This window comes from Mustela erminea, chromosome 4 (assembly GCF_009829155.1).
Source record: "Mustela erminea isolate mMusErm1 chromosome 4, mMusErm1.Pri, whole genome shotgun sequence".
Classification (NCBI taxonomy): Eukaryota; Metazoa; Chordata; class Mammalia; order Carnivora; family Mustelidae; genus Mustela; species Mustela erminea.
In genome coordinates, this window is record NC_045617.1 from 148,359,191 (window position 1) to 148,492,833 (window position 133,643).

A 133,643-nucleotide genomic window follows, 5' to 3' on the forward strand; every position below is an offset into this window, starting at 1 on the left:
TCATCCACCAAATTCATGTTTTCCTTCCAGAGAATAGCATTATCTCTGGTGATTAGCTGTCCAGCAGTGGTGGAGGATGGAGAGGGGAACCAGGACGGGACACATTTCCCAGTATCCCTTGCATCTTGGAGGGGGGTTGGTCCACAGACTGATTCTCTGCAATAGAATATGGGTGGAAGTGAGGTGTGTCACCTCTGGGCCAAAGCCTTTAGGAAATGGTCACATTCTCTTCTTTCTGGCCCCATGTGGAGGACTCTGCTGTGAGAGATGGGAGTCCCAGATAAGGGGTCACACCGGCAAAACCTACCTGCCAACCAGAAGCAAATGACAATGAAGTGAGCAAGACATCGATTACTGTTGAATTAAGGCCCTGACATTTTGGAATATCATTGTTACAGTACCTAGCAATAGTCTAAGCAATATATATGCCGTGTTCTGGAATATGGAGACATAGCAACCGGTCTTCAGGGAGGCAATGTTTGCAAACATTTCCTCACTTTCCCCAGCTCAGGAACCCGTCTTGATGCAAATGACATCAGAGGAATTTGGTGACGTGCGCCTTGTCATGTGCCTGGGCACATGACCTTATCAACAAGTCTAGGACTTTGGCATGTCTGTCAGGCAGTATCTGGGCGGGTGGGGGGAAATGCGCCTTCCGCAGCCCTTGCCTGAAGTTTAACATCCAGTTTGGAAATGCAGGCTGCTGCTGCGCATCAAATTAACGTGGATCTTCCAGGCAAGAATGGAGTGTTTCATTCTCATTTTGGTAGCCTGTGGATTTGAAAGATCACATTTCCCAGCGAGTAAGAGAGCAGGAAGCACTCAGAGAAAGGGCTCATTTGCATCTTTGTGGGGGCCCCATGACATGGGGAGAGACAGTATTCCCTGTTAGCTATGCAGTTGGCTTTAGCAAATGTGTCTATTATCCGAGCCTGCCTACCAGACAGGCCAGATTTTTACATTCCGAGCTAACTGGCGCTTCCTCACTCCTCTGTCATGCCATGCCCACTCCTATTTTACTGTGTCTCTGAACTCAGCCCCATCCCTGTCCTCAGTCCTTCACAGTTTTATGGCTTTTGTGCCTGTCATTCTTTGAGGGATCTCTGGAGCCCTCGGGTCCTCAAGAACGTCTGGTTTCTTCTTGCAGGAGCACTTCTCCCAGCAGGTGCTGGGAAAGGACAGAAGGGAGCCCTCCTGCTTCCAGAAGCCCTCTTGGAGGCAGTCTTGATTCTCATTGGGCGTGGCCAGGTGCCTTGGGCCCCACTGCCAGTAATGTCAGGAATGGCCAGGTATTTAGGAGCTGTGGATCCCCAGATAAAAATAATCCACTGATCATTCAGAGTGGACAGCAGAAAGGTATTCCTACACATATTTCGAGTGCTGTATTGGTGCCTGGAGAATTTCATAACTGCATTCTTCTGCTTGATGGGTGAGCTGAGTATCCAGGGGAAATGCACTGATGTCTGCCACTTATTTTAAAAGGCATGAAACAAAAAATAAGGATTGAAGTACATCAGAGAGAGAGAATAGGGGGCTGAATGGAAGGCTAGATTATGTACTAAGTAGCGGTCCAGAGCCCTTCTGAGTGTACTCTGACCTCTCAGCCCCTGGCCTCCGGGGCTTCTGCTCATGTCTCCGTGGGACCTGGGGCAGATGCAGAGTTCAGGCTCCAAATCCACGTCAGAAGTCTCCTGGCTGGTCACTAGGAACTCCTTCCCCCACCTTCCAGCTGTTTGTGTGATGCCTTTGAGAAAGACACAGGTTTTCTTCCAGGAAGAATTCCTCCTGACCCTGTAGTATCAGGTAAAGAACTTTCTCGTTCTGCTCCGTGGGGTCTGAGGGTTTACTTGTGTTCCCAGTAGCTTCGGTGGCCCTCTGTGTGCACACTGCTGTAGGCCCCGGGACGCTGACCTGTAGGCAGCGGAGGTTCTCCAGCCGAAGGCCCCCAGGCACACACCCGCGGCCGAGCAGGTGGTCTTTATGACCTGTTGCAGCAAGGGGAGCGTGGGCCAGGTGGGAGCTGCAGGGTGTCTCCAGAAAAGGGTGTCATAGAGGTCGTGGCATAGAGCCTGGGCTTGTGTCAGGGAATTTGGGGGAGGGCTTATGGAAGCAGGGCTTTGCTCTGGACTGGGAGCTCCCAGGGAGGTGGGGGAGGTGTTATTTATCCAGCTGTTTAATAGGTCTGATGGAGGAGGAAGACTGTGTGCAGGGAGGCAAAGGCTGTAACGGGTGAAGGTTCAACAGTCTGCCGAAGCCTCGCTCCTGGCGGGATGTTTGGTCCCCGCGGTGGCGAGGATGGCATTCATGTTTTCCTCCACATTCATACACAGCTGTTGAGTGACCTTGTGTCATCTCCATCCATCGTATTGACAGAATGCTCTGGTCTGATGTTGCTGTCCCGTGAAATCACTTGTGTTCAACAAAACACTGAGACCAGGTTGATTGGCAGCTGTTGAGGGCCGCATTCCTCCTCGGGCACCCTCTTGCCTGTGGCTTCTGGCTCCGCATGGTCCATGGGGAGCCATAGCAGATGCTGGAAGAGGGAGAGAGGAGAGAGAGAAGTCGGGGTACTTATGCCCCCAGGCTCTCTCCCTCCTGGGCCACCTGTGGCTGGCTACACATTCCCCTTCAGAGGTCGCACGCAATGCCTCTTCAGAGAGCCTCTACATGCCTTGGTTCTTCTAGGTCTTCAGAAGAGCCTCCTCTTCTCCTCCTCGCCTGGGGGGTGGTTGGTGCCAGCTGCACCATTCCTGGCCCTACAGTATAGTTCTCGCCCACATTTTGTAAACAGCTCCTTGGGAGACCCTTCTTGTGTTATCCAAGGTGAGTGTGCTGTCTCATGCCTGTTGAGAGTCTCCCCGAAACAGGAGGCTCCCCAGAACACAGGCTCATTATTCCTTCCACAGTTCTAGGCTCTGATAGCACTTTGTTTTGTTTGTTTTTTGAAGATTTTATTTATTTGTCAGACGGAGATCACAAGTAGGCAGAGAGAGAAGGGAAGCAGACTCCCCACTGAGCAGAGAGCCCTATGCGGGGCCCAATCCCAGAACCCTGGGATCATGACCTGAGCCAAAGACAGAGGCTTTAACCCACTGAGCCACCCAAGAGCCCCTCTGATAGCACTTTGTATTGAAGTTGAGCATTATGAAGATGGCAGCATCCTTCTGGAGCACATGACCACTGGCTTTAGTCCCCAGCCCCAATCCCGATGGAGGAGTGCCAAGGGATAGAGCCCGCCAGCTAAGGCAGCACCTTTGGGGGCAAATAGAGCAGGTCTGTGTGCATTACAGCAGCTGTGAGCCTGAAAAGGGCTCTGGGGCAGGCAGGTCTTGTGTCATTCCAGTTCCCTCCTGAGCCAGATAAAGACAGCCCAGCCTGTGTCTGCATAAGAAGAGGGGCCCCTAGACAGCCTCCCGTCCAGTGTGCTGAGCCAGGCTCCGTAATGGAGGGTGTAGGTTCATCCGCTGTTGACTTAGTTGACTCAGGTCCTCGCAGTGAGTGTGAGGCACAGAGCAGTCATCCCAAGCCGCCTCGCTCCAGACAAGCTGGTTTCCCCCACAAAGCTGTTTGGGCCAGAATCTCTGCTAGGCAATGAGAATTGGTCAATATTAGACCCTTAAGAAAGACAAATGGTAAAAATGGGGGGAAAATACGGACAACTCATATCTTAGAGAAAAAGCTAATCTCCGTAAAATAGAAAACAACCCAGGAGAAGGAGCAAAGGACATCAATTATTCGTTCACAGGAAATAACATATGAAAGTTTCTGTAAAGTTTTTCCAGCGTGATAAACACTACACCAGGCAAAGTGGGTGCAAAGCAAGATTTATTAAAAATGCTCTCCGGCGAAGTTTCAGGGCTCAGGAGAAGGCGAGCCAGGAAAGTTGCGCCGGGAGGAGGTGGGCACCCTCGGGCGAGGTTCCGCGACTCTGGAAAGCGGAGTGGCAGAAGTCGCGCCCAAGGCAGGGAGGAGGGGGCTTTTAAGGGGTCTCGAGGGGAGCTCAGGGGTCTTTTGGCAAGTTTCCCTTATTCGGATATCTCGCCTGCTCGTTGGGGTCCTATTGGTCCACTGGAGCCCGGGGCAGGGGTCTCAGATTCCTGCTTGGGCCTTTGTTCTCCTGTCCGAGCTCAGGTCCTGTGGCGGGAACTTTCACCATCTTAAGTAGCCCTTTCTGCCAACCCAACATTCCGACCTTTTGCTTAATATAATGGTGTCAGGGCCTTTGACTCAGTTCTGGCTACTTCCTGCTGGTGGGGGGCGTCGTCACAGGGGTAGTCGGAAGTGGGCAGGTGAGAGTAGGGCTGAAGGAGGAGTTGATTGACAGACACTGGGGCAAGTTCTTGTAGGCGACCTTGCAAGTACCGGAAAAGACAGGGAGCAACTGAGACTAGAAGGAGGATTACGCATACAGGTCCCGCCAGAGGGAGCAGCCAGCTTCCCCAGGTGTAGGGGTCCAGGCTCCAGGAGGGTGTGTCTCACCGCTGTGCTTAGATCCGATCCCTGAGTTCTTTAATCTTGGAAGTAACTATACCTGATTGGTTAACAAAGTAACAACATTCTTCATTTAAGAATAGGCAGGTCCCCCCTTTTTCGGCAGTCAGAAGGTCTAAGGCCCGTCGGTTCTGTAGAGCTAAGGCTGCCAGGCTGGTGACTTGGCGTCTGTAGGGCTGTGAGGGAGTCAGCAACCCGATCCGATCCGTGCCATCATCATTCAGGGCTTGGAAGAGTTTGTAATAAAAGTCTGTGGAAGTCCCTATCCCCGCTGTTCTGGTTGCCATCCCTGTGGCTACTCCTGCCCCTGTTATGAATGGGAGGAAGGCAGCCCTTCCTCCACGGTGTTGGGGGAATAGGATGGATAGCAGCTGGGATTCAGAGTAGATGGTGGTAGAGGGAGATAGTAGAATGAATATACAGCCTAGGGAGTCGTTAGTGGTCAGGCAGCAATAGGTTCCCTGAGGACATGAGAGAAATATTCCCGAGGGAGTTCAGTACGGGAGGGAGGAGTTAGGATGTTGGCAGCTGCGGTGGTAAGCGGGGGAGGACACATTAATAATTGGTATGTTTTCCCCAATGGGGCCGATATGGACCGTATTATTTGTGGCCGTGAAGTTGGGGAGGGCCAGTCAATAGGGAGGGGTATCCCTACAATGTAGAGTGAGATAAGGTGGTTAGGATAAAAGAGGCAGGGAAATGGCTGGAAGGCTATGATTTGTAAGAAAGGGCCGGCCGTGTAGTAATTCGAATGGGCGTAGCCCGGAGTCTGGTGAGAGCCAGGGGCAGAAGTGTGGGCCAGGAAAGACAGGTCTCTAGGGTAAGTTTGGTGAGTTGGGCTTTGAGCAGCCCGTTGGCCTTTTCTACCTTCCCCGATGACTGTGGGTGGTATGGGATGTGAAGTTTCCAGGTTACATTGAGGCTCTCAGCAACCTATTGGGTTACACTGGAGATGAAGGTGGGTCCGTTGTCTGACTGGAGGGTCCGGGGCAATCCGAACCTCGGGATGATGTGCTTGATGAGTATTGTAGCCACCACGTCTGCTGTTTCTTGGGCCGTGGGGTATGCCTCGATCCAGCCTGTGAATGTATCAACCAAGGTTAATAGGTAGCGAAAGGTTTTATGGCGAGGCATGTGAGTGAAGTCCAGTTGCCAGTCTTGCCCCGGCTGATGGCCTCGGAGCTGATGGTTAGGCCCCGGTCTGCGGATTCCTCCTTGTGAATTCACAGTGGGACAGGTTTTGCAAGCCCTGTGGACAACTTCGATTACCTTAGATAAGGAAGGATAGAAAAATGGCTGAAGAAATTGGTGGAGAGCCTTTGGGCCAATATGGAGGGATCCCGGATTTCAGTAATTAAGGTGTGCGCCAGATTGCCTGGCAGGGCAATCCTGTCCTGGATGTAGATCCACCCCTTATCTCCAATCTTTCCTCCCCATGCCTGGAGGGCTTGTGTTTCCTCTGTAGAGTAGGAAGGCTGGTGAGGTGTGACTGGAAATCCCTTGGCCCCTAGGAAGTTAAGCAGGGTGGGGGTGTCGTCCTGGGAGACCGAGAGGGAGGGGCTCCTCCTCCAATATGTGGAGGAGGTCATCCACATATTGTAGTAGAATACTGGCCATAAGGACGCATTGCTGTTAAGTCTGTAGTCAAGGCCTGGCCGAAAATGTGGGGCTGTCCCTGAACCCCTGGTGTAGGACAGTCCAAGTTAGTTGTCCAGAAGCGTGCGTGTCGGGATCCTCCCAGGTGAAGGCAAAAAGAAAATAGGAATCAGGGTGCAAGGGGACGGTGAAAAGGCGTCCTTTACGTCCAGTACTGTAAAGTGAGAGGTGTTTGGGGGAACGTGAGACAATAGGGTGTAGGGGTTAGGAACGACTGGGTGGAGGGGGACCACGGCCTCATCGATAAGCCCCTGAGGGCTTGCGTACTGGGAGGATAGGGGTGTTACAGGGGGAACTGATGGGGATCAGGAGTCCCTGACGTTTAAGCCTTTCTATGATAGGCTTTAGGCCCCGGCGGTGGGCTAAGGAAATAGGGAACTGAGCTCGAGAGGGAAACTTGGGAGTTATCCTTAAGCTGTACTTTAACCGGGGTAAGGTAGGAAGGTAGGAAGGTAGGAGGAAGCGATGATGGGCTCTGAGATGTCCCACACCTGAGGATCTACAGCAGGTAGGTCATCTGGAGCGGGGGTCGAGGGAGTGGAGAGGTGCAGGATGAGGCGGGTTGAGGTGGAGGGAGGGGAGGAAGGGGAGAGACAGATAGTTGCCCTCAGTTTCTGGAGACTGTCCCTCCCCAGTAGAGGGGCCGGGCAGGAAGGAATCACTAGGAACGAGTGGGAGAAGGGGAACCCATCCAGGCTACAGGTAAGGGGAAGGGTCACCCTAGGATTGGAGGAGGTCCCATCGATCCCCATAACAGTAATTGGTGAGGTACGAGGAAGTCCCGAGTAGGAAGGCAGAACTTCCTGGGGGCCAAGGGATTTCGAGTCACCCCTCACCAGCCTTCCTACTCTACAGAGGAAACACAAGCTCTCCAGGCATGGGGAGGAAAGATTGGAGATAAGGGGTGGATCTCCGTTCAGGACAGGATTGCCCTGCCAGGCAATCTGGCGCACACCTTAATTACTGACATCCGGGATCCCTCCCTATTGACCCAAAGGCTCTTCACCAATTTCATCAGCCATTGTTCTATCATCCTTCCTTATCTAAGGTAATCGAAGTTGTCCACAGGGCTTGCAAAACCTGTTCACTGTGAATTCACAAGGAGGAATCCGCAGACCCGGGCCTAACCATCTGCCCCCGGGTCCAGCAGAAAGGAAAAGGATTTACCCGCTACCTGGAGCGTAACCCTGGGCTCGGCCTGGGTGAGAGGGGTGGCCAAGTCTGGACTTCGTCAGTCCTCCTCCAATCCAAGCAGTTGAAAGGCCGGACTTACTGTCTCGGGGGGTCCCCCACGTTGAGGTACCGAAGATACCCCGAAGTTAGGGCAGTCGGATTTCCAGTGGCCCATTAAATGGCATTGAGGGCAAGGCCGAGTTGGTGGCTTCGGATTGGGGCACTGGCAAGCCCAATGTCCCTCAGCCCTGCATTTGAAACAAGCCCCCCTGGGGGCGTGCAATTGGTTGTCCCTCTCTCCTGGCTCCCAGAGCCAGCCGGCCGCAGGGCTGCTACCAAGGCTTGGGTCTGCAACTGAACCTTTTGTTGGAGTCTGGCTTGTCGTTTAAGCTCAGCCGCCTCCTCACGGGAATTAAAGACCTTAAATGCCATTTTCACCAAGTCAGAAATGGGGGTCTGAGGGCCCTCCTCACCCTTTTTTAACTTTCTCCGTATATCCAGTGCCGATTGAGAGATAAAATGAGTAGCCAGTACCGTGGCCCCCACAGGGGAGGCGGGGTCCAAGCGAGTATACTGGGTTAAAGCTTCGGTCAGTCAGTTAAGAAACATGGCGGGGGTTTTTGTCAGGGGCCTGGACAATCTCCCTAATCTTGTCGTAATTAATGGCCTTATTAGAGGCTGCCCGCATGCCGGCTGTGAGACATTGGACCATGCAGTCGCGGCGCCAGTGGCCATCTTGGCCATCCTGATAATCCCAACCTGGTTCTACAGCTGGGACCGCCCGGGCTCCAACTGGCATGGCAGCATCAGTGAGCTGGACCTGATCCTCGTGCTCTGGGGCAGCAGCCTGGATGCGTTCCCTCTCCTCTGTGGTGAGGGTGGTGGTCTGGACCACATGTAAATCATGCCAGGTGAGGTCATAGGGCCAGATACTGCAATTCTTTGATATAGTTATCAGGATTGGCTGAAAAGGAGCCCAAACGTTTCTCAATTTGGGAAAGGTCTTGTAGAGAGAAGGTCACATGAACTTGAACTACTCCCTCAACTCCAGCAACCTCCCTTAGGGGCCAGACTAAATCAGGGGAGGGTTTTCGAGCCCTAGTATGGGTGGAGCCACACAGACACATTCACACAGTTGGGCACTTTTCAGATTCAAACAGATTGGACAGCCTCCCCCGCTTTGGGTATCCCTGGCTAATGGGAGGTGATCAGTCTCCCCTTCCATTCTTTATGAAAGGATCTAGCTCAAACAGTAGCCCTGGGGCTGTTACAGTAGAATTCAGTGAAGCACAAAAGATGTTTACCAACAGATTCCAAAAGCGTAAACCTAGTTCCAGAGACCAGCGCTCTAGTATTTTATGCCATTAGGTTAACAGTTACCAAAGACTTTGAAAGCTACCTTAAGAATTACCCATTAAAACTCTGAGACACACAGTAACCATCAGTTCTAGTCATCTCTTTGCTAGCAGATTTTAACAAATAACAAGAGTCTATTTGACCTTCAGTAAACTTTGATTGGAGTTTCCCGTTTACTGCGGATAACTGTCAGGAGTTCATAACTTTGTCAGGAGTTCAGATAGGAGTGGGGAGGGAGGGGGGAGGGGTAGACGAGGGGGCCGGTTCAGAAATCCTGAACTTAAGGGACCTTGGGGTAAGGGATCGCGGTAAGGAGGAGGAGGAACCAGGGGCCCTCTCGTCGGTGGATGGGTGAAGCTCTCTGGGGGTTCAGAGAGGGGAGACAGGCAGGAGAGGTCTGGGTCTTTGGGAGCAGTGAGTGGCAGGGTAGGGGGAGGGGAGCGGGCCAAGATGACCCGTGAGGTGGAGCAGTGAGAGCAGAGGGAGGGGCGAGAGCGCAGAGTCCAGAAAGCCTGGACATAAGGGGACCTCGACCCATTTGCCCTGGCGTTTGCAGAAATTGCCTAGGTCCATGAGAATCTGATAGTCAAATGTGTCTTTTGGAGGCCACTGGGACCGATTGTATAATTGGTATTGTGGCCAAGCAACAGTACAGTAACGTCGTTTTTGCAGGTCCTGGTCCAGTTCCAGGGGTTTAAGATTGGTCAACAGACCTAAAACACCCCCGGGATGTTTTAGGGTCGAATTTGGATTGGGAGGTCCCGACGATTCGTTGCTGGGCAACCCGAGGGCTGGAGGAAGGCGGCCCCTCGTAGAGGTTAGGACGTCTCCCAGCCTCCCAGCCTCTCGGAGTCATGGAGGTCACCTGGTGACCGGTGGGGTCCGCCCTGACGCGGCCGTGATTAGGGCAGGGCTTTCCGGAAGGAGGCGCGGAATCAGGGGAAACTCACCAAGAGTGGGAGAGGGAGAAGCAGGCTCCCCACTGAGCCTAAGGAGCCTGATGTGGGGCTTGATCCCAAGACCCCGGGGTCATGGCCAGAGGCAAAGGGAAATGCTTAACCAACTGAGACACCCAGGTGCCCCGAAACCCAAGTTCAGAATGAAAGGGGGAAAAAAGTCAACTAAGTGAAAAGTGGCAGAAAGGGTATGTTAGCTAGTTGGTCACTGTCTAGTCACCTGGGCCCAATTGACCCACCCCATATGCTCAGAACCCTCCTGGCAGGGGTGGGGAGCCCGGGCCACTTAACCCACAGTCCCCGCCCCCCTTTGGGTGAGGGTTGCCCCTAGGGGTGGCATCTCTGCCCTGCTCTTCCAGGTTGGGCTGCATTGACGCACAGGAGCAAGCGTCCTCAGTGTTAGAGAAAGCTCTCGGATGGAGAACAACAGCAGGCACCTGGGAACTTGTTACCTAACAGGAAACTGCCTGCCCGACATGGACCTAGGGGACATGGGGTTATACATCAATAGCGTTCTTTACAAGGCCCTGCCTCGGAGAATGTAGGGAACGCCGGGTAACATCTGTCGCCCCCCGCCCCCGCCAGCCCCATCCACATAGCAGCTGTGACTTCTGTCTTCCAGTACATGTCCACGTACTATGGCCCTGCTGCCCATGGCCGATGTACAGAGATGGGATCTCGTCCCGACACCCCACCCAGGCCGGGCCAGAGGGAGTGACGAAGTTCTAGAACATAGGTGAGGGTCAGTGGGGTGAGGTCCGGAGCCGATGACCAAGAAAGAATTCTTGAGACATCTTCTGTGCAAAATAGTGGTTTATTAAAGCCTGGGGACAGGACCGTGGGCCAAAAGAGTTGCTGCCCTGGGGTGGTGAGGGGTGGCAGGTTACATAGGATAGGGTAGGCAGAGGTAAGGAAAAGGGAGATTTCGATAGAACTTGCATATGCTAAAGAGGACCTACAAGATACCTTGAGCCTTTGCCATTGTCAAGGTCATTTTTCCCCTCTACCAAAGTATAAACATTAAGATAGCTGGGGGATTCCTAAAGAATGTCACATGTGTCCCCACCAGGAGTGGGGGTGGGGGAAGCCTGCAGGGGGGTGTCAGCTTTTGCTTTGTCCTCAGCCTCCCTCATCAGGAGGACTGAATGGCCCAGCGCTGCGCCACCTGTCACACGTGTAGCAGGAACGCATGGGAAGTTCTGGAGGGCAGTTCTCATCCACGGTGTGGTCCCGAGAAGGAAGGGTAGGTGGTGTCTGGATGGACAACGTTGGGCGGGGGGCCTCCCCCTTAGCTTTCTCACTCAGGCATCGAACAACAGCTGAGTGCAGAGCAAGGGCGGGGCCCTGTAAGGGAGAGAGGACTTGGGCCAAGTGTCTGCTCCCAGGGAACACGAACTCCAGTCCCTGCGAAGATGTGCACTCGTGCTGTTGGGGTTGTAGAATATTGATGAGGTTCAGTGGGGTGAGGTCCCACTGAGCCCACGACCAAGAAAATTCTTGAGATGTCTCTGGTGCAAAATGGTGGTTTATTAAAGCGCCTGTGGTCAGAAGGGCCTGCTGCCAGGGGTTGTGAGATGAGGCTCATTGTGTACAAGGGGGTTGGAGGAGGTAAGGAAAAAGGGAGGTTTCTGAAAGAACTTTTATATGCTAAAGAAGTCTCTCTGGATACCGGAGGCCTTGCTGTTGTCAAGGTTGTTGACCCCTCGAGTGAGGCATTAGCATTTAGATAGTTGGGAATTTGGGGGAACAGTATACTTGGCCTCTGGCCTGCAAGTTACAAAGACCTTAATTGTATTTACATTTCCTTCTGGAAGCTCTTGCTCAGGCATTTGCAAGTAAGCAGAGGGAGACTTGCAGAGGACGGTGATCTCTACAAGTTAACTATTTGTTTTTCCTTTAGGGCAGCCAGGAGTACCTGAGGATGTCACACACACCCATAGAGGGGGGGTTGCGGGGTGTCAGCTTCTGCTTTGTCCCCAGCTTGCCTTCTCTAACTTCATCAATGCCACATACACAGCAATAACAGGACAGGATGGAGTAGCAGGCAGAACCGGGAGTCGGAGGAGTCCCAGAACACTGCCGCCTGGGAACGTGTGGAGCTATTATCGGAGGAGGGGGGACAGGAAGGCTAGGCTGGGCCTCCAGACGCTGAAATGGAGAGCAATGGGGGAGTGAGGGGGTGCGGGAGAATGGGTGTCAGGACTTTGGGCCCTGGTGATGAAGTTCTAGAACCTAGGGGAGGTTCGGTGGGCTGAGATCCGGAGCCGATGACCAAGAAAGAATTCTTGAGACATCTTTGGTGCAAAAAAGGTGGTTTATTAGAGCACGGGGACAGGACCCTTGGGCAGGCAGAGATGCAGCTGCCCAGGGCCTGTGAGGAGTGGCTGGTTATATACACAGGAGTTGGGTAGGTGAGGACAAAGGGGTGTTCAGAAGGGCTATTGGGGTAAAGAAGACTATCGGGATATAGAAGGCCTGGTTACTATCAAGCCAAGGCCACTTTCCCTCTAATGAGGCATTAACATAAAGACAATTGGGAGTCTCCTGGTGGAATGTTACATTCTTGCTATCAAGAGTCCTTGTTAGTGAGATTTAGGTTTAGAAGAAATTTAACTTTATTTACTTTTCTTTTTACCTCGGCCTCCTTCGGTTTTTTTATGGAGGGGAGGGTGACGTTAGGGCTTGAGGAACTGAGTTATGTGTCTTTGGAAATTGGGCTATTGATAAGGTAACTTCTTTGTTGTAAATCTCAAGGACATTTGCAAACCAAGGGAGACTCCTGCCTTACAGGAGTCTGATCTCTGCAAGATAACCATTTGTTCTTTTAGGGCAGTCAGGGGTGCCTGAGGAATGTCACACATATTACCAAGGGGAGTGGGTGGAGAGGGGGTGCAAGGCGCCAGCCCCTGCTCTGTCCTCAGCCAGCCTCCTGCTCCCTCATTACTGGGATATAAGGCCAGTGCAGTTCTGAAGTGAATCAGGGATTTGGAAGCCTCTGGAGGAAGCATGTAGGCACTTGGGGAAATACTAAGGAGTGTGTGTTGGAAGATTGTTCTAGAAGAAAGCTATACAGTAGTTGGATTGGGTTCTGGGAGGGGAGCACTGTGTGGCTGTGGGGTGTTGGCTCAACCAGACCATCCACAGACAGACCATGAAGCCCAATGGAAAAAGCCTTTCCTAGGTGCCATCTTCCAGCCCCCACTGGAATGGGGCTCTCACTCTTCAATACCTCTCAGTGGTTTTTGAATGAATAACAGGACATCCATAATGGCTACTGCAGCTCCCCTACCCCTCCTGCATTCCCTCCCTCTCTCTCCAGCGTCCCCACTAGCATCCGCACAAACCCAGCAACTGGAACGCATTCCTTGGGCCTTGGAAGGGGGTCCGCTTCTGTTTCCCTCATCACCTCCCCATCTCTAACCACTACATGCTCATCAGTCTACACACAAGAGGCCGCTCCTGGGGGTTTTCCTGCTTCTGAAAATTAGAAAAAAGACTTTTAAACATTCAGATAATCCCAAAAAGCTACACGCAGCTGTGTGATTTTTTTTTTTTTTTTTTTTTTTGGTGGAAAATGGTGGTTTATTAAGCTGTGTGATTTTAAACTTAGTGTGTATTCTGCCTAGTGACTGGTGAGAAAGCAGGCTCAGGGATACCATTGGCTGGTTGACACGGAGCTGGCCAGCCCTGGGCTCTAGACCATTCAATGACGTTTAGGGACTCTGTGGTCACAGTGGACCCAGTCCCAGGTCTGGTGTCCGCACACAGAGAGACTAAGGGGTGTCGAAGAAAAGGGTTTCTCTCTCAGGCAAGTTTGGTTTCCCCATTGTGATTATGAGATTAGAGAGAAGAAGGACAATAGGAAAATCTTCATTTGAAAGTCGGAGGAGATAAAACGCAGAGAATTAAAGAAGGTAGGAAAGGGAGGGTGGGGTGGCAGGTGGGGAGTGAGTGAAGGTTGGGGGTCCCGGGAGTGGGGCAGCCTCGTCTGTCTGCCCCTGTGCTTGCTCTGCGGGATTGCAGGGGAAGTTGGGGGTGGGGGGGGGACGAGGAAGGGTATGGGATGATATCAAGTGACACCTGAAGAAACTCAACTCTGCTTAGAGAAGTGAGCTGGAGAAGGCCGAAAACTGCCTCCTGGATCCTCACCTTGTGGCTTATCTGTGGAATGTATAAGGAGTCAGTCTACAGGGAGAGGAAGGGCGCTGCCAGACACAGAAGTTGGGGCGCTGAGGATCCCAGTGCGAGTCACAGGAAAGTTTGACTTCCGTCAGAGCTGGTGCCACATTTCTCCTCATCTGCACCCCCAGGCCTTGCGTCGCTGCTTCTCCAGGGAGCCCAGTCTTTGGATGGAGGCGGCCGCTGCTTTGCGCTTCTCCGTGCCCCGCTCCCTTCTGTCCTTCATGTTGGTCAGCTGCTTGGGCCTGCTCTCAGGTAGGGGCTCCTGCCTCGAGCTCCCGCCAGCTCTTCAGAGGGGTGAGAGGGCACTCCAGTCTACAGAGAGGAAGAGGGAAGAAGGTCTGGGGTTGGGGTCTGGCAGCTCGCATTCTGCACGTGCTCCCCGGATGTCGACCAGCACTGTCAGATAGCAATCCAGGGAGAGCCACAAAGGCAGGCTGCACGTACAATTTTAGGTTTTCCAGTAGCTGCCTTTAGAACAGCAGGAAAAAACAGATGAAATAGATTTTGATCATGCATTTTGTTTAACCCCAAATAACCAGAATATTGTTATTTAAACTTTTAATGTAAAATATGAACAGTGAGCTATTTGACCTTTTTTACTCTAACATTTCCAAATTGTGTGTATTTCACACTTAACAGCACATTCCAGCAGGCGCTGGCCTGTGGCTGCCTTAACGGACAGCTTGAGTGTTAGGGAAAATCGAAGCACAGGGTCTGCAGGAGGTGCTCTATGGACTCTGTGGTTATAGTGGACCCGGTCTCAGGTCCACGGCTTTCCATATGTGAAGCATATGCGTGCTCCAATAAATACAAGCCTCACTGGGTACCCCCACCAGGCATCTGTGGCTGCCAGCCAACCTCAGCGGCCTGCCCCCAGAATCCTCTGGTGTGGCCTTAGGAAGATTACTTTTGTCCCCTGGAATATCCGCTTCCTTTCCTGCCTTAGATCTTTGATAACTGTGTCTTCTGATTCTGCTCCTTTGTTGAACAGCCCCGTTTACTGTCGTGGGGCCAGCTGACCCTGTCCTGGCCATGGTGGGAGAAGACACCATGTTCCGCTGCCACCTGTCCCCCGAGAAGGACGCAGAGCACATGGAAGTGCGCTGGTTCCGTGCTCAGTTCTCCCCGGCAGTGCTTGTGTATAAGGGTGGACAGGAGAGGACCGAGGAGCAGATGGAGGAGTACCGGGGAAGAACCACCTTGGTGAGTGACCACATCAACACAGGGAGTGTGGTGCTTGTCATACACAACGTCACAGCCCACGACAATGGCATCTACCACTGTTACTTCCAAGAAGGCAGATCCTACGACGAGGCCATCCTGCGCCTGATGGTGGCAGGTGCGTATTTTCATTTTGTTGGTTGCTTTTTCAGGGGGACCCTTAGGGGAGGTTTCTCTCCTAACTTCAGGCCCTATTGCAGCCCAGCAGGTTTTAAACAGGGAAGGTGGTGGGAAGCCTGGGTGGCTCAGTGGGTTAAGCATCTGCCTTCGGCTTAGGTCATGATTCCAGAGTACTGGCTCCTTGCTCAGCTGGGAGCCTGCTTCTCTTTCTCCCTCTGCCTGCTGTTCCCCCTGCTTGTGCTTGCTCTCTCTCTGTCAAATAAATAAAATCTTAAAAAACGAAACAAAACAAGAACAGGTAAGGTGGCTTCCTCCTCCCAAGGACCAAATGAATGGGTTTGCCCTGCTACACTGTGGGCATCAGTTCCTGAGAAGCACACACAGCATTCCACTGTGGCCTTGAGCCAGAGAGAGTGTTTAACTCCTACAGATAATTTTTTTTTTTTAAGATTTTATTTATTTGATAGAAAAGCAGGGGGAGCAGTAGAGGGAAGGAAGCAGGTTTCCCACTAAGCAGGGAGCCCAATGGAAGGCTCCATCCCAGGACCCTGGGATCATGACTCCAGCTGAAGGCAGACTCTTAACCGACTGAGCCACTCAGGCGCCCCGCTCTTCCTTTTTAATAGATACTATAAATTTGTTTTCTAAATTTCTTTTAAAGTATTTTTTTTTAATTTATTTGACACAGAGAGAGTACAAGGAGGCAGAGCAGCTGGCAAAGGGAGAGGGAGAAGCCTTGTATGGCATTGACCAAAGCAAGTCACATGGTGGTCCTCCCAGTACAGGAGAGGGGAAATATGATCCCCACCTCATTGCCCGGGGAAATGACAATTTTTTTATTTTTTATTTTATTTATTTATTTTTAAAAAAGATTTTATTTATTTATTTGACAGAGATCACATGTAGGCAGAGAGGTAGGCAGAGAGAGAGGGGGAAGCAGACTCCCCGCTGAGCAGAGAGCCCAACTTGGGGCTGGATCCCAGGACCCCGGGATCATGACCTTCTACAAAAAAAAAAAGAAAAATTCAGAGTGGGAAAATTTCTTTTTGCACTCCCTCACATCACAGACCTTCGATAAGTCTTTCAGAAAATACTTAACAGACCGCTTCTATGTTTAAGTCACTGTTCCAAGTAACAGGTCAAAACATTGAAGGAAAGACACGGAGGTTCCTGTCCTCATGGTGCCCATGTTCTAGAGTGCAGAGAGCCAATTAATACGATATTTAAGAAAAAAAAATACAGAATATTAAACTATCCTAGCTGGTGATGAGCACTGTAGAGAAAATAAAGCAGAGAAGGGTTGAGACTGCAAAGTGGGGGTTGGGAGAGTAGCTTCCCTAACGGGATGGCAGGGGAGCACAACAGTGTGAGTGAATTGCACCCCTCGGGGGCTCAGAAGACCCCTTATGAAGTCCCAGCACAGCACCCTGAAGCTGGGTTTGGAGAGGGGACCATAGACTTTCTCATCGAACTCTGACTGTCAGAGTGAGAAGAGCCACTGCATGGGGACAAGATAGGGACATCCTTCATCTTGATAGTAATTTTGCCGTTTTTGACCTTTCCCCAAATGCCAGTGTAGTGAGAGTGACTGACATGTCCAGATGATTTCTTTAAAGCATGCTATAGTATCAAGCCCGTTAGCCCCACAGGAAAACGAGAATTTGATCAGAGGACTTGGGCAAGGCTTCAGAATAGAAGTGACATATAAACCAGGATTTCTAAGAGTTTATTAATAATGGTTTTAAGGTATGACCTCACTCTTGGGGCCAGTGTATTATACTTTAAAAGAAATGTTTGAAGGCTGGAAGAGCTTTAAAATACACCTAAGTAAATCACTGGCATTTCAGTCAATCTGACCAATGGAAGTAAGGCTTAGAGGACAGGGTGGCCTTGCCAGGGGGTCTCAACTCGTAGATAGTAGGAGACGCCATCTTTGTCACCTAGAAGGGCATATGTGATTAATAGAAAATATTGAAATATTGTGGCAAGGAGGGTTTCTCAGCCCTGGTGTCCTGAGTCTTCGTAGCAGCACTGCCCGGCTCACCACGATGGGTATGTCTGCGGCAGGAACCCTCTGTTCTTTCCCTGTAAACATGACCTTGGCCTGACCTGCTCCAGTCTGAACTGAGTTGTGGAACTGCTTATTGTTTTTGTTGGTTGGTTGGTTGGTTCACTGGCTGGGTGATTTTGTCTTTAAGTCTATTGTTTCAAACTTGCCTTGACTGAACCCCGTGGAACCCCATTTTACTTTTAGAATTTCCTTCCAACTTGCCGAATTCTTTTGAGTCTTAATCACAGTTCAGAGTTTCTGCACCAGCCTTTCATTGTGCAGTTGTTTTTTTGTTGTTGTTGTTTATTTCTTTTTGGCAAAAATCAGATGGAGCAGGTAGTACTGAGACTTACATGATTGCTTTAATGTTGTCTTTTGTTTTCATTTTGTCTTTTAATTTTTTGGATTGCCTTACCAAAGGAATTACTTAAAAGAAGTTTGGATGTGAGGCTTCTGTGGCTCATTGGGTTAAGAGTCTGCCCTTGACTCAGGTCATGATCCCAGTGGCCTGGGATGGAGTCCCACTCCAGGTCCCTGCTCAACTGGAAGTCTGCTTCTCCTTCTGCCCTTCTCCCCGCACTTATGCTTGCTCTGTCTCTCTCAAATAAATATATAAAATATTTTTTAAAAGATTTTTAAATTTATTCGAGAGAGTGGGGGTAGGAGCAAAGGGAGGGGGCAAGCAGATTCCGTGCTTACTGCAGAGGCCCACATGGCTCGATCTCAGGACCCTGACATCATGACCTCAGCCAAAACCAAGAGTTGGATGTTTCACTGGCTGTGCCACTCAGGCGCCCCAATAAATAAAATCTTAAAAAAAAAAAAGATTGGATGAGATAGTGTTGTCCAACAATAAACAGGAATTATATTTTGCTGAGCTGTTCTTTTTTTTTTTTTTTAAAGATTTTTATTTATTAATTTGACAGACAGAGATCACAAGTAGGCAGAGAAGCAGGCAGAGAGAGAGGGAAAAGCAGGCTCCCTGCTGAACAGAGAGCCCGATGCGGGGCTCGATCCCAGGACCCTGGGATCATGACCTGAGCCGAAGGCAGAGGCTTTAACCCACTGAGCCACCCAGGCACCCCTTGCTGAGCTGTTCTAAGATAAAATCTAATTTAATTTCATTAAGAACTTTGGATAATCTCTAGACCCCTGGCTGAAGAGGCAGAAGTCTCCTAGGTCTTGAACCACTAATCTATTTTTATTAGAGATTTTTTTTCTTTTTAAGATTTTATTTATGTATTTATGTGACAGAGAGACACAGCTAGATAGAGAACACAGCGAGGGGAGTGGAAGAGGGAGATGCAGGCCTCTCGATCCCAGGACCCTGGCTGGGATCATGACCTGAGCTGAAGGCAGACCCTTAACAACTGAGCCACCCAAGCGTGCCTTTTAAAGACAAGAATAAGTTGGGAAGAGTCTGGACTCGGGATTTTTTGTGATGTTCTGCTGCCATTGAGGAGGTGATATTGTAATCCTGAGGATCCCAGGAGCACCCAGATCTTTCTAATTGGTAGATGTTGTGGAGAGATTCAAGGACATCCCCTGGCTAATTGAGCCCCTGGGAGGTACATGTCTCTGAACTGGGGTAGGGGTTGGTTCTGCATTCTAGTTCTTTCCATTCTCTCAAAAACCAACTACTCCTGATGACCTGTGGTTCACATGCAGCCTTAAACTGGGAGAGAAGGGACTGTGTCTTGAGGTCAAAAAGTTTCCCAAGATTCTGCTGGCCTGGCAGGCTTCTGTCCTTATCAGATTATTCCCAAGCTTGGGAGACAGGCACTGTGGAGAAATCCTCCCAGGACGGAGAGTGAAATCCTCAACCTGCTTGTTTCAGGTTGAGTGGACACACTCACCCACAAGTGAGACAAGCAGACCCTCTAACTGAATGAATCAATCGGCAGTCACTTGGTGGGAGACAGATGGGTGTGTGCCTCTGTGATGGGGTCACGGGTGGCACACGAAGCCAAGTGCATTGTCCGCCTGCTCTCCGAGAGCTCACGATTTATTGGCATATTGGTCTCCTGATGTCCAGCACCACAACCTTCTTCCTTCTTTTCCTCCCTCCCTCCATCCCCCCCCCCTTCACAGAAGGGGGACCATGGGAATGCAGGGAATACACCCAACCAGTTCTCTGGCCACTGGCCCCTTGCTGCCTTCCCCGTCCTTGGCTCTCCCCGTGGAGAGCTGATCTAAGACACTTAGGCTGAGACACCATTGCCTCGTTAGCTGCTTCCTGGTCTCTGTCCCCAGGCCTGGGCTCTAAGCCGCTCATTGAAATGAAGGGCCAGGAGGATGGAGGCGTGCGGCTGGAGTGCACGTCCAGAGGATGGTACCCGGAGCCGCATGTGGTATGGAGGGACCCTCACGGTGCGATCATGCCGGTGCTGGAGGAGGCTTACACGGTGGACACAGAAGGCCTCTTCATGGTCACCACAGCCGTGGTCATCAGGGACTGCTCGGTGAGGAACGCGTCCTGCTCTGTGGTCAGCACCCTGCTTGGCCAGGAGAAGGAAACCATCATTTTCATCCCAGGTTGGTTCCCTGCCCTCTGGAGGCTTACCACGCCGAGGCAGGGTCTTCAGACAGACCGGAGCCTGGAACAGGGAGGGAGCGATGAAGCAAGGGGCCCTGAACCCCACGGTCTCTCCTCCTGGCTTTTCTCAAGGAGAAAGTCAAAGTCTTCTCTGAGAGTTGTTTCTCTGTCCTGGTCCTTATCCTGCAGCATTTTTTTTTTAATTTATTTATTTAAGTAATCTCTGCACCCAGCATGGGACTTGAACTCATAATACCCTGAGATCAAGAGTCCCTCACTGTCCTGACTGAGCAAGCCAGGTGCCCCCTGCAGCCATTTTTAAGCATTTAGAACAATCATAAACGGAGAGCGGTACAGGCAAGGGAGCCCTACACTCAGCGAGGGGGGGATTTTCTATCTACAGACATGCAGGGATTCATCCAACACTGTCCTGACTGAGCAAGCCAGGTGCCCCCTGCAGCCATTTTTAAGCATTTAGAACAATCATAAACGGAGAGTGGTACAGGCAAGGGAGCCCTACACTCAGCGAGGGGGGGATTTTCTATCTACAGACATGCAGGGATTCATCCAACAAATACTTAACAAAGTATCACCTGTGTTCAAGGCACTGTTCTCAAGACCGAAAATAAATCAGTGAACAGAATACATAAAGATCCCTACCATCATGGGGCTAACATTCTAGGGTGGCAGAGAGCTATAACTGAAATAATTTAACTGTAGATTATATCAGATGGAGATAAGTACTGGAGAAAAATTTAACTGGGAGGACGGGGAGTGCTAGGGTATAGGGGAGTTGTTATTATAAAGAGGATGGTCAAGGAAGTCTTCACTTGAAAAGATGGCAGTTGGGCAAGTAAGGAAGGAGCTGTGCAGATACTTGAGTTGCTTGCTTCTCTGCAACCAGGGAGCAGGAACAGCACATGCAAAGGGCCTGAGGCAGGAGCATGTCTGGCAGCTTTAAGGAACTCTAAGGGGCTGGTGTGGTGTGTGGTCAGGCAGGAAGAGTTGGGTGAGTCTGTGGGACACAGGGTTTTGAGCAGAGAAGTAGCAGAATCTCACTCAGCCTGCTGGGCTGACAGACTGCAGAGGGTATGGACAGAGGCAGGCGTTGGGGAATTGCAAGCTTTCAGGCAAAAAGGAGTGGCGGTTCGTGCAGGGTGGTGGCTGTGGTGATTCAGTGGTTGCCGTGTTCACCCTGGTCCTTCCCATGGTGACTCCAGGGGTCCCTGCTTTTTTGGCTCCTGGGCCCCCAGCCCTGGCAACTGCTATGGGATGAGTCAGTGCAGAGTCAGGGTCTCTGTCCTGGGTTTTGGAGAGAGGAGCCAATGGAGCAGGGACCCCAGGGAGCACTTCCCATGGGCATCGTGAGGGACTCTGTCATCGGGGGTCTCCTTTCTCTCACTAAATGGGACTCTTCTGGTTCCCTTTTCAGAATCCTTTGCTCCCAGCATGTTTCCCTGGACGGCGGGCCTCGCTGTCCTCCTGCCTTCTCTGCTTCTCTTCATCACCGGGAGCGTCTGTCTCATCAGGAAACTCCACAGGGGAAAAGAGGTTGAAAAAGAAGAGAAAGAAATTGCATGTAAGGAACTGGAGACAGACCAGATGGAAAAAGAGAAAGAACGTCAAATAAGAGGTAAAAGAATAGGAGGATAGGTCGCTGTCCCACAGGGCCATGGTTCTAGCAGCTAGAAGCCTGGGGACAGGGAGGAAATGACCAGAGGCTGCAGCAAGGGGCTCGGACCCGTGGCATCCAGGGACCACCCCCCTCCCCCAACTTCTGCCTGCTTGCTCCCATTCTGCGGACTCAGCACCACGCTGCCGAACAGACACAAACCTAATAAGTTCCCATAACAACCAGCCACCAGCGCATGGATTGTTTCTGGAATCTCCAGAAGCAGTGGCAGGGGGTGGGGGCGGGGGTGTTCATGAAGGGCCCACCCTCCCTCGTTTAACACAAACTCAGATTCTCTGATTTCTTCTGTGGAAGACATGAAGTGGTTTCTGTTTCTTTGTCAGAGCAACTTGAAGAAGAACTACGTAAGTGTACCATTTCCTGAAGTAGTCCGTGCAGGTTTGCGCTCTGCTCGGTTAGCCAGCAACTCCTGAAGCTCGTCTGTCTGTCTGTCCCATTGCAGGATGGAGAAGAACCTTGCTACATGCCGGTGAGCACCCTGGACATGCCCTCAAGCCTCTCCCCGCTGGCCCTCAGGCCTCTCCCCAGCCAGCAGGACCTATTAGAGGAAGTGGGCAGGGGGCTCCAGGTGGTGGAGGGGCTGGGATGCAATCACTAGCCACACCCCTGCAGCACTGGGTCCCAGCTCTGCTATCAGGGAACCCAGGCGATCTTAGCATAATTTCATCTATTACCAGAGCCTCATCCTAATGAGCACTTTGCATCTTATGAGTTCTCCCCTTCTGCTCAAAAGCACCCAGGCATCCAGGCTTTACCAGTTACCGTCGTACTCCAACCTTTCCTCTTTAGGTGAATTTCAAAACTCCCAGTCAGACATCTCAACAACGTGGGGAGAGGAGAAAATCACGTTCACATGACAGCAGTGTAGACCAGCTGAGTAGCAGGGAGGTGGTAGTATGTGGGTGATCTGCAGGGCTCGGAAGCCTTTCCTACATCCAGAGAGGTCAGACCCTTGCAGAAGCAGGTTGTGGAGATGTGACCTTCCCTTTTTCCCTTGGGAAGGGGATGCCCTTGGGAGTCATCTCCGTCAGTAGTCAGCTGGTGAAACTGGCGGAATCCGGAGACCCAGTGAAAGGAACTTTGACTACCCAGGAATCTGCAGGGGAAATTGGCATTAATTGCTTCACTGGGAGAGGGGGCCGGGTGGGCCTCTTGGTTGGTTTAAGCCAAATTGGAATGTTCCTGACTAAAGAGAGTCCCAGAGACCATATGTCTTGAATAGAAAAGGGGGCAGAGTGGAGAATGTTGAGAGAAAGCGGGAGCCATGAATTTTGGTTCCTTTGCTAAACTTATCACGTTTTTAGAGCCCAGATGATCCCCTACCTGAGGCCAGGCTCCTGTCAGACGGGGTGGAAGTGCAGTCTCAGGGGTTCTGTGAGCCAGCTGCCTGGGAGTTGTGATCAAGGGGCCTTCGTGGAAAAGGCCGCCACACAGGGGTCTCCCACCACCTTTCTGGGACCTCCCTGGGGTCCAGGAATAGCACTATCCCCCAAGACCCCAGGCCTAAACCAGAGACTTCTTCTGCAGCCGATGTGGTCCTGGATCCGGACACCGCTCATCCTGAGCTCTTCCTGACAGAGGACCGGAGAAGCGTGAGACGAGGCCCCTCCAGGCAGAGTGTCCCCAACAACCCGGAGAGATTCGACTGCCGGCCTTGTGTGCTGGGCCTGGAGAGCTTCTCCTCAGGAAGGCATTACTGGGAGGTGGAGGTTGAAAACGTGATGGTGTGGGCTGTGGGGGTTTGCAGAGACAGTGTTGAGAGGAAAGGGGAGGCCCTACTGGTCCCCCAGAATGGCTTCTGGACCCTGGAGATGTTTGGAAACCAGTACCGGGCCCTTTCTTCCCCTGAGAAGATTCTCCCCCTGAGAGAGCGTCTTCGCCGGGTGGGCATCTTTCTGGACTATGAAGCCGGAGATATCTCCTTCTATAACATGAGGGACAGATCACACATCTACACATGTCCCCGTTCACCCTTTTCTGGGCCCCTAAGGCCCTTCTTCAGGCTGGGGTCTGATGACAGCCCGCTCTTCATCTGCCCAGCCTTCACGGGGGCACGGGGGGTCCTGGTGCCAGAGGGCGGCTTGATTCTCCACAGGATGGGGACCCATCGTCGCAGCCACCATGAAGAGTTTCCTGGCCTCAGAGCCAAGTAGAGAAGCCTTGGGCTGTCTCTGCTACCAGAGCACAGCACCCTGGAAGGAGATGGACCTGGACCCATGGAAGAACTGAGGGGAGGGAAGCCACAGCTGGAGGTCAGGGACTGGGGAAGCAGCCGGGGAGGTGAGAGCCACCGAAGGGTACGAGTGCTGCGAGCCTCACCCTCACAGCCGAGGGGCTCAGGAGCTGATGGTCCATTTCCAGCCCTCCACTGAGCTTTCCAGACTACACAGCAAAGCTCTCCCAACCTAGAACTGAGCTGAAGGATGAAGACACATCTTGGCCTGGCTCAGGTGTCCCATCGGTAAACTGGGAGTCAGTACTCTGTTCTGAGTATGGCCTGAGGTTTAAGGTCCCTACTGAGCAGGTGAGTACTGAACCAGGTAGATCCCCAGGTTCAGGTTCAAGGGGAAAAGCAGCACTTTCCAAATTTTTGACCTCAGGCTTCCTTTAGACATTAAAAATTATTGAGGGGGGCGCCCTGGTAGCTGAGTCGGTTGAGTGTCCTACTCTTGGTTTTGGCTCAGGTCTTGATCTCAGGGTAGTGAAATTGAGCCTTTCATCCAGCTCCGTGCTCAGAACAGAATCTGCCTGAGATTCCCTCTCCTTCTCCCTCTGCCCCTCCTCCTATTCCTCGCTGCCTCTCTTGCTAAATAAATAAAATCTTAAAAAACAAATAGATAAAAATTATTGAGGACCCTAAAGAGCTTTTGCTCATTTGGGTTTTATCTGCCCGTATTTATGGCATTGCAGATGGAAACTGAGACATGTTAAAATGTATTTATGACACATATTAAATAGAAATAGTAAACCTATTATAAGTTAATATAAAAATATGTTTTATGAAAATTGTTTCTGAGGCAAAAGAAATTGTATTGAGAAGTGTAGCATTCTTTAAGTTTTCTACAAATCTAATATCTGGCTTTTACTAGAAGATGGGCTGGACCCTCACATGCGTGTCTGCACTGAATGTTGGGGTATCACAAGCTGGGTCATCTCTAGAAACTTCACTGTACACTAGTGAAAGAATGAGAGCAAGAACAAATAATGTCATTATTATGTAAATAGTATTAACCTTGCAGACTCCTTGAAAGTATATCAGGGACCGCCACCTAACCCCCAGCCCAAATCTGCAAATCATAGGTTGAGAACCAGGATAGAGAATCCTGGAACAGAGTCAGGAGTCGGGTATCTAAAGTGATGTAAGTTTAAATGGTAGTAATCCAGTTGTAAAAAGTAGGCTGAAACAAAGAATATTTAAAAACTTAAGGCAGTGACACATGGCCACCTTCTGGAAAGCACGGGGCACTGAACTAGCTGACTTGGTAAGATGGACGACTGGGTTATCAACGTGAATGTGTTTTTATTTTTGGTTCTCTTGTTACAGTATTGTTTGAAAAGGTTTAACCAGGGCACCTGGGTGGCTCAGAGGGTTAAGCCTCTGCCTTCGGCTCAGGTCATGATCTCAGGGTCCTGGGATCAAGTCCCACATCGGGTTCTCTGCTCAGCGGGGAGCCTGCTTCCTCCTCTCTCTCTCTCTGCCTGCCTCTCTACCTGCTTGTGATCTCTGTCTGTCAAATAAATAAATAAAATCTTTAAAAAAAAAAAAAAAGTTTAACCAAAAACACAGGTCTGCAAGGCCAGTCGGAGAACCAGGGCTGCTTGTGAGTAGGCAGGCAGGGTCCAAAGACCCGCCAAGAGGGTCCTGGGCTTCGAGCAGGATAGAAATCAGATGTGAGCTGGGAAAAAAGTGAGAGCAGCATTTACGGAATAGTGTGACAAGAGTAGAGCAGGCAGGGTGTCTGGGAAACTGAAGGGAGTGTCCTCTTCCTTTGGGGATTTATGTTGGAAAGGGGTTCCGGGTACATGTTCCTTAAGGAATCTAGGGTAGGGTCCAATCAAAAGCATCAGGTGTTATTCCATAAATCACCAAAGGTCGGGGATGTTGACACCAGTGAAAATGGAGGTTTGTTTGGAAGCTAATGTCCTGAAACATTCTTCATAGATGTTATCAGGTTTACAGGGATCTAGGAGGAAACTCAGAATGATGCACTTTCTTGCCCCGCCCTTGGAGTGGGAACAGAGCTTCTTTGGCTCACTCAGATGCAAGGTGAGATACTGAACATGAGTACAGGGGGCCTGGCAGAGATGGAGCCTTCCTAAAATGCAGTCCTTTCAGCTTCCCTTTGTCACTAATAACGCCTGTGCTGATTTTGAGCAACTTGCAGGCTTGCAGTGTTCTGGCATTCTGTACAGTAAAGCTTTGAGCAGGTTTGTTTATCCATTAAACGAGTTCACCTATGCCGAACTCAACCCTGACCACCTCAGAAAGGTTTTGACTCTTTCCGAGAGAGTCTAATGTGTGTTGGTGGAGGGAGGGGTGGAGGGGCTGGGGGGTATACTGTGGGAAATCGCTTCTAAAATTAATAAAATAACTTGGGATCAGCAGTTAAATTTCTCCAAACTAACTTAAGATGAGAAATGAGAGGGGATGAATGGAGTTAGGAGGTGAGTCGTGCAGGCGCCCCGGGCAGGTGGCCCCCAGAACCTTCTGATTCTTTCCTAGTCCTCGAGGAAGTCCATCACTTACCCCCAGGAGACCCTTCCTCACTTTGCCATTAAAAGTGGTCCCGAGATCGAATAGGGGCTGCATTCCGACCTCATCCCTCCCCGCACTAACCACAAAGACCAAGGCTCCCAGCGTGTCACCTAAGTAGAAAAGGTTGAGCAATCCTTTTTTTTTTTGAGCAGTATATCTCATAGGAACGCGGAAGCAGGATGTTTGCCAGAAAGAGCTCTGCAGGAGAAACCGGCCCAAACCAGCCTGTGCCGCGGTGGACCCCGGCGCTGACCCTTCACCAGCTCCTCCCTCCGTGGAATCCGAACACTCGCGCGCGCGCGGGGGTGGGAGGGTGGGGGTGGGTGGAGACCTGACATGCTAATGAGACGCGCGGGGCGGGGCCTGTGCCGCCCACTGCGCTGGCGCAGCTTCCCGGCTCGGCGCCCCTGGCCGCCGGCTGCATTTTTTTCCCGCCTCGGCTTCCTTGCAGAGCGCCGGCTGTTCGCGGAGCCGGCCGGCACTTCTGCTCCCAGTCTCAGCCCCCAGTAAACGCTGCCGCAATTTTCTCAGCTTCATGTCAGTTTCTGTTTGCGCTGAAAGCCAGAGTCCTGCGGTCGGGAACGTATTCTGGCGACCACGCAGGGACCCCGAGAGAGCCCCGGTGAGTCCCGGAGGACCCAGAGCCGGCAGGCAGCGGATGGAGTCCCTCCGACCCTTGGGACTGGTGAGCGTCTCGGAGCTCTAGTTTGGCGTCTCGGCGGCGGTAAGTTGTGCCTCCTGCCTCGGCGACTCTGCCCCCTCAGTCAGGCCTCGCACACTGCTTCTCCTGTTTTTGCCCCTCGGTCACTTGGGTTTGAATTTTACGGCGGAGGAAGGTTTTTGGCCTCGCGTTCCCGGGTCGAGTGCCCCTTCCCCCGACTCTCCCCTGCCTGATGTTGGTACCCCGCGGGTCACTGGAGGACCCTCTGGTGGGTGGAGCCTGATCTGAGTGTCCCCTGACTCTCCCCTCCCTGGTGTTGGTTCCAGGTTGAGCCCCACTTGAGTGTCCCTCCCCCCTCTGACTCCCCGCCCCGGTGTTGGTCTCCTGCGGGTCACTGGGGGACCCCTCTGGTGGGCAGAGCCCAGCCTGAGTGTCCCGGGTCCCCTGACTTTCACCTCCCTGGCGTTGATCACTGACCCACTCTGGGTTGAGCCCACTCTGACCGTCCCCGTCTCTGTCGCTCTTAGCCCCTCCCCAGCTTTCCTTCTGGCTGGTCTTTTTCCTTAGCGTTTCTTTAAAACCTGGAATTATATCCAGACTCTCTGTATTTGGGGGTTCAGATCTGTGTTCTTTAGTCTGTTTTCTCTCCGATCAGGGGTATTGCCCTGAGAAATCTCACTGTTGTCTTTGTGAAAGTGGCGTGTGAGCTTCCTACCATCAGTCTTGTCTTGTCCCTGACCATCCTTTTTGTTTGTCCGGTGAAACATCTGGTAACTTGTTATTCTTTTAAGAGGGAAGGGAAATTCTTGGTGAGCCAGACTTGGTTTTGGTGTGTGGTTGAAGAAATACAGATCTTGATCCGGATTCAGGGACTTCAAGGAGTAATCATTTTCTGTACTGGAGAGCCACCTTTTTTAAGAAATCAGGCTTTCTTCTTCATACTGGCCTGCCTCTGCCAAAGGCCCACATGGAACAAGAAGAGGTCCATTATTCCTATAGACCTGAAGTCCCATGGATTACATCTGCTAGTCAGCTTTCACCTTTTTTTGTAAGTCACCAGATTTTGTTCAACTTCCCAAGCTGGGCAACACCTTAGATATGATAAAGGACTCCCTTCTAGGAAGGGATCGATTTAAATTGGATGGTTTGAAGAAAAGGAAATTACTATTACTATTTTTAGCACTGGTCCCAATATAACTTGGGGGGCCAGGAATAATGGCCCCAAAATGGATCATTAAATTTTAACACTGTCTTGCAATTGGGGTTGTTTTGCAAAAGATCTCAGAAGTGGAGAGAAATACCAAGACCCCAGATTCAGGGACTCTTATAGAGTCTTTGGTAGAGTCTTGTAGAGTCTGTGGTAGCCTTTGTTGCTACCACAGGCACCCACCCACTCACTGCTGGGTTGAAACCAGACATTTTAAATGATTCCCCATTCCAGTCAACTGGGACCTAGTGCTCCTTTACTGGAGTCCCCTCCCAACCCCCTCTACTCCTGCAACTTTGACTCAAACAACCTTCCCTCCCTCTCCACCAGCTCCCCACCTCCTTATTCGAATGGAGCTTCCACCCCCTCCTCTGGAGTGAGCCTCACTGGCACCCACAACGGGACCACAGACTTAGGCCCCAGCAGGATCTGGTTCCCCTTGGGGAAGTGCTGTACCCGAGGGAGGGGGGTTCCTGTCTCTTTCTCCCTCACAGACTTGGGGCTATGTAAGGAAAAGTTTGGTCATTCTTCCAAAAAACTGTCTCCCATTTAGGGATGCATTTATTAAGATAAATCTCACATCACTCAGCTGACACTTGGCATTACAGACACGTCTCACTGTTGCACCCGAGATGAGCGGGACGAGATCCTTAGAAAAGCTGGGCATTCTGCTGACAGTCAGGGGTCTGCCAACCCAGGAGACAGAGCACTTTGGGTAGGAGGAAACGCTGTCCCTGACTGGGACCCACAGTGGGATCCTGAGGGCAGAACCGACAGGGTGCTGGTGAGGCCCTTTATTACCTGCCTTTCTGAAGGGTTGAGGAAGCGCATGGGAAAAGCAGTTAGTTACGACCAAGTGTGGGACAGAACTCAGGAAGAGGATGAGAATCCAGCTGTTTTTCTAAACCAGGGCTAGAGGCCTTGCGCGCGCACGCACACACACACACCCCAAGGGAGACCCAGAGGCAGCCGAGCCTTTTATCGTCCCGACTGCCTCTGATATTAGGGGGAAGCTAGGAAAGTTAGAGGACTGCTCTCAGACCCTGCTGTCAGCCTTGGTGGAGGAGGCCTTCAAGGTCTTGAATAACTGAGACAGGACAGAGGAGACCAATACAGACAAGAGGTTAGTGAACGAGGCACAGATTTTGGCTTCCCTGATACAGCCGCCACCTTGGGGTGACTCCAGGAAGCCCAGAAGACCACAGCCTGAACCATCTGACCAGAGCAGAGGCAGCCTGGATGGAGAAAATGTGCCTGTGGCAGGTGGGAAGGCCAGGGGAAGGGAGCGGGCCCCATCCTGGCCATTCTCTCAGAAGTGGGGCCACCCCACCACAGAGAAGAGGCCGGAGGATGTGCCCAGCTCCCATACCCACTGGGCCCCTCACCATCACACTGGTGGAGCCGGGGGTCACCTCTGATGTGGCAGGTGGAAAACTAAATTCCTGGTGGATATGAGAGCTGCTGCCTTTGTCCTGCCTCACCCTGTTGGCCCCTTTATAACTGTGACCATGTGGGAACTGGGATGGACAGATGGACGGACGGACGGACGAATGGATAGCCAAAGGTAAGACAGCTTAGTCTCCTTATCGCCTGCGGGGCCTGATCCAGTGTTTTCACTCATTCCGTTCTGAGGTCCCTGCTGTTGGCGAGAGATCTGCTAAACAATTCTGGAACCACAATTTATCTTGAAAACAGTGATATTAAAATGGAGATAGAATAGAAACCAGGAATCCATCCACGGGCACTGCTGAATGGTCCCAGGTTTGAGCCCTCAAATATTGCTCTGAACACAAAACCAAGGAGATCCATTTGCATGGATACTTATGTCCAGGGTAAGGTAAAAATGTCTCCTCCAGTCAGATAAAGTTAAAACCCAGTGCACGCTGTCCTTGGAAAAAACAGTATCCCATAAAATAAATCTTTAAGAGGAATCCAGCTGTTAATTTCAAAATTTCTCAAATATGGACTATCAAGCCTTATCAAGCCCCATGTAATACCTCAGTCCTCACACTGAGGCAGCCCAGTGGACAGTTTTGCCTTGTACAGGATTTGAGGGCTATAAATCAAGGAATGGTTCCCACACACTCAGTAGTACCCAACCTATATACTCTGCTTACCCAGGTTCCCAGCTATGCTTGAGTTCTCACTGTCCTAGATCTAAAGGATGCCTTTATTATTATTATTATTATTTGAATATTCCTTTATGAGGAGAGTCAAAATTCACTAGCCTTTGAATGAAAAACCCCTGCTTAGTACATCTGGACTTTAGAGATCACCTATTTGGAAAGGTACTGACAAGAGAGTTAGGACGGGAATTAAGAGTGAGACATGGGATCCTCTTACGGTATGATGGTGATTGGTTCATAGCCAGTTTGACCAAGCAGGCCTCTGATCAGAATACTGGAAAAACCTTAAATTTTCTACTAAGGGAGGATATAGAGTTACCCCATCAAAACAAAAACAGGGCCAGCATTTGGGCTTCACTCTGATACCAGGCCGTGGATCCCAAGAGGACCATCAGTGCCTTGCCTGTTCCCTAAACCAGAAAGTGAATCTGACTTCTGGATACAGCCGAGCTCTGATTCCTTAATTATGGCCTAATGGTGGAGCCCCTTATAAGCCTTGAAGGGGGAGAAAGGGGACCCCTACAAAAGACTGATGTTAGTGGGCCTTTTTATTTAAAAAGATTTTATTTATTTATTTAACAGAGATCACAAGTAGGCAGAGAGGCAGGCAGGGGGTGGTGGGGGAAGCAGGCTCCCCGCTGAGCAGAGAGCCCGATGCAGGGCTCTATCCCAGGACCCTGGGATCATGACCTGAGCTGAAGGCAGAGGCTTAACCCACTGAGCCACCCAGGCACCCTGTTAGTGAGACTTTTTAAAGCCTTGAAAACTGAGTTGGATGATGCCCCTGCACTGGGACTCCTCAGTTTGGATAAGCCTTTTACCTGTATGTCCATGAGAGGCAGGGGATTGTTTTGGGGGTCCTAACTCAAAAGCTGGGCCCTGATCAGAGACTGGTAGCCTATTTTTCAAAATAACTAGCCCAAGTCACATGGGCATAGCCCAGCTCCCTTAGTGAGTGAGGCCTCAAAGCTGACTCTGAGTCATCATCTAACTCCCCATCAGGTTCAGACAGTATTAGAAATTAAAGGGCATTATTGGCTGACCGGAGGAAGGCTAACTAAGTATCAGCCCCTCTTGCTTGATAGCCAGATGTTATTTTTTTTTTTTAAAGATTTTATTTATTTATTTGACAGAGAGAGATCGCAAGTAGGCAGAGAGGCAGGCAGAGAGAGAGGGAAACAGGCTCCCCGCTGAGCAGAGAACCCGATGTGGGACTCGATCCCAGGACCCTGAGATCATGACCTGAGCCGAAGGCAGCGGCTTAACCCTCTGAGCCACCCAGGCGCCCCTCCAGATGTTATTTTTAAAGTATGCCAGACTCAACCCTGCTGCACTGCTCCCATCTGCAGAAGATGAGGGTCTCCAGCGCCCGTCGGTGGAGACGAAGGAACAGAGGGAATATTCCAGCAGACCTGACTTTCAAGACAAATCCCTCGACCGTCCAGATAGGGTTGAGGCGAAAAGCCCACAATGGCCACCTCACTGAGATGAAAGGCCGCCGGAAGTGACATGGCATTTCTCCACCCAGTCACTTCCGCATAGCTCTAAGAACTACCACTAGACTCCTGAGCCAATCAGCAGTGAGAAACCGCAAAAAATCTCTAGTTTACCTATAAATGACTTGCCCCAACAAAGGCCAGATGCTCAGACTTTGGGAAGGATCCCGCTGAGCCCACCTGCATTCATAAAGCTATGTTCTCCCATTTCTCCGAGTGCCGCTTGAATTTCCTCGGTCGCCTCAGATTTTCCGCAACATTTGGTTCCCTGACCGGGAAACCCAACCGTGCTGGCCTATTGTGCCACCGGTGTGGGACAGGAGACAGGCTGCGGAGGGCAACGGAGCACCTGCCCTAGGGTTTAGGTACGCCCTGCTGATTTCAGCAGACCTAAGGCTGGGTTCTCCCCAACAGCCGTGGCTCGCCTCCCCCCTGCCGGACCAACAACAGGAGACTGGGGACAACTGACTAGAACCACCCGTTGAACCAGGGAAGCCCCAGGGCCACTGTCCAAGCCAGACCCACCCCTGTGGGTGGAAGAGGAGACTGATCACCTCCCATCAGTCCAGGATACCCAAGGGGGGTGTCCAGCCTGTTTGAATCTGAAGAAACACTTGTGTGTATGAATGTGTCTGTACAGCTCCACAGCTTCTGCCACGGAGTCTGAGTGGGCTGCACCCTGAGCCTCGCAGAGCGTCATACGGTGTAATGGTCATCTACTCTGTGGAGTAGCCTGTCCCGGGGTTTATATGGATAGACCTTAGCTAAGATGCTCCTAAGTTCCCACGAGGGACAGGAGCAGGACAGCACCTGAAAGTACCCCACCCTTTGTTTGCAACACTGTTCATGATGGATGGGAAACCCAGCAAACCCATTGTCTAAGATTGCATGCTTAAAAACTTCAGGAAAGGCTTTAGTGCTAACTACAGGGTACATATGACCCTGGGAAAACTGAGAACCCTGTGTGAACTGGAGTGGCCCAGTTTTTGATGCTGGCTGGCCCTCAGAAGGAACCTTAGACCTCCCCACCATCCAGCGCGTTTATCTTGTAGTCCCGGGAAACCCAGGACATCTGGACCAGTTCCCATACATCGATTCCTGGTTAGAGATAGCCAGGACCCTTCCCCCATGGGTATGGTTCTGTGCCAATGGCAAGGGACAGTACAGGATTCTCGTGACACAATCGACTAAAAGCATCTGAAATGAGGCTGTATACATCAAGGGCTCCCACCACCCTCTGGGCCTCTGACCTTCTCAACTGCTCAGCCCTCCCAACTGCACCTGAAGTGGGACCCAACATACCACCACCTTCCGTTTCATCATCAGGCATACCCTCTCCACCTTTTCTCACTCGTAAGCCGTTAGTTGCCCGACCAATGCCTCTGGCTCCACCAACAGCAACAATTTCCCCACCGCCTCTAACTTCCCAGATACCAGTAACCCTGTAGCCAGCACCAGCCTCTTCGCCAGTTCCTAACGGGGACCCCTCCCCAGACTCTTGGCTGACTGTTCCTGATGAGGATCCCTCCCCAGAACGCGAGCCATGGAACATCAAACCTCGCCTCCGAATGCAATAAATTCCCACTTACCAGATGCCCCTCCCAGAAACTCGAGGTCTTGAAAGAATTGGAGTAGATGGCACCCCCCAACCCCAATGGGGCAGACCCATTATCTACTACCAGCCCTTCATCTCCACAGACCTGAACTGGAAGCATAACACTCCTGCCTTTTTGGAAAAACCACAAGCAATGATCAACCTTACAGAATCCATCTTCCAGACCCACCGACTAACCTGGGAAGACTGCCAGCAGCTTGTTCAACACCGAGGAAAGAAGAATTCTCCAGGAGGCACGTAAATGGCTCAAAGAGCTGGCACCAGTCGGCTCCTTAAACCCAGAGGGATGGACCCAAGACTCTGCCCCGGAAAACCGGCCCGGTTGGGACTTCAACACAGAGGAAGGCCGGAATGCCATCAAGTGCTACCAAGATGCTATCCTGCAGGGCCTCTGCCAAGGAGCCGAAAGACCTACTAATATGTCAAAAACAGCTGATGTGACTCAGGACAAAGAAGAGGTGCCCGGTAATTATGATGAGCAGCTCTGCAAGGCTTTCCACATATACACTCCATGTGATCCAGAAGCTCCAAAGAATCAACAAATGGTAAATGCAGCGTTTGTGGCTCAGTCAGCCCCTGACATCTGCCACAAACTCCAAAAACTTGAGGGTTTCGTTGGGATGAACATCAGTCAACTACTAGAAATAGTAAACAAGGTCTACCGCAACCGAGACACTGAAGCCAAACGAGAGGCTGAAAATAAATGAAATAACAAGTCACTCTGCTAGCCACGGCCCTTCAGCGAGGGCCAACCACATGAAACAACAACATGAAACAACAGGCTGATCGGAAACACGACCTCAGCAGCGCAGAACTCTCAAAAGGGACCAATGTGCATATTGCAAGGAAATGGGGCCCTGGAAAAATGAGTGCCCAAATCGAAAGCCCAGGTCAAAAGCCCTCCACCCAACCCAAGATACAGGCAAACCAAGGTCCCGACTTCATCAGGCTGGCCAATATAGATTTAGATTCACGGAGACCAGGCTCAATGATACTAGGCCCTCCGGAGCCCACAGTTAATATGAACATTGGGGGCCAGAAGATCACTTTCATGGGTGACACCGGAGCATAACACTCTGTAATGACCACCCCAGTGACAGCCCTAACAGGACGAACCCTAACCATCATGGGGGCCACGGGATCGGGCCACAAGTCAACCCTTCTGCCAATCGTGGACCTCTAAACAAGGAGGACATATAGTCTCCCATGAATTCCTATATGTCCCAGACTACCTAATAACACTATTGGGAAGAGACTTAATTTCAAAATTATGGGCTCAGATTTCTTTCGAGCCGTCAGGACAGGCCACCATGAATCTAAGCCCCACCAAGCTGTGCATTATCATGTCCCTAAACATACCCCGAGATGAGGAATGGAGACTATTTGAACAAGACCATCCTGAAACCAGCCCTGAAGCCTTCCAGACCGCAGTTCCCAATGTATGGGTAGAAGATAACCCACCCGGGCTTGCTGTCGGCGGGCCCATTATTATAGAACTAAAAATTGGAACTCAACCCCAACAGCAAAGACAATATGTGATCTTGCAGGAAGCTCAGTTGGGCGTACAGGCTCATCTGCAGCTACTGAAAAAAGCAGGCACCCTAATTGAGTGCTAATCCCCCGAAACACCCCGCTGCTCCCAGTCAAGAAACCTAATGGTGACTACCAACCCCTCCAGGACTTGCGTGCTGTAAATCAAGTTACGCAAACCGTACATCCAGTAGGCCCAACCCCTACACCCTTTTAAGCCATATCCCACTGGACGCTGCCTGGTTCACCTGCCGCGATTTAAAGGACGCCTTCTTCTGCATTCACTTGGCCCCAATAAGCCAGCCCCTATTCACCTTTGAATGGATTGATACCAGCACAGGGCGCCAGATGCAGCTAACCTGGACCCGGCTCCCACAAGGCTTCAATAACTCACCAACAATATTCAGTGAAGCCCTGGCCTCAGATCTGGCGGACTTTCCCCGAGATGACACTGGTTACACAGCTCTCTAGTATGTGGACAACTTTCTCATCCCCAGCCCCACTGAAGAGACCTGCCATCGGGAAATGCTCGACCTCTTATAACACTTGTTGAAGAGAGGATATCGAGTCTCTTGGGAAAAGGCTCAACTATGTAGACAAGAAGCTAAATATTTGGGATTCATAATAACTCAAGGGAAGCGAGCCCTCAGCATAGAATGAAAGGCTATAATAACTAGGTTCCCATGGCCCACTGCTAAGCGGGACCTCTATGAGTTCCTTGGAGCTGCAGGATTCTGCCGGATCTGGATACCGGGGTTCTCAGTCATATCCAGGCCCCTGTATGATCTGCTAGCGGGACTTGGAGACACAACCTTTACCATGGAAAGGCACATAAGAAAAAGCCTTTAAGGAGCTTAAGGACCTACTTGGAAAAGCTCTAGCCCTGGGCCTGTCTGACATTGGAAAATCTTTCTGGCTATATGTCCATGAAAAGGATAAAACAGCCTTAGGGCTCCTAACTCAGTCCATAGACCCCTGGAGAAAGCCAGTTGCATACCTGTCCAAGAAATTAGATCCCGTCGCTTCTGGATGGCCCCCTTGCCTGCAAGCCCTGGCAGGTACCATACTCCTTATCAAAGGATCCGACAAGCTCACCCTTGAACAGCAGCTAACGGTAAATGTTCCCCACTCAGGAGTAACTCTAATGTACGGCCAAGGTCAAAAACAGATACCAAATGGCAGGTTCACTCAGTATCAAGGACTACTCCTGGAAAATCCCCACATTACCTTGCAGACTGTACAGGCTCTGAGCCCAGCTACATACCTTTTGACGGCAGAAGGAGAACCAGAACATAACTGCCTGGAAATCATTACTGAAGTATACGCCACCCGTCCGGACCTCAAGGACTCCCCTTTAACAAACGCTGACCTCACCCTATACACTGATGGCAGCAGCTTCCTGAGTAATGGTTCAAGGAAAGCGGGCTATGCTGTAACCACAGCCATGGAAGTCCTGGAAGCTAACGCCCTCCCTGCAGGATGGTAGGCTCAAAGGGCTACCTCTGGGCCTTAATATGGGCGCTTACATTATCGAAGGACAAAAAGCTCAACATATACACAGACTCAAGATATGCCTTTGCCATCTTACATGGGCACAGGACAATATACAAAGAAAGGGGGCTCCTGACATTAGAGATGGTACGGGCCCCCCAAAGCCTTGCTGTCCTTCGTTGTTGGGGACACCAGAAAGGGGATGATGAGCCTGCCACCGGGAACTGCCGAGCTGACCAAGCGGCCAGGGAAGCTGCACAAAACAGACAACCTGCCACCATAGCTCCCGTCACTCCCTCCCTGCAAAATCCCACATACGTGGCTGCTGAAGATAGGTGGGTCAAGACCGAAGGAGCAGTCCAGCACCTGCAAGGATGGTGGATCCTCCCAGATGAGCGATTGTTCCTTCTGGTGGCCCTTGACCCTCATGCACTTGGGGAACAACATTCAACCTCACACCTGGGAAAAACAGGACTGGAAGAACTTCGGCAAAACACTTCTACATCGCCAGACTCACAACACTGTGTACGTCGGTCATGGACCGTTGGGTCACTTGTGCTAAACATAATCCAAAAATTGGTCCCACTCTGCCCCCCCGGGCTACAGTGCATAGGGACGGCACCCTTTGAAGATTTAGAGGTAGATTTCACCGAGATGGTCCCTCACCGAGACATCGAATGTCTCTGTCCTAGTCTGCACCTTTTCAGGATGGGTTGAAACCTTTCCCACTCAAACTGAAAGGGCCAGAGAAGTCACCAAGATACCGCTCCAGGAGACTGTCCCCCGATATGGGATTCCGCTGACCATTCACAGTGACAGCGGCCCTGCTTTCATCTCGAAGTTCTACAAGGACTAACTTCAGCCCTTAAGTTTCTCCTGGAAACTCCATACGGCCTATCAACCTCAGAGGTCAGGAAAAATAGAGCACATGAACCATACCCTAAAGGAAACCCTCCAAATTACGTGCTGAAACCTCCCTGGGTTGGACAGAGTTACTCCCCTTAGCACTCCTACGTTCCCGCTGCATTCCACAGAAATATGGATACTCACCTTTTGAAATACTCTATGGCAGACCGGCCCACCTTATTAATCCCCACCCCCGGCAATCTCAAGGTCTTAGGGGATACACATCTCCAAAGCCAACTAAAATCCGTAGGACATGTCCTTTACAAAACTACATGCCCACCTGTTGGAGAGAGCCCCTGTATTCTAGGAACTCCCATCCATTCATTTCGCCCTGGGGATGAAGTCTGGGTAAAAGATTGGAAACATACCCATCCGTCCAATGTGGACTGGCCCCCACACAGTAATACTTATAACCTCTACCGCCCTCAAAGTTTCCGGCCTCATACCACGGATCCACCACTCATGAGTAAAAAGGACCAATCCCGAACAGATCTCTTGGACTTCACATCCATCACCATCAAACCCCCTAAAAGTTACTCTCAAAAAGGGCCCCCAAAGTACGGGACTCAAAACTGGGGAATCCAGCGTGGAGTAATACTTACTCTCCTCCTGGCACCCCTAGAGACTCAGGCCAGTATCCATGTCTGGACACTGACTAGGGAATGGGTGGGGTATCTGGGGGGCAAGGGAGGAAAGAAATTGTTACTGCCAGCCAGACCACCTCCCCAACCCAGTGTCCTACCTTCCAAGTACCACAGTGTCAGCTCCTGCCTTGGCCCTGGGCAAGCCTATGTCGCCCTGGGGACAATATACAGATTTGTCCAGGAGACAACGGGATGTGGGGGTAAAGCAGATGGCTTTTGTTCCCGATGGGGATGCGAAACTTTTGCCTCCTGGACGGAAACGGACTCACATTTCACTGTTTCCCCTCTTAAAACTGGAAATCCAGCAGCAACTCTGTCTCTCACTCTACTGCGGTGCAAAAGTGCTTATTGGGATCAACACAGGTCCTGGGGACTCCGGCTGGATGTCACTGGAAAGGACCCAGTGGCCATACCTTCACTCCGACGTAATGGGGGACGGACTCCTATTCCCTCCTGTGCTTTCCCTGGTCCCTCTATTGCTAACTATACTCGCCAATTCCTAAATACCACCTGTCACTTCTGGCTTCATTCTACGTCTTCTCCTACAAACACTGCTTGCTGGATCTGCCTCCCCTTAACTGATTGAGGTTTTGTCGGCATTCCTGTTCTCCCTGGATGGTTGATGCCCAATGGAACAGATTCCAAAACTTTCAGACCAGAATAGTTAAAAAGAGTTCCATTAACCCCAGCACCCAATCTCACTTGTTTCCTACCTCCTGGTCTCTCTCAGACCCCAGATAAATGCCGCCATAAATTTATGGCCCCACTCTCTTATTCCCCACCCCCTCCAGCATTTTCCAGAGAGGGGGTGCATTTGGCCTCCTCTTGAGATGTCGTAATACTAATGAAACCATTTCTGGTTGCATACTTGTCTTCTTGTTTCCTGTTTCACTTTACTCGGACTTGAAGATCCAAACCCGAATAACCTCTGGCATACGGGACCGACGGGCCGTAGCATTACCTTTCCTGAGAGCCCGATGCGAGGCTCGATCCCAGGACCCTGAGATCATGACCTGAGGTGAAGGCAGCGGCTTAACCCACTGAGCCACCCAGGCACCTGAAAGATTTTATTTATTTATTTATTTGATAGAGAGAACAAGCAGGGGGAGCAGCAGAGGGAGAGGGAGAAACAGACTCCCCGCTGATCAGAGAGCACAATGCGGGTCTTGATCCCAGGACTCTGGGATCGTGACCTGAGCCAAAGGCAGACGTCTAAGGGACTGAGCTGCCCAGGCACCCCCAATCAGCTGGTTAAACAGGCCACCCAAGCTCAGGAGCCAGCTCAGATTACCACCATGAGTTCCCCAGTCACCCTCAGAACCCCCTGATGGAACAGGAGGCGGCGAAGAGGTAGGAATATACAGAAGAAAGTCCTGGGTGGTTTATGAGAGAGGACAAAATTCTCATTCCCAAAGCCCAGCAGTAAAAGCTCATTCAACATTTCTATGATGTCACCCATTATGGAAGAGACCTCCTATAGGACTTGGTGTGAAAGGTCTTTCCAGGATAGGGACTTAGACTATAAAACAAGTTACCCTCGCCTGTGACTTGGGTACTCAAAGCAAACCACAGACCCATCCAATCAGCTCCACTTCCTTACACCAGCAACACCAGGGGATGTATCCTGGGGAAAATGGCGAAGTAGTCTTTAGTCTGCTGCACGACAGAGCTGGCCACAAATACCGCCTTGTGTTTGTTGATACTTGTACTGAATGGGTAGAAGCCTTCCCCACCCGGTCTGGGAAGGCAGACTTTCCTCCTAAAAGAAAGTTCCCCAGTTCGGGCTCTCTAAGTCTGCAAAGTGAGAGACTCCTTCTTTTACAGCTGAAATACGCAGAGCCTTTCAGCGGCCCTGGGAATAAATTATAAATTACATGCTCCCTGGGCCCCCTATTCCTCAGGCAGGTTGAAAAGATGAATCATGGGGCGCCTGGGTGGCTCAGTGGGGTAAGCCTCTGCCTTTATCTCAGGTCATGATCTCAGGGTCCTGGGATCGATCCCCTCAGTGAGGAGTCTGCTTCTCCCTCTCTCTCTCTGCCTGCCTCTCTGCCTGCTTGTGATCTTTGTCTGTCAAATACATAAATAAAATCTTTAAAATAAAATAAAATAAAAGATGAATTATACCCTAGAAAAGACTTGAGGAAAAATGTCAAGAAACTCATGAGTCTTGGGTCCAGTTGCCTCCTACCGCACTACCCAGTATTGCCACAGTCCCTAAGACTAACCTAATACTCAGCCCATTTGAAAGGACATGGGAGACCCCTCCTCACCCCGATATTTTACTGGTTGGGAACAAAAGCCAGAGCTTGCATCATTTTATTTGGGCCAGGTGCAAAAAGCCGTTGTGGATTATGCTAATCACATGCTACCAGCACCCCCTAGAGGTCATTTAGAAGTGACCCCTTCTCCTCCCTGCCACCCCAACCTGTGCAAATTAATCCAGGGGATCAGGTCCTTCTGAAAACCTGGGAAGGAGGGCTCCCTGGAGGGTCAGTTGCTCCCCAAGCCGAAAGTCCCCTATTGACTGATTTTAGCCCACCCCAAGAGCAGTTAAGCTGCAAGGAATCCCTAGCCGGGTACATCTTTCTAGGCTAAAACCTTTTTCTCCTGGACATCCTCAGAAATGCCCGGAAGGCCCAGAACCATCTGACTCATGTGAGCCTGTGGAAGACCTCAAATACTTGTTCAAGAAGCGACCCTCAGAGTCAGATAAGTCTTTAAACCTTGGTGGTTTGGTTTGCTGACGTTGCTTTTTGTTGCCTTTGTTTTACTTTTCCCTTCTCTGTGAGTACCGTTTCGGGTCATCTCTCCTCCCTGGGAAAGAGACGTTCTGCCCCTGCGGGGTCTAGAAGATCAAAACCAATGATGAGACTGATGAAGTGGACTCTTCTCTTGGCCCTTCTCCCTGGGATGAGTTGGGAAGAAAATAACAAAGGCGGGGAAACCTGGAGAGAAAATGCAATTGTCAACATTTCTAGCATTGTGGCCTCAGGAAATAACCTCTCTGATTGTTTGATCTGTCATCCTCCCCCACAAGACGGGGTTTCGAAGATCCAGTTTGTACCTGTCAATGAGGATATTACTCTCACCTTGACTTCTGGTTCTATTAGGAGGGCAGCCTTCCTAGTAGTAGAACTCGATGATCGCAACGATATGAAGTGTGTTGGGCTTACAGACTCTTGGAACCAAACCGGTCTCCAGGTTAAGCAGCCTCTTCTCTGTCGAGAGCAAGGACAGCCCTGTTGCCCCTGCCAGACACGCACTTGCCTTACCGATGTGGGAAGCTTGCCCTCTGTTTATCCTATGTCATTTTCCTTGTCAAGTTCTTCATGTACTCCTAACCAGACCCACTGGTGTGTGGACTCCTCTCTTCTCTCCCAAGATGACAAACCTAACTTCTCCTGTACCTACTGGAAAGGAATAGCAACCCCTTCCTGGAGGCTCACCTATCAGACCCCAGCTGCCTTCGATAGCCAGGAGGGGATAGAAGAGGATTCAGAGCTCGATGGGGGGCCACTGGATGGAGGGCCTCTGTCCCCCAGATGCAAGAGTACACCTAACTGGGGTCGCCTTTTACGAAGCTGGTTTAACTCCTCTTCACCCCGCCAAGCTTGTACCCCACCAGGGTATCTGTTTCTCTGTGGTCCTCCCCAAAATAAGCTACCCTACGAAGGGAGCCCTAATTCTTTCTTCTCCAGGCCTCTTCAGGCAGTGGCCTATTCGTGTGTAGATAATGTTCACTTCCGGGGAGAATGCACTTTGGGACGATTGGGCCCTAAAGGGTTAGGCGCCACTATATATAACATCACCTCTCAAACCAGACACAGGAGAGCTCTTGGGCTTATCTTGGCAGCAGCTGGAGAAGCCATAGGACTGGCTGCCCCCTGGAGGGGGTTTGCTTATCATGAAACAACCTTAAAAGACCTTACCCAGCTCATAGAAAACCTGGCCACAAACACTGGTGACAGCTTAGAGAGCCACCAGGAGTCCCTGGATTCCATGGCTAATGTACTTGACACGCGGTTAGCTCTAGATTATCTTCTGGCCAAACAAGGGGGTGTCTGTGCAGTAGTCAACAACACTTGCTGTGCCTACATCAACAGCTCTGGGGAAGTGGAACTAAACGTTCAGGAGACTTACAGACGAACCAGATGGTTGCATGGGTTCGATAATCACACTGCCCAAACTATGGGACGCAGGCAGAGACTCTCTACCTAACATTGTGTGATTCCTCCCTTTCCTGGGCTCTCTTGTGGTCATCATTCTTTTGTTATTATTCAGGCCCTGCCCCTTTAATCGTTTGTTTAAGTTTGTGTCTTCTAGATGACAGCAGTTTCCTGTGAACTGTGGTAGCACAAGGGTCCCACATAACCGGTCCCAAGAGGAGCAATGTCCCTATAAGGTGTTAGAGCATTTGGTGAGAGATTTGTACCCCTCCAGGTTAGGACAGGGACAATACCCCACTCAGCAAGAAGCAGTTTCAGAAGATGAGACCTTGGCCCCTACTCCTTAGGAGTAAGCAGGGTAAAATCTCTCCTGGGGGGACTGAAATAGAATAGGGGCTGTGTCTGGGACCCTATCCCACCCTAACCACAAAGCCCATTGCTCTGCATATCACCTAAGAAGAAAGAAAAGGCTGAACCAACCACTCATTTTTGAGGAGTGTATTTCAGGGATGCAGAAAGGAGATATTTGCCTGAGAGAACTCTCGAGAAGAATACAGACTAAACCAGCCTGTGCCGAAGTGGACCCCAGCGCTGACCCTCCACCTGCTCTTTCCTCCAGACAATTCTAAAGACAATCATAATACTCGGACAGTCCTAACACACTTGGCCCCAGGATGAAGACCTGACATGCTAATGAGACACGTGCTGCCTGTGGACGGGAGTTATCCGCTGCACCTGCAAGCAGTTTTCTGTATCTCCACCCCTTCCAGCTGGGATGTCCCTGCTCTCCTGCCTCATCCCCTTTGCAAACTTCCCGGGCCTTTGTTCCCAGTGCTGCCTCCCTGGTACTGGAGCATGAGCCTCAATAAACACTCCCTAAATCTTTTCTTGGCCTTGCATCAATGTCTGTTTTTGCTGAGAGCCAAAGAGCCTTGGGGTTGAGAACAATTTCACCCAGTTGTCTTTCTTGCCTTTCGCCGGTCCCTATTCTGTGGTCATGTGGATGCCTTTTTACTTCTTTTTCAGGGAGGGTATTTTTCATATGGGAGATTTGCTTCCTGCTGTCAGTGGGATGGAGGAAGGTGTGCGTGTCCTTGAACTCAATGTTTTCTAAGTAACTTTAGATAATCAATATTCCAGAGGGGTACATCATGGGGCACCCTGCTCTTTCTCCCTAGATCATTGTTGGGGGCGACTACCCCTCCTCATCTTAGGTTTTCAGCTAGGACAGTAGCAAAAAGATTAACAAGAGAAAAAACAGTTAACGCATCACAAGAGAGGAACCTATGTGAAAATAACTGAATGGCAGCTTAGAACTCCAACTTATTTACCACCTTCAATAAAAGACAATCAATTTACGGAGAAATGACAGGACAAAGGAATACAAATTTAGGCCGCAATGGAAGGTAAAAAGAAGGCAGGGAGTCAGAGGAAAGTTTGCAGATTATTCTGTTTCCTCTTTGGACAGGTATATGTCAGTCTCCAGTAAAAGGAGAATTTATATCCATCCTTTAGGCAGAAAAAGGGGAAGGTAAAAAGCAGTGTTGGCTGTTTTTTTTCCTTTCTATTTTTAAGATTTTTTAAATTTGGGGCACCTGGGTAGTTCAGTGGGTTAAGCCTCTGCCTTCGGCTCAGGTCATGATGTCCGGGTTCTGGGATCAAGCCCACATCGGGCTCTCTGCTCAGCGGGGAGCCTGCTTCCCTGACCCACTCCCCACCTGCCTCTCTGCCTACTTGTGATCTCTGTCAAATACGTAAATAAAATCTTTAAAAATTTTTTTTCATTTATTTTTGAGAAAGCATGAGCAGAGAAGAGGGGCAGAGGGAGAAGCAGACTCCCCGCTGAGCAGGGAGCCCAGTGTGGGGCTCAGTCCCAGGATTCTGGGTTCATGACCTGAGCCAAAGGTAGATGCTTAACCAACTGAGCCACCCAGGCACCCTGTTATTTTTTTTCCTAACTTGAAAACCTTTAATTTATACAAGTAACTATTAAATACAAAAAGTAGGTTAAAACAGGTTTTTTTTTTTTTTCTAGCAGAGTTTAAATGCCCTTAATGGATATTTCCAAAGAAAATGCATTTTCACGGCAACGTTCAGAACTAAAATACTGAAGTCTTTGCCTCTAGCTGCGATGTCTGCTTCTAAATTATCTTCAGCTCAGAAGAATTTCTGTGACAAAGTGGCATGTTTGGGGTAGCCTATTCTGCTACCTTGCATCATGAGGGTCCTGGGATCGAGCCCTGCATCGGGCTTTCTGCTCAGCAGGGAGCCTGCTTCCCTTCCTCTCTCTCTGCCTGCTTCTCTGCTTGCTTGTGATCTCTCGCTGTCAAATAAATAAATAAAATCTTAAAAAAAAAAATTGGAAGGGATTCTTGAGGTTATAAAATCCCAAATACATTTAGATCTGAAGGAGATTGTGGTCTCTGAGAAAGCAAAAAGCAGGTATGACCGCTGCTGTCAACATCAGACTAGACCATTCTGTAACTGTGGAGACAAAACACCTGCCCTCTGTAACCAGGCCGGAGCACAGACAAAAATACAAGACCACATGCAAACCACAAAAAGGACCATACTTGCCTGTCTTGGCTCGCTGCTGCTTTACCAATTACAATTTTAACCGGCTCTGTTCTACTTCCTAATACAAATTGGAATATTGGATCCCAGTCTCCTGGTTTCCAACAGCATCCATCCAGAGCACTCTTTCCAAACCCCCAACCAAACTGAAATCCTGTAAGTTCCTCCCACACCCTCTCTCTGAAACCCCCCACCTCCCAGCCGCCCCCCCCCCCCCCGCCACTGTTCATGCTGTTTTCACAGCAAGTACCATCAAATTCAATTGGGTTCCGCCACAGGTGGGCTTTAGCTGGTGGGGTCCAGCATGACCACAGACAAGTCAGAACCCCATCAGCCTCCCAGCCTGCGTTCCCATCCATCCCGAAGTTGGCTCCAGACTTTTGGGTAAGTTCCCCATGTACAGCAACATTTCTTAACATCCAGAGCCAAAAGGAACTTCCTGCAGATTTCTAAGAATTTAAACTGAAATAAAGTGCATTCTTGTTCATGATTTATTGATCCATTTTCAGTAGTCAGGTATTCACAGAAAGGAACAGTCACGCCATTGTGTGAATCATAAGCACTTACCATCCTCCTTCCCACGTCTTAAATCTTAATTACTTTAGTTCTGTTTATTTTCCAAAGAAACTCCTAAAAGAGCCTGGAGAATTCTGGGATTATCCCACATTTTTCTTTCTTTTTTTTTTTTTTTAGTGGCTTTTTTTTTTTTTTAGATTTTATTTGTTTATTTGACAGAGAGATCACAAGTAAGCAGAGAGATAGGCAGAGAGAGGAGGAGGAAGCAGGCTCCCTGTCGAGCAGAGAGCCCCATTCGGGGCTCGATCCCAGGACTGTCAGATCATGACCCGAGCCCAAGGCAGAGGCTTAACCCACTGAGCCACCCAGGTGCCCCCCACATTTTTCTTTAAACAAGGCTCTTTGCATCTCATAAAAGCTCTGTTATGGCAGAATGGAAGAACCACAATTGTACATACATCAGTGACTCTTCATTACTCTGGGATTCTGGGCTTCTGCTTACTGGATTTGAAGCCTCAGGATACATGAAAATGAAAAATACTGACAGGGTGCCTGGGTGGCTCAGTGGGTTAAGCCGCTGCCTTCGGCTCAGGTCATGATCTCAGGGTCCTGGGATCGAGTCCCGCATCGGGCTCTCTGCTCAGCGGGGAGCCTGCTTCCCTCTCTCTCTCTGCCTGCCTCTCTGCCTACTTGTGATCTCTGTCTGTCAAATAAATAAATAAAATCTTTAAAAAAATAGAAAAAAAAAAAAAAAGAAAAAGAAAAATACTGACAGCATTTTAGCAATAAGGGCAGAGAGAAGACCGCGTAAATTGCCTCAGCTTTCTCCTTAGGAGACATATAGGCCTCTTGGAAGGTGGCCCTAAGATTAGCGCACTCATTTCTCCCAGAAGGCACACTCATCTGTAGCTGATAATTAGGAAAGAAGTTGAGGGGGAAAGGGGTTGCAGGCAGGAGGGTGGTGGCTACGGGCTGGGCGTGGAGGCCAGGGAACAGGCTGGAAAAGGTCTTTTCTTGAGGATAATAGACGATTCTTAGCATGGTGTCTCCTTTCTTTGGAGAAAAAAAAAGGAGCCTTCAGAATCTAATTCACTCTCCCTCCCTCCCTTCCTTACCTCTACTCAGTCTCCCTCTGTGTGTGTGTGTGTGTGTGTGTGTGTGTGTCTGTCTGTCTTGTCTGTTTTTCAGTAATCACCTGCATGCATGCACTTTTCTGTGATACTCACCCTGAAAGATCCTCAGCCAAAAGGGGCTAACCTCTGTTTTTTCAGGTTTTTATAGCCTCCCCACAGAGGGTGAATGCATGTAGCCATGCTTTGGAGGGTTTGCCTACCAGGTATCGGGAAAAGAGGCAGGGGGTACGTTCTCAAAAGAACTCAAACAGTGGCCCACACAACCCTGACCCTTTCCCAGGATCCTCCTATTTTCCCCTGTTCAGTCCGATTGCACTTGGCCGGCTCCAGAAAGTTCCCTGTCTGCCCCTCCTCTCTGTTTCCTGGAATTCTCCATTTCGAAAGCATTTCCAGGAATATGACTCAAAGATGTCCCCACTCAACCAGACCTCAGTGTCTTCTTGCTCCCCAGGGCACACTTCATCTCCATCTGCTTCCACGAGCCCCTCTAATACCCAGAAATCCGTCTGTATGGTCTCCGAGTCTCCCCCCTTTCTTTCTAGCTGCCCTTCATACATGCAAAACCTGGTGTGGCAACTCATGTAAATTGAACGTAGGCTGGGTAAATAGGGGAGGAGTGGGATCACTGTTACAATGTGGACATATCATTAGGTCACTTCTGATTATTACCAGTGTGCCAACCATGTGTGCCCCAAGAAAGAGCGGTTGACCACAAAGCTCCCTCGCAGGCCTCTGCATTCAGTACGACACCTGCTCCGTGCCCATTTGCTCTCATCCTTTCTCCTAGCTCAGTTCAGCAAAAGAAAGAAGCCCGAGACCCTGAGCCAGAGCAGCCCCTCAGGGCCATCTCCACAATCATGGAAAGCCCGGAGCCGCCGCCTCACCTGCGGCTTCTGAGTAAGGATCGAAGTAAAGCTCTGCGGACCAGCAGTCGGGTGAGAACTCGGATCCTGCTCCAGGCTGACCGGATCCGAATCTGCTATTTAGAAAACCCTCCAGGGAAGCAGAGGCTCAGGTAAGTTAAAGAAGCCTGGCTCTGGGAGGGACGGGGCGGGGCAGGGATGACCAAGTGCTGATAGATCATCCTGTGTGTTCCACGGTGGAAACGGTACTCGGGCTGTTGGAGGGTGGGAAATATGCCTGATGAGAGCACAGAAAAGTAAGCAAAGGAACGGAGACGAACCATTTAATGCCTTCCCTCCTCCGTCCCTGAAAAGCTCAAGAAGTTGTACAGGAAAAGAAATTGACATCAGATGTGATACTTAGATCCGTAAAAATCACAGCTACATAACCAATAGCACTGGAAACATTGAACAGAAGGAATCTATTTCTGTTGTATTAGGGTTCCCCAGAGAGACAGAACCAAGAGGATATATACAGATATATAGAAAACCATGTGTTATGAGCACTGGTTCCTGTGATTATGGAGGCAGAGAAGCCCCCTGATCTGCCCCCTGCAAGCTGGAGGCCCAGGAATAGTGGGAGCGTAGCTCCAGTCCAAACCCCAAGGCCTGAGCACCAGGAAGCCAACGTCTGACAGAAGGACGTCTGCCCACCAACTCAAGCAGAGACCAGACTGTCCTTCCCCCGTCTTGTTCCCTTCAGGCCCTCAGTGGAGTGCATGAGGGCCATGCACACTGTGGAGGGAAATCTCCTTTAACTGTCTGCAGATTCAGATGCTCGTCTATTCCAGAAACATCCTCACAGACACACCCAGAGATAATGTTCTACCAGCTCTCTGGACACTGCTCAGCCCCGTCAAGTTGACACAGGAAGTTAACTGTCACAAGAATTAAATTGTCATTGACTTCATTGATAGGGCTCTGCAAAGTAATATCGAAAAATGGGTATGTCTAGAAAAAGCGACAGAAGATGGGGGGCTCTGTTCGGTTGAGCGACCAACTCAGTTTCAGCTCAGGGTCATAATCTCGTGGGTTGGTGGGCAGGGGAATCTTCTTGAAGATTCTCTCCCTCTGCCGCCCCCACCCCCCGCATGTGCACACACTTTCTCTTTCTCTCAAGTAAATAAACCCATCTTTAAAAAAATTATGTTAAAGTCTTGAAAAAAATGTAGATAAATGCCAGATAAAACAAGCAAGCAGGTGAGGAGCTATTTCTGGGGAATGAGGAGAGGGGAAGCGGGACTGACACTTCTTAAAAGCTCTTTAACTGTTTGGATTTTTTTTTTTAAGATTATTTATTTATTTATTGACAGAGAGGAAGATCACAAGTAGGCAGAGAGGCAGGCAGAGAGAGAGGAGGAAGCAGGCTCCCTGCTGAGCAGAGAGCCCGATGCAGGGCTCTATCCCAGGACCCCAGGATCATGACCTGAGCTGAAGGCACCCAGGCACCCCCTGAGGTTCTCTTCTAAACCCCTGTGGTACTGAGCACTTTACCTGTGTAATCTCATTTAATCCAGTGCCTTTCCAAAGAAGGCATTATTAATGACATTCCTAATTTAGAGGTAGAAGAAGTGAGCTTGAAGAAGTGAATGAACTGGTTTAAGGCCTTAGGATCTTGTTTTAGTGTTGTTTGACCCTCTTTCTACACCTGATTGCCTTTGATTTAGTCCAGCTCATCAACATATACTCTGGTCTTTGAGCTGAAGACCACAAATGCAGACCCCTCATCTCTCTGGGAAACTACTCCCCACCAACCCATAGTAAATGCATCTGGGGCCTGGGGGCAGGCTTTGCTGAGAGCACTTCCCCCTTCCTTCTTCCTGCCCTTTAACTTTGCCCCTGGAGCCAGGAGCAGCTCTGTCACTCCGTGTCCAGGCTCCTTGGTGCCTCTTCCTCCAAGATCCGAGGTCAGTACCTGCGCCTGCCCTGGCTCCCCTGAGAGAGCCAGCAGCCAGGAGGGCATCTGCTGTCCTTCTGGCTCCTTGCTCCCCAGTCCTGGGCCCTGTGCTCTCTCCAGTTCCCCTTTCTTGTGAATTTCCTCTTTTCTCCTCCAGTTCAGTCCTCGGGCTTCTGTCCCTGCCTGCATTGCTTCGTCTTTATGGTCATTGCAGAAATTGAATATCAAACTACCATATTTGGGGAAAAAGAGGCTTTTTGTAGAGCAGTGAGTGGTTCCAAGACTTGTTCATTGACAGGCAACCTATTACGGGGTGCTGCGCCTCACAATTCCCTTCTCCTAGGATTGTCTTGGGGTTTTAGGGCCTGTGATGTGGTGGTGTACATGCTTGACTGTTATGCCTGAGTTTTTGCATCTGAGAGACCACCCAGGAGCCAACACCGATGTAATCACACGAGGGTTTATTTGACAAGCTTAAGCTTGGGCCCAAGTATACCCGATGCAGCGGAGTAGGGACTTGGACCCTGAACCAGACTACAATCAGAATTTTTAAAGGCAGAGTAGGGGTGGACTCGGCGGTGGGCGAGGACAAAGGGGGTGTTCAGAAGGGCTATCAGGGTAAAGGAGACCGTCAGAATATTGGAGGCTGGGTTATTATCAAGCCAAGGCCGTTTGTCCCTCTAATGAGGCACTAACATGAAGACAGTTGGGAGTTTCCTGGTGTAATGTCACATTCCTCCTATCAAGCGTCCTTGTTAGTGAGATTTAGCATTGGGACATTTGTAAACCGAGGGAGATTCCTGTCTTGTAGGATTGTGATTTCTGCAAGTTAACTATTTGTTCACACATACTACATAGGGGAGGGGAGCAGGTGGAGAGGGGGTGCAAGGTGCCAGCTTTTGTTTTGTCAGGATGTCTGTACTTATGTCAGGGCTAGACTTGAGGTGGGTACAGCCTTGTTTTTCTTGGCCTCCGCATGACCAGACCAGGTGGTGGGTGTGCGGTGCCAACTTCTGGACCATCGGAGAGTCCGCAGTGGGAGGAGGCAAAGATCTAGAGCGTCCCGAGTTGGAAAGAGCTGGAGGGAGGACGCAGCAGGAGGGGCTTGAAGAAACGTCGTGATCTGTGCGTTCCTCCCCTAGGCGGAAGTTCTGACACCGGAGGCCACCGGCAACGTGCTGCCCCAGGAGGGCTGGAGATGGCGGTTTCCCCGAAGTCCTGCCTCCACAGCTGTCTGCTCATCCTCGCTTGCCTCCCGCTGTCCAAGCCGGACTCCGGTAGGTCCCGCCTGGGTCTCCCTCTCTGCGCCGCCTCCCGCAACCCGGGCTGAAACCTCTCCGAACGGGTGAGGCACCGCCTGGCTCTGGCTAGCGCCCTCCGCGGGGGGTGCGGGTGGACTCGGAGCTTCCGTCGCGGGGACCGACTCGGGTCGGTGTCGGTGCTCAGCTCCCCCCGCACACCCCGTCTGCCCCCTGCTTTTCGCAGCCCAGTTCGACGTGATCGGGCCGCCGGAGCCCATCCTGGCCGCGGTGGGTGACGACGTCGAGCTGCCCTGCCACCTGTCCCCGAACGTGAGCGCCGAGCGCATGGAGCTGCGGTGGTTCCGCGGGAAGGTGGCGGCCGCGGTGCTGGTGCGCCGGGACGGGCGCGAGCAGGACGGGGAGCAGGTGGCCGAGTACCGCGGCAGAGCCACACTCGTGGACCGCGACATCGCGGCGGGGCGCGTCGCCGTGAGGATCCACCAGGTCAGGGCCTCGGACGACGGCGAGTACCGATGCTTTTTCCGGCAGGACGGAAGCTACGAGGAGGCCAGCGTGCACCTGAAGGTGGCTGGTGAGCGCGCGGGGTTTGGCTTCTCCGGTGACTTCTAGGCGGGGTACCTTTTCTTAGGGCCCCGTGACTTTGGAAACCACCGGATTCTTTGCCTAAATCCCTCTTAGAATGGAAAGGGTTGGCAGGCCTGGAGTGGGAGGTGACTGGCAGGTTGAGAGGCGCAGAGCATTTACCCTGTAATTAGTTCAGTAAATGCAGCCTTCTCCGGGAGTACACCGTAATATGCTTGACCCAGTCTCGGAACTTAACATGCAAGTCGTGTCCGTTTTTCACCATCGGGTGAGGCCATGGTTCGCATCTTTTGAGGCTGCTTCCTGGATTCTTACCTAAGGTCGAATTTTCTGAGGTCCTAGAGCCGGGCTGCTCCTTAACATTCTTGATCCACCGAGAAAAGTTTTTGGTTTTTGTTTTCTTTTTGACATCAAGCCCAAGTTCGGGGTGGAACCCACAGTGGAAATGGTAAGCAGTCAGGAGGAAAGCCTGCCTTGAGCTCTGACTTTCCCACTTACCGGTGAACAGAAGCGAACAAATCTCTTTCTGAGCCTTGTTGCCTACTGCAAAACTGGGCGTGCATCTATCAAAGATTTTGCAAGAATGAAATAAAGTTAGACAATACCTAAGAAACTGCCTTGTCGAAGCTTGCAGAAGCATTATACACCTGGGAGATATTATTACTGTGCCTCAGACTGCCCCATGATTTTCAGTATACAGATGCATTGTCTTTTATGTATAGATTAAAATAAAGGTAAAGTTTAAAAAATATTGGGGTGTGATTGGGGTCCCTGCCTCAGAACAGGGTGTCCTGTGTGGTGGCATTATGTATAACTCACATTTCCTTTTTAGGGAATTAGCTTCAAAGTTGATTATAAAATCCTAGAGATATGATGGCATAAAACTGTCATTGTTATCTTTATGCGTGATAGACGTCTTTTTTTTTTTTTTAAGATCTTATTTATTTGACAGAGAATGAGAGAGCACAAGTAGGCTGAGAAGCAGGCAGAGGGAGAAGCGGGTTCTCCACCAAGTGGGGCTTGATCCCATGACCTTGGGATCATGACCCGAGCTGAAGGCAGCCACTTAACTGACTGAGTCATCCAGGCGCCCCTGGGTGATAGACATCTTTGAGATTCTGCTGAAAGTGGGAACCCTTTTCATGAAAAGAATCCACATTGTCATGTAGACACACACCCTGGAACTTGGATTTCAACTAACAGTGTGGACATGTGTTTGAGGACTTTTCTCTGCAGCTTCATGTTTTCTGTACTCTATAGAATTGTAACAAAATAATCAGAATGAAGACAGAAGGGAAAAACAGCTTTATGTTGATATATGTTAGGACATAACTGTGTGTGGGGAAGACAAGGTTGAAACCCATTTAAGGAAATTCCTGTATCAGTATCGCAGATAAAGGAAACTTAGACTGTCAGCTACAATCTCAATGCAAAGAACCTCTAATCCTCTTTCTCCTCAAGGATACTCCTTCTCTGATCATCCTCAAATACCCACTCCTAGTTCTCCTCCTCAAAGTCATTTCATAATACCTCCAACCACAAAGCCCTCTCCCCTCTCTGGAGCTCCCTTACCCGCCTCTAAGTCATTGAGCTCTCTGCTCCTACTAATTAGAAAAGCTCCCCATGTCTGTCCATCAGACTCCTGCCCTGCCTCCCAATATGGCATCCCTCTGTGATAAGGTTATGAAATGCCTTTTATTGATACCACATCTTCTGTGTGTCGTGAAATAGGTAATAAGGGCCTCCCACTCCCAGTTCCTGTGCACTTCTCTTTCTCAGACTGTGTAATCCTGTGGTTATAAGGCTCCCGGAAGGCTGTCTGCTGAAGGACTAAGGCCAGCTTCTCTCGCCACAGCTCTGGGCTCTGATCCTCACATCCATGTGGAAGTTCAAGAAAATGGAGAGGTCCGGCTGGAATGTACCTCAGTAGGATGGTACCCGGAGCCACACGTCCAGTGGAGGACGTCTGGGGGAGAGCAGTTTCTATCCACCTCAGAGTCTAGGAATCCTGATGAAGAAGGCCTATTCACTGTAGCAGCTTCAGTGATCATCAGAGACCCCTCCATGAAGAATATATCCTGCTCTATCCAGAACCTCCTTCTTGGCCAGGAGAAGGAAGTAGACATTTCCATACCAGGTCAGTGAAATCGATGCCGGGGTCCTATCAGACACAGTTTCAGGGCCCATATTACCTGGGACACTTGCCCAAGGCCCTCCTGGTAGTTGTCTGCTGTCCCTACCTAAGCTCCCGACCACTGACATGAAGGAGTCCCAGGATTTTCATTAGAAGAGAGAAGATTCTAAATGCATAACATCGGCCTCAATCTCAATGAAATTCTGGATTTTCCATTTTAGGAGATATATCTTAGATACAGAAGCTTTGTCTCTGGGACCTTCTGTCCTTGAGTAACAAGAAAACCCATTTCCACCCTTGCCCCTCTGTCTTCCCCATCCCATGCTAGAGCTCTGTCTAGGTTTCCAGGGTCCATAGGAAAGCAGATATTCTCATTATTCACCGCAAGGCTATCTCTGGTTCAGGCAGGAACCTCTCCTTATTCTTTGGTCATTGAGTCCCATTCTGTCACACATGGAGGTGACATTTTCCCTTCCTGATTTACTTCCTACATCCCCTTGGCTCCCATTCTGCATGGATAATTAAGAAGGAATTTCCACATTAACATGAATCAATCCATTACTTTCTTTATTTCCCACGTCCTCTCCCAAAATGACGCTGCTTTTTTTCTTGCCCATGATCAAAAGTTTCTAGGAAATCAGACACTGAAATAGATCACTGTTGTATGCCTTACAGAATTAAACACAATTACATTTTCTTGGAACGTTAACTGGGATTACTGAACCAGTAAGGCTTTCTGGAATATAACAGAAATTCAAGAGGTTGTGGGGACCATTAGTGTTGCTTTCTTCTAAATGAACACCCTTCTGCAAGTCTGGCCTTTCCTCCTGATGCCTGGCCCAGAACTGTTGATCAGCCTATACGAAGAACCACTGTCTGAGCATGGCTGACATCCAGGGTAGTCTTGTAGCAACTGGACATTTTCCATCCATAAAATAGGAATTTGGGCTTTGAACTAGCCTTTTCATTTTGTTTCGTTTCGTTTCTCTTAGGGTTTTATTTATTTGACAGAGAGAGAGAGAGCACAAGCAGGGGTGGGGGCAGAAGGAGAGGGAGAAGCAGATTCCCTGCTGAGCTGGGAGCCAGACCCCAGACTCCTGAGAGCATGACCTGACCTGAAGGCAGATGCTTAACCAATTGAGCCTCCCAGGTGCCCCTAGCCATTTCTTTTTGTTTTTTTTTTTTTTTTAAAGATTTTATTTATTTATTTGAGAGAGAGACAGTGAGAGAGAACATGAGCGAGGAGAAGGTCAGAGGGAGAAGCAGACTCCCCAAAGAGCTGGGAGCCCGATGCGGGCCTCGATCCCGGGACTCCAGGATCATGACCTGAGCCGAAGGCAGTCGTCCAACCAACTGAGCCACCCAGGCGCCCTCTTTTTGTTTTTTATTCTGTCCCTTCCAAGGGCAGGTTTAGTAAATCCCTAGCCAAAGGCCTAGCCAGTCACCACCTCTAAGTCCCCACCTCACCCCTAGGGAGCAGCACGCCATCAGGCCCAAAATTTTTCTGAAAAGCTTAGAGCAGCAGCCTTGGAAGTTCTGTTGTTTGCCCTGGGAGGAGTGGGAGAGAACCAGGTCATCATGAGAAGCAGAGCTGGACCTGCTTGGAGTCGCCCAGCAACTCGTCCTTCTTGGGGCTTTTGTTTCAGCTCCCTTCCTCCCAAGGTTGACTCCCTGGATGGTGGCGGTGGCTGTCATCTTGATGGTCCTAGGATTTCTGACAATTGGGTCCATAGTTTGCACTTGGAGACTCTACAAGGAAAGATCCAGACAAAGAAAGGACGAATTCAGCTCTAAGGGTAAGTCACAGGCTGCTTGTCAGGCGTGCTACCAAGTGGGGTTGGACCCAAGTCCTTTGGGATGGCTGCCAATGGGAAGATACTCGATTCCAAAATTCTGAGAGTCGAGGGAGGGGGGATTATAAGGCACCTGAAGCCACTGATACCCAATATGAATGTCTGGGGTGTAGAAGGAGTCAAAAACAATGCTAACTGAGATATCAGACTGCTGTTTCCTCACTGCCCCCCCCCCCACCAGACTCTCTCCTCACTTCTAACTTGGTTTCCCAGTAAAGATGAAAGATCTGATCTCAAGCCAGTAGGAACTTCCTGCACATTTCTTAGGAAAAAACCCATAATCCTTGTTCCTCATTTATTGATAAAGTCTCAGTAATCCTGAACTGACCTTTTGCTCCTTTGTGTGTCCCTCACACCAGTTTTCTCCCCTCCCTCATGTCTGCTTTCAAAGGTCATTAAGGTATTTTTGTTTGTTTTCCAGAGAAACTCCTGGAAGAGCTCGGTAAGTTCTCTCTTCTTGTCATGAATTCAACAACAAGGTGTTCTCTCTCCTGTTAGGAAACCCGTCACTGACTCTCTCTCTTTCATTGCAGGATGGAAAAAGGCTACGGTGCATGCAGGTCAGTGGCTCTGAACTTCTCAGACTTCTCAGGGGCTCTGAGGCTCTATCCCCCAGGGATTTGAAGTCCTGTCATACTTGGAAATAAAAACACTAACCCATTGTTGTGGTAAGGATAGATAGGGAAAAGATGATGGCAAACAGCCTCCACATTTTCCTTGAGGCACGTAGAAGGCCCTTGGAAGACATTTAGAAGACAAGCCCCTCTGACAGGGACCCATTAGGCATTGGTGACAGTCAGCTCACACATGACGGGTGACAGGAGGAGGCCAAACAGCTCTCCTCCTGAGGGGGCCTGACAGCTTCTTGAACAGTCCTCTATTTCTTTTTGGAGAAGAAAGAATAAGTCTTGTAGCACCTCACGCTCACTGATGCTGAGACTTGTTCTCTCTCTCTCTAGTGGATGTGACTCTGGATCCAGACACTGCTCACCCCCACCTCTTTTTGTATGAGGATTCCAGATCTGTCCGGCTGGAAGATTCACGTCAGGAGCTGCCTGAGAAACCAGAGAGATTTGACTCCTGGCCTTGCGTTTTGGGTCGTGAGACCTTCACGTCAGGGCAACACTTCTGGGAGGTGGAAGTGGGAGACAGGGCTGACTGGGCAGTCGGGGTGTGCAGGGAGAATGTGGTGAAGAAAGGGTTTGACCCCATGACTCCAGAGAATGGGTTCTGGGCTGTGGAGTTGTATGGGAACAGGTACTGGGCCCTCACCCCGCTGCGGACCCCTCTCCCCCTGGCAGGGCCCCCCCGTCGGGTTGGGATTTTCCTGGACTATGAATCAGGTGACGTCTCCTTCTACAATATGACCAATGGGTCCCATATCTATACTTTCTCCAATGCCTCCTTCTCTGGCCCCCTCCGGCCTTTCTTCTGCCTGTGGTCCTGTGGCAAAAAGCCCCTGACCATCTGCCCGGTCACTGATGGGCCTGAGAGAGTCACCGTAGTTGCTGATGCCAAGGCCTTTGTAGTGAGTACGAACCTTTAATAAATAAAGTGTAATAAATAAATGAATAAATAAATAAATAATATGTAGTAAGTGCAAACCCCTACTAAATAAAAAACAGGAACAAACTACAAACTAACCACATAGCAAGTAAGCCTAGACCATATGCGTGTAGTGATAAGATTAGCGCGGAGTAACAAGTTGTAAATACTTTAACTTGTGCGAAATATCGTAGACCAAAACATGTTTACGACGTGTGTATGTTTTTGGTGTGTAAGCATAAGAAAAATAAGTGATGTAATGTGTTTATGAAGGAGACTTAGCACAGTATATAAAGAGGCATCGGGTTGGACTGAGGCGAAGCGAGTTCCCTGTCGCGAGAACATCATCGCCGGTGCTACCGACGCCCCGACAGTTTCGTTGCTGACCACTCGCTGGTTCTCAGTCTCAACTTCTGCAGTGACCTCTCTGTCTAGATTGTGAGGCGACGTCTCCTTCTCTGTGACAACGTCAGCGGACCGTGACCGGGCCACGATAGTGGTGCGGACCTCGTCCCAATAAAGATCAAGTGAGTTACATCATATCCATCTCTCTATCTCTTCTTTACACATTGCGACCTCCTGGCGGGACACAGGGGTTTTGCTCGCGACAGTTGGCGTAGTCGGCAGTCATGGCCAGTCGGCACGCAACTGGTTCCCAGTTGGCGTAGTGGGCGGTCGTAGTCCGAGTCACGGGAGGAGTTGATGAGATCGGCAGCTGAGGCCACAACCCCCGATGCAACGACACACCCGGTGGAGACAACTGCGTAAGCCCCTAAGGACAACCCAGAGAATCCTCCAGAACGCAAGGAAAATGGGAGAGCTGATCCTAAAACTTTTGAAGGAAGAGGACAGAGACCACCGAGACAGGTCTACTACACCGGACCTCCCCAATCTACCAGACCGCCTACCATTGCAGAAGTCTGGAGGGCCAGACTTCATCCCACTGGCAGCGACGAGGAAGACGACTGAACCAGGTTGGCAACCCCCACCGCAAACTAACTAACGGGAGGACGCAAGGCAAAGGGGAAGGGTGACACCCTCGCGTGGGCCGTGAGCTCCGGCACGCGAGAAGGACGCCACAGACCCTGGGGAACGCACCCACCTATTTCAGGCGAGCCCCAGCCCAGCGAAAATAGATGAGGGGGTGGTTACTAAACAAGCTCGAGCACAGCATACATAACGACCTTAATCAAATTGAACATAAACTACATGGTAGCTACTTAAATTGGAGTTGGTTTCGATTTCAATACAAATTAAAACTTAGACTGGCACAATGTTTACTAAAATGAAAAGAGCCTTTGCAAAACTCTCGGTCAGGGAGGACTGGAGAGAACTTAAACCTCAATCTCCATGGAGAAATATAGAGAAAGTTGTACTAGATAAATTTCCCGAGTGCAGGAAAGGTACTAAACTTAATGATTTATTAATTGACCCAGAAAAGATGCAGCCATTATTGGAAACGGCACACCGAAAAGAGGTGCCAGCAATTTTATGCAAAGTCATCGATGACGTAAACAATGACAGGCTCAAAGGCAAAAGACTAGTCAGAGAAGCCATCGGTAAATCAAAAAACCCCTTCCTGCAGATGGCTCTTGCAGAAGCTTACCAAGATAGTGGTAATAATATGGCCCAATGTAACCCGGTTACAATAATCAAAACATCAACCCCTATGAGAACGCCAGGTGAAGGAGTCCAGATCAGGGACATAGAAACCAGAGAGTCTAGTAGACAAGAACTGACATCCTTGAGAAATGATTGCGCACAAAACGGCCTTAATGACGCCAAATGGCTATTAAAATTATGGAATAAAGGGATGTATGGCATAAGACTCTCGAATCAGGAAATGAAAAATCTTAACCTATGAATAGACCAACCAAATGTAGCGGAGGCACTACAATTCTATTTAGAAACAGAAAACACTGTCAGGACAGTTTTTGAATGGATAGCCATGGCATGGATACAGGCATTCCCAGTTTTAGATATTGGAAGTCTAGACACAAGATGGAGAACACCAGAAGAAGGTATTAAGGTCATTAGGAAACTTTGCCTATTAGAAATAATCTATTATGGCGATTTAACCAGTCATCCAGGCAGATTCCAACTAACAGCATCAATGAAAAAAGCTTTTATTAGAGGCGGACCCGATAACATGACACTGGCTCTCAATGCAATTATGGCAAGAATGAACACAGGACATGACATAATAGAATACTTGAGGAATATGAGGGATATCAAACAAACCCCTAAATTATCTAGGCCGTGGCCTAAACAGTCTCCTAGCAATAAAACCTGGAACAGTACAGGACAACCTACTGAGCGAATGCCTCGCAGCCCAATACAATGGGCCAATATTAGGAGGCAAAATGAGGGGCCTAATGCAAAAAACGACATAGGGGCTTCCCCGTCTGGCCAACGAGGGAGACCCAGGGGGCCCAACAAGAGGCCGGAAGGGCCACAGAGATATTTTCGCCCAAGAGAACCACAGAAAGATCCCTACCCAGGAGTCCCTCAAAGACGATTTTATCTCAAAAAACCAATACAGAATGTCTACCAAGACAGGAGATGCCAGACACAGTCAGGGCAAATAGGGATAAGCCGCTTTCGCGATCGCAACCAATCTTTACCTTTACAGCGAAAATCCTTCTACAGAAGGACATAAGACCATATATACAGCTAACAGGCAGCCTCCATGGAAGTAAATTCCATGATTCATTCTCAATAGATACCGGTAGTAAAATCACGTTAGTACGCCCAGAAATAGTACCTATCAGTGAAGATACTTATAAACACTATACACCAGTTTGCATAAAAGGACAAGAAATAATGGGTTATAAAACATACATGTCTTTGTATATATACGATATATACGATAAGGAAGTAAGCATAGATATAGTTATATGTGCACATGCCCCTTGTAATATATTAGGTATAAGAGAAATCATAAAAATCTTTGGAGACTGGATACCATTGAAAAGACTTAAAACCATCAAAATGGATCCAGATGAACCCGAACGTATATGCTTGACTATAGAAGAATTAACAACGGTGGAAGTAGAGCCCATAGTTTTACCTAAGATTAAACCATGTTTCACACCACAATACCCCATTAAAGGGGGGAAACAGGAAATTACTGATACCATCTCAGACCTATTAAAGAGAGGAATTATCGAGTATACACAAAACTTTAACAGCCCAGTATGGCCTGTTAAGAAGCCCAATGGAAAATGGAGAGTAACGGTAGATTATAAAAATATCAATAAGAATTCCCCTAAGATGCCAGGCCAACTACCAGACATAGAAAATATAACTAAAGAAATTACAGATTGCAAGCCAAAATGGATGGTCACTATCGATCTGAGTGACATGTTCTTTGCTATACCCCTACATCCAGATAGCAGAGAGATTACCACATTTACATGGGAAGCCAAACAATATCAATTCACAAGAGTCCCACAAGGATACAAAAACAGTCCCATTATTGCCCATAGTGTTATCCAGCAAACAATTCCATGGAACAAGAGTCCAGAGAACACTAAGGTCCTAACATATGTGGACAATATCATCATTCTAGGAAAGGAGGAAAAAGAACTAAAACTAGCTATGGATATACTCATTGATGCATTACGCAACAATGGATGGACCATTAATATGGACAAAGTCCAGGGACCATCCCATCAGGTAAAATTTTTAGGGATTATATGGATGACAGAAGGCCCCAGTATTCCCGATTCGGTAATTAACATTATTAATAATATACCAGAGCCCACTAATAAAACCCAGGCACAACACCTGCTAGGATTATTTGGATATTGGAGGAAACATATTCCCTATATGCAAGCTATCCTCACACCTATCTATAAAATAACTAGGAAAGCAGCAGATTTTAAATGGACAAGTGTAGAACAAAGGGCATTTCAGACTGCCAAAAATATGATGCTACTCCACAAAAACCTCTTTGTACCGCAGGATGGAGATACTATCGTTATCGATATCCTGTGTCATATGAACTACATATGTTGGGGAACCTACTCCAAGAGAGAGGGTGCCCTGAAACCTATCGGATTTGCATGTAAACGTTTCCCATATTCCGAGAATAAGTACTCCCTGTTTGAGAAATATGTATATGCGTATTTTATAGCATACACGAACCTACAATTTGAAATTGGCGACAAACACACGATCATTAGATCACCTATACAGATCCTTCCTTGGCTTAAAATGGACGACGCAATCATAAAACTATTGGGGGGAAAAAAAAACACCAATCCAAAAATCAACCCAATTACCAAATTTTACAGACACTTTTGGATGTATAAAATGACCCCCTTCGGGTATGTTAAAACATGTCCCTCAGGGAGTCAGGGGTGGAATGTAGTGAGTACGAACCTTTAATAAATAAAGTGTAATAAATAAATGAATAAATAAATAAATAAATAATATGTAGTAAGTGCAAACCCCTACTAAATGAAAAACAGGAACAAACTGCAAACTAACCACATAGCAAGTAAGCCTAGACCATATGCGTGTAGTGATAAGATTAGCGCGGAGTAACAAGTTGTAAATACTTTAACTTGTGCGAAATATCGTAGACCAAAACATGTTTACGACGTGTGTGTGTTTTTGGTGTGTAAGCATGAGAAAAATAAGTGATGTAATGTGCTTATGAAGGAGACTTAGCACAGTATATAAAGAGGCATCAGGTTGGACTGAGGCGAAGCGAGTTCCCTGTCGCGAGAACATCATCGCCGGTGCTACCGACGCCCCGACAGTTTCGTTGCCGACCACTGGCTGGTTCTCAGTCTCAACTTCTGCAGTGACCTCTCTGTCTAGATTGTGAGGCGACGTCTCCTTCTCCGTGACAACGTCAGCGGACCGTGACCGGGCCACGATAGTGGTGCGGACCTCGTCCCAATAAAGATCAAGTGAGTTACATCATATCCATCTCTCTATCTCTTCTTTACACGTTGCGACCTCCTGGCGGGACGCAGGGGTTTTGCTCACGACAGTCTTCACTAAGGAGATCCCACTGTCCCCCATTGGGGAGGACTCGGCCTCTGGGGATACCCTCCATTCTAAACTAATCCCCCCCCAGCCCAGCCAAAGGGCACCTTAAGGAATATCCCAGCCCAACTGCTTTCTTTTGTCCTAAGCCCTCCCCTCTGTCCCCCCTGACACACCAGCTGCCAGGTCCACCCAGGCCCTGTTTCTCCCTGTTGGGTAGGAATCATTTGGTCTTGGGGAGGTAGTATTGTTGCTGCTAGAGAGTGTGGGGTCTAGGGCCTTCCTCCTCTGTTTCTGTGCTGATACTTGGGGCAGGGAGGTGACTCCGAAGCTGCTTCTAGCATTCTCCTATTCCCAGAGACCAAATCCTGTAGGGAGAGAGAACTCAGCGATCAAGATGGGGTTAGACTGGCATGGGCTTATGACAGAAACATCTGAGTCTCCAGAATAGGGATGTGTAGAGGAACAGGTTTTAGGCAAGCAGGGAACTCAAAAGGTTCTGGGAAGATAAGATTCAAGGCTGAAATCCCATAAAACAACTTGGGGGGACATCACAATGGAGGACTGTGAGGGGAACCCAGGCCAATGATGAACACCTGGCTGGCTTCTAGACTTTCTGGGCCTGTATGTCCAGCTGTCAAAGACACGTCCTGGAGAGCAGAGGAAACTGGCCCTACTAGTGTGGGATCTGAGCCATTGGCTTGGGGGCCTGGGAGGGGATGAAATGATCAAGGCTGGGGGCCAGACTGAAACCCTGATCCAGGAGAAAACTCCAGATGAAACCCAGTCTGGGTGGCTGGACTTGCCCCTGCTCCTGTTGTCCTGTCTGCCTCAGCCGGCCTGTTTCCCCCTGACCCCAGGGGTCCTTCCAACCTCACTCCGCAGACCCCACACAAGTTTCCAGCTCTCTTCCTCTTTTTATATAGAATCTCTCCATCCCAGAGCCTTTCCAGGACCCTTCTCAGTGACATCACCTCTTTATCCGCTAGGGTCGGGCCTCGGGACCTCGCAACCCTCCACCCTGCCTCTGGGTTAAACCCCCAAACGCACCTTCAGTTCACTCCCCCCACCAGCCTTCACTCCCCCCTCCCTTCATCTCCAGGTCTGCGTGTCCCCAGGTCTGCTCCTCCCCAGGCCCCAGAGGCTGCTCCATCCCTGGGTGGGCCCAGCTAGGCTAGGCACACTTGCTCAGTCTGCATTTTCATGGCTACACATGGCTCGTCATGCCCACGGACTGCAGATTTTTCCAGGCTCACACCTTCCATTTCCAGAATTTTTTTTCCAGTTTCCAGAGTAGATGTTGCCCACGGTCTTAAGCTAATAAATAAGTATGTTGATTGCTGAAGGCGGCATCACAGGAAAGCAGCTGCATGGGAATGCAGCTGGCTGACCACTGGGGGTCTGTGTGTCTAAGACTCCCCTGAAGGCCGGGTTGAAGGGGTGGGGTTGGGTGGGAAGGGGGGGTTAGGGGGGAACCCCATCTCTCCTCCTAGAAAGGTAACCGGACTCCTGGTGTAGGTGAGTGAGGCTACCTCTTCAAATGTTAACAATATTTTTCCAGGAGGAGGCAATATTGGGGAAATTTTAAATGGTAATACCTTGTAATTGGAAAACAAAACAAAACAAAAAAACCCTTGGTGATCTTTAGAAAGCCCTTGTGCCCTTGTCCGAGGATTCCTGTTTGAAGAGCCTTAGAAGTTACCAAGGTGACATCTGTTGGCTTGGGAGAGTCTTAGGTGTGAAGAAGTCAGGAGAAGAACAAAGCAACTAAGTGGGCCACTTTTCACTTGGCCCAAGGGCCTGCACCCGGAGAACCAGATAGAAAGGGCCCCTTCCTCCGTCATTTCATGGATCCCAACACCCAGTGTCCTCTTTCCCATGCCCCTGCCTCTAACATGTCTCAGCTGACGCTGTCTACCCCATGCCACCCCTCCCCCACAGTCCCCCTGGGAGAAAAATATTATTTATCTAGCTTTAAGTGTTCATTTGTGCTCACATTATTCTTTTAGAAAGTCAAAGAAAAACAAAGTCCAAGATTTCTTTAAAAATACTTAAGAACCTCCTGCAGTTGCTCTGGTGATGTAACGTATAATGTGGAACCTGAAATGTTACACGTGAAATCACCCAGAACAGACGGGACTGCCCCAAGAACCCCGCTCTGAGAACAGAAAGACGATCACAGGTTTTAATCATCTCTGTGACTCCTCTCCCCTTCCCCCTTGACCTCCCCAAAATCCATGATTTCTTTGAACATTCAAGGAAAATGGCCACCAGACAAGAGTACTGAGCTGACAGTAGATTCGTTGGAAACATTTGTGTCCCTTTCCACCTCTTCCCACCTCCCCCAGGTCTATCCTCTTTGCATGAGACACTAATGAGGAAGAACTTACCTGATGAGACTTGAGGCTCTCTTTCCAGCTGGCACCAGCTACCAGCGCCTAGAGGAAATGATCAGTGTTGGTAGGTCTGGCTTTATTTCCCAATTTTCTAAGAGACGACAGTGGTCATTGCTGGACTTCTAAAACTCAGAAAGTTTATCTGCATCCTTGAGAGAGATATTTGTCTTCAGAAAATGCTTACATACCATCTCCTCCCATATAACCACTCCAATAATCAGATTCTAACCTTCTCTACAGATTGTTTTCATTTTTTCCTCCCGGAGAGGTTGGGTTCTGGCTTTTCAGGTACCGGGGAGCACCTTCCTTCGGGGATAGTCACCATGGCTATATGCAGTGAGCCACGTGCAGACATGGCGGCACAGGTGGGCGCGCACACACGGAGCCCACGCGCATCCCTTGCGAGCATCCCTTGCAAGAGCGCTTTGGGCTCCTGCACTCTGATTCACACCTGTTGGGCCCAGAGCCCTGTAGCACAGAGACCTGAACACTTCTGAATGCGGCTCTTCCACCTTGCCCTTAAAAGAAAGATTCACCCTAAAATAATGATCTCAAACTTGGGTGCATACGAACATCCCCTAGGGGTGGAGGGAAATCTTACCAAATGCCATTCCCAGGTGGCACTATCCACAGGCTTTCCCGTTTCACCTCCTGCGGATGGCAGAGCGGGGCGTCGGTGAAGAGCTACAGGGTTATTGTGCTTTAAGTGGGTGCCTCGCACACCTGGGCACGGCTGGGAATTACGCGGAGCGCCTGCTAGCCGCGCGCGGCTGGACTCTCCCCCCGGCGTCCGATTCGGTAGGTCGGGATGGGACTGGGAATTTGCCTTTAATTGGTGCATAATTGAAGAGGCGAAGCACTGGAGTCCTTCCACGGAATTTAGACGTAGCCGTGAAGCGCCCAGGAAAGCACGTTCTCGGGTGGACAGAGGCGAGACGACGGGTCTAAAATCCGCCTGGCGGTCAGCGGACTAGTTCGAGCTTTGTCTGAAACTCGCGCTTCGGGTCGGTGCTCTTCTGGGCACAGGGTCCTGACCGTGACGCCGGGCGAGAAAACCCGAAGCGGGTCCCGCCTGACCTTAGGTACGTTCGGAAAGTGGCTGCAGGAGACGCCTGGTGTCAAGGGCGCCCCCCGCCGGGTCTACGAGATACAGAAACGACTCGCTTTTTTGTTTCCTTTGGGAACTATTGCAGTAAAACACCCGTACAGCAACGCCCGCAGATCCTCAGTGCAGAGAGCTAAATGCACTCAGAACGAGACGCCGGACCAGCCGGTTCCCGGGGTGGGGGTCGGGGGCTGGGGGGCTAAGCACCGGCTGGGAGGTTTACAGGAGAGGCTGGGGAGTCTGCGGGCACCTGCGGGCCCGGCCTCCGCCGCACTCCCCGGCAGCGACCTAGCGCCTCCTGGGACAGCGTGTGCACTCCGGCATCGCGGGGGCTTTCACTATCTCACTAGCATGCGGCCGAGAGGATGAAGAGTGCCCTCCCCGCACCCGGCCCGCCCCTCCCGGGGATCCGAATCCGAGGTTGCACGGCCAGTGCCCATCGGCCACCCGGCAACCGAGCGCCCCGGGCGGCTCTCCAAGGCGTACTTTCGGTCACTCTTTCACCGGAGTTCTCGTGTCTTGAGCAAAGGGAATAGTGTTTCTGCAGACCCAGAAATAAATTTGGAGCAACACCCATACCAGCAGGGTCAGGATGGCCGAGCGGTCTAAGGCGCTGCGTTCAGGTCGCAGTCTCCCCTGGAGGCGTGGGTTCGAATCCCACTCCTGACAAACTGTCATTTTTCAGTGAACGTATCCCAACACCTTTTCCCATATTCCCCACGTGGAATAATCAGTTTTTAAAAATTTCTTATCATCGCTCTAGAATTAAGCACTCTGTACCTGGAAGACATTTAAAAACGAATAATTTTCATCTCATCTCCTCTTTCTTACATTCAAGAAATTGAAGGAATGTCGACTCCTAAATTACACTGATCTTCCCAGGGCCCCTCTTTTGTTTTGTTTACTTACAGATTTCTTTTTAATACCCTTTTCTCAATCTCATTTCCTATCTCCCACCCCCATAAGAAATTACTGGAGAAAGGTCATCTTTTTCTTTCTAAACGTGTTTGCAGAACATATACTTTTGGTTTTAGCTCTTGCGTTTTTAATTCATAAATGACGCTGTTCCATGTATCCCATTCTATTTTTACTTTATTCCTGCCCTACTAGGGTGTTTAGGTTTATTTATGTTGCTAGACCAATCGCTTTTAATTGCTACACAGAGATGGGCAAGCGTGTCTTTGCCTACTCACACAGGGATGACTCCCAAATTGGGCCCCACGCCTGGTCACCACAGAAAAGGGCGCCATCAGTGAACATCTTCTACATACTCCATTGTGAAGCTTTCCTTGACATACAGTGGGAGCCAATGGCAGGTCATGAGGGCCTGGCAGTTTGCAAAATTTGCACTTCATAACAGGATCCAGGACCCAGGGAATGTGATTTGGAAACACAGAAATTCGTGTTTAGTGACATCTTCAGAAATATCCCTCAGGTTCAAGTTTCCTGATGTCCAGCCTGTTTATCTTAAGCATTAATAGCTAGTTACAAATATTAGCATACAATGTTTCTATTTTGAACTCCAAACTTGAGGATATTATTATTCTTACATGATTTATTGCCAAGCCACAAGTAATGAAAAATCTCAGGTAACTAGAATCTTCTCCTCACCTTTCCTTTTTTAAAAAGAAATCCAATCTAATACCTGCTTACAAAGATGGAAAACAGGGTGAATCTGTTTCATGATCGCTGATATTCAGAATCATTCAGCCTTCTCCTAAATTCCTCAAAATTCACAGAAGCGTCCATACATACACTGAAAGAAAAGTGAATTGGTATTTCATAGAAAGATTGTCATCAGTAAGGTTAGAAAGGAACAACCAAACAAGGTTTCCTCTTAATTGCCTAGGTGGCCACAAGTTCAGTCCATTTCTGCCCATTTCGAGTCCCCACTTGGACCTCGGCAGCATATGACAGAGGAGGAAATGGCAAATAAGTGCAAAGAGAAGCATTTAGAGATATCTGGAGGCCCAACAGGTTGGTTCAATGCTATTCAGGCTATATGGGCTTACCCCTGACTGCCACTTCTGAGCTGTATGACCTTCCAGGCTAGTGACTTTGTACCCCCGTACCTTGGTGCCTCCTCTTAAAGTAGGGGAAATAATGGAACCTTCCTTTGTAAGGATGCAGCGGGCATTGCATGACTTAGCATATATCGAGTGCTTGGCAAATACCAAATGCCTGGAAAAGAATAAACACCAGATAAATGCTACCTTTTCCCCCGACAGGGTATCTGCTATCTCTGGGGCGGGTGTGGAACTCTGGAGATCCAGAGACAGCCCTTGCCCCAGGACATAGACAGGTTGGCGATAAAGTCAGATAAAAAGCAAGTAGAGGAGTGTTGCTATCCAGGGTCAAATGGGAAACACAGTCCCTTCTTTCTCCATCTCCTCCCAGGGGAACCATAGCAGTCCAGCTAGAGACTCGACTTACTTCACAACCAGTAAATTCAAAAGCCACCCTTCCTGCTTTGGTAACACATGGTCTGTTTGAAAACGAAACAAAAACCCACGAAGCAAAAACAAAACAAAAACCCATGAAGCAAAAACAAAATAAAACAAAAACAAAAACCCCATGAAGTACATGATACTTCTCAACTGTCAGGTCAAGTGCATCTGGGGTCTTCATGAGGCCACACATGGTGAGGATACTCAAAGGCCTTTGGTCATGTCCACACAAAGAAGAGTTTGAGGTGCAGACACACCTTCTCCCCTCATTGCTTCCACTTTGTAACCTCTGGTCACATGTCATTTCCTTTGCCTGGAGCACTTTGTCTATGTCTTCTCCCCAGCCTGCAGAAGTTGGTTAGAATTCTCACCCGGAATATTCCATTGCTTCAGTAACCAGTGCCCTTACCTCAATGGTGCAGATCTACTGAGGGCCTCTGGGCAGGAAGCATCCCAGGAAAGGCATTCCTGGACCCTGATGGATCCAGAGAGTGAAGCTTAAGTCAGATTCAGTAATAGTCATGGTCTAGTGTTGACTTCTACCTGGTGACTCAGCTGTCCTCTGCATTTGATAGACGTCTGTACTCGAGACCTGGAAGAAAGGCTTTCGTGAGCAAAGGATGGGAGGATGTAGTGAAAAAATGCCTTTCCATTGCTGTTTGGTGCCTATAAAGAAAAGTGGGAGTTAAGTGGCAGAGTGCGTGGAGCAATTCTCCATAAGAATAGAGTTGTTTCCTGAACTAGTCCTCAAAGTCCTGGGACATTTTGTTTCTACAGATAGGACAAGAGATCATAGTCAACCCTTGACCATCTACATAAAATAATGTGCTCTGAAGGTAAAAGCCAGCTGGTGGAACTTTCTGCACGGGGTGGTAGGGAGCTTGCTGGTGGGAGATGAGCAAGAGAATTGCTAACAGCTACAGTGAGGTTCCATTTCTCTTGATTTGGTTTCTGTAGGGCCCTGGCTGCGAGTAGAACTCCAGACTACTTTTCCACTTCCCCTTTTTTTTCCCTTCCCTCTTGGAGAATTTGGGAGTAGGCGCCTCAGTTCTCTGGACTTCCTCAATCAGCCTGGAAGCTGCCATTTTCAGGTCTGCTTGTTCTAGGGGGCTAGCCACTCTGATAATATAATCAAGTAGATGCTTCTCCCTGAAGACTTCTTTTCTGAAATCTTGATGACAAATATGTGTTCCTGTTTGATTTTCCCATCCGAAAAACTCCGGGCACAAAACCACCTTTTAAATTACTTACTTATGGCTTGTGTTATGCGGCTGGGTTTTAGTGGCTGCCAACAACACATTTATCAATCACGGCTGAGGTTGGCCTTTCTAAAAATACCGCCTGCGGATTGGGAGTGTGCATCCGTTTGGAATTCCCTTAGGAAAGAGAATAGAATGACCTGAGATGATGCTGTTGCTTGTAGTTTAAACTTGGTGGTTTTGCGTGCTGCTTTCCCCTGTTCCTTTAGTAATGTGCTAAAATGTATTACATGCGAAATAAAGATGTTGACATCAAGAAAGATAGAAATTCTTTCTCCCTAAAGGAACGCAACTTCATCTTTATACCTTCTCTTTGCAAACAGTCAAAACGCCTATCCTTACACCCGTATAAAACGCTTGAGTTAAATTCCGTAGGGGAATTTACCCCTAATATTACACTTGGATAGCTCGTCCTCTTCCATGAGGGCGGGAAAACCACAAAAGGCCCCGCTGGGATTCGAACCCAGGATCTCCTGTTTACTAGACAGGCGCTTTAACCAGCTAAGCCACGGAGCCAGCACGACTGCTTGGATTCAAATCGACAGTGAAAAGGAATGATCTTTGTTTTTCTTGGGTGCATTTCTGGATTTTTTTCACCATTGAGGGTCGGGAGTAGCCCAGATGCTTCTCCAGACCCTAAGGATGAAGCAGTTCCCGCTTCGCCCCGGGAAGACCTAAGAAACCGCGCGGCTACAGGAAAACTGAGTCCCCTTCCGGCGCCGCCAGAGGCGTCTAGTCCCAGAAACTGCGGGGAGGGCGATTCTCCTGCCTCCGAGGGGAGTGTGACCTGCGGCCTGAGGCGGGAAACGCGCTCTGCTCACCCCGGAACACTCCCAGCACCGAGAATTGGTCCCTCGGGAAGCGAGTTCTCGGTCCTATAGTTCAGTGTTTAATTAAAAGTCCAGTCATTCCTAACCCCATTTTTTTCCGTAAAATTGGGTTTCACCTGCTTGTTTCTTGCTTATAATGTTGACTAATGGAATTCTAGAGTCACACCTTAAAAATACAAGACTTCATATTTAAAACCCAGTCTTAGACAGAAAGGAGCGACCCCCTCTCCTCTGCAACTAGAGAGGGAGAGAAGCTTTCTAGTCCCAAAAACTTGTCCAAAGGATCTGTTTGACAAGGTGTCAAATTGAGAGCATTCACAAGAATTTCTATATTGTCATGGGGACTTATGTATTTGTAACTGTTCCCAGTTTCTTCTATTCTCTGTAAAATAAATCTGTCCTTGGGAATGAAATTTGAACAGAGAGCATCAGTGAAACTCCCAAGATTTTACAAATCATGGAGCCATAACTGTGAAAGTAACCTCCCCAGTGAAATTATGATTGGCTATGTTGCCTGAAATTTATTGTCATGGTGATAATTCCAAAATCCACATTTCAGTTTTTCTACCCTGTATCAACATTTGAAGGATTTTGCTGTCACACTCTAAAAGACAGCAGTTGGCACTTAACCTCCACCTACATGCATGATGGGGAGTGAGGGGCTGAATGTGAAAACGTGACTCTACTACTAGATTTCTTATTTCAGTAAAACAGACAAAGTCTCTGAACCAGTTTGAGACTCCATGAAGTAAGCACCTATTTCTTCAATATTATAAGATTAACCATCATGTTATTATTAGCGTGCCTGGAGTCAGTATAATCACAAACTGCACAGTCACTTCTCCAACAGCTTTGACCTAACTGTGGCAGGCAGAAAGATGATAGAACCAACAGTATTTTGTTTGGGTTTTTCCTTTGGTGAGCAGCTGTCAAAATGTGCACAGCAATTCTTGGAAGTCAGCTGTGTAACAAGCCAGACACAAATCTTGCGGTGGGGGGGACTAAGACTTAGAGCAGTCATTTCCAGAAATCTGGGTGTGAATTCTACCTTCTACTCAATTCCCAGTGTGACTAGCAAAGACCATGGAAGGGACTCTCACATTGGCTCTCTTGAACACATCTGAAATTGAAGAAGGTGCAGATCTCCATGTCATAGACTGCTGACAACAGGTGAGCGGCAGATAGTGACATTTTCCATACACTTGAGAGAGAAACCCGAAGGACAGTGTACTGAGACACAGAGGACAGAGAGGAGTCCAGCACCTGATGTGCTCGCTCTGCTAGGCTATGCTATCCAGTTATTCAACTGAACACTAATCTACAGATTGCTACAAAGCTATTTTGTAAATACGGCTAATATCTACAATTAGTTGACCATAATATATATAATATAATATAATATAATATAATATAATATATAATACTATAATATCTACAGTTAGTTGACAGTAATGTGGGTGAGCCTACCAGCTGAACCAATTATTATTTCCAACAGTTGAAAGGCTTTGAAAAAAAAATGGAAATTTTCCTGAGGAAAAAGAAATTCGGTTTCAAGACTGTCACATCAGATCCTGCCTGACATTTTCTAAAGTACAGGCCCTCCCAGCAGAGTTCAGACTTGCCAGTCCTAGAAATACTTCTTCATTCATTCATATTCTTGTACTAGTTCTGTTTTTTCTGGACTCTGTTTCTTTGACTGGTACAGCCGCTGAAGAAAATACTGGAAACTAGAAACTGGAACTTTCAGAAAAGAAGGCACGGGAGAAAGCTCTCCAAAAACGAATGAAAGCTTGCCTCCGCTCATGTCGGGTTGTGAACCTGAGAGAGGTTTGAAGCAGCAGAAGCTTTCAAAATCTGCACAACAAAGGGAGGTGTTTGTAGACACTGAGGAGAGAGCAAATGTGGACAGGGCCTCCAGTTCTCTGAGCTGAAGCCCATTTTAGTGGTGCAAGATGGAATCAATGGCTCCAGTGACACCTTGGGATCTGCTCTGTCCATGCTGGGTATGTGATTAGCATAAAATATGACCAAGAATCACCTGTTTGCTTCATTTCTGAAAATTCAAGCATCATTGTTCGTGTTTCCAAAGTTCTTTTTAGAAATCTCCTTTTGCTTCTGATAGGGAGGGGATAGTCTCTGAACTGGGTTGGGAAAATACATTTTTATCTGGACTAACTTGTTACTGAAATTATGGGTTTTCTTCGACTATGAATGTAGGCAACAGATCACGGTTGTATTTCAGACTTTTTTACTTTATCACTTTCAGAAATCACATATTTTACATCAAAGTACAGTTGTTACAAATTGCTTTAAATACCATTTATGCTCATGAGTGCTTTGAAATTACAGTATTTATTAGGCCTCCTGCTGTATATTGTCATTTCGTGCGTTAATAAAGGAGCACAAGTATTACCATATCATACATTTTTTAGTATTTTAATAACATATTCCAATACAATTGATTGCCTTTGACATCTTCTTTATTTATCTTTTTTCGTTATATTTAAAAGTTATTTTGTGAGGCAGCCCATAGCCGCCAAAGTGCCCTAGGGGTACAGTACAACACCTCGTCAGAAGTCCTCTGCTCTACTGTTCTGGGGGAAATTCCTTAGTAGATAGACTTTAATGTGATGCAGTAAGAGCAGCAACCTGTATGATCTTCCTAAGGGCTGCTGACATCTTATGAGCTGAAAACAACTATTTTCTAAACTCATCGCGTATGTCCTCAATATCGGGCAGTTTCACTCGGTCCGTTAACAGCCCTCAGCATGTTCGCAGCGCTCCCCCAGGCATGGAGAAAACAATTACTTCTCCGAAATACAGAGAGGCCGAGTTCGCACACGGAAGAGATGCTTCTGTGCTTGCTGAGAAAGCGAACGCGTGAGGGCATGCATGTGCGTGCGGGCCGATGCTGCTTCCCTAGCCTTCCCGGTTTGCCTTCAAGGGCTTATCGTGATTGTTTTACTTAGGTAATGCTTCACGGTCGTAAGCCTCGCGAAGGGCAGGGATCGTATCTCTTTTCTCCTCGGATCGGCTTCTAGCGCCTCGAACGGCAGGTAACACAAGCTGGTGAGCGAACGCGTGGATGCGGGGGGGGCGCGGGCAGAGAGCACGCGGCCGCTAGGGCGTGAGCAGGCGGCTGCAGGGGACCCGCCGGGCGCGCAGCCTGGGCAGCGGGGAGCGCGACCCCAGTGCGAGCGCGCCTCGCCGGGACCCGCCGGCGCCTGCGTCCTCACGAAGGCGGACAGGCGCCCCCACATTCCCGCGCGGGCCAGTGGCGCAATGGATAACGCGTCTGACTACGGATCAGAAGATTCCAGGTTCGACTCCTGGCTGGCTCGGGGCGCGCGGTTCTCTTTTACTCCTTTCCTTTGCACACACCGCCGAGGTCTATGGAGTCCGAAAATCGGGGCGAAGGGAGGTTTACCTGCAAGTTCTCCGCGGCAAGAAGCCGGCGCTTTTAGCGCAGCTGGGGTCGTCACGCCCCTGTCGAGCCGGGTGCGCGCGGAATGTGCACGGTGCCAGGGCATGCCCATTGCGGTCGAATTTCATAAAGATTGAGGACCCTATTGTTTTCCTCCAACTGGTCATTTTCAGAATAAATGGGTAAAGATTTGGTTTTAGGTTTGTACACTGCAAGAGCTTGATCTGCGTTCAGTGGCGCACTTCTTGTGAGCGCTCGGGGTGCACGGACGCACACGCATATAAATACTCATCTGCAAGGACGCGAGGGCGTGTTGGGCAGGGAGAATTGCGCTCTGGAGTACTGTCTCGCCGTGGCGTTTCCGTAGTGTAGTGGTTATCACGTTCGCCTCACACGCGAAAGGTCCCCGGTTCGAAACCGGGCGGAAACAAGTAGTATCCTCTTTTAACTAATTAAAATTTTTTCTCATGCATTAAAAAAATAAATGTGTATGTATATATATACATATATATATCACATCTTCGTAAATACGTTCCCCGCCTTCTGTTGTCTTGTGGCCTGGCCGCGGTGCGGAAGCTGCACCGCCCGAGGTGGGTCGGAGTCCCGCGGCCCCGGCGGCGGCCTGACGTATCGCGAGGGGAGAAGCGGCTCTCCCCCGCTCCGACGCGAGGCGGCCGGCAGCCCGCAGCCCCGGAAGCGGTTCCTCGCCGCCCGCCACCTTCCTGTTCCCGGCAGGGCCCACTGCGCGCGTCTCCCCTCGGCCCCACGGCCCGCGCCGGCCCTGCCCCAGCTGAGGGCACCCGCGCGGCCCGGGCGGCACCTGGGCGCCCGCGCCTCTCGGACGGCCGCGGGACTCGGGTAAGCAGCGGAGGCTTCCGCGCGCGCCTCCCGACAGTGGGGTGGCCCGGCCGCCCCCCGCGTGCTGGGGACCCTCGGGCGGTCGGGCCCGGTCGCGGTGAGCGCCGCCGCCGCCCGCCCAGCCCGCCTCTCCACAGTAACGGTACCGCTGGCGGCCGGGAGCGCCAGTCTCCGGGAGAGGCGCCCGCGGCCCAGTGGAGACGCCAGGGCGGAGTTGGGGGCGGCGGCGCGAGCCCGCGGCTGGGAGCGGTCGGGCGGGTGGACCGGCCTGGCCTGGCCGCGGCCTCGCCCTCCCCGCTGCCCCGCTCCGTGAGGCCTCGCCTTCGGGAGAGCCCACCCGGCGGACGCCCAAGGCCCGGGGCTTCCGCCACTTGGCCCTGTGCGCTCCCCGCCAAAAGAAAGAAAACGAACCCAAAGTTAAGAAACGGACCAGCTGTGGATTCCGCGCGTTGCCTCGAAGCTTGAGGAAAGCCCCTGGCAGCCCCTGTTGAAATTCAGATCTTGAGCGCTGTGTGTGGCCTCCGACCTCTGGCTGACACACGGCCTGCTTCCGTGGCCATTGCATCCATCAAGGGCTTTCCCGGTGCACAAAAGTCTGGATATTCCCTGACAGCCTCGGGTATATCCTAAGGGTTGTCTTGGATGTATTATCACGACTACTCCTGCTTCCGTTGTTTTTGTTCCTGCTGCTACTACTACTACTTTTAGGCCTAGTCTCTCAGGCCCCATTGCTCTATGTTCCCTGAAATGAATGACTACTATGAATATGGTGTTTTTACGGCCCTGAAAAAAGAAAGGATAATCTTTACCTAATGAGCTGTGGTTTTGTTTCTCTTCTTCTCTCTCCCCAGCTCCGTCTTCCCCATCAGAAAACCCTTGCTTTTACCATCTTGTTAATTTCCTTGTTAGCAAGACAATAGTTAGCTTTGGTACGTGCTCCTAGAGTTGTATCTGAGACATTTTCATTTGAAGTCTCTTCTCAGAAATCCGAGTTAATGTGGTGCCCTGAAAGGACGCATGGGTCTCAGGGGCCTGGGAGGTGCTGGGAGATTTGTCCTCTTCCATCCCTCTGTGATGCCTATGGGCGGGAGCCCTGTAGCTGGGAAACAGAGTGTGCCCCAAGACCACCAGTTGCAGATGGGTGACCATTTCATTGAAAGTCTATGGCTCTCTGCTTCTCTTTCAACTAGGTGTTTTCTCGCAAAATGCAAAAGGAGACCTACAGTTTCAGACACTTTACCCTTTCTCACTTCTTTCTACCACCCTTTCCTCCCCCAGTCTCCCTAAATGCCAAAGGGAAGCTCAGGCTGCCCACCGTGGCTGATACTTCCTTTGGAAGGTGGAGAACAAGTGGGCTCTAGATTGTGGCTAGAGAGCTCTTGCTCCTGCGGCGCACTGCACCCTACCTACAACTTTTTATTTTGTTATAGGCTTTATCCTCTTTCCCAAGCTTGGTGTTAGCAGCCTTCTCCCAGGTCTTCCCTGCAACCCCAAGGTACAGAGCGAAGAAGGTGGCCTTCTGACTTTGGGGGTGGGATCAAGACTAGAACCAAGTTACAACGATTTCCCAGAAATCCGGGTCAATAACAGTCCAGGGAACCAAAGGATGCTGCTGAAATGTGCCTCGTACCCGTTTGCTGGGAATGGGGTGGGGTGTGTGGGATGAAGTAGGATTTTCTCCATGGATACTGGAGTCAGGCCTATAATGAAAGAGAAAAAAAATATGGGAAAAGGATTTTGAGAGCTATGCAAAACCTCAAAATGAATCTAATCCGAGATGTGTTGTAGGTCCCTAAGGTCTTTACACTCCTTCCTCCTGTGGTAGTCCGCTAGGGCTGCCGCAACAGGATATGTGTGGTGAGCCACGGAAATTTATTTTCTCACAGTTCTGAAGGCTGGAAGTCCAGCATCGAGATGGTGGCACTTTGGTTTCTTCCGAGGCCTCTCTTCTTAGCTCACAGATGGTCACCTTGCTACCTCTTTGCACGGTTACCCCTCTGTGTTGTCTGTGTCCCCATCTACTCTTATATGGGATTGGAACCCACCCATATGACCCTATTTTACCTTAACTACCTTTTTAAAGTCCCCATCTCCAAATACATTCACGATCTGAGGCCCTGGAGGTTAGGACTTCAGCCTATGAATTTGGGTGGGTGGGTGGAGGCACAAATTCAGCTCACATCTGGGGACTGAGATTGACGTATTAAATATATTATTGACAGAATTTGGAGATTTCCCAGCAGTTAACCTCACAGAAGACTGTAGCACACCTGCATCTCCTCATTTTACTCATCATTTGCATATTTTTATTGCAGGTGAAATAGACTCTTTGCTTTTTATTTGACTTTTGTGTTTTTAAAGCTACTTCTACCAGTTAACTTAAACTTCGTGGGTCTGCTTCTAATGAAAATATGCAAGTCTTCGTAGCTAACAAGTATTTTTTTAAAAGGCTGGAGTAGATGTTCCCTCTCCCCTGAGGCTGCTGAGGGAGAGCTTTCCACATTAGAGGACAAGCAGTCTGGTTAAATGAAGAGTTAAATTGTGAACTTTCACAGGAATTTCAGTCAGATTCTTTGCAATGCAAAGATGAATGATTCAACACTTTCACTATTTTGTTTGTTCTGTTCTCTGTTAATATAATTCTGTCCTTGGAAGTGTTATTTTAACAAAGGGGAATTGTTAAATTCCCCAAACTTTAAAAATTGTTGCCATGTCTTGATAATTTCTTGCCTTGGCGATTGCATTGAAAGTCCTATCTCTGTGTTCCCAAAGTTATACAATTACTTATATGTTTTATCTGCCCGTTCATAATATTTCTTTTCTCTCATATGCATGATGGAATATTTGTAGTCCTGTGACTTCTCTATTTTATGGCCTAACAAATTATTTCCCCCTTTTTTAATTCTTACAATAGGTTTTTTAAAAATTAGTTGACTTTATTTTTTTAAGACCAGTTTTAGTTTTTCAGAGACTTTATTTTTTTAAGACCAGCTTTAGTTTTTCAGACAAATTAAGCAGAAAGTAGTTTCTCCTGTTCTTGAAGTTTCTCTTATTAATAACAACTCGCATTGGTGTGGTACATTTGTTACAACTGATGAGCCAGTGTTTCCACATTATTCTTAACTGAATTAGTTGTTTACTGTAGACTTCACTCTTTGTATACAGTTGAGTTTTACTAAATGCATAAGGTCATGTATCCACAATTATAGTGCGTACAGAACAGTTTCATTGTCCTTAAAAGTTCCCCGGTACTGCACCTCAAGTAATTTCTTTTCAGTTAACACCACTGTATGGTGAGAACGCTGCCCTCCCATCCCTCCTTGGCCTTCACGGAAATGAAATGTCTTTTATCCCACTGGCCCTTTTTCCTTATTTGTGTATCTGTCTCCTAATTTGTAAGGTCTCTGGAGAGTCAGCCCGTGGTCTCCTGATAAGCTTCCTAAAGGTGAGTTTCAAGGAACTAATCCATATTCGTGTACTCAGATACAGCATCCAGACAGCGGCCTGTTTTCCTTGAATTTATCTTTATTGTTACCTGCTGTGTTTCGGCCTTTGACATGTGGAGATCATGGCCCCCCTGCTTGGGATGGACTGCAAGGGATCTAACATGAAGAAGACTGAGCCCAGGAAACAGACTGTGAGCATTCCCACACCAGGACTTGGGCTAAGAAACACAGTTTTGGAGTGAGATGGTTGGAGAATGGTATGGAGTGTCCATTCTTTAGGGAAGTGTGTCCTAGAACAAAAGCTCACCCTTTGGTTTCCTCTCTCATTCTCTGGTAACAGAAAAGTCTCTAAAAATATATGCAGAAGGTTTAGAGTGACATTTTCATTTTCTCTTCAAGCTGGCACACCTTTGAGAGTGAATGGGAGCATTATAAATAATTATGCCAGGGCAACAGGTATAAACCACGTGACCCTAATACTAGATGATTTTCATGCCATAAAATATCTCTCAATGTTGGTTTGCTCATTTTACGAACAGCTGTCTTTTTCTCCCTGTTCCTTTATGGGCATACCTTTACCATACCCAGAGTTGACCAATGTGATCTCTGGCATCTTTCTCAATTATTTTCCTTCAAAATTATTTTCTTTATTGTGTCAGAATTTGGACTTAAAAAAAAAACACTCTTTTGTTCTGTAAGGATTGTTTACACATTTCTGTAGTGATACATTTGGGAGAGAGAAAAAAGGGAATAAATTAGGCATAAATTCATTCAGTGTTTAGGGAAGCATGTTCTCGGCAGAGAGCAGGCGGAATCTCCTGGGTTGGAATGGCAAGCTTGCATCTGTGGCAACAGGGACTTTTCGGCCCTCAGGAATTTAGATATTTAGAAGGAAGGGAAGAGCACAGTAAGGGAAGAGAAGGGTCCAGCTAATTTCACATTAGCTTTTCAGTGAGTCACTTTCAGCATGAGAATGTAAGTGTTTCTCCTCTCAATTTCGCTCTGTCCCCAAAGTTTCTTACAAGGTTATCAAGGAAAAAATACTGACTGATTCAAGGCACTTTGCTTCTCCTTTCTTCTTTATATGAACACATTTCTCCCTGTATTGCACGTGAGTGAAAGAAAAAAATGCAGAATGTCCGGTAATTTTAGTCATGGTGAAAAAAATGGGGAGAAAAATAGATAAATTTGATGTTTTAGCACCATTTGTAGGTGCTCACTTTTGTTAGCCAAGAAACATGTTTGCCCACTACGTATCCACATAGTGAGGCCCAGCAAAAACAAAACAGAACAAAACAAGACTGTGGAGCACTTTAGGGACAAGATAACACATATTTTTTTTCTTAAAACATTGTAGAGTGGGACAGGGCATAAGGTTACAGAAATCCCCAGGAAATGTTTTCGAGGGGGGGGGCAGAGGTGTGAGGAGCTAGTCCTGGCCTCAAGCTTTAAAAAACTTCACACAGGGCTTGTGAGTGCCAGCCATTGGCCCAGGTCCTAATGACCCAGACTAAAAATAAATCACTTTCCATTTCGTGTATCCCTGAACCTGTCCTTTGGGCTACATACTTTTTAAAAGTAGTTTTTATTAATTCTTGGGCAGATACATAAAATGTCTCTGTGTAGAATCTAGAGAGGAGTACACCAGCCATGGCGTCCTCCCTACCCTACCTCTGTTCAAGGGAGAGGATTTTACCCCCACCCCTTTCTCTGGACCCTCTTCCTCTCTCCAACCACCATCCCTTTCTCAACCCTCTTTGATATGACTACTGTCCCAATTTTTATCTTTATCCCTTGTTTATTTGTGGGCTTTTTTTTTTTTTCAGTTTTACTACATGCTTGTAGCCTAAACGTGTCATTTACTTTTGTACTTGGAAATGGATCAGTACTACACATATCTTGCAACCTGTCATTTTTGCCCAACAGTATGTTCTTGCAGATTCATCCGTGTTTTTGCATGTCACTGACATCTATTCATTTCTGCTTCTGAATAGCATTCCCTTTCAGAGATGCTACTAAACGTATTTACTCTCTTACTGAAGGCCAGGGGATGATGTCGGGTTTTGAAATTACAGAGTCACCATAAGCATTCTTGTAGGATCTCCTCTGCATGTCTCCAAAAATTCCTCTAGGGAAACACTCAGAAGTAAAATTGCTTTCAGAATGTTTTCAGATTTAATACACTAATTTATACACACAGAAACACACATCCCGGCAGTGTATAGCACTTTAATTGTTTTAACATCTGCTGAGTCCTTGATTTTGTCAATTTAGTTTCCACCAGTTTGATGGGTGTGAAGTGTTAGTATGCATTTCTCATACTACTAATGAGGTTGAGCATACTTTATGTGCTCTTCACCATTTATACTACATCTATGAAGTACTTGTTTACACTTTTGCTCATTGTTTTAAAATTTTCCTTTTGTCCTTTTCTCATATGTCTGTAGAAATTCTTTATATATCCTGGATTCAAATCTTTTGTCAGTTCTGTGTGTTAGGAATATCTTTGGCCTGCTTATGTCTTATATCTTATCTTTTTACTTTTTCATTCTATCTTTGATTTACACAAATTATTCATTTTAATATAGCCGAATTTGAATTTTAATGTAGTTAAATTTGTCAGTCTTTCCCATTTGGTTGACACTTTTTGTGTTTGTTAAATCTTTCTAGGAGCAGCGTGAGGAAGACAGAAACCGCCCCCCTCCCTGGACTGGCCAAGCCCAGCGCTGCTGCCACCATGCCCAAGAGAAAGGCCAAAGGAGATGCTAAAGGTGACAAAGGGAAGGTGAAGGATGAGCCGCAGAGGAGATCGGCCCGCTTGTCTGCGAAACCGGCTCCTCCAAAACCAGAACCCCGGCCTAAAAAGGCCCCTGCAAAGAAAGGAGAGAAGCTACCCAAAGGGAGAAAGGGGAAAGCAGATGGTGGCAAGGAGGGGAACAACGCTGCAAAGAACCTAGATGCTTCCACAGTCCAGTCACAGAAAGCAGAAGGCAGTGGGGATGCCAAGTGAAGTGTACTTTTTTGATAGTCTGTACTTCTAGTGACTTTACTGTTTGAAATACTATTTTTCTTTAATCAAGTTTTATAAAAATGTAGAATTTGGGTGGTTTTTTTTTCCCCAAACTTAACGTTGTTAGCATACAAGACGCATTGTTGTTGTCCTTTGTGGAAAGTGCAAATACCACTAATAGAAAGTCTCAGAAGCTGGCTTGAAATGGGGGAAGATGGGATCTTCTGTCCTTGTTTTTGAAAATTATTCTTGGTTCCCAGGAGCGATTCTCTGACATTCACACATGTCAGCCACTTTGGCTTAGAAGCCTTACAGCACAGAGAAGCAAAACTTCATGTCTTCTTTCCTGATGCCGTCAGCATATACTTGACTTCCTGAAATAGTTGTGATGTGGCCTTGGCTCCCCTAAAATCCCATGCTGGGTAACAGTACTCAGGCTTCCTGGTGATAACATCAAGATGGTGTTGCTCCAAAGAGCCAAGATTCCTGTTTGTAGTTTGTAGATCATTGCATTGATGATCTTAGAGTTTTTAGTTCCTTTCTTCCGTGTCCGAGTTGACCTGTGAAAAGATCTTACATGCCTCTTGTGAAATATCCACCCTTTCTGAGAACTCCCACCTTTTCAAACACAACAGAAGACTGTTGACTTTTGGGGGAGGGGAGTTTGAAAGTTGTGAAGTGTTATGGATTGTCAACCCTGTCCTCCTGGAAATAACTGGTTTTGAAAAGTATCTGATAAAGCTGAATACAAATTAGCTTGGTGGTAGGGGGATCATTTCCTACCCAAAGTCATAGAGATATTCTTTCCTGCATTGTAAACCTTTTATAGTCTTGCTTTTCACATTTGTCTTTAGTCTGCTCTGAACTGATTTTTGTGAAAAGTAAGAGATAGAAGTTCAATATAGTATTTTTTTCCATATGGATTAGTGGTTGTTGCCCCAGCACCATTCTCTGAATACTTTATTCTTTTCCCACTGATCTATAACACCAGCTCTTTCATAAGTAAAGTCTTTGTGTGGGTGGGTCTGTTGATTATTTCTTTTCAGTCAATTTGTCTAACCTTGTGGCCATACCATACAATCCTGAGTACTACAACTTTAGAAACAGGACTTCATATCTCAGGACAAATCCCACCTCCAAAAAAATCACCACCAAATTTTTCTTCCTTGGGAGTATTTTGGCTCTTCTTAGCCATTTGCTCTTCTGTACAACTTTTAGAATTAGATTGACAAGTTCTAAAACAAAACAAAAATATTGGAATTTTTATTGGATTTGTACGGAATTTATAGACTAAATAATACAATGTTGAGTCTTCCAATCCATGAACATGATACAGTTCTTCATTTACTTAGCCTTTTTAAGTGTCTTTCAATAAAGTTTTATAATTTTCTCCATAAATGTCTTTTGTTTATATTTCCTAGGGACTTTATACGTTTTGATGCTGTTCTTATGGTGTATTTTTAGTTACTACATTTTCCGTTTTTAGCTAAAGCTGATGTTTATATCCAGCAACCTTGCTAAACTCTCACTAATTAATATGTCTGTATATTCTTTTGGGTTTTCTACATAGGTAAACTGTATGTTGTGTATGTGCAGACAATTTTGCTTCTACACAGTTTTATTCCCATTTTTACTCTTTTTAATGCTAGGAATTGTCCAAGAGCTGGGAGCATAGCAGTGAAAAAACAAAAGTCTCTTCTTTCACCAAGCTTATATTCTGGTTGAGCCTGGGGAGAGAAGTAGAAAATACACAAATTTATGGGAGGAGGGTCCTTAAGTAAACAACTAAAAGTGGGTGCAATTTCAATAGGGTGGTTAGGGAAGTCCTCGATGACGAGATATTTGAGCAGAGCCCTTAATGAAATAAAGGAGGGGATGTCAATATGTGGGGAAAACACTCCAGCAGACAGGAGGTGAACATGTGTTTGGCTATTTGGCTCACTGAGGAAGAACAAGGAAGCAGAAGGGGCTGAATTGGAAAAAAGATCGATAAGGATGATAGCTGATCTGATTGCAGAGATAGCTAGAGGCCAGGAAATGGAAGATGCCCCAAGCTGTGATTTTCTCTGAAAGTGATGGGTTACTGTTAGAGTTTCCAACACAGAACACAAAGTGTTGAGGGTCGGGGGTGGACAATAGGCTGTCAGGGGAGGGCAAGAGTTGAAGGAGGAAGACCAGTTAGATGGCTGTCAAACTGAATTGCAAGAAATCTACTTTATATGCTGGATTACTGTCCTTCCCTCTGTTTAACTATTCCCACTCCATTTTCTTTGGTAAACAGCAAACATGTATCTGCTTTCTCTTTGCTAAGCAACAGGTCAGGACCAAAGAAAAACATCCCTGTCCTCAAAGTCCAAAGTCAAATGCAATAAAGTCACCACAGGGTACTGTGCTTAGTGTTGTGGTAATAACTGCAGGAGCCCTGCCCCTGATGTCAGAGCATAAAGGGGTTTTAGTGAGAACTTCCTGGGTCATTTTGACACTGAAGCAGCAAGTTGAAAACAGGAGTTGGTCAAGCAAGGAAGGAGTGGGGAAAAGCCTTCTAGTAAGGGTAAAAACATCTGCAAAGATGTTAAGAGAATATGGTGCATAGAAGATGTTCAATAAATTGTTGAATCAGAAAAGATTTAATTGCATAACCAAATTCTAGTAGGTTATTTTTTAATAAGGTATTTCTTTTCTTTTTAAGATTTTATTTATTTGACAGACAGAGATCACAAGTAGGCAGAGAGGCAGGCAGAGAGAGAGGAGGAAGCAGGCTCCCCACGGAGCAGAGAGCCCAATGTGGGGCTCGATCCCATGACCCTGGGATCATGACTCGAGCTGAAGGCAGAGGCTTTAACCCACTGAGCTACCCACGCGACCCAATAAGGTATTTCTTAAGTCCTCATTGTTTGCCACTGTATCTGTTCAATGATTTCCGTTCATAATTTTATTTCCACGACCCTATGAGCTGAATATTACTATCCCCATTTTACTTTACATTCAGTGAAACTGAGGCAAAGAGAGATTAAATAATTAAATTAAATTAAATAATTTGCTTTGAGATCAGACAATGAATAGAAAAATCCAAATTAAGACCCAAGTCTACAACTCCAGGGCCTAGAAGATAGCTCATTGTTGAAAGATCAGTGGTATAAATTTCAAATGTAATCCATCCAATTTCTGAGTAAACCAAGGAATTTCCCAAGATACCGTTAGGAAACAATGACATGCAAGAAATAATAATAATGCTGTTGGCTAAACAGTTGTAATTTCCAGTGAAGAAGGGTAGTATTGAAAGGACCCTAAATTCTAGGGGGAAGTGGTCATACGGAATTTAGGCAGTATTTCTCTAGCAACATAAAGCTAGAAAGGCTTATTTTTTCTGTACAAAGATGCTAGTGTTTTAGACAAATATTTCTAAGCGGGGAAGAGCAGATTAGGAAATAATAAACTACACTATAAACTTCCTTGTCCACTTTTCCGGTCCATTTGGCACTTACATTCCCATCTGTAAATTCATAAATTAACATCCCGGTTTATGAATATTTTGAGAATGTCGGTGTCTGATACCAAACAGACTGAGTGCTCCATAACTAAATTTCTGGCCCTCAAAACTGAGGCATTGGTTCCCGGAAGAGCTGGAAAGACGTGGGAGGGAAACTTCTTTTCCTGTATCCACCCTTGTCCCGCTTAGTTCTGTTGGCCGGTGAGCTGGGGAGGCCCCTGGCCTTGTCATGAGAAGGAATTCAAGGACAGAGTCGCAGCACAGCGGACAAGCGACACACGTGGGAAAGTTTATTAAAAAGTACAATCTCTAGACTTGAGAGAAGACAGCTCGAGAGAGAGAGAGAGAGAGAGAGAGAGCGAGCGCAAGCTGTGCAACCTAGGGGTTGTCCTTCTTTTACACACAGTTGTTAACTAGGGGGCGGAAAGCAAGGTTTCCCGCTTTTTCCCTCCTCCCTTGCCCAGGGGTTTCCGGTCGTGGCGCCGCCATCTTGGGCCTGCCTGGCAGGATCCGGCTTCTCGCGGACGCTGCCAGGACGGGCCCCTGACCTTCCCCACAGCCGGCCGTGGCCTCCTCCTTGCTGGCCTCCAGAGCCTCACTGGCCACTCTAAAAGTCCTGTCCTGCAGAGGCATCACAGGGGTCTCCGTAGCACCCGCGCCGGGCCTCCAGCGGCCCCAGAAAGTCGCTGCACGTGGGTCCTCCCCGTGAACGCCGAGGGCCCGGGGCGCGGCCCGCGAAGCACTTCCGGCCCTTCTAGGCCCTTAGGCGGCCTCCGCAGCCCCTACCCGGGAGCAAAGGGAGGCTGGGGCCGTGAGGCTCCTGCCCTTATCATTGCTCGGACCCCGCGCAACCTTGCTCAGGCGTGGGGTCCCGGGAGCTCACCCCAAGTCCCCTTCCGCGAGGGGGTGGTCGGAACCCGCCGTGTCTCGGTGCGCGGCCTCTGCCTCTGTTGGCTTCCCCGGGGCTCGCTGGCCTCCTGAAGGGGCCCGGGGAGCCCTTCTCGCGACTGCTTCTAAAGAGCAGTACGAAACCCCTAGAAGGACGAAAGAGCCAGTCGTGCGACACAGCAGTTCCCGAACTGAGTGAAAAAACAAGTGACACGGCGTGAACGCACTGTTCCCTCAACGACAAGACCCGTCTCAGGACGCATCACGTCGAAACAGTGAGTACGAGATGTAGACGTGCTCTGAGAGGGGGGCGGTCTGGGGCGAAGGGCCAAGAAAGAATCCTTGGGACGTTTTGCGTGCCAAAAGGTGTTTCTATGACAGCACAGGGTCGGGACCGTGGGCAGGAAGAGCTGCAGCTGTGATTGTGGGAGGGACCGATGCGACACGTTTACGTTTGTAGAGGGAGGGAAGGTAGAGCTCAGGGAAGTTTCAGGAATTTCTGGGTGCTGAGAGCAGGGTGCCCCAGGACCTTGGAGGTCTGGCTATTGTTAAGGGAGCCTTAGGTTGTTAATAACACGTGCGCATTGAGGCAGCCGTGAGTTCCTTGGGGACTGTCAGGTGCTGCGTGTCTCAGGATTTTTGAATCCGTGTGTTGCGGGTTGTAAGGAGATTAATTAATTCATTAAGCTACATCTCTCTTGCCTGTGTTGCTCTCCTCAATGAGAAAAATTTTCCTTGGTGACAGAACCACAGGAACTTCAGACCATAGCTTGTTCCCTACATTCTTATGGGAAGGGTACGCCAGATTTTGGTTCGAGGTTAGAGATTCTGAGAATGTAGATATTTTTCCCATCCAAGCTCACCAGTCGCCAAGGTAAGAAAACCAGCAAAGGTGCTGACCACAGTGTCTGGCTCCTTGAGGGCTCCCCAACCCCCAGAGATGTAGATACTAGTGATTTAACTTTTACTTTTCTTGGGCATGGTGACATTTCTTATAGGTGACCATGATGAAGTTTTGAGGGATCCTAAAAATAAATCAGAACTCACCCCTTAATTCGGTCATTTTTTTTAAATTTATTTTTTTTCTGAGGTACAGTTGACATACAGTGTATTAGTTTCAGCTTGTACAATGTAATGATCCAGTATTTGGGAACATTGTGAAGTGATCATCACAGTGTCTGGTAAACATATGTCACTTTACATAATGCCAAAAAAAAAATTGTGTGTGTGATGAGAACATTCCAGATTTACTCTCAACAACTTTCAAATATGTAACACAGTATTGTTAACTATATTAATTTTAGTTATATATATGACTAAATATATGTACTAAATATGTAACATACCTGTATTTACTTATATGTATGAAGTCATTTAGATAAGGGTGCTAAAGAATGCTGTCCACACCCTTCCCTGAAGGACGAGAGCATGGGGTTGATGAGTGCCAGGAAATGCGAAGGGTCGGAAACTTCACCCAAACTTTGCAAGTTAAGCTTGCCGCACACAGTTTCCCGGATACTGGTGTAAATCACTAGACTCCTGGGTTAGGGACAGTAGAAAGTCTATTATTCTAGTAACAGCACTAGCCAGACTATCAGCATTTTTTTTTCTCTGGTTTCCTGGCTCTAATTCTCAGAGGGCAAAACCATGACATCTCTGCATTCAGTGGGTTCTAAGAGAGAAACCCTAAACCGTGGATCCCCATTAATTTATAATGAGCTGTAAGCATGCCTGTCGTCACTCTGGAGAGACTGTCTTCCGGGGGTGTTTGCTGTATAAGCACCCTTAAACAGAAAATCCAGAACAAAGAGCATTCAGTGCCTTGCTAGCAATACATGCAGAAATGTGAGAGATTCATCAAAGAAAGATTATGGCCCAACAATGAGTTGCTTTCACTCATTGAAGTTTTTTTCTTTTGTTTTCTTTCTTTCTTCTTCATCTTTTTTTTTTTTTTTTTTTTTTTTTTTAAGAAGCTTGGCTTGGGAAATTTAAATCTGAATATTTGCCTAAACTCGCCGAATAGAAGGGACCCAGGGACACTTCTAGTAGCTGTTTCCTCTGGGCACCAACCTCAGGGCTGCTGGGTTTCTTGAGTAGAGGGTGCCAGCCACGCATTTGGCTTTGTCTGGTAAAGCAGATGATTAGCACTAGTTGAGTTTCAGGTGGTTAAAGGTTCATGGAGACAGGTTTGGAGATCGGACAATAGTGTAGAATGGAATTACAATGTGTCTGTTTCCTTAATCCAGTGTTAGGTTATAATGATCTAATGTGTAAGTCCCTTGTCTCCTGGAACTGGGGTAACATTCTTGGCGAGTCTGTCATTTGACCAGTTGCAGCCAGGTGGGCTCTTGTTGGAGCACAGATAACAAGCAGCACAGCAGGGCTGGGGTTTCAGCCCACTAAGATCCAGAATGGAAAAGTGGAAATGGTTGTCTTCTCCTTCTGTCCCACACTTCCCTCAAGACAGAGAAAAGAAAGGGAATCTTTCAACACTCATCTAAGTAGGCATACTGATGTATTGGTAAGTCCTTTGTCTTAAACAGTGTAGCTGCTCAACACTGATTACTGCTTAGCACATTCTCTGAGACCATGTTGGAATCATTTTGGAATTAATGTGACTCCCTCCCACTGCTTATTTTAAAAGGTTGTGAGTTACGGTTGCCCTGTTGTGGTTAATTAAAGTTAATGGAGGTTTCTTTCCTTTCAAAAAAGCTCTGAGCATTGTAAAGAAACCATGGGGTCACAACCCAAGTGGACTGCCTAACAGGCAGGAAAAGTTTTCAAAAAGTGATGGCCCTTCAAGAAGATATTTCTCCTGTGACTCTAGTAGCAGTAATAATAATGATCATATATATATATATTTTTTCCCTGCAAAATGCTATCCTTTCTCTGAGGATTGAGCTCAAGGACCTCATATTATGAGGCCAGCATGCTGCCGACTGTGCCAAGGCAATTGACAAGGAATGTTCTGTCCTTTTTTCTCAGAGGTTTTGCAGCTACTTTGATGATTTTTCCTAGCAGTGTAAAATCCACTTATCTTCTGGATCCACTGGGATGAAAATTCTGTTTTGGGCAGTGATCAAATGAAGTCTCAGTCAAGGGCTGCCACATCCTGTTTCCTCAGTGGTTCCTAGCAGGGCAGAGATGGTGTTGGTACCAGTGTGCTCAGGGGACTTGAGGTTTTGGGTCACTCTAAGAAGGGGACTGGGATTTAGGGAAGGGGCAGGGCAGGCAGGTTACTCGGCACAGGACCCCCATCGCCCTGTACTATATGTTACATTGCATCTTTATGACGACTCTAAGCCCAGTGTTTCCCGATGAGGGGAATGTGAAATCAGTTTAATGGTGGGTAGCTCACAACATGGTAAAGAATGGGATGGAATCTGAAACATCAGAATGCAGTGCACGTGTGCGAGTAAGTGGTAATTCAGGCAATTTTTGTTCCTGCTATATTTGTGTGTCTGGGTGCAGATGTAAACTCAACTTCAAACTGGACATGGGCCAAAAAGTTTGGAAGCCGCTGACCTGAGTTCAGAGTGACCCCTGTGGTTTATGTGGGTATCCCCTGGGCTGAGCAAAGCAGAGGACTGGAAAGGAGCACCTCAGTGTAGGGCAGAGGGAGCAGTTCTGTGTTTTTGTGGCTTTTCAAATAAGAGTTTGACTTTTGATAATTTGTGGCCATTGTTAATGAAACTTTTACTTGTGCTCTAGACAAAATGTTGAGAACGCTGTGGCACCTTACTAAAAGGCCCTTCTATTTCCTGAACAGGTCCGATATCTGTGCCATGCTCGGGATCCCCTCTCAGTTTTTAGTTAGCCTGTGATTTGAGGTTATCTTCTTTCCTGTTAACTCTTTACTGGGTTAAAAATTTAAGAATAGGGAAGAAAAGTGCTAACGCCCGAACAGGGACTTGAACCCTGGACCCTCAGATTAAAAGTCTGATGCTCTACCGACTGAGCTATCCGGGCTCACAAGGAGAATACCTAACACATCAGCTGTAGTCAATTTATCTACAAACTTGCAAGGAAATTTACAAGTTTATTGTGTGATTCTGGTTCAGAACCACTCATTCAGGAGATGGTTATAAGTACACCAGGCAGCATAGAAACTCAATCACAAGGAGGGAGCTCTTGAATACTGAAATCTGTGTTATATTAAAATAATACTGCCCCAAATTCTTTTTCTATATAAAGTATAGCTGTACAGTATATGTACAGGTCAATACTATATATATAGATATATACTATACTGTACAGAATTCAGTGCAGTCAAGAGCTACAGAATGCTGGCCTTCAATTCCTAGGCTTCCCAGAGACAAATCTCAAATATTCTACATTTGGGCTCAAATAGAGCATTTTCAAAAGGAAGGTGATCCATTGCCAGTGCTTCTAAGGTTTTAGACAATACTTTGGACACCTGAGTATGGGTTGAGAAATGGAATGGTTTGATTTTGTGTTGGGTCTCAGCTGCCTTTTTTTATTAGTTTTTTTATTTAAATAAATTTTTAATTTTTGAGGAGTTTTAGATTTACTAAATTACAAAAATATACAGAGTTGCCATATACCCATTGTCCTTGGTTATTCACATCTTAAATTATAGATGCATTTTAAGAAGACTAATGAGAATACTGTGCACATATAATTAGAGATATATTTCTCAGCTTAGAAAGATAATTCCCAACATTCATTTGTCCCCCAGGGTCCTATCTCTTCATCTTTCCAGGTAAACACTGTCTTGAATTAGGGGTTTATTTTCTATCTCATGTTCTTTATAATTTGGCATCTATTACAGTGTTTTTAAGTTTCTGAACAATATACTGTGGAAACTTCCACGATGAAATTCAAACTTTAGGATTTATTAAAAACAAAAACAAAAACAAGACCAATCTCAGGTTTATTTAGGCATCTCTGTTTACTTAATCATCTTCTCAGTGTCCTTCAGTACCAGCACATTTTGGGCATGAAATTCTATTAATCACTGACCACATTCCCTCAAACACTAGGGTTTCCTAACGTTAGCAGGCCTGGGAGCAAGGGTCCAAAAGAAAGCAGGAGGCCTGCTGCTAACCCACTCCTCCCTCCTCTTCCCAGCTTTGTGCTCCAGAGACTCCATTCTTTTGGAAGCCATCTTAGGGGTTTGGGGCTGGGAATTCTGGATTCTGGGAGTGGAGTAAAGGGCATCGGGGTGATGAACTTTTTCTAGGTTTAGTACTGGACATCCTGAGTCCCAAGGCAAACTGTGACCCTAGAAGACCTGCTTCATGTGGGACAGAGGTTCCTGTGTTACTGGGATCTGTTTTACCTAGGTGGAAGACTTTTCTTAGGTCATTAATTCCTCAGCCAACTTATCTTCAAGTAAATAAATATCCCATGTTGTGAGACATTTCTCATCAGTTCTCTATCACTTGTCTCTCAATTCAACTGCAACTTTCCTGTGATCTTATCAGCCTGTAGACAGCCTAGCATGGCTGCAGTACCCCTCACTTGTCTTTAAAGTAAAAGAAAAAAGGAAAGAAAGAAGCTCATTTTATTTTCAAATATTTAAATTTGAGTTAGATAACATATAGTGAGAAAGAAGCTTTTGAATAGTGCCCCCCCTCTCCCTTTTCTCATCAAATTTTTAGGTATTTCGTTCCATCTTTTGGTCTCCAGGTTAAGTGCTTGACAAGGGCCCGATGGCTAGAAGACTTACTTTACTTGGAACACTGATGCTATCCCTTTAACCATTTCATGATTTAGCTAAGTAAGTAAAAGAAAATGTAACTAGCATTCAAAAAATTTTATAGTTGCTGGGGACAAAAATAGGATTCAAAGAACTGGGAAGAGTTACAAAGATATATGTTATAGGGCTGGGGATGTAGCTCAGTGGTAGAGCGCATGCTTCGCATGTATGAGGCCCCGGGTTCGATCCCCGGCATCTCCAAGCTGTTTTAGCCTCACGATCAGAAACTATGTTTTTAAAATGTAGTATTATTGGACTTCTATCCTCTTATTCATCAATTTCCTACAGTGTTCTACCCACTTCATGTAGAGCTGTGTATAGAGAGAGGAAAACATTTGGGGATATCTCTATCTGAAACCAATAAAACTGGAAACGTAGATAAAAGCACCCAAGGGAGAGATGGCCAAAGCAGAGCAGCCTGGAAATCTGCCCAGGACCCATTAATATCAGGCAGTTTGTAGTATCTGGCTGGCCTTAAAAGGCAGAGATAATCTTGGCCTGAAAATACAGAGAGGAGATAAAGGGTTGTTACTAGAGTCTTGTTGCTGGATCATGGCACGAAAAAAAATAGGACAAGTATTGGAAAAAGGAGGAAGCCTAGCTCGGTGGGGGCAAAATGGAAGTCAGCAGCTCGGTTGGTATACTGTGCAGCTCACAGCATAAAAAGCAACAGTAACATTAGTACCTTCTTATCAGAACTTTGGAGACGTTTTTCTTGTGGTGGGCCGGTTAGCTCAGTTGGTTAGAGCGTGGTGCTAATAACGCCAAGGTCGCGGGTTCGATCCCCGTACGGGCCAGTGATTTGTTTTCTATCCTCTCTCCTTGACCACTTTTGGGTGGAAAAGGAGGACCACCATCTAAGGTAAGACAGTTCACTGTGTCCCCACAAGGAACGTTTTGCCACGAGTCCAAACCATCCTAGGAGAACTCAGAGAACACCTCTTGGAAAGCCAGCGAGCTCAGAAAAGCAGCAGGACTCCTGAGGGACGATTAAATTCATTAGAAGGAAACATGTCATCTGTTTGTGCAGCGCCCTAACACTGCCCTTGAAATAGTCCAGAAACAGGTTTCCGCCCCGCGGACACCTGTGAGATGAGAAGACAGGGCTCGTTTTGCTGCTTGGCTGAGGGTTTGGGTTTGGGTCCAGCAGCACGCAGCGGGAAGTCCGTCTAGAGGCAAGCATGTTCTCAGGGAAGGGAGGACTCAGCCCTTGCGCCCCGTCTCCGTGCGGATGCCTGCAGCCCCGCGGTTATGGCAGTGTCCCGGGTCAGCCTCATGTCCCACGGAAGCCAGCTCTCTGCTCCCTAACTCTGTGTCTCGGTCTTCCTGGCACAGCCGATTTCCTTTCTTCATTCGCGACCCCACCGATGTCAGTCTCGTTGAGGGGCTCCCACGCATCCTCTCTGGGCCTGGAGAACCCTGGGATCCAGCCGACAGCCTCCGGCAGTCGGGGGCGCGCGAGCGGCCGGCCCGGCTTCCGCTGCCGGGCTGGGGGGTCTCTCGGGCCTCGCCCCCACACGCCGACAACGTGCAGGGGACCAGGAGCAGGGTCGGCGCTTTGGGAAGGCGTCGTGGGCTCCTTATGAGGATTGGGTCGCGAGAAGAGCCGGGGAGGTGCTGGGAGCTCTGTTTTCCCAATTTCAAAAGTGGAAGGGAAGGAGGGAGAGTCAAAAGTCGGTTATGGTTGTATGCACCTAAACGTGCATGAGATACACGCACAATTTTTTTTTTAACTAAATATTTAATGTATTCAGAGAGAGACACAGTATGTGTGGCTCGTTGGTCTAGGGGTATGATTCTCGCTTAGGGTGCGAGAGGTCCCGGGTTCAAATCCCGGACGAGCCCGTCTTTTGTTGCCCTCCCACCGCTCAATTTTTACTAACTCAGAGTTAAGTTCTAACACAAATCAGACGCATACAGCCGCCATCCCATTCAGCGGCTGTACCTTCATGTAGAAATGTGTAGGCTGCACACGCACTCAATCCGAGGAAGTAATATGGTGACTCACTTAAAAGGGACAAGCACTTCTCAGTTTTACCTTTTATTCCGTGTTCTATCAGCTCTAAAGTGATTTTTGCAAAGGTTGATGTTTCTGGTTCTTCTAGATGTTCCAACGACACAGTTGTGAATGTGTGAAAGCATAGGAAGACCATAGTCACCTCATTTCGAGGTCATCCACCATTCATGCATCACTTTTTTATTTAAAAATAAAACTGAACTATAGAGTTGGGGTTTTGGCAACCTTTGTACAAGAGATTTGGGCTTTCCTTGTTAGCACAGTGTTGACTGTTCCCCCATCTTTCAGGGGATTGGGGTTCTGCTTCCTTATTGCAAAGGGTTTGGTTCTGCAGGTTTGGTTCTCATTAAGCACATATTTATTTAGCATCTATTATATTTAATAAACTTCTGCAGTCAGTGGTAGACAAAACAAAACAAAAAAATCACTGGGTCCTGTTTCAGGGTTGTCAAATATTTTATATTAAAATGAAATTGCACCTCCCCTCCCTTTTCTGTGTGTGTAAGCCTTGATGGTGGAGAAGTACAAAAAATTTCAGATAATGCTTAATATGCTTTGCCTTTCATGTCCTCCTCCTTAGAAGACAAGATCAGACAAAAATCTAGAATTCTATGCTCCTAGTGGGTCAAGAGGAATTTGTATGTCCTCATAATAGATTGGGGGAAACCTACCTCTAACTGCCCGGCTAGCTCAGTCGGTAGAGCATGAGACTCTTAATCTCAGGGTCGTGGGTTCGAGCCCCACGTTGGGCGCTTACTTTTGCTTCCTCTTCCAGTATTTATTCTTAACTGAATTTCTGCACATTCAGAAAGGAGGTCCCACACCACTGTCAAACAAGAGGAGTTTTGAAGATCAGCACTTCTGAGGTGTGGAATTAATGGACTCACAGTGAGTGGCAACAGTTCACTGGCTCTGCAGAGCTCCTCCGACCCGCTCTCTTAATCTTGCAGATTGGGCTCGTCGCCCCCTAGTGGGAATGCGTTTTCTGGCCACTTAGAGATGTTAATACTACAAGTCTGTGGTAGGCAACCGGCTCTGTACATTTAAGCTCCTCAAATGATTCTGAAGTACTACACCCCGAAAAAGGGTTTAGGATACGGGGAGAAGGATGCAGAGATGTTGAAAAAGGTAAGTCTGAAGGTGGAGAAACAGTTCAAACACAGGGACCAGTTTGATGGGCAGCATTGTCCACGCAGTTTCGAGAATGCTGACTCCACTTCCTGGCCCAAGCTAGTGTCATTTTCCCCTTTTCTTTCTTTCTTTCTTTTTTTTTTTTTGGTGGGGGGTTCCAAGGTAGAGTTCAGTGATTCATCAGTTGCATATAACACCCAGTGCCCATTACATCACCCACTTACCCTCATCCCCTGCCAAGAAACAAACTTACGCAGCCCATTACATTACCCACTTACCCTCATCCCCTGCCCCAGCAACCCTCATTTTTTTCCCTAGAGTTACCTCTCTTATGGTTAAGTGTCCCTGTCTGATTTTGTCTTATTTTATTGGGGTGAATTTTCTATTACCACTGCCTCACACACCTGTTCAGTTCCTGTTCACCACACTGGGACAGCACAACGGACCTCCCAAAACAATGCTCTTTCCAACCTTTCTTCATATATGACAAGTGGAAGAACCAAACAACCCACAGCAAATTGCAGTTGCCTACACAATGGAATCTAAGATGTAGGCTTGTTTTCAAAAATCCAAACTGCATTTCTACCTCCAGCTTGTCTGAACTCTCCACCCTCTCAAAAAAAACCTGCCCTGTCCAGTCCCTGATGTTCGTTCACGTCGTGCCTACCATGTACCCTTTTTCTGCCTACAGATCTACGCTGGTTGTGGACGAGGTCAACTCAGCTCTGTGCAGGGGCGCTACTACCCCAGATATGAGTGGACTTTGCTGTTAAAATCATTCCCGTGGTCAAACTGACCAAGACTTATTTTGTGAGATTTCCCTGTCCCTCTGTGAACATTCCACCGTGCCAGTCTTCCTTTGTCATTCCTTGGAAGCCATCGTGGACTCACTAGCATTGACGGACAAAATGCCCCGGCCATAACAGAGAAAGCACACACATACGTACCTCTTCCTTGATGCTAAAAGCCCAGTTAGCCGCATGGGTTCCTCTCTCTTTGCTAACACTGTCCTGATGTTCTCTTCAGGCCTCAGGACCGTCCAGTGGAGGTGCTGTAACTTGGGTATTCGGATCTGGCTGTGCATGTGAATCATCTGGTGAGTTTCAAAAATTTGATTCCTGGGCCCCATCTCAGCTGCTGTGAAGCTGAATCTCTGGTGGTTTAGAAACCGGTGCTTTTGAGGTGCTTCTTTCTAACATGATGGACATGGCAACTTGGCGGCCTAGTCAGGCTAGAATTCCACAGGGAGCCAAGATCTTACAGGAAACAGTGATTCTAGGTGTGTAACATGAACTTTTGGGTTCAGAAACTTGATGTTACGGGTTTTTCTGCCCCTCTCTCTCTCTACATCCCTCTTCCCAGTTCAGGTAAACTCTGGAGGGATGAGATGCTGATGACCCAAATGAAACATACTTGGCCATTTATTCATCCCAACGTGTACTGCTCGCTCCTGTGTCAGGCATCGTTTTGGGTGTTTGGGATTTATCAGTGAACAAAGCAAAGGTCCCTGCCCCTTACAGTCCATGGAGGGAGGCAGACAGTAACAAATACACATATGAGTCAACTGAACTTGATGTTGGATGTGGCCAGCGTGCTGCGGAGAGCGGAGGTTTGTTGTGGCAGCAATCAGGGCTGTCGGGTTAGGTGTTCTGAAGGGGGCTTTTGAGCACAGAGAAACCACACTGCCTTTTTCAAGTTTCTAAATAGAGGGATCAGGCAGAACCGAAGGCAGGAGCACGTTTGCGGTAGTGTGGCTGCAACAGTATGTTTGGAGAGAAAGTAGGGGGAGGAGGTAAAAACGTGTGAGACCTCACAGGCTTTGTAAGGACTTTGAATTAGGTGAGACAAGAAGTCTCTGAAATTTCTGTGTGGAAGGGTAATAGGATCTAATCTACCTTTTAAAAAGGGAACTCTGGATGTTGTGTTGAGGACAGAGCTCAAGGGGAAAGTGGTAGAAACGAGGACACCAGTTGGGAGGCTTTTGGCAACCAGAGTGTCAAGTCAGACCAGAGTAGTCACGGAGCAGGAGTGGAGAAGTGAGATGTTTTCTGGGTATGTGTGGAAGGCCGTTCCAGGGCTTGTCTGGTGGCCATGAAGGATAGCCAGGAATCACTAATTTAGAGTGCCAGCCTGATAAACGTAGGCCAAGAAACAAACTTACGCAGCCCTGTGTGTGTGTGTTTATAACTGCCCTCATCTCAGAGGCCAAAATTCCTATGAAAGGTTGACTAGTGGATAATCAGAGCAAAAGGAATCAGACACCAACATTATTTATGTTGTTGTGAACACCTGATACTGCTCACCGTCCGCCCCCCACCCCCAGACTACCTTGAACCCTGGCGTATCTGGGCACAATGGCGTCAGCACAAATTACTCTCCATCCTCTCCCAACCAAACCTTTCTTTTTTCTTTACCCAGTAGCCTGAATATTGTCATTAATAGATCACTTGCTCCATGTGAGGTTATATTTAGTTCTGAAACTCTTCTGTATTTTGCCTATTTAGCTCAGTCATACCTGTAAGTTAGGGACAGGGAATCACATGGTTTAAACCAGGCAGACTCCCTAGTGTTTGGAGATATTGTCATTACATACACAATGAAACGAAGAATCAAGAGTCAATACAAAATGCACGAACAAAAAGTAACTTTCCTAGAAGGGTACACTGAACCCTGTTTTCCAAGTCTCTTTTAACAAGGCAGAGTTTTTCAAATCAACTTTTAGTAGGCACCTTTCTCGTGTTGGATACCTAAAATGGAAACACACATACAACATGGTCTGTGCCTTTTTGAGGGCTGTTTTCCACCTACTGGGTGAATGTACCTGGCTCAGTGAGAATTAAATCCTCTGCTGTGTTTCAACTATCTGGCCCCAGGAAACGAGGGGGTTTGGTGTGACTGATTTAAAAATAGATGACAGTGACATGATTTGGATAGTTAAGAAATCACCAGCATTTACCAAGTAAAATCAAAGGAACAAAGGCCTTATATCTCGTTCATATATTCTGCCCACCTGACAGGTCAACCGTTGAGGATTTCTGGACCACGTCGTGGATCTCCCTTTCCTCACCTGATAGCCTCTGCTTGATGCTTTGATTTCCAGGGTGCCACAAGAACTGTAATGGGTTATCCTGGGTACAACAAGTATTACTGTATTAATAAAGCACATATCCTTCTGTCAATAAACTTATTAGATTTTTGGATTATAAACATCTTTTGGGTTTCTTGGAACATATGGATTTTTCCTGTTTTTACAGCTCCTTGGCTATATTATTAATAAATCTGAGTTGACATATTTAAGAATTGAATTTCTGAACCTAAGACCTGTGGCACCATCTCCATGGCCAAGGCTGTCCCTAAGCTTGGTCCTGAGCACCAGCTAATCTAACTCCTTTGAAATATCATTCTAACTGCAAAGGAGTCCTTGATGAAAGGAGGTTGGAAAGGGCCTGGGGAGGGGGCGAGTCTTATTAGCGGGGGCTTGCCGAAGCAAAACACCATACACTGGAGGGCTTAAACAACAGAATTTATTTTCTCAGTTCTGGAGGTTGAGAAGTCCAAGATCAAGGTGCCATCTGATTCATTTTCTGGTAAGAGCTCTCTTCTTGGTTTGCAGAAGACTGCGTTCTCATTGTGTCCTCATGGGTGAGTTCTCTTCTTGTAAGGACACTAATCAGAGTGCATCAGGGCTCTACCCTGATGACCTCATTTAACTTTAATTACTTCCTTATTCTGAATACAGCCACACTGGGGGTTCAGTGTATACGTCAATAAAGCTTTAACATACGAATATGGGGGCACAATTCAGTCCATAAGAAGGGGACCAAAAAAACCCATTCAAAACACAAGGTGACATTTGGAACTCAGAAAGTTCTCTAGCACATAGTAAGTACTCAGATATTTTTTGAATGAATGATTTCAACTTTAGTTCGCTCAACACGATCTTTAATACATATAACGCTGTATTATAAATACTACTGAATTAAAAGTCATCTTACAGTGGCTTTTTCTCAGGACAGTTAATCTGGAAGTAGAACGCACAGACTCTGTTCGTGACTAAAGCTTGAACGGTACTGGACTGAGTCAGGGATGAATAAAAAAAGCCAGACCTTAGTAATGTGAGGGGCTGCCGACCCAGCTGTGGAAGTCCAGAGAGGAATCTGAACTTGGGAGGTCGGTCTCTGGAAAAAAGGAATGGGGGGGTGGGGTGGGGGGTGGGGGCAGAAGCACAGTGTTGTGAACACAAGGTTCTGGTCCGGCCTGTCCAGGGAAGGAGGGCAACACAACCCGTGCGGCCCAGTGGGCTTCGGAGGCCGGCTCGGTGGGCCAGTGCGCGGAGTGGAGGGTAAAGGAAGGCAAGGCCTTCCTCCTGTTTCCGGGGCAGACTAGGAGACCTGTGAGAGGCCCAGCCGTAGGCCAAGGAGAAAGGAAGCATCTAAATCAAGAGCGGTTATCTGTACCAGCGCCCCAGAGGATGACCCTCCAGGCATTCCAGAAACAAAAGATAATAGTATTTCCAGAAGCGACAGAGAAGAAAATGTAACGAACGACCTCAGCTACTTTCAGAGACTATAGCTCAGAGAACTGCTGCATGCATGACCGGATTCCACGGTAGCGCCTCTGGGAAAGGGGCCTCAGCTGTCCTGTAACAAAGAACAAGGAAAGCAATTACTTCCAGGTGTGGTGTAAAGATTAAATTATGCTTTCTTTCTAGCCCGTCACACTCTTTCGAGTCTCATTAAGGATAAGGCACTGCCCCCTTTGCTTAATGCTTCTATGAATAATCCTAGGATCTTAGTGGAAGAAACAGTATCCAGAAAAAGTTAGCTATGTCTGGGAAGGTTCCTCCATAGGCCCCCTTCTAGGAACATGTGTTCTCATTTGAAACATATCAGCGTTCAGTGTGGAAAACAAGAGACTCAAAGTAGGCTTCAGAAAGGGAAAACAGATGCTAAAAGGAGGTCAGAAAAGGGCTACCTCCCAGGCTCAGGTCATGGTCTCAGGATCCTGGGATCAAGTCCCACATTGGGCTCCCTGTCCTGCAGGGAGCCTGCTCTCCCCACCTCTCCCTGCCTGACTCTGCCTAATTGTGATCTCTAATAAATAAAAAAAGGGGGGGAATACCTCTCTCCACCTCCCCAATCCAGGTAGGAGACACCTTCCACAGATCTTGGCAAATGACTCCGTAGGCGTGTTGAGGGCTGCCCTGCAAGGCAGGACCTAATAAGCTGGATAGGCCTGAGTGGAGCTATGTTGTAATAAGGCTTCTTGAGGGAGAAGTCCCTGCATTACTGGGGGGGAGGGCACTGTATGAATATAAGAGGACTGGGGACAATCAGATAATGAGTTTTCACATTCAGCTTTCATTTACCTTTCAACTCAAAGTCCTCTACCACCAGTTCTCTATGTTGTACTTCAGCCAGACGCCCGGATTCTCCTGATGCCTGTAGTTGCTGTTTCACACCAACAGGTGACGGTATCACACGGGTCATCTGGTGTCAGGTTTACTGCTAAGAAACACAGTCACAGTTTCTTAGCAATAAACTCTTGGACAAGAAGTTACCTCTTTGAGAATATTAACTCCTGCCTCATACAGTGTCACAAGAGCTACCTATGACCATTCTTTTACTCACCAAAACTTCCTTATAAAGCACTAATAATAACGACCACTTATAAAGCCCTTGCCGCACTGAAGGCACCATGCTCTATGCTCAGGAGCCAACTTTTATTTATTTTTTTTAAAGATTTTTATTTATTTATTTGACACAGAGAGATCACAAGTAGGCAGAGAGGCAGGCAGAGAGAGAGGAGGAAGCAGGCTCCCCACCGAGCAGAGAGCCCGATGCGGGGCTCCATCCCAGGACCCTTCTGGAAATCAGGGAGGAAGGAGAAATTCTAAAATCAATTAAAAAACCAAAAAACTCAGTGGAAAAAATGTAAAATTTTACTTTGAGAAACTCCTGGAAATACGTATGTCTGTTGATATTTTAACCATTTCATGACAGTCTTCATGTGAGACATTTGCAACCAACCTATACAGTGTACCAGAGGCCAAGTGACCTACCTTAAGGCAGGGCTCATGTGGACAAAGATCGGTTTACTCTGGCCTTGGCCAGTCATCTTCACGACTTGTGTTTCAGCACATACGCATCATCAAGTGGATTCTGGAGTCTAGAGTTCAAGGAATTTCAGGACTTTTTCTGAAAAACAAATGTTTACATTAGTAGAATACACTTTTATTAAATATGGTCCAACCACAGAGGTTGCATTAAGTTAAATACCACACATCCTGAGTTAAGCCTTCAAAGCTACAACCATTAACTCTATGACCTACTCAAACTTATTCTTTGAGCTCTTAAATTCTGACAGCTCCTGGCAACAGAGACTGTCCTATTTACTGCCGTTTGTTCCTAGCCACATAGTGGACAGTCAGTGCCTGATGCATGTTTGTAAATATGAAGGTCACTGTTGTGTATATACTGCTGCTTTTCATTAATTGAGTCTCAAAACTCTAGCAGCTGACTTCTCATTCAATTATGACAGAGCCCAATGTAAAAAAAATTTTTAAAGTAGCTTTAAGACCTTGCTTACACACACACATGATCTTGGAATCAATGAAAAATGTCTCTACTTTTGTCAAAAGTGGTTTTTATCAATCACCTCTTCAAAATTCCTGTCTAGAGAATTTCATTCCATCTAGGAGGGTTTCCTTAATTAATCTCACTCAAATCTGGTCATTAATGTAGTCTAAATTCCATGTACCTGTATTTTTTGTGAAATTGCTTGCAACCTGTTGTTTTAAGAAGTAAACGGTTACCCTTATGCTTCATATGATACATTCTTGAACTTTTCCACTCTGAATTACCCAGAGGTGGGACCTGGATGAAAACCTGTCAAAGCCCCTGTGAGGGTTCCCCTGCTTGAGCCGGTGGGGGTGGGACTGCAGTGTACCCCATACACTTTGCTTTACAAATGCTGTTTCATTTCAAACTCACAATAAAACCCCTAAGGATATGTATTATCTGATCCCCATTTTGCAAGGGCACAAAGAGGTTTGAGGGGGTCACACAGCCAGGAAGAGACAGGATTCAAAGTGGCCTAAGTATTCTAAACACTAATAATGAAGTAGCAGAAAGAGAAATTAAGAAAATAATCCACTTACAATTGCACTAAAAAGAATAAAATGCCTAGGAAGAAACTTAACCAAAGAGGTGAAAGACCTGTACTCTGTTAAACTCTGATGAAACAAACTGAAGATGACACAATCACATGGAAAGATAATCCACGCTCACGGACTGGAAGAATTAATATATTTTTAAAAGATTTTATTTATTTATTTGCCAGAGAGAGAGCGCACACAAACAGGCAGAGTGGCAGGCAGAGGCAGAGGGAGAAGCAGGCTCCCCGCTGAGCAAGGAGCCCGAGGTACTTGATCAGGACCTAAGCGGAAGGCAGACGCTTAACTGACTGAGCCACCCAGGTGTCCCTAATAGGCTAAAAATGCCTACACTACCCAAAGTAATCTACAAATTTAATGCAATCCTTATCAAACACCAACAGCATTTTTCACAGAACTAGAACAAAATACACTAAAATTTGTATAGGACCATGTGGTTCTATACTAATTTTAGTGCATATTTTATGTGTGTGTGTGTGTGTGTGTGTATCTCACATATAATAACATGTACTTCAAGATTACTACAAAGTTGTAGTAATCAAAACAGTATGATACTGGCACAAAAACAGACACACAGATCAATGGAACGGAATAGAGAACCCAGAAATAAACCCACATATATATGGTCAATTAATCCATGACAAAAGAGGCAAGAATATACCATGGGGAAAAAGTCTCTTCAGTAAATGGTGCTGGGAGAGCTGGACAGCAAGGAAAAGAATGAAACTGGACCACCTTCTTAGACCATACACAGAAATAAACTCAAAATGGATTAAGCATCTGAATGTGAGAAAGGAAACCATAAAACCCCTGGAAGAAAATACACATAGTCATTTCTCTGACATAGGACTGAGCAACATTTTTCTAGATATATCTCCTGAGGCTAGGGGAACAGAAGCAAAAATAAACAACTGGGAACACACTAAATCAAAAAGCTTTTGCACAGTGAAGGAAACCATCAACAAAATGAAAAGGCAGCCTACTGAATGGGCGAAGATATTTACAAACGACGTATCTGATAAGGGGTTAGTAACCAAAATACATGAAAAACGTACACAACACCCAAAAAGCAAATAATCTGATTAAAAATAGAGGAGGGGTGCCTGGGTGGCTCAGTGGGTTAAGCCTCTGCCTTCGGCTCACGTCATGATCCCAGGGTCCTGGGATTGAGCCCCACCTCTTTACTCAGTGGGGAGCCTGCATCCCCCCCCCCCCGCCCGCCTGCCTCTCTGCCAACTTGTGATCTCTCTGTCAAATAAAGAAATAAAATCTTAAAAAAAAAAAAAAAAGGATTCAAATCGACATTTTCTCAAAGAAGACACAAATGGCCAACAGACACATGGAAAGATGCTCAACATCACTTATCAGGGAAATACAAATCAAAAGCACAATGAGATATCACCTCACACCTGTCAGAATGGCTATAATAAAGAAGACAAGAAATACCAAGTGTTAGTGAGGATGTGGAGAAAAAGGAACCTTCATGCACTGTTGGTGGGAATGCAAACTGGTGGTACAACCACTGTGGAAAACAATATGGAGGTTCCTCAAAAAATTAAAAATAGAAATACTATATGAACAGGTAATTTCTTTGTTTTTTTTTAAGATTTTATTTATTTATTTGATAGAGATTACAAGTAGGCAGAGAGGCAGGCAGAGACAGAGAGGGGGGAAGCAGGCTCCCTGCCGAGCTAAAAGCCCCATACAGGGCTCGACCCCAGGACCCTGGGACCATGACCTGAGCCAAAGGCAGAGGCTTTAACCCACTGAGCCACCCAGGCACCCCTGAACTGATAATTTCACTGCTGGGTATTAATCAAAAGAAAATGAAAACACTAATCTGAAAAGATATATCCACCCCCACATTTATAGCGGGATTATTTACAATAGCCAATATATGGAAGCAACCCAGTCCATCAACAGATGATTGGATAAAGAAAATGTAATATATAATATATAGGTACACATATAATGGAATATTACAAAGTCATAAAAAAGAATGAGGGCGCCTGGGTAGCTCCGTTGGTTAGGTGGCAGCCTTTGGTTGAGGTCATTATCCCTGGGTCCTGGGATGGAGTCTGCTTCTACCTCTGCCCCTCTTTCCTCTCAATCTCTCTCTCTCTCTCAAATAATAAGTCTTTTAAAAAAAAAATGAGATCTTGTAGTTAATGACAGCATGAATGGACATGGAGAGTATAATTTTAAGTGAAATAAGTGAGAGAAAGACAAATACCACATGATTTCACTTATATGTGGAATCTAAAAACAAAACAAATTTAAAAAGCAGACTTAAATACAGAGAACAAGCCAGGGGTTGCCAGGGGGAGGTCGGAAGGGGAATGAGTGAAACATACAGGGAAGAGGCACGAACTTCCAGTTATAAAAGTAAACCAGGGAGATGAAAAGTATAGCATAGGGAATGTAGTAATACTGCGCGGATACTGTCTGAAGACAGACGGTCGCACTTGTCATCCTGAGCAATGAGTAATGTTGAATCATGTTGTACCCCTGAAAGTAACACTACACTGCTAATTATACTTAAAAAAAAAAAAAAAAAGTTGCCTCAATGGCTCCAAAGCCCTTGTTCTCTCCATTACATGTTGCTGTAATTTCTACCAGCGAAATTCGTTGGTAGAATTTTAAATTGTGTTAAACCGGCCCTGCCAACAGGAAAGGTCAATACATGTATTTTTGGAAGCATCCCAGCACAGCAGCCGCGAGGGCACAGGTCACCGCGAGGCGCCGCGCACTCCCCCGCACTCCGCACCTGCCCAGCCGGCTCGCGCCCCAGCGGTCTCCTCACCGCGCAGCCCGGCCCGCGGCGGTCGGCTCCGGGTTCCTACTCGCGGGATCTCGGGCCAGCAGGCGCGCCAGGAGCCTCACCGCAGGGACAACGGAAGGAGCGCCCTGTGGCACGGTAGCGGCCGCCCCACTTAAAACGAAGGGGCATTTACCTGGCCGACAACGCGGCGTGGCTCCGCTCAGCCGCCGGGTCTCAGCGCCGAGCCCACGGCCCACGGAGCTCAGCGGCGCGGCCCAGACGTGGGCCGTACGTCGGGTCTCGCGCGGCCAACGTGCGCCCCGCCCACCGCTCGGGCCCGCCCTCCAGCCGAGGGACCCCGCCCCCCGCCCCCATCCGGCCCGCGTCTACTCCCCCCCGGCTGCAAAGGCTGTCCGCAGTCCCACGCGGAGCGAGCCGGCCGCAGGGGCGGTGAAGAAGCGGAGAGAAGTGCAAGAGCCGGAGAGTGACTCCGGGGGGACCCCAACATGGCCGTCGGGGCGCGTCCACACGCAGACCCCCTCCGGCCGAGGGGCGCTCCCGCGTGCTTCCATTTTCTGGGGGAGCCTGCGAGCCGTCCCACCTCCGTCTCCAGACTCCCGCGGCTCTCTGAGGAGCCCAGGAGTGCGGAGCGCGCACGCGCACCTGCGGCCGCGGCGGCCCGCACAGCCTGCTGCGCTCTGATCCCGCGCGGGACGTGGGACCCGAGTTCCTCCCCAGCCCGCGCGCAAGAATACTTAGGAAGGAGAAAAAGGGACACCAGCGCTTTCCTGCTTCTTCCCGTTTTTACACTGAGTTGTATTTTATTTTGAAAATATATAGAAAAGAATTATATATAACTTAACATAAATGTAATTAATTATACACAAATTATATAATTTTGTCTGGTAGATATATTTGGTATATGTATATCTGGTATATATATACCAGAATTCACGTGCAAGAATGCAGGTTATACACACACACACATGCCAAAATCCCTCAAATCTACTGTTGTACCCTCCCCTCTTCCTCTCCCTCAGGCTCCCTTAAGTTCTGTCTTTTTAATCTTTGAATCTTCTCTAATGTGGACCGGAACAAAATCAAGGACTTTTTTTTCTTTTACATTTGTGTAAGTGTCACGCATATAACTTTCTGAAAGGTGTACTTTGACAAAATGGGGAATGCTACATATACAAAATGACTCAGTCAATCGGGCTTGGAGAGGAGACAAGATTTTATATTTAATTCATTCAGACCGACCCCTCTTCAAACATATGTTTTTCATAAAGACTTGAGGAGGTTAATGGCCAAATTAAGTGAGGAACAACTTGTTTTCAATTCTTCTTCAGAAAAGAGAAATCTTTCTTTTTGCCACAGATGGTCTCAATGTCCGGCCTACACAAGGAGGATCGTATTATTCCTGATGTCGGATGCCACTTCGGATCGATTTCATTAACAAAGAGAGTAACAGACCTTTTGAGATTCAGACAGTCCCGTCTGAACTAGAAAACTAGAGTAAAACCTCACATTTTGCAAAATTACTAGTATTTGAATGGCATTACTTTCTACCTTGTGTTAAGATACAGAATTTAAAAACATTGTTTTAGCTCCCTGTGGATAGGTTTTGCCGAGTTTAGATTTAGTGTGATGGGTTGGTTTATCTACAAAGATTAATGTCAATTAAAGAACATTTAAAGATGGTTTTGGAAAGTTTAATCCTATACTTCTTTCTTCCTCCTCCTCATTCTCTTAATTATCCTGTTAGAATTGCAGATTGATGTACTTAAAATCCTATTTATAAGTTGAGTTAAATTGGGTAAATTCATTTCTCATAATAAAAAATGCTCATTGCTAAATTCTTATCAGTTCCTGTGTCTCTTTTTTTTTTTTAACTTTTCGAAAACCAGTGGATGCTCCCGTTTTTCTTCTCCAGGGCTGTGGATCTTTGAGTGTCAGTTCCAACGGGGTGCTGGATTATTTAAAAAAAAAAGAAAAAAAGAAAAAAGAAATAAAAGTGGGCGCGGTTAGGGCAGACCCGGGAACAATACCGGTGAATCACCAACTAGCACCGACACGCTCACAACCTTGCGCAGAGATGGCATCCTCTGCGAGTGAAGCGAACAGTGTGATTCCTTCGATAGCTCAGTTGGTAGAGCGGAGGACTGTAGTGGAAGCTCCTCAGGCATCCTTAGGTCGCTGGTTCGAATCCGGCTCGAAGGAGTTCGTGTTTTGCATCTTTTTTTTTTTTAAACCCCACCCCCCCTTAAAAGGCGTATCTCAGCTACATATATCCTCGATGTGCATCTACTAAGGCTGTTCCCAATGTACGGCGAACCCAATTTTAAAAATTATTAATTTCTGTAACAATGACTAAGACGCGCGATCAGACGTCCACCCCATACTTTACATACAATACAGCTAGGGGCCGCCGAGATATACCGAGCTCAGACGAGGCGGAGCAGAGGCGGCCCCACTGGGCAAGGGGTGTGTAGACGCGTCTCCGCACCCGCACCCGCACCCGGGATCCGCAACCCCCGGGAGGAAAGACGCTGCCTGCGTAGGAAGGATACGACCTGCGGGTAATTGGTGGGACACGCGCGCCCCCTGGTGGGCTTAGAGTCCCGGGTCTCTGGAAAGGTTTTTGCCCGTGAAGGATGCGGAACCGCTGGCAGTCCGTTAGCCTCAGGGCGGGTTGAAATTCAGGGGCACTGCTCCTCCTTATCGGTTTAATTCTGTAACAGTGGCTTTCAATCTTGGCTGAGAAAAGTTGGTGGATATAGAATCGCCTGGGCAGATTTTACAAACCGCCTTTGCTTGGGCCAGTTTGAAGGTGGGACCTAGGTACTGGTAGTTTGAAAACCTTCCGGGTGACATTTACTGGGCCGCAAGGTTTGAGAACCACTGGTACAAGAGAAACAAAAATTCTAGAATTAACAATGACAGACGGGGGGATGGGTAGAATTTTCTACCCATTTGGGGAGCTAGCTCAAAAGATAGAGATTTCTCTTAACAAAAGAAAGCATTTGCTAATTTGGGGCCCAATCTCATTAAGATATATTACTCCCACTTCTGCCCTATCTCAAAAATGTGATACCAAACACCCGTGGAAGAGTCCTCAACTACAAAGATAATAGATCAAAGTAAAAAGAGTTGTGTGAGAGTTTTGTCCCTGGCAATTTTTTGTATTTTCCTTCCTATGCTTCCGGGCTTTCATTCTTTAACGATTCGCAGACTCTGGTGTATGTCAGAACACAGAACACAGAACCCAGGCGGGTAGTGGTTTGAGACCTACTCCCTAAAACGAACTGGAAACTTACCCCTATGAACGTTGGTCTAAACTGGTAGCTCCTGATTAACTTCTCGCTCCTTGAAAGCGACCTGGGACAAAAGAATAAAGAAGGAAAATGGTCCATTTTTCTTTTCAAAGAAAAGAAATGCAAAGTTTACCAGATAGCCCTGGGCTGAGCTTCTCCCTAAGGCACCACAGAGGTTCTCCATCCTCCCATAATTGGGTGACATTCTGCTATAGTCCAGGATCGAAACCAGCATTACCATCCGCACCTCCGAAGACGCGGCCAGACGGCCCCAGAGGAGGAAGAGGGCATGTATAAAAAATAAGTCTCAAACATACCTACACATCATATGACTTCACCATCATTAAGAAATGGCAATCATTCGTTCCAGTTTGAAGAACTTGAGGTTGCCCTCAGTAGGTCGGATATGTGAGAAATAGATTCCGAGAATAAAAATGTAATATTAATGCATAAATAACTGAAGTGTAGATTTGTAAATCCACCTGGCAGGGACCGATATTCAAATCTGCAAAAACGTAAGAAATCCTAAAGAACTCAGCCACGCCTATCCCAGCACTGTGTGGGGACGAAGGATGGAGAGAGAGCGTGACTTTGGAAGGAAACGCCGTCCCTGTTAGGAAATGGGTCTTGCTCCCGGCTGTAATGTGTTACATTTTAGTAATTAATAAATTTAGTAATACAATTAGCTCGGTATTCAGAGCAGGCGCACAGGGAGCATAAAACTGGAGAATGCGGGCATCGATCCCGCTACCTCTCGCATGCTAAGCGAGCGCTCTACCATTTGAGCTAATTCCCCGCTCCGGCGCGCGGCCGCGCCTCTCTTACTCACTCCGCTCCCTGCGGTCACTCGCGGCGCGTCGCCGGTTGCTTGCAGTCGGCCTTGACCACGGAAACGAAGCGCGGGGCCGCGGACAAGAGGCTGTTGCGTCCCTCGCCGCCGCCTACCACCTGTAGTCCTCCGGATCCGGATCCCGTCGGTACAAGATCTCAGGCGGCAGGCGGAGTCCGGGCCAGGGAGGCCTCGGAAATTCTCGTACACTGGGCAAGAAGTCAACCCGGAATCCGCTCCGAGGCAACAGGGAACCGGAAGGAGATGGCAGGTGCATCCAGGAGGGAAAACCAAGCTTCTCAAGCTTTGCAATGGTTCGTGACAATCTCTGCACCCCTAAATTTTCCACCAGTTGACTCTGCTGGCTCCAGAAGCCGATTCTCCAGAGTCCCTACAGACACTTCTTAAGAACAGCTGTCTGGCTTTAAAACAACAAAACAACTACAACAACAACACACCGCCTGTGGACACATGGCCAGGAGGAGGCGCGCGTCCCGGTTAATTTCTCCATTCTGGCTTTTGGAATCCCGAGTTTGTTCAAAGGGTACCAGTTATTTTCTATTTTTCTAAGGTAAACATTACTAGGATGCTAAGATAATTATGACTGCAGGCTTAGATCCAGAGTCTTTGCAAAAAGACAGTAGTCGTGTCTTTTTCTTCTGGACCTGTTGGGTACCAGGTACCAGGGACTGTGCTAGGTGCCCATCCCATGCAGGAAATCCTTCTGAAGGCCTTCAATCGACGTCCACACCTTCAACTATTTCTTTGCCTGATAACCCATCTTTAGAGATTTCCTCTCTTTGATTTCGTGTTATTTTTTACTCTCAATAACACTGAAGCAAGTGATCAAAATGCAAATGCAGGAGAAACATCTCATTTAAGAGAGTGAGTCTATGTCTCTATGCAGAGCAGGCCTTTGCAAGACCCTTAAAACACCCTTAACATTTGCTCTTCTTTTTTGCCTTTTCATTGCAATCAGGGCTGATAAAAATGGGTGAATAACTTTCTGAGGGGACGAACCTTCCACCTACTTGCCTCCCCACAACTTAGACAATAGAGTTCAGGTGTTCCAAGTGGGTGTAGAAACCACCATTCATTCCAAAACTTGGTGCAAGGACAGCTTTACCCGGATTCTCTCCATCATCTAGGTGCCTTCCCCCTACTTTTCCCGTGACAGAATTTGCAGTGCGACAGAAGTCAGCTTGGCCTTCACTCATTTTTTTCCTCCCTGTTCATTTTCCATGTAGGTGTGGGTGTAGGTGTGGAATTTTAGTGACAGAATGTAGCCCAATTCCATAGCTCAGATCCATGGACTGGGCATGACTGACTGAACTGGGAGTGACTGGTTTGTCTGGGAGCTTTCAACCCTGAGCTGGGAGTACTGGTTTCCATTAATGCTAGATTGGGGATTACATTTTACAACACTCAGTTTCCACAGAGGCTACATGAAAATCAAGACTATTATTTTAAAATTCACATGGCATGCTTACCTGGCAGGGGAGATACCATGATCACTAAGGTGGTTTTCCCAGGGTGAGGCTTATCCATTGCAATCCGGTTGTGCCCACCCCTGCGATTTCCCCAAATGTGGGAAACTCGACTGCATAATTTGTGGTAGTGGGGGACTGCGTTTGTGCTTAAAAATAAATAAATAAATTAAATAAAATAAATAAAACTCACATGGAAGTTTTACCAGTTGTTAGGCTATTGACTCAATGCTAACTTCTCTGCTCTGGTCTGAGTTGTGTTCCCTCCAAATTCCTGTGTTTCAGCTCTATCCCCCAATGTGTCTGTATTTGAAATGGGGAAGTAGTTAAGGTTAATAAGGTTGTAAGGGTGGGGCCCTGAGATCACGGGATTAGTGTCTTGATAAGGGGGGAGACGCCAGAGAGCTCACTGTGTGTGTGAAGACACAGCCAGGACACGCGCATCTGTCAGACAAGAAGAAGGCTCTCACCAGGAACCGAATGACCATCACCTTGGTCGTGACTTCCAACCTCCAGCACTGTGAGAAAAATTAATTTCTGGTACTTTGCCATAGCAGCCTGAGCAGACTAAGACAATAATCCTTTTTAAGCCTGCTGTGATATGAAGGAGATGAGACTCTGTAAACCACATTACTGATGTTCTGCTTGCCCCCCCCCCCCCCCCCCCCCGTTAGGCTTTGCCAGAAGGGAAGCTAGAAGAAGAACGCAAGGCTCGAGAAGGATGGAAGGTGGGCTTACTCATTCGTGTTTCCCTTCTGGGAATTTCCTGTTTCTTGAAGCGTTGCCCCAGTAACCAGCACCAGCCCGAAATTTCACCACTTGTCGGCAACTTTGCTATTTTCCACTTGGTATTTAAGGCATGGGAAGGACACCCGATAATGTCAAGAGAAACTGTCCACTTCTTAGGATTCTTTTCCTCTAGCTGCGAATTCTCTATTAGGTCAGGAACATTGAAAGAAAAGTTACTAGGCTATGCTCTTAGTTTCTCATGGAAAGGGATTTAATTACTGAGTTCCAGAACAACTATGTGCTTTCAACATTTCTCGTAGGAGTCATTGGTGATGGCCATTTGAAGAAAAATTTGGAATGTTTTCAATCATATAGTTGTGGAGAAATTTTATTTTAATAAGCACACATGTTTTATAGATAAGTTCACTTATTTTTTCCTTAAATACATTAGAGGAAGGCCTTTTTGTTCCAGATAGTGTAGCATGTTCTCCCTCTGTGTCTAGTTTTTGCAGTTGGTACAGGGAACTGATCAGTCTCTGTTGAAACTCGATGTTGGGCGATTTGATTTGGAAAAGGAATATTTATATTTCCATTTAAGAATTTTAAGGATGTGTTTCATTTTAATCGCCCTATTATAGCTATGCAATATAATATGAACCACCCAAATCAATTATCCAACTAAAAGTTTACATACACACAGGCACACACAGAACATACTTTTCATCATTATAGTTATGAACATGTATGATTTCCCATTAGACTTTCAGAACGGAGTACTGCAGGGTGCCCAAATGCGGGGGGCATTGCTCTGTTCACAACTCCAAGAAGATCCAACCTAGTTGTCTGCATTTAGGGCAACTATAACATTTATTGAGCAATTTTTGACACTTTTTAGAGAAGGAGGAAGTAACCAGAGAGGAGGGAAGGAAATCGGGTGTAATTCAAGGCATTACTTTCAGCTATATTATTCCTAGGGTAGAAGGATATGGGATACGCTTTGGGTTTTTTCTTGAAACAGACAAGTAATATCCTAACGTCTTAGATGTACAACTCAATGAATTTATAAACCCACAGGCCAGCTTAACCAGATCACCATATCAAATACATTCGGTGTCTAAGCAGACAGCTTAAGGTTGTACTTTTTCTCTACAAGTGAATATGAACATTACCAACACAGAAACCATCCGGATGGGCATTATTTTAGGAATCCTGTAATAGCCTCTCTCGTGAGTCCTTCGATAGCTCAGTTGGTAGAGCGGAGGACTGTAGATGTTGACAGTTGGGCATCCTTAGGTCGCTGGTTCGAATCCGGCTCGAAGGACGAGACTTTTGGAAGTCCCAGGCTCCTCCAACGAAGCCACGGTAAAATTTAGATCCTTCGGGAGGACAAGGGGCACTTTCTGGGGACACGAGGACGCGCTGAGCTCTTATTTGCGGAGCGGGCGCCCACGGTGGCGGTTGTAGGGAAGGGCCGCCGGCTCTGCGGTGGACCTTCCCAGCGGGCTTCGTCCACCTTTTCCCGCGTGAAGCGCAGCCGTGCACACGGCCGCCCGGGCTCTCCAGCTCCGCGGGTCCCGCACGCAGCTCTCCGAAACCGCGCCCGGACTCCCGCGCCACACCCCGCGCCGGAAGGCCGACGCACGCGCGTTGCCGCCGGGCGCGCCCCGCCCCCAGGACTCCAGACCCCGCCCCCGGGGAGTTGTGTCCTCGTGGCCGCGGGGATCCCCGGTCGCCCTGGTGATTCCTGAAGAGGCCTTTTATTGGAAAAATTTCAGACCCACCCAAAGGTGGGCAATAGCATCATGAACTTCACCGGACCCGTCGCCCACATACAGCCACCCTGTTGGCACCTTCTACCCCAAATCCACATCCCTGACCTTTCCGCACAGATCTGAGATGTGGACAGGACCAGGCCATCACCTCTGCCCCTCTGCACACGCCAGGAGTGGAGGACAATTCACATACTGGGGAGGTCCCCGGGCTGGGACGCGGCCGCAGAAAACAAGGTCGAGCGCGTCCGCGCCCAGCCATCAGGACTAAAGGTGGGGAACACGGCAGCGGCCCGGTTTCCCGCAGCTTTCAGCCACGAAAGAAACACGGCACACGCACGTGACCCAGTCATGTCACTTCTCAGAGAACAGCATGCTCAGTCTGTTGACGCATAGTTTGCGGTATCACTCAGCATTTTAAAATGATCTTGAATGGTAGTTTTCAGGAGCAGCGAGGAACTAGGAGGGTTTGAAGACTCCTGCTATAATCTCGTCTGTCTCTGGGAAACGTGTTCCCACTCAGCGGCTAGGAGAAGCTACCAAGGAAAAAGGAAAGCCGTCTGAATTCCGAGAGGAGGGCAAGGGCGGTCACTGTGGCTGACCTGGCGGGTGACAGAGCCAGGGAAATGCCTCTGTCCAAGCATTTAAATGAAGTCCTTTCTGCCGGAACTCTGCAGTTTCCCATCTTGAAAAATTGCCGTGGTATGTTCAAATTCCAATCCAAGATTTGTATTCACTCCAATAAATTGATTCTACTTTTAGCTCAACACTTAGGAATTCCACAAAGAACCTCAGCCTTTTATTAGCAATTATGTCAGAAAACTTTCCTAGAACCCATTCCTTGGAGTGACTGAAAAAAAAAAATACATCTCTTAATGTAGTATAAAATGACACTAGGCTAACAGGTAGGCTCTTGGCAAAAATTGAACGGGCTTTTTCTTCACTTACTGATAAAACATGGACAATTGTAAAAAAAAAAATAAATCTCAATACTCTTACCATATATCTTGGCACAGTTCATACATTTTTGGTTGGTATTTTCCTCAGAGAGGAATAAGCCTTCTTAGTGGATTCAGACTTTCAAATTTCCTGTGTGTATCTACCTGAATAGGTTATCTTACAGTATAGCAATGAGCATTGCCCCTTCTCCTGCCGATCATGGCGGCTCATAACCAGAAACTCTTACTTCTGTGTCATATAAATCATGGTTTGGCTGGCGGGTTCCGCTCTGTTCTGGGACACTGACTTGTAGATCCTCTACAGCTCAGATCGTAAGTAATTTTGTCAGGGTAAGGGTACGGAGGGGTGTGGTGGATTACTCATTAGCTCTCAAACTTCCAGAAGGGACACCCCATTTCCATCAGTGGCATTTTGGAGAACTACAACTGTTAGATATGATACACTATTATACCAGCTTGAAAGTGCTGGAAATTTTAAAATGTGGTAAAAACAAATTTGTGTAATGATATATAATATGTTGAGAATAAGTACCATGAGCAAAAGGAAAGAAAACAAGTTAACTGGGAATCTGACAAGGAGGGAGTGCGCAGCAAGACATGGCCTGCTCAGAAAGACATCAAACTGATGTTGAAGTTTTTGTGTGGCTGATTAGTTTTGTTTTGCTTTGAATGACCTTTCTGGAAATGTAATTTAAACACAGCAAAATTCCTTCCTTTCTAAGGAGTTTGATGGGTCTTGAAAATTATATGCAGTCTTCTAACCACAACACTCACGAACCTTTCCATCTCTCCAGAAAGCCAGCCTGAGCCTTCAGAAGCACTGACCTGCTTTCGGTCACGGCACTTCTGCCTTTGCCAGATGGTTCTAGGACAGACTCGTACAGGCTGCATTGTCATGTGTGTATCCGCAGTTCAGTCCTTATCGTCCACTCCACTGTAGGGCTGTGCTGCTACAATTTGTTTTTTCATTCCACAGCCGATGAAATTTTTTAGTTTTTATTATTATTAATAAAACTGCTAGTTATGGATTGAATTATTTTGCCCCCCCCCCATTCATATATTAAGGCCCTAAATTCCAGTACCTGAGAATGAGACTGTATTTGGAGACAGGGCCTTGAAAGAAGTTACTACATTCAAATGAGGCTGGTAGGGCGCCCCGACCCAATCTGACTGGTTTCTTTGTAGGAAGAGATTAGGATACAGAGACACTAGGGGCAGGAGTGTACAGAGGAATGACCATGTACCCAGGAAACAAGAAGTCTCCTTTCTTCAAGCCAAGCAGAGGTCTCAGAAGAAATCAGTCCTGCTGACATCCTGATCTTGGACTTCCAGCCTCCAGAACTGGGAGGAGATGAATTTCTGTTTAAGTCTCCCAGTCTGTGGTACATTGTGATGCCAGTCTTCACAAATTATTACACGGCTGTATGTATTTTGGCTATAAATCTTTGTGTGGCCATGTGTTTTATTTTCAGTAAATGTACAAGAATGGGACTGCCGGGTCCTATGGTAGGTGTATATTTACCTTTCAAGGAAACTACCAACTATGACCCAGTGTGGGCCGTACCATTTTACAGTCTTATAGCAAAGGACGAGAGCTTGTTTTTCTATATCTTGGACAATACTTGGAACAGTCTTTTAAATATTAGCTATTCATATTTGTAACTAACAAAACACATTCACATGTCCTACCCACATTTATGGGGCAGAGATTATTCAGATATTTTGAGAGGTGGGTGAAATCTTGGGGCCGTCTTAGAATTTTGCCTCCTACGATGAGTGTAGAGGCATCTCGTGTGGTTTTAATTCACATTTCCCTCGACTAACGATGTTTACCTTTCCAGGTAGTTGTCATCTGTAGAACTTCTTTGGTGATGTGTCTGTTGAAATCCATCTCTTTTTTTAAAAAAAATTGAATTGTTTGCCTCCTTACTGAGTTCTAGGAATGCTTTACATATTCTGGATATAAGTCTTGTCTATCAGGTGTTTGTCCTGCAAATATTTTCTCCCAGTCTGTGTTTTTCTTTTTTTCATTTTCTTAGCAGTATCTTTTGAAAAGCAAACATTAAAATTTTGATGAAGCCCAATTTATCATTTCTTTTTCTTTTATACATTGTATTTTTTGTGTTCTTTGGTGTTCTAAGAATTTTTTGCCTAAACAAAGGTCACAGAGATTTTCTTCTGGAAGAAGACATTTAGGCCTCTGGTCAAATTTGAATTATTTTATGTGATATTGACGTAGGGTCAAAGATTTTTTTGTTTTATATATGAATATCCAGTTGTACCAACATCAGTTACTGAAAGCTTATCTTTTCTCTATAGAATTACCTTGTTGCCTATGTCAAAAATCAATCAACAGTATTTTTAACAAATGGTGGTTGAACTGAATATCTACATACCAAAAAAAATGAATCACAACAGTTAACTCAAAATTATCATACACCTAAATGTAAACTGCAAAACTATAATATTACTAGAAGATAACAAAGGGAAAAATGCATAAGTTATCCCTTGAGCACAGGGATAACACTTTTTAGATGCAACACCAAAGGCATACGTCATGAAAAAAAAATTGGTAAGTTGGGCTTCATTAAAATTAAAAACTTCTTCAAAAAGACAGTCAAAAGAATAAGAAGAGAAGCCACAGACTGTGAGAAAATATGTGCAAAGAACATATCTGATAAAGGACTGCTCTTTGCTATAAAAAGACCTTTTAAAACGACAATAAAATAAACTTGGACAAGAGATCTGGACAACTCACCAAAGATATACAGGTGTCAAATAAAAGATCCCCATCATATGTAATCAGGGAATTGTAAACTGAAAAACCAACAAGAAGCCACTACATGCCTATTAGAATGGCCAAAATACAAAACACAGCACCAAGTGCTGGTAAGGATATGAGGCCAACAGGAACTCTCATTCTGAGGCTCCTAATTTGCATTTCCCTAATGAATAATAACATTGAGGATCCAGATCATGGGCTTATTGGCCACCTGTACATTTTGTTTGGTGAACTATCTATCCAAATCATTTATTTGCCTATTAAAAAAACGGCTCACTATTGAGTCGTACAAGTGGGTTATACATTCGGGATCCAAGACCTTCATTACTTATCACTTAGACACTTCCCTAAATGTTTTGCATGTATTTTTCCCCTGGCCTGTCACTTGCCTTTTAATTAAGTTCTTTAGCATCTTTTGAGGTTGTTTTTTTTTTAGACTTTGATGAGTCTAATTTATCATTTTTCTTTGTAGTTTATGTCTTTTGTGCTCTAAGAAATTTTTTGCTTAACCTAAAGTTACAGATTTTTCTCCTAGAAGTTTTTTTTTTTTTTTAAGATTTTATTTATTTATTTGACAGAGATCACAAGTAGGCAGAAAGGCAGGCAGAGGGAGAGGAGGAAGCAGGCTCCCTGAGCCGAAGGCAGAGGCTTTAACCCACTGAGCCGCCCAGGCGCCTCCTCCTAGAAGTTTTATAGTTTTAGTCATTATGTTTAAGTCTTCATCCATTTTGTGTTCTGTCCATTATGCTGTGGAGGGTCTGAGTTCATTTAGTAGCATGTGTTTATCCACCTTGTCCAGCACCATTTGTTAAGGTCTCTCTGGTCAACACTGAATTATCTTGGTGCTTCTGTCAAAGTCCACTGATTCTGTGTATGTGCTGGTATATCTTTCTGGACTCTCTCCAGCTGTATAGTAAGTCTTGTAACCAGGAAGAGTCAAGTCCTCTAACTTCGTTCTTCCCCTTCGCAATTGTTTTGGATATTTTGCATCTTTTGTAGTCTATATAAATTTTAGAATCAGCTTGTCATTTTTACAAAACTGCTCATTGAGATTTTGATTGGGATGGCATTACATGTGTAAGTCAATTTAGAAGACTTTGCATCTGAAAAATGTGGAGTTTTCTGTTATAGAATGTGTTATTTTTATTGTACTTTTGGTTAAATCTATTCCTAAAAATTTCACTTTTTATACCCTTCCAAATGGTATTGTATATTTCAAGTTCAATAAACCAGAATACTTATTAATAAATAGGATTATATTTTATTACATCTGTGTCCTATAGCTTGGGTAAACTTATTATTTGCAGTAGATTCTTCAGCATTTTTTTCATAATCATCACATCATATGTGAAAAGAGACAGTTTTGCCTTTCCTTTTCAAATCTATGCTTTTATTTGTTTCTTGACTGGTACTGGCTAGAACCTCCAGGGCAATACTGACTAGAAGTCAAGGTCGGATATCCTTGTTCTAGACCTGATCTTACTGACAAGGCATTCAGTCTTTCACTACTAAATACGCTAATGGTAGGCCTTTTCAATATGTCTTTTACAGGTAGATTAAATTCCCTTGTGTTACTAGTTGGCAAAAATTTAATCCATGAAAGCATCCTAATTTTGTCTTGTTGTTCTGCTTCTATTGAGATCATCATAGAGGTCTCTTATAGTCTGATAATAAGATTAAATTGCTTTCTAATAAATTCTTACTTACACTTCAACTTTTCACCTGGTTTTGTTTTTTGGGAGCTTCTTTTCCCACTTGAAAAATTCAGGCAACATTTACATAAAATGTCCCTTTTTAGTGCCATGAGTTCTGACAAACATGTACAGTCACATAACCACACCCACAATGAAGATATGAAATAGTTACATCACAACCCTAAGCCTCTCTGAGCTCCTTTTGTAGTTAACTCCTCCCCCTGCAATTCCAACCTGCTAACTACTGGTGTTTTCTATTCCTTAATTTTTGTGCTTATAAGAATGTTCTATGCAGCCTTTTGCATCTGCCTTCAGGATAAGGAAGATGCATCCAGCATTACATTAAGAGTTTGCTCCTTGTGACCGCTGAGCATTCAGCTGGAATATGGTCTGCAGGCTTCAGGAGCCGGCGAGTTCGAGTCCGTTAGCTAGAGAAGCACTTCAGACTTGAATCAACTCTGCGACACCACGTGACTAAGACAGAGCCTCTGGGATCTCAAATGAGCACTTGGACATTACCTAGCACTGGCTGATGAGAAACATACAGAACTTTTCTCAGGTCCCTTTGTGCCCTTTGTGCAAATTGGGTTGGAGGGGAGGTGGGTGGAGGGGAGGGGGTGACTGGGTGACGGGCATTGAGGAAGGCACTGGATGGAATGAGTATTGTTCCATGAGACTGATGAATCACTAAATTCTATCCCTGAAACTAATAATACACTGTATGTTAACTAACTTGAATTTAAATAAACTCTAAAAAAAAAAAGGGGAGAGAGAGAGAGAGACTGGTAGATTAGGTAAGAGGAAAGTTTTGACTGATCTACTGGAAAAGCCAGAGTTACACAAGAAAAAGGACAGATCCTGAAGATGAGTAGACACTTGGAACGTCAAAAGCCAATGAGCACTGGCTAAGAGAGAGTTTGGGAGTTTAAATGAGAGAAAAGAGAAAGAAATTTGGATTCGCTGCTATGTTATAGCAAGGGAGGCTTCTGAGATGAGGGGAGATGTCTGATAGGAAGCTTCCTGTGTGATCAATACTGTGTCCATCTGTGTGTGTTCGAAGAAACTTAAGTAAAATTTAAACATTTTTTTTCCATGGAAAAACAAGAAAGAAAATTGGAGAAGCTTTTATTTGAGAGACAACATGAACTTAGATCCTAAAGTTTGGCTGCTTTCATGTTTGTGGTGTTCAAGGCTCTGCCACAGACTCAGTATATGGAAGCGATGGTCGTTTCTCTGAGGCTTTTCTACTCTAGCTTCTCACACTTCCCCCAGATTAAATTAGATTATTGCAAAGAAATGAACCAGCCCATATGTTCTTAGTTTCTCAGGAGAGATCTGAATAACTGAATTAAATATGAATTCTGTGTTGCAGATTCCTCATGGAAATCACTGGTAGGACCTTTTGAAGAAAAATTTGTTTTTTCAAGACTACAGTTATGAAGTATTTTGATTTTTAATAAAAAATAAACTTTTTTAAGTTCACCAGAAAGCCTTCCTATAGATACATCATCAAGAAAAGTCTGCCCAGATGGCTTCCTGCTTTCTTCACAGGTGTTCAGCCAGGAAGCCAAATGCTGTTATAGGTGTTCATTAGCAATAGACAGCATCCCTACAAACACATGTCTACAGTACTTTTTTTTGATTGGGTAGGGGTGTTTCATTTATTTGCCCCACTAAATATAAGCCACTCAATTCCTAAACACACACACACACACACACACACACACTGCCTCTCATGTTTTGGGTGGAGTACTTCTGTGTCTATACATTATTTTCATTGTCTTTCAAAAAGGGTTGCAACGTTTCCAAAATGAACTCAGCAGTATATCCACTTCAAGACAATAGATTCCTCTTTAACCCAGCTGTCTCTATGTAGGATAAATTATCATTTATCCACCATTTTAATAGAGAGGTGGTGAGTAGAAGAAACAGAGAGACAGCAGGAAAAATAAGGGTGATGGCCCTATCTATATTCTACATAAGCAAGCAGGATATGGAACGTGGAAGGTATTTTCTTTTTTAAAGATCTAAATCAGTGCTCGCTTTGGCAGCACATATGCTAAAAGATCTAAATCAGAAAGTAACACACAAAACTTAAGTGTTCAAGGGTATTAATTTTTCAATATACCTCTATGATTATCACTCTTACCAGTTTTAGAACATTTCTAGCATCCTAGAAAAAGCATTTGCTTGTAATTCTTAAGATGATTAAAACCACGGGGATAAACATTATTAGAGGTATTCTAACCATCTCTAACACCAATCCTTCGATAGCTCAGTTGGTAGAGCGGAGGACTGTAGATGTTTCACTGTGGTCATCCTTAGGTCGCTGGTTCGAATCCGGCTCGAAGGACTCACCCTTTTGATAGGTTTTCATTGACGCCGCTTGCGTGGACCCTTCATACAGGGAAAAAAAAAAACTTGAACAGTTGGGAATATTGTCATTTGTGCTCACAGACGAACTTGTAAGGCTGGAAATAATAATAAATAAATAAATGGGGCGCCTGGGTGGCTCAGTGGGTGGCTCAGGTCATGATCTCAGGGTCCTGGGACCGAGTCCCGCATCGGACTGTCTGCTCAGCAGGGAGCCTGCTTCTCTCTCTCTCTCTCTCTCTCTACCTGCCTCTCCATCTACTTGTGATCTCTCTCTGTCAAATAAATAAATAAAATCTTTAAAAATAAATAAATAAATAAATAAAATAAATGATCCACAGGCACATACGAGAAGCGGCGTCTTTATAAGATCTGGTCTCCAGGGAGACTGATTTCTCATGGAGTTTAGGCAAGGGTCATGGGGCGTGTGGAGAACGGGAAGGACCTCTTTCTTGGCCCAAGGTTTTCATTTCATTTTGGAGGTCCCATGGTCTTTCTGTTACGTTGATATTTAAGTGAATAAACACTTCATTAATGGCAGTTTCAAATACACACAAAGTAGAGAAAACAGCATCAATTACCGGCAGAGGCGTCACACCTGTACACTGGCATCCTCTATCCTCCCAGGTGCCCCCTTCCTACTCCCGACCTTTTAGAAAAAATACCAAGATGCGCTCTCCTCTCATCCAAAGTCGCTCAGTGTTTTGAAGACATGAGGAATTCAACGCGGGCTCGAGTCTGTTCCTCTCACTGCCCCCCTCACTCCCCCAAAAAAGAAGTTCACTTCCATAAAATTAATGAAACTGGTGTGAGAACTCGAGGAGGCTGGTTTCTTAGGCCTGTCGCCCACTCCACGGAAGAGCGAGGCGCCAGGATCCGGCAGAACTATACTGGGAGGCTGCCTGGCCGGAGCTGTCCCCTCGGATGGGAGCCGTGGACCCCTGGCCCGGTTCTTTTGCACAGCCGCCAGTTCAAGCAGGATAGGAAATCCTGTCCCGCTGCAGCGAGGACGGATTTATACTCTCCTTACACTCGCCCGGGGCCCCTTCCAGAGAGCCGGCTGCACCTTCGGTCCGCATCCCTGGCCGCTGGTTTTTGCAGGCGGCCCAGCAGCAGCTGCGCGTGGGAGGAACCGCAGCGCCAAGAGCGCGCGGACGGCGCCCCCTGCCGGGCTAGCTCGGCTCTGTGTCAAGGGGCGTGTCCGGCGCCGGCGGGACAGAACCCTCGGCCGGGGCGCAAGGACAGCCCACCCCGCCGCCGCTGGGTCAGCAGCAAACACCCACTCCGGGAGAGCGGGGTTAAGCGCGCCGCCCCCGGGTCGCCTCAATCAGGGCCGTGTGTACACATGACAACAGGTGTTGATAGTATCAGCACGCATCACGGGCCAACTCCAATCGCGCTTTGAAAACAAGAGAAGTAACTGTGGCCCATTAAAATGTTTTGGACATCTTAGTCACAAAATCAAATTGAAAGTTAATATTTTAAAGTAACCAAAAGGTTTTAAACTAAATGAGGTCACAACTGAAGTCTTCAAAATCTGAATTTCCAAAACTTCCATTTGCAAAGTTAAACTACATTTTCAAAACCAGAAACACTCAGAACTCGAAGTTAAGTTTTGAAAAATAATTCAAACTTCAAAGCTCAAGACGGTTTTAAAAACTTAAGTTCAAGTCCACTTTAAAAGGTGAATCACCCCGCCGCCGCCCCACCGGAGTCGCACCCGGGTCCCTTGGATAAAATGCTGTTTTGGTCGCTGAGACACACAGAAACCTCTCCCAACTTCCCCCGGTTTTCTCACATTGCCAGAAGAGCCCGCCTCCCGCGTTTTTCCCATCTCGCCGAGGCATTCTCTAGGGCACGTTCCCTTGGGGACCTACCTGCTCTACTCCCATCGCCCAAGTCCGAGCCCCGCCACTTCGGCCATTCTGAGCCTAAATCCTGCCTTTCGGCTTCAAATCCCGCGGCTGACCGGGCCCCCACTTCCGCTCTCTCCACCCATTCCGGTCCTTCCACTCATCTCCGCCCCTTCGGCCCCGCCCCCTTCCTGGCGGCAGTCGCACGCGGGGTGCGGCAGACGGCGCGGCGCTTTACGGCTGCCGTGCTTCTCGTCTCCGCCGGCATGGAGGGAGAGGAGTTGGAGAGGGAAGATGCGGAGCAGGAGGCTGTGGAAGGGATAGATGAGAAACCAGAGGCGGTGGAGGAGCAGGAGGAATCCGAAGAGGCGGTTTGTGGCGCCAAGAAGAGGGTGGTGCCTGGTATTGTGTACTTGGGCCACCTCCCGCCCCGCTTTCGGCCTCTGCATGTACGGAACCTTCTCAGCGCGTATGGCGAGGTCGGGCGCGTCTTTTTCCAGCCCGAGGGTAAGTCTTTTTCACAGGCTCTGGCTGTGCGGGGAGGAGGGTGGCGCTTGCCGGCGAGTGGGCTCGCTTGTTCGGGCCCGAGGCTCGGAGGTGGGGGGCACGGGACTCAAGGCAGGCGCCCGGCCCCTGTGGGGAAGCCGGGATTGGGTGTGGGTAGCTCAGTAAGCACAGATGAGTCTACTCCGCACACCCCCCTTTCCTGAACCGATTTTACCGGCTTGTTAAATGAGTACACACTGAATAAAAATCTGAGAGGCGTTTTCACAAAACTGAATCCATCCCCTTTGTCATCGTGACCCAGGTCTAGCGACAGTGTATGGTCACCTGACCCCAGCTTCCCTGCGGGCACTAATTGAATTGGGATTGGGGTATGTGTGCATCTCTGCACATGCATTGGCGTGTGCATGTGCAGAGCAGATCTGATGCAGGAGTTGAAGTCTGAGGAAAAGATTGAGACATAGTGATAGGATGGACCTTGGAGTTCTCTTCCGGACAAAGATCTCGAGGTGGGATCCTGGCCCGCGGACTAGTGGGAGGTGCCACGCCGGCTTCCTAAACCACTGCTGTGTTTTTGGCACAGACGGGTTCGTGAGGCGCAAGAAGAAGGCAGCGGCAGCCTCGACAGCGGGAGGCAAAAAGCGGTCCAAGTACAGCAAAGACTACACCGAGGGCTGGGTGGAGTTCCGGGACAAGCGAGTAGCCAAGCGCGTGGCAGCGAGCCTTCACAATACGCCCATGGGGGCCCGAAAGCGCAGCCCCTTCCGTTATGACCTATGGAACCTCAAGGTGAGGGGGTAAGCTTCTCTGTCGCATCCCAGCCTCCCGCCTTCCCAGCCCCAGCCCGGGCATCTCATTTCCTCTTGTTGACCCCCCTCTCTTTCATCTCCTCTCCGCTCCTGACATGTCCTACCCAGATCTTTTCATATTTTCCTGTCCACAGTACCTGCACCGTTTCACGTGGTCCCACCTCAGCGAACATCTCGCCTTTGAGCGCCAGGTGCGCAGGCAGCGCCTGAGGGCCGAGGTTGCCCAGGCCAAGCGTGAGACTGACTTTTATCTTCGAAGTGTGGAACGGGGACAGCGCTTCCTTGCTGCTGAAGGGGACTCTGCCCGCCCGAATGGCACCTGGACCTTTGCCCAGCGTCCTACTGAGCAAGAGCTGAGAGCCCGGAAGGCAGCTCGGCCAGGGGGACGTGAGCGGGCTCGCCTGGCAAATGCCCAGGACCAGGCTCGCTCCAACCGAGGGCTGCTTGCCAAGATCTTTGGAGCCCCACCACCTTCAGAGAGCATGGAGGAGCCCTGAGTAGTCAAGAACTCTTGAAAGGCAGGGAGACCCTTTCCATCTCCTAGCCTTGCTTCCTGTCTACCTGATAATAACTACTGACAGTGATTATATTATCTTTCTAAGACCAGGAGTCTGGTGGGTGCTTAGGCATAGATGTCTTGTGGGGCTTGGTCCACCCTCCAACTCCTGTTGCCTGGCTGAGGCACCCAGTTCATACTAGCAAGAGTATGACTACGGCAGGATGCCAATTTTGCTTGATTCTTGACTGTCTACTTCTGCCCAGTGAGATCCTCTAAAAATCCCACTTCCTGGGCCGAGGAAGAGCCTTTACTTCAAGCTAGAGTGATAAAGCCCACTCCAGGCAGCTGTTCCACCAACTATAGATGAAGGGAAGCTGCAACATCCTTTTTATTTGAGAAGATTAACAGGGCCTGGGGGTAAAGGGGTGGGACTGGGTTGGGAGCCACCTTCCAAGTAAATGTATAGAAAAGAAAAAATATATATATGTATATATATATATATATATATATATATATATTTATATCCCTTTGTAGTTTATTGGGGCATGGGGGGTGTTTTATAAATTCTGACTTTTATCCCCTCATGTCCCGTTCATTTCCCCTTAACTTCATCTCCTGGTCTCTTAGCCACCATTCCTCCCCCACCCTCCCAATTCAGTCTGGACCGTTTTCTATCTATCACATTAACTTCTTAGCCCATATCTAGTTCAGCCTTTACTAAGTCACTATATGAGGACATGGGGATAGTAGGTAATAATAACCCTTGGCTTCAAGATAGCCCTTGGCTTCAAGAGTTGCCACTAGAAAGAAACATTAAAGAAATAAACGTACAGATGGGGCGCCTGGGTGGCTCAGTGGGTTAAAGCCTCTGCCTTTGGCTCAGGTCATGATCCCAGGATCCTGGGATCAAGACCCACATCAGGCTCTCTGCTCCACAGGGAGCCTGCTTCCTCCTCTCTCTTTGCCTGCCTCTCTGCCTGCTAGTGATCTCTGATTGTCAAATAAATAAAATCTTTAAAAAAATTTTTTCAAAAAAATAAAAATGTACAGAGGTACTGCAGGCATCACGGTAGATGTATCTAACGAGGAAAGTAGGGGCCCTGGGAGGGTATGGTTGACTCTCCAGGAAGGTAAGCAGTGCTAAATATGCAGCTGATACCCGATCACACTCTTCAGAGATGGGTCCATTTTCACCAGGCTTTCCAGATCATTCCTGAAAAGTGAACAGAAGTCTGACTGAAACTGGTGTAGTCCTGTTGGAAACAAAAGTTGGTGGGTAAAGTGTTGGGTTCAAATCACTAAAGGTAGACAAAGCCTGGGAGGTAGTTGGGCACAAACGATGCTCCACAGATACACTTCTGGGAATTAGGGCTCATATAAGGGAGGGTTCACAGGCAACATGCAGAGCAGGCCTGGAGGCCACAAAAAATGTAAGCCACTAAGAGAAACTGAAAACAAGTGTCACAGTAAATGAAAACAAATTCAATAAATAAACACATAAATTAAAACTGGTCAAGGGTTCCTGGCTGGCTCAGTTGGTGGAACTTAACTCTTGATCTTGGGGTTGTGAGTTTGCCCCGTGCTGGGTGTAGAGATGACATAAAAAAAAGTTAGAAAAGGAACACAGGGTGGCTCAGTTGGTTAAGAGTCTGCCTTCGGCACAGGTCATCCCAGGGTCCTGGGATCGAGCTCCACATTGGGCTCCTTGCTCCACCAGGAGTCTGCTCCCTCTGCCTCTCCCCCTGCTTATACTCTTAAATAAAATCTTTAAAAAACTGGCCAATATCTAGGAATTATAGGAAGTTGTGGAGTGATTATAATAATTTGGGTTTTGCTTGTGCTGTTTTTTCCCCATAAAGTCCTCAATATTTACTGATTCTTTCTTTGGGTAAAGTGGATTAATGCACTTATTTGGGTCTAAAATAAAATCTTGGTCATGTTAAGATTTTGATTTGGTAGGTGCACTTAATTTGGGAGAATAAAAATGACCAGTAAGAGATGATAGATACTTGGTGTAACATTTCCCACAGTGCCTATACCTCTCCTGCCCATCAAAGAAGTGTAATTTTACAACCTCAGTTTTAGGAACTCCATACCCTTGTTTCTATGTTCTTGTTCTGTGTTTCTTGTGAGTTTCATGTGGATTGTTTTCCTCTGGTCATGATGTCTTCCAAGTGAGCCAGAAAAATCCAGTGTCGGAATTTGATAAGCTATTCACATACTCAGAATTCTAAGTTCCCATTCCCCCCCTTTGCTAGATAAAGAGAATATCAAGATTAAGAAACTTCTTATCCCTTAGGTTGCTAATGACTTCTAAAGTAAAACACATAATAGGGCTTAATTTTTTGAATGAAATAAACTTTTTGGGGTGGCATTAGGTCAGCATTAATATATTCGAGGTCAGCACTGCAGGCTCCAATTCAATAGTTCTGCACAAAGCTCATCCCCACAGCCTGGTAACAGATAAATCAAAGGTGGAGTGAGAAATGGAAATAAGAATGTCTGGAAGAAGATGAATTTCCCAAGAGCTGTCAGCCTGATTCCCTGGAGACAGCCTTTTGAGGGCAGGAAAACACCTTTTTTACATTTAAAATGTTATTCCTCTTTGAAATGTTGCCATGAGTGACCCTGACATGGGTCAATTTTAGTTGTACAAATATAATAATTGTATACCTTTCCAGAAGTGAACTTGCAGAGTAATTTTGGTAGATAATGTCAAAACGCCTCTTACGAAAAGTGTAAGCAACCATTTTTGGGATTCCACTTATAAGCAAGGAAACGGATAATTTAGAGAAATACCAGTCGCTGGAAACCAGCTATCCCAGACAGAAGCCTCCAGCACTCTTCGCAGTCTCTTACGGATGTCCCCACGGTGGGACTCAGGGAGAGGGTGGCCCGCTCCGTGTGGAGGGCAAGCTTTGTGCGGCTTTGGCCAAGCGGCCGCTGCTGCTCTTGGCGCTGTGCACGATGCGGGTGGACCAATGCAGATGAAGGAGAGGGAACCTGGAAACAAACTGAGTAGAATTAGGTACAAAATGACGGGGCTGGGCTCATGTTTGATGGCATACTGAAGGCATTCTGTACATTTTAAATCACGGAACAAGAGAAAATTACGCCTATCTCAAAGATGATCTGGATAAATATGTTAGCTAGATCTTAATTTAATTTGTGAGAATGGTCAGAAACAATATCGTCAGACAAAACTTAGGGAGAAAAACCGCAACTTTAAGCGGTGTCCCTAAATAGTGAGGGCCGTCCCTGGGTGGGCTCGAACCACCAACCTTTCGGTTAACAGCCGAACGCGCTAACCGATTGCGCCACAGAGACGAAGTTGAAAGCGCTTCTCTTAGTAAACATGATCTTTTCATTTTTTCTAGTCTGACCTGTGAGATACCTTTACAAATAGCTTTCGATGGGTATATGTATTGAAGAAATGTCCCCTCGTGATTTTTGTTGTTCTTATTCTTGTTTTCAAATAATATAGATATTATTTAACCCACTGAGCCACCCAGGCGCCCCTCAAAAAATATAGATATTATTAAGAGAGGTACCTTGGAATGTAGATTGGGTGGGAAGCAGGGTGGGGACTGCTGTTTACCCAAATACATGTGAATATAATAATTTAAAAAAGGACATCTAGCCAGAATTTATTTTCAGTCCAAAAAGAGAGTTTTTACTGACACTTCAGTTGCTAGAACAGCCCCCATAAGGATTCTGTATAGATGAACATACATTAAATGGGAAAGATACCAGGAAGAGCAATGAAGGAAATACAAACCATTTAGGGGAAAATCTAGAGGATCATCAATGCATCCTTAAATTATCAGGTAAAAGTGTGCTTCCTGGGAAATAGGATATTCTCATGTACCAAAGTATCAGCGCAGAGCTATCTTGCTAATTGCAAAGCAAAAAACAAAACTTATGTCTCCACTGAAACTAGGGATCAAATTTGGCATCATTAACAATGGGAGAAATTAACATTATGTGCTTCCTGATGAAGTCACAGGAAGTCCACAGCACACGATATTTTGTCAAAAAGGATTAGCTTGGATGTAATTTGCCCTGTTAGACAACTTCTAGCCTTGTTGCTTCATGTAGCTATTGCTGTGTAACAAGATACTAAAAAAATGTTAGTGGCTGTTTGATGGTTCTTCCAGAGAAGCAGGACACATATGGTAAATCTCCTTCTCTTATCTCTCCGCCTCAGTCCCTCTCTATAGAGATCTCCCCGCTTCTGTCTCTATGTATTGATCAATCCATCTCATCACTTACCGATCTAATTGGCTCATATGTAAAGTGGGCCAGCAAGCTGGAAACTCAGGCAGGATATCTATGTCACAGTCATGAAACAGAATTCCTTCTTCAGGAAGAAAAGATGTGAAATATTAAGAACTTAAAATGTTGGTTGAGTAAAATAAGATCTTGGAGATTTCAAAGTCAAAAATCAAAAATCCACTTAAGCGTCCTTGGCAGAAACTTGAGTATTTTGGAATACAGGGTACATGAAAGGTAGTGCAGGTACAGATACAAGGAAGGTAGTGCAAAACAGACATGAATATGTCCTGGAAAGAGACAGCGCCAGCTGGGAGCAGGCGTAGAGGCAAGTGATCAGAAATATTATAAAATCATAATGTAATTTTCTTTGCTAGGAGAATAATAGGTAGCCAAATAATGTGCTATTTTGTCTTAGATAAAACCTAGACTTGGAGAGGTTGAGTGACACGCCCAGGGTAACACACTGTTGGATTTTATCATGAATGAAGTCCCAAAGCTGAGCTCTGAACTGTTAGGCTCTAGTATATTTCCTACTCCATTTTGACAGTGAGGAGTACTTCAAAGAGAGTTTCTGATCTAGGGTAAAGAGAATAGTGTCGTGTAAGTTAACATACTGTCTAGTTTCTAGCCATACTTCAGGATTAACAGATCTGAGGAATGGAAAGCTGAAACACAGAGTCTCTTCGCTTAAAATGTGCTTTAGAAATATCTGACCCCACACCAGAGAGAAGCCAGTTAAGTTCTTGTGATATGTCAGCACTATTAACAGTCAAAAAGAGGCAACGACATTCCTAAGGGGAAAGGAATTTGGGACCAATGAGATCAGATGTCTATAATTCTCCATCATCATATCCCAGCGTAAACCCTTCTGTTCAGAAGCCAGTGGAACCTTGGTGAATTCTACAGCCACATCCTTGAATGTCGCTGTTGCCTGAAAAATCAAACAAACCCAGAAATGCCTCACTGAGGGGTTACAAGCCCAGAAGTGAATGGAATGTAGAACAAAAGAAAGCAAAGCAAGATATAGTTATGACAGAATAAAATATTCTGTCAAGAAAGCCAAGTCTATTCATTCTTACTTTGTGTCTAATACTGTGTTTGAGTCCGTCTGAAGTACAAAAACAAAGAATACCAGTCCACAAGTGACAGGAAATTGTTCATGTGAAATAACTTCAAAATCATAAAGCACATGAAGAAATCGTGAACTTCTCTGCTACAGAGAAAAGGTACTGAGGGCATTCCAGGAAGGATGATGCCGGCGTATGCAGAAAGCGAGGGAAAGAGTTCACTTAACAGTTCTCCTCTTTAGATGGACAGTCCAAGCAGCTAGAGAGTCTCTAAAGTGTAGGGGTGTCAAGGCCCAACTCACTGGAATTCTGATTTAAATTGTCGAATGGAGGGCCAAACATCAGTGTTTTTTCTTATTTGTTTGTTTGTTTGTTTGTTTGTTTTAGAAGCATGCTAGGTAATGCCAATGAGAAGTCACTAGTGAGAATCCTGCTTTTAAAGAAAAAAAAAAAAAAAAAGCAGGACTCAAGTCGTACTAGATTCACTGGTGAGCTTGTTTGCTCAAACTAATCCAGAGACCGCAGTAGCAGAGTGAACAAAACATCATGCACAGACTCAGATACTGATACTGATTCTTTGTTCCATTATTTATTGGCTGTGTGAATTCTCTTTGCAACATTTTTTTGATTTTTGTTTTTTTTAAAGATTTTATTTATTTATTTGACACAGAGAGAGAGATCACAAGTAGGCAAAGAGACAGGCAGAGAGAGAGGGGGAAAGAGGCTCCCTGCTGAGCAGAGAGCCCGATGCTGGGCTTGATGGGGGCTTAATGTGGGGCTTGATCCCAGGACCCTGGGATCATGACCTGAGCCAAAGGTAGAGACTTTAACCCACTGAGCCACCCAGGCTCCCTTTAACTTTATTTATTTGAGAGAGAGAGAGAGCACACGTTGCTGCAGGGAGTGGCAGAGGCAGGGAGAGAAGCAGACTCTCCACTCGGCAGGGAGTCCGACAGGGGGCTGGATCCCAGGACCCCGGGATCCCTACCCCAGCCAAGAGCAGATGCTTCACCGACGGAACTCCTGGGGGCCCCTGCATCTCTTAGGAGCAGCTCTTTCTGAATGTTCTGCCCCAGGCCTTTGCTTATGTCTCTGTTTTGACTGATGGTGTATGGATGAGAACATATTCTTTATATCCATTCCAAATCAAATCTTCCTCAGTACAGTGGTCTTACAGTTTCCCCAAACAAATGATCTCGGCATTTTCCAGGAACTTCCTTCCTACTCTGTATCTCCACTTTTTTCATCGAGTCACACTTCTTTCTTGGAACCCCTGTTAGGGTACAGGGAATGGGCTAGTCATTCACCATCCTCCCCCCTCTGGCTCACCCCTGTTTTTCTCAGGAACTTCGGTCTCCTTTCTGGCCCACACGCACGATACACCCATCCCTAGCACCACACCACTGATCATGCCTCCCACTCTGCCTGCAGCATCCTGAACCCGCACCTGTGATTCAAGACCCACTGCAACCTCCATGTGCAATATGGAGCTTTCCCTGCCTCCTCCAGCCTCTCCCTTCCCAAAACTCCTTTAACACTTACCTTGCCCACTTAATCACATACTTATATATGCGTTTAATATGTATGTATAAGCACACGTGGATGTGTGTGTACATAGAGACCCAAATGCTTCTGTAATGCTCGTGCAGGGGGACAAGGGCTTGGCCCAATGCACACTTTCTACTGCCGGCAGGGCCACGAACAGCCGTGCGTGTGACTAGCCCAGATGATGGACGGCCGCATGTAAGAGAAAGACAGTGAGGGGAAGACACCAGAAGAATGGTTAGCGTTCCTTTCAGATACTGCCTCTACCACAAAGTATTCTATCTAGTTATCTACCAAAAAATAGAGCTCAAGTTCCAGTGCAGGAACTTGATTAGTCATTGGTTGATTGGCTGGTTACTGGCTAGTCACTACAGAGCCAGAATCGAGGAAGAATACCAATGTTTTGGAACTGAAAATAATAAATAAATCAAGGAACAGATAAATCTACTTATCCCAACTTACCCGGTCCTGGCTGTCATAACAGTATTCTTCTTCAAAAGCTAGAGCAATTCTAAGGCCTTAGTGTCCCGGTAGGACAGGGCTAAGGGAATAAGAAAGGCATGACATAGCTTTCCCTGCTGAAACTTCCAGCCTTCAATCAGAAATGTACTCATTTGCTTGATACATATTTACTGAATGTCCTTCATGTGCCCTGGGCTCAGGCGACACCATGACGCATGGACACTTTTCCAGACTTCAAGGATCTTATGGTCTAGAAGAAAAACTACAAGAACTTGGGTGAGGAGAGAGCTGGGGATGATGTAATACATGAGGTTCACATACACAGTATGGGCGTGTGGACTGATGTGTGTGTGTGTGTGTGTGTGTGTGTGTGTGTATACACGTGTGTATATATATATACACACATGTATTTTAACTAAGCCATATACAGGACCAGTATGTTGGTGAGTATGGAATTGGCTCAAGGCGGCCAGTCCTACCCTACACCTCCCCACTTTCCCTCTCCCACAGCTCACACCTTTCTCCCGAGGTCTTTGGAGCTGTCTTCTCATGGTCCCTTGTGTACTATCACTTCTGCTTTTTTCCCAAAAGGATGGATCCAAAAGTTCTCTAACTCTGGAAGCCGCAGAGTCTGTTTCTGCTTGTGCATTTCTACTTTCTTTCCTGAGTCCGAATCTGTCTGGAGCAAACGGCTAGGTCTGTCCAGGACTGTAGCAAAAGCATTAAACCTACTGGTGGATGTGGTAACTGTGAGACGTTCTGTTTCAGAATATTCCGGCTAGATGGACTGTCTGCGGAGTAGTAGTCTGTGGGGTGGGGCTGGGTCGATGCTGTAAACTTTGGGGAAACTGAAAGTGAAGAAATCACAGAAGGTGAGGGGTAATGTATGTTAGGTACCAACTGATTTAATTCCATTCATTTTACTGAGGACGATAGGGACCAAAAATGTCTTCCTCCCTCTCATGTGGCTTCTAAGTAGAAGAGCAAGTGTGACCTACCTGACTTCCTGATTCAATCTCAGTATTCCCTGCACAACACGCCATGTTTCCAGAGTTGCTCCCCGAAGTCAGACTACATGAGTATTAGGACTGTTTGCTGGGTTTACCCCAACCTCCTATCATAACGGAGGAGAACGAGCCATTCGCTGCTATCTCTGCAGCATCTAAAATAATGTCTGGCACTCAGTAAATATTTGTGAAATGAAAGAAAAAGTTCTATCACCGTGATAGGTCACATTCAATCTGGTTAAAACCCTGCGCTTGAGGTAAACCCCTGATAAGATACTTTTAGGCCAAACCACTGCCTGCTCCTTTTTTCAAATGGGTGGTTGGCTCATTTCGGATGGTTCGCTACTACCAGACTGTAACGTTCTTTGAAGGAAATAATAGCACTTCTTGCGTAGTAAGTGCTTAACAATTGTCACTTCCTTTCCACCTCTCTTCTAAGGGGGGCTTCTTTCCCTGCAGCTGTTTAATTCCTAATTAACTTTACTAATACTTTAAATCAATACTTTAACTCCCAAACTCTCTAGTAGGATAGTGGATGACGTGTGAAGAGAATTTCCACATGGAAACCCCACAAGAGATGTATTAGACAAACTACTCACTTCAAGCTCTAAGTTTAGCTATTCGGAGCAGAGAGGCTGAGAGGTTCTGGCCCTCCCGTGGGAACTCTGACCGAGATTCTGTCTCTGAGAGGTGGAGCTTCCAGAAGGGACTTTTTAAACCACGGGTTCAGCTGGGTGATGCCTCCCTCCTCTGAGATCTGCCTGGGGACAGTCTGTATCACAATTAAGTTCTTCATTGGTATCTTATTTTAACAGCATTTTATGTGTAAGTTTTATCTCCCCAATAAAAGTAAACTGTGTAATTCTTGAACATTGAGGAAAAATAAGCACAGAAAGAGGAGAAGAACATGAGAGACACAAGAGACACAGCACCAGAGAATCCTCTCAGGGATGTTTACTAACTTAACAGCCACCCCCCCCCCTTTTTTTAAGAGGACAAATCTAGGATTGCGTGGCTGGCTCAGCCAGCAGAGGGTGCCTGGGTTATGAGTTTTAGCTCCACAGTGGGTGCAGAGATTACTAAAACCAAAATCTTTTTAAAAAATAAGAAAAAATAAAAAAGGAGCATCTAGTTATCAGCTTAATTTCATAGGCAAAAACATAAGAACCTTACTACATCAAGGCCCTAGAAGCTACATGAGGAACTGTTTTTCAAATAATGGATTAAAAGGTAAAAACAACCCAAATACCCACCAGGAGGTGAATGGATGAACAGAATGTGGTATATCCATACAACAGAATAGCAGTCACCCTTACAGCGAAATTCTGATACGTGCTGCACAGGGGTGGGCCTTGAAGACCTTGTGCTAAGTGCAGTAAGCCAGACAAAAAAGGATAAATATCGAATGATTCCACTTATCTAAGGAACCTATACTAGGCAAACTCATATAGAAAGGAAGATAAAGGTTTCCAGGGATTGGGGAAAAAGGAAATGAGAAGTTACTGTTTGATGGGGGCAGAGTTTCTGTTTGGGATGATGAAAAAGTTCTGGAAATTGATAGTGATGATGGTTGTACAACATTAGGAATGTACTTAATGCTATTCGTACACTTACAAATGGTTAAAATGGTAAATTTTATGTTATATTTTATCATTATTTAAGAAAAATAGATCTTGCATTTTCAATTTCAAAAACATGTTCACTATTAGATATTTGGGAAAAAACCTATAAACCAACAGAGACAATCACTGTTATCATTTTAATGTGTGTATTCCCATTGTTTTCCCTCTGTCTGTATGTATTAAAATGGAGTCATATGGGGGCACCTGGGTGGCTCAGTGCGTTAAAGCTTCTGCCTTCCTGGGATCGAGCCCCACATCGGGCTCCCTGCTCAGCAGTGAGTCTGCTTCCCCCTCTCACTCTCTGCCTTCCTCTCTGCCTACTTGTAATCTCTGTCTGTCAAATAAATAAATAAAATCTTTAAAAAAAATAATAAAATAAAATGGAGTCATATAGTACATATCATTATATGACCTGCCTTTCAGTTTTAACAATGTATCACATAGACCCCTTAGTGTTAGACATGTACTTTTTTTTTTCTTTTTTTTTTTTAAAGATTTTATTTACAGACAGAGATTACAAGTAGGCAGAGAGAGAGAGGAGGAAGCAGGCTCCCCACTGAGCAGAGAGCCCGATGCGGGGCTCGATCCCAGGACCCTGGGATCATGACCTGAGCGGAAGTCAGAGGCTTTAACCCACTGAGCCACCCAGGCGCCCCTAGACATGTACTTTTTATG

General features: G+C 47.2%; 5 protein-coding genes, 5 long non-coding RNA genes and 15 other non-coding genes across 33 annotated transcripts; 18 read left to right on the forward strand and 7 right to left on the reverse strand.

The window, feature by feature from the left end:
- Positions 1 to 13,372: 13,372 nt before the first annotated feature.
- Positions 13,373 to 24,214, forward strand: LOC116587574 (butyrophilin subfamily 2 member A2-like). 2 transcript variants are annotated; one of them, XM_032338173.1, is made up of 8 exons: positions 13,373 to 13,546; positions 13,943 to 14,066; positions 14,806 to 15,153; positions 19,459 to 19,740; positions 21,174 to 21,374; positions 21,758 to 21,778; positions 21,877 to 21,903; positions 22,962 to 24,214. In XM_032338173.1, the coding sequence occupies exons 2-8, from the start codon at positions 13,982 to 13,984 to the stop codon at positions 23,585 to 23,587; spliced, it is 1,590 nt and encodes a 529-aa protein (XP_032194064.1). In that variant the 5' UTR covers positions 13,373 to 13,546; positions 13,943 to 13,981; the 3' UTR covers positions 23,588 to 24,214. The 2 variants fall into 2 exon arrangements, with proteins under 2 accessions (XP_032194064.1, XP_032194066.1); XM_032338175.1 differs by lacking the exon at positions 22,962 to 24,214 and adding an exon at positions 22,224 to 22,325.
- A 2,147-nt stretch (positions 24,215 to 26,361) lies between these two features.
- On the forward strand, positions 26,362 to 42,363 carry LOC116587582 (endogenous retrovirus group V member 2 Env polyprotein-like). The gene is made up of 2 exons (XM_032338187.1): positions 26,362 to 26,914; positions 40,488 to 42,363. The coding sequence occupies exon 2, from the start codon at positions 40,729 to 40,731 to the stop codon at positions 42,082 to 42,084; it is 1,356 nt and encodes a 451-aa protein (XP_032194078.1). The 5' UTR covers positions 26,362 to 26,914; positions 40,488 to 40,728; the 3' UTR covers positions 42,085 to 42,363.
- Positions 42,364 to 46,261: 3,898 nt separating this feature from the next.
- On the forward strand, positions 46,262 to 61,428 carry BTN1A1 (butyrophilin subfamily 1 member A1). The gene is made up of 10 exons (XM_032338176.1): positions 46,262 to 47,270; positions 50,197 to 50,331; positions 50,540 to 50,887; positions 52,754 to 53,035; positions 54,679 to 54,828; positions 55,307 to 55,327; positions 55,419 to 55,445; positions 55,845 to 56,413; positions 56,866 to 57,404; positions 61,261 to 61,428. Exons 2-9 carry the CDS (start codon positions 50,253 to 50,255, stop codon positions 56,911 to 56,913), a joined length of 1,524 nt encoding a protein of 507 aa, XP_032194067.1. The 5' UTR covers positions 46,262 to 47,270; positions 50,197 to 50,252; the 3' UTR covers positions 56,914 to 57,404; positions 61,261 to 61,428.
- Positions 61,429 to 65,518: 4,090 nt separating this feature from the next.
- On the forward strand, positions 65,519 to 65,601 carry TRNAL-CAG. The gene has a single exon. It is a non-coding gene; the product is annotated as a tRNA-Leu (tRNA).
- A 3,479-nt stretch (positions 65,602 to 69,080) lies between these two features.
- TRNAT-AGU lies at positions 69,081 to 69,154 on the reverse strand. The gene has a single exon. It is a non-coding gene; the product is annotated as a tRNA-Thr (tRNA).
- Positions 69,155 to 72,736: 3,582 nt separating this feature from the next.
- Positions 72,737 to 72,809, forward strand: TRNAR-ACG. The gene has a single exon. It is a non-coding gene; the product is annotated as a tRNA-Arg (tRNA).
- Positions 72,810 to 73,249: 440 nt separating this feature from the next.
- TRNAV-CAC lies at positions 73,250 to 73,322 on the forward strand. The gene has a single exon. It is a non-coding gene; the product is annotated as a tRNA-Val (tRNA).
- Positions 73,323 to 73,503: 181 nt separating this feature from the next.
- HMGN4 (high mobility group nucleosomal binding domain 4) lies at positions 73,504 to 81,604 on the forward strand. Of its 6 annotated transcripts, none has more exons than XM_032338236.1 (4): positions 73,642 to 73,750; positions 77,151 to 77,195; positions 77,316 to 77,453; positions 79,867 to 81,604. In XM_032338236.1, exons 3-4 carry the CDS (start codon positions 77,440 to 77,442, stop codon positions 80,204 to 80,206), a joined length of 354 nt encoding a protein of 117 aa, XP_032194127.1. In that variant the 5' UTR covers positions 73,642 to 73,750; positions 77,151 to 77,195; positions 77,316 to 77,439; the 3' UTR covers positions 80,207 to 81,604. The 6 variants fall into 6 exon arrangements, 5 of the variants coding, with proteins under 5 accessions (XP_032194125.1, XP_032194127.1, XP_032194130.1 ...); XM_032338239.1 differs by having other exon boundaries at positions 77,316 to 77,387; XM_032338238.1 differs by lacking the exon at positions 77,316 to 77,453.
- Positions 81,605 to 84,121: 2,517 nt separating this feature from the next.
- LOC116587684 lies at positions 84,122 to 96,894 on the forward strand. The gene is made up of 3 exons (XR_004284565.1): positions 84,122 to 84,859; positions 94,481 to 94,550; positions 96,472 to 96,894. It is a non-coding gene; the product is annotated as an uncharacterized LOC116587684 (long non-coding RNA).
- On the reverse strand, positions 88,481 to 88,553 carry TRNAK-UUU. The gene has a single exon. It is a non-coding gene; the product is annotated as a tRNA-Lys (tRNA).
- Positions 90,436 to 90,507, forward strand: TRNAA-CGC. Its single transcript has one exon. It is a non-coding gene; the product is annotated as a tRNA-Ala (tRNA).
- TRNAI-AAU lies at positions 91,030 to 91,103 on the forward strand. Its single transcript has one exon. It is a non-coding gene; the product is annotated as a tRNA-Ile (tRNA).
- On the forward strand, positions 92,080 to 92,151 carry TRNAP-AGG. Its single transcript has one exon. It is a non-coding gene; the product is annotated as a tRNA-Pro (tRNA).
- TRNAK-CUU lies at positions 93,003 to 93,075 on the forward strand. The gene has a single exon. It is a non-coding gene; the product is annotated as a tRNA-Lys (tRNA).
- Positions 96,895 to 97,385: 491 nt separating the features above from the next.
- On the reverse strand, positions 97,386 to 103,707 carry LOC116587680. Of its 3 annotated transcripts, none has more exons than XR_004284559.1 (3): positions 103,583 to 103,707; positions 99,516 to 99,651; positions 97,386 to 98,094 (listed from the first exon to the last, which is right to left on the reverse strand). It is a non-coding gene; the product is annotated as an uncharacterized LOC116587680 (long non-coding RNA). The 3 variants fall into 3 exon arrangements; XR_004284561.1 differs by having other exon boundaries at positions 103,432 to 103,707; XR_004284560.1 differs by having other exon boundaries at positions 103,396 to 103,707.
- Positions 103,708 to 105,280: 1,573 nt separating this feature from the next.
- On the reverse strand, positions 105,281 to 107,604 carry LOC116587691. Its single transcript, XR_004284573.1, has 3 exons — positions 107,533 to 107,604; positions 106,707 to 106,767; positions 105,281 to 106,290 (listed from the first exon to the last, which is right to left on the reverse strand). It is a non-coding gene; the product is annotated as an uncharacterized LOC116587691 (long non-coding RNA).
- Positions 105,521 to 105,609, forward strand: TRNAY-GUA. The gene is given in 2 exon segments: positions 105,521 to 105,557; positions 105,574 to 105,609. It is a non-coding gene; the product is annotated as a tRNA-Tyr (tRNA).
- TRNAA-AGC lies at positions 107,427 to 107,499 on the reverse strand. The gene has a single exon. It is a non-coding gene; the product is annotated as a tRNA-Ala (tRNA).
- Positions 107,605 to 107,941: 337 nt separating the features above from the next.
- LOC116587690 lies at positions 107,942 to 127,869 on the forward strand. The gene is made up of 3 exons (XR_004284572.1): positions 107,942 to 109,149; positions 110,675 to 110,682; positions 127,855 to 127,869. It is a non-coding gene; the product is annotated as an uncharacterized LOC116587690 (long non-coding RNA).
- LOC116589636 lies at positions 109,015 to 109,173 on the forward strand. Its single transcript, XR_004285393.1, has one exon. It is a non-coding gene; the product is annotated as a U1 spliceosomal RNA (small nuclear RNA).
- On the forward strand, positions 110,981 to 111,069 carry TRNAY-GUA. Its single transcript is given in 2 exon segments — positions 110,981 to 111,017; positions 111,034 to 111,069. It is a non-coding gene; the product is annotated as a tRNA-Tyr (tRNA).
- On the reverse strand, positions 119,015 to 121,344 carry LOC116587681. The gene is made up of 2 exons (XR_004284562.1): positions 121,203 to 121,344; positions 119,015 to 119,349 (listed from the first exon to the last, which is right to left on the reverse strand). It is a non-coding gene; the product is annotated as an uncharacterized LOC116587681 (long non-coding RNA).
- TRNAY-GUA lies at positions 119,217 to 119,305 on the forward strand. The gene is given in 2 exon segments: positions 119,217 to 119,253; positions 119,270 to 119,305. It is a non-coding gene; the product is annotated as a tRNA-Tyr (tRNA).
- ABT1 (activator of basal transcription 1) lies at positions 121,394 to 123,467 on the forward strand. The gene is made up of 3 exons (XM_032338233.1): positions 121,394 to 121,685; positions 122,266 to 122,471; positions 122,626 to 123,467. The coding sequence occupies exons 1-3, from the start codon at positions 121,445 to 121,447 to the stop codon at positions 122,986 to 122,988; spliced, it is 810 nt and encodes a 269-aa protein (XP_032194124.1). The 5' UTR covers positions 121,394 to 121,444; the 3' UTR covers positions 122,989 to 123,467.
- TRNAN-GUU lies at positions 126,244 to 126,317 on the reverse strand. The gene has a single exon. It is a non-coding gene; the product is annotated as a tRNA-Asn (tRNA).
- Positions 127,870 to 133,643: the final 5,774 nt, after the last annotated feature.

Coding starts and splice junctions, on each gene's coding strand:
- LOC116587574 (XM_032338173.1), top strand. CDS start 13,982: ATGGAGGCGGCCGCTGCTTTGCGCTTCTCCGTGCCCCGCTCCCTTCTG. Junction 15,154..19,458: donor CCTGCGCCTGATGGTGGCAG/GTGCGTATTTTC, acceptor CTCTGTCCCCAG/GCCTGGGCTCTAAGCCGCTC. Junction 21,904..22,961: donor AAGAACCTTGCTACATGCCG/GTGAGCACCCTG, acceptor CTTCTTCTGCAG/CCGATGTGGTCCTGGATCCG.
- LOC116587582 (XM_032338187.1), top strand. CDS start 40,729: ATGATGAGACTGATGAAGTGGACTCTTCTCTTGGCCCTTCTCCCTGGG.
- BTN1A1 (XM_032338176.1), top strand. CDS start 50,253: ATGGCGGTTTCCCCGAAGTCCTGCCTCCACAGCTGTCTGCTCATCCTC. Junction 54,829..55,306: donor GGACGAATTCAGCTCTAAGG/GTAAGTCACAGG, acceptor TTTGTTTTCCAG/AGAAACTCCTGGAAGAGCTC. Junction 55,328..55,418: donor GAAACTCCTGGAAGAGCTCG/GTAAGTTCTCTC, acceptor CTTTCATTGCAG/GATGGAAAAAGGCTACGGTG.
- ABT1 (XM_032338233.1), top strand. CDS start 121,445: ATGGAGGGAGAGGAGTTGGAGAGGGAAGATGCGGAGCAGGAGGCTGTG. Junction 121,686..122,265: donor CGTCTTTTTCCAGCCCGAGG/GTAAGTCTTTTT, acceptor TTTTTGGCACAG/ACGGGTTCGTGAGGCGCAAG. Junction 122,472..122,625: donor ATGACCTATGGAACCTCAAG/GTGAGGGGGTAA, acceptor TCCTGTCCACAG/TACCTGCACCGTTTCACGTG.